This window comes from Polyodon spathula, chromosome 11 (genome assembly GCF_017654505.1).
Source record: "Polyodon spathula isolate WHYD16114869_AA chromosome 11, ASM1765450v1, whole genome shotgun sequence".
NCBI lineage: Eukaryota > Metazoa > Chordata > Actinopteri > Acipenseriformes > Polyodontidae > Polyodon > Polyodon spathula.
Window position 1 is genome coordinate 36280204 of NC_054544.1, and position 144179 is coordinate 36424382.

At 36.6% G+C, this 144179-nt stretch overlaps 4 protein-coding genes across 10 annotated transcripts in view; 2 read left to right on the forward strand and 2 right to left on the reverse strand.

The window, feature by feature from the left end:
- Positions 1–8810: 8810 nt before the first annotated feature.
- On the reverse strand, positions 8811–94828 carry LOC121323372 (multiple epidermal growth factor-like domains protein 6). Its single transcript, XM_041264403.1, has 38 exons — positions 94474–94828; positions 91586–91720; positions 91230–91339; positions 88941–89045; positions 43145–43267; positions 38146–38268; positions 35404–35529; positions 34678–34800; positions 34372–34494; positions 33873–34010; positions 31698–31820; positions 31298–31420; positions 30452–30634; positions 30054–30185; positions 25871–25999; positions 24856–24984; positions 24618–24752; positions 24351–24485; positions 23315–23440; positions 22798–22929; positions 22189–22317; positions 21859–21990; positions 21179–21307; positions 19547–19675; positions 19057–19185; positions 18464–18592; positions 18000–18128; positions 17703–17831; positions 16606–16734; positions 16230–16361; positions 15049–15177; positions 14521–14649; positions 13891–14019; positions 13097–13225; positions 12306–12434; positions 11838–11966; positions 11606–11734; positions 8811–11130 (listed from the first exon to the last, which is right to left on the reverse strand). Exons 1-38 carry the CDS (start codon positions 94554–94556, stop codon positions 11051–11053), a joined length of 4815 nt encoding a protein of 1604 aa, XP_041120337.1. The 5' UTR covers positions 94557–94828; the 3' UTR covers positions 8811–11050.
- Positions 94829–95685: 857 nt separating this feature from the next.
- ttc14 (tetratricopeptide repeat domain 14) lies at positions 95686–105610 on the forward strand. Of its 4 annotated transcripts, none has more exons than XR_005951127.1 (13): positions 95686–95889; positions 96592–96769; positions 97094–97209; positions 97363–97562; positions 99439–99523; positions 99610–99739; positions 100373–100528; positions 100659–100730; positions 100948–101067; positions 101271–101393; positions 101668–101785; positions 103217–103307; positions 103794–103875. XR_005951127.1 is itself a non-coding variant. In XM_041264204.1 (13 exons), the coding sequence occupies exons 2-13, from the start codon at positions 96636–96638 to the stop codon at positions 104698–104700; spliced, it is 2271 nt and encodes a 756-aa protein (XP_041120138.1). In that variant the 5' UTR covers positions 95694–95889; positions 96592–96635; the 3' UTR covers positions 104701–105610. The 4 variants fall into 4 exon arrangements, 3 of the variants coding, with proteins under 3 accessions (XP_041120140.1, XP_041120138.1, XP_041120139.1); XM_041264204.1 differs by having other exon boundaries at positions 95694–95889; positions 103198–103307; positions 103794–105610; XM_041264205.1 differs by having other exon boundaries at positions 95695–95783; positions 103198–103307; positions 103794–105610.
- A 66-nt stretch (positions 105611–105676) lies between these two features.
- ccdc39 (coiled-coil domain containing 39) lies at positions 105677–114139 on the reverse strand. 2 transcript variants are annotated; one of them, XM_041264202.1, is made up of 20 exons: positions 113959–114139; positions 113231–113350; positions 112784–112930; positions 112472–112630; positions 112233–112325; positions 111965–112093; positions 111357–111548; positions 110895–110998; positions 110681–110813; positions 110158–110352; positions 109784–109948; positions 109325–109462; positions 108605–108813; positions 108206–108329; positions 107935–108094; positions 107663–107769; positions 107197–107337; positions 106585–106764; positions 106081–106172; positions 105677–105866 (listed from the first exon to the last, which is right to left on the reverse strand). In XM_041264202.1, exons 1-20 carry the CDS (start codon positions 114046–114048, stop codon positions 105677–105679), a joined length of 2868 nt encoding a protein of 955 aa, XP_041120136.1. In that variant the 5' UTR covers positions 114049–114139. The 2 variants fall into 2 exon arrangements, with proteins under 2 accessions (XP_041120136.1, XP_041120137.1); XM_041264203.1 differs by lacking the exon at positions 106585–106764.
- A 19784-nt stretch (positions 114140–133923) lies between these two features.
- fxr1 (fragile X mental retardation, autosomal homolog 1) overlaps positions 133924–144179 on the forward strand; it is a 17103-nt gene continuing 6847 nt past the window's right edge. For all 3 annotated transcript variants that reach the window (XM_041264050.1, XM_041264051.1, XM_041264052.1), the window contains exons 1-13: positions 133924–133980; positions 137260–137312; positions 137837–137930; positions 138051–138122; positions 138303–138451; positions 139594–139687; positions 140138–140254; positions 140434–140604; positions 140753–140831; positions 140941–141050; positions 141546–141632; positions 141875–142085; positions 144171–144179. The exon at positions 144171–144179 is cut by the window's right edge and continues 201 nt beyond it. In XM_041264050.1, the coding sequence (XP_041119984.1) occupies positions 133930–133980; positions 137260–137312; positions 137837–137930; positions 138051–138122; positions 138303–138451; positions 139594–139687; positions 140138–140254; positions 140434–140604; positions 140753–140831; positions 140941–141050; positions 141546–141632; positions 141875–142085; positions 144171–144179 (1297 nt within the window). In that variant the 5' untranslated portion in view covers positions 133924–133929. The remainder of the gene's footprint in view (positions 133981–137259; positions 137313–137836; positions 137931–138050; positions 138123–138302; positions 138452–139593; positions 139688–140137; positions 140255–140433; positions 140605–140752; positions 140832–140940; positions 141051–141545; positions 141633–141874; positions 142086–144170) is intronic.

Here is a 144179-nt window from a genome sequence, read left to right on the forward strand (position 1 = left end):
GATCCCATTTTCTGAAAGGCTCCTTAAGTGCATCTTTAGCAATTTGTACATCTTATCTCAACACAACACAATTTTACTATACCGTGACTACTAGCAAAATCCTGCTTTTGACTACTGTACACGCCACAAATGTATTAAGTACCCACAAATGTAATAATCTCTCCCAAAAAATGTTATACCCATCTACCAACTTTCAGATATTATTTATTACAAAAAACAATAACATTTGTCATAATTAACTTGAAGAGTATATATTTTAATCATTGGGCAGTCATTATAGGGGGTATGCGAATGGATTTTCTAAAATCTTTATATCCAAAACTGGTACTAATTCATGTTATTAATTATAAGTTAAACTGATTTAAATATGTAAATAAATATGTACTAAGTAATTCATTATCATGGATGCAACATTTGTGGGAGACAGTATATATATATATATATGGGAACAGTTGGTTATAGCATGTGTGGAGATAATCCATTTGCGGGGAGGTGGTTATTACATTTGTGGGAGTTACTTTGTTTGTGGGCAGTTATTACATGTGTGGTTTGTACAAGATGATGCATGTGTTTGCATTTCTTTCACAAATTAACAAGAAATACTGTGCTATTTATTGCCTGCATATTTCAATACAATGTGATACACCCTCTGATCCAGATACAGTATACAACTTGAAACAAGCCAAGTTTTTATGAATGTAGTCACCTTTGAGTGGCTTGTACCCAGTAGTTTCAGAGTCACATTTACTTTAGTTCAGGAACTCTCATCTCTGAGATCTGAATGAGACCCAGCAACACACCTTCATGTCATAATAGCTAACGTTAAAGCAATGTTGGGAAACTCGAGCTTACAGTTTACAAGATAACTGATACCTTTAGCAAATACATTAGCACAGCACTGGGCACACCTCAACAGGTTTTAGTGCGCACATCCTTTTAGTATCTTCAAAAGAATGTCAATATGCCCTGTCATAAAAAGGTGACAGTTGCCTGTAAAATACTCATGAATCATATACTTTCCACTGTAATATTCAATAATTTAGAAGTACTGTACCTACCTGGAATTTCTTATAAAAGAAGGTAATTAAAATAGATCTCTTGAAGTACAAAGGTCGTGAAAATCAGTTATTTTCTTTTTTCTATTTGTAATTAATATAGAACAATTTGTAGATTTTATTTTTCACTTTGACATTATGGACTTTTTTTGTGTTGATCAGTGGCAAAAACTCCTAATTAAATCAATTTTGATTCCATGTTGTAACACAATAAAATGTGGAAAAGTCCAAGGGGGGTGAATACTTTTGAGAGCCACAGTAAGCCCTGGTAATCACATACAAAATGTCTTCAGTTTTAGACCTTGTATTAAGGTAAGATAAGATCTATATTAAGTGGTGTGCATGCATGTGGCTCGGCTTTAAGTCAGTAACAAAACAAATGAACCTAAAAGTCCACCTACTTTGATTTAGGCACCTTAAAATCAAAAGGAGACATCATTGCAAAATATACAGTGCAGCAGTGAAACAGATGGTTGAATTCTGTAGAGCGCAAAGAATAAAGGGGAGAAAGATCAGGTTTAAATACAGTCAAAAGCAAATTGCAAGGATAATATCTAATAATGATTTTGCAATAAATTTTGGATCAAAATTAATTTGTGAGAAGCCAAGCGGTTTTCCAGTGAACTACCTCTATGATAACAAAAGGCTACAACTTCAGATGTAGTTTGGAGTTTTAAATAATCGATTTTCTAAAATGAAAGTGTTTACAATACTGTACTTAACTGGGATTTACTAGGCTCACCGGAGTCTGTTTTCTACTAAGATTTAGCTTTGTTTTTTACCATGATATACTGCAGTGAAGCTGTATAAGGGATAACCCTTAATGATGTGTTGCTGATCCACAGCCCGTAAACATGAAATGTGTGTTTGTTAGCAACAGCAGTGAAGCTGTAATCTAAACTCTGAGTTTTCAGAGTTGAGCTATGCTGGAGTCTTCCCTTGCTATAGACATTATCAATCCTACTTCCTTACTTACAAAATACATATTGAGTCCCCCTGTCCATTAACTCTCAAAGAGGTACTGTGAAGGAACAATTGATGGGTACTGGGGACCTTCCTTTTTTTTGCCAGTCAGAAACATTGTACAAGTTAAACAGTTTAGACTAAAAAGTGTGTTTAGGTTAATTGGTATTTGCGTTCCAATCTTTTAAGTTAGAGGACAATTTTGTTATGGAACTGGCCGATGGCAACTCATTCAAAGCATTGATAACAAAGCACTGAAAAAAAAAAAAAACAAAGAAGAATATATTGTTATATCTGAAAAAAAAAAATCATACTGCATAAAAACATTAGGATCTCCTTGGCTGACCCCATGTGCTCGCATGGCAGATTAGTCATAGTAAAACCAACTGGATACTTTGTCCAGTGCCAGTGCCTGTTTTAATGGTGGGATAAGTGTTGCAGAGATAAAACAGATGACAGCTGCTCATATGTTGTTTAACAGAATGCATTGGAAGTCAGCAACACAATATATCAATTAAACTCAAGCACGCATGTGATCTATTAGATTAAGATGTCACTATAGAAAGAGCTGCAATAGTATCTTAGGAGACCTTGATAAATGTGTGTTGATTGTGAATTATTTGAATAGTAAGAATAGAGTATAGTTTTAGTTTCCAGCTTGTTACCAAAAAAAAAAAAAAAAATAGTAGTTTATTAAAAACAAGAGGAAATGCTTTGAAAATAGGTCCCTTTATTTTTGTGGATTTTCCTAAGCGATTACTATAGGATTCATACCTTTACTGCACAAGCCTGTTATTGTTGCTGAAGGCTACGTCAGAATAGCTTCTGTTTCATTGATACAAAATAAAAATAAGTTTAAAAAATGGAATAGAATTAATCTCCTAGGCAAACGGCAACCAGTGAAGATGATTAGCTAATCTGGTAAAGTATAAGTTTTATAGGTGTGAAAATATAGGTAAACAAAGTGGATGCTGGCTCAAGTGGTAATGAATTAGCTTCATTAAGCCAAACACTCATCAATGGTTCAGTTTGTGTGTACGTGTAGGGGGAGGGGGGGAATGTCCCCACAAAGATAGTAACTCCTGGAAAAACAACATTGTGTGGAAATCCCGCTTTGTCTGTGTGTGGTGGGCTGTTTTAAAAGACCAACACATGGCACACTGAGTTTGAAAATGCAACGTCTAATTACAGTGCCAAGACCTGGCAAACAAACCTGCAAGAGAATCCACTAGAGGTCAGCGGTTATGGTTTCCAGACTCCCCGGAGAGTGTGCACTTTGGTGATAGCTGTGCTGCACTGGTATATGGGCAGAATACATTAGGCATCATTAGGGTGCTGATACTCAAGACAAGCAGTTGCCTGCCACATGCAGTGTACCACACATTGCCCCATATACAATATCCTGAAATGTGTTTCATTCCACTGTAATGCTGAACAGATATAACTGCTTCCGATATTTACTGTCTCTGCCACATGTTTAAGGATTGCAGCTGTGAAAGTTTGATACTGGCACAAATTAAGAAATACAAATCATGTTCAGACCACATCAAGTAACATTGGATAATATTTTCATGTCGTACTTTGTTGTTGCTGCTTTTATTTACTTGAAAGATATACAGTCAGCATTCGGATATACAACACTCAGAAAAACGTCAGTCACGTTTTACCGCCCTTGTATAAAGAATAAAATCAATCCCCATTATATATATATATATATATATATATATATATATATATATATATATATATGCATATATACCCGTCACACAACAAATGAATGCACTTACCCGTCACACACAATCTCCGACTCCGTTACCAGTTTTCTGATACAAAGCCCATCTCTTCAGTGTTACAATTTATTGGATTATCCGTCACAGCCAGCTTTTTTTCTGTTTTTGTTTTTTTTCTCTTGCATGTGCAAATCAGTTTATTGTGCAGTACTGTATTGTACCAACTAAACCAACTACAGTACATCTAATTGAAAGCCTACTTATTTTAAAAAACAGTCCTTTCAGATATATATTTTTGACATTGTATTTTTTTGTGTTCTCTGAAAAATGGACAAGGATTGGAACAGGCCAAAATGAAATAACCAGATATGTGTCACACTAGTTTTAACCATAACTGAAGTCAATATTTTATAAGGGTCGGATATGTGAGTGCTAACTGTATAGTGATAAACCACGTGTGGCAAGTGTGTATTAGAACCTGTAAAGAAATCAAAATAAACAAACAGATTGGATCTGTAAACTGCCACAAGAAGGCTGTCTAGTTTGAAGATACTGACTGATTACACCGTGTAACAATTTTTTTTTTTTTTTTTTGGTTTGGTTCCTGGGTAGTAAGTGTTATTTCCTAATTGCTTATGCCTCAGAAATATAGAAAATGGCTATTATTCCCCACAAACTTTGCTTTTGTGACCAGGACAGTGCTATTTTGAAATTTACCTATTTTTCAGAACATTCCAGATAGATTCAGTGCTGAGTAAACTTGGAGTAACTTCTAGAACGTTCTAGAACTTTCCAGTAATATAAATAGTAGTATAAATACAGGGGCCATAAGCCCACCAGTTCAGTTTAGTTCCAACTGGCTAAGTGGATACATATCTGCATTTTTCTGAGATGGCATCAAGAGGCTGCAAGCATCCGGCAGACACATTTTGCTATGTCTGAGGCCAATTTATCAAGACAAGAGTGAAAAAGTACTCAGTGGAAGCATCTTCTAAGATGTGTGAGGCCTACAAGGCATATTTCGGCATGCCTGTCGGGGATCAAGACAAACCCTGGGCACCTCATTTCACCTGCGAGCACTGCAAAAAAACTCTGGAAGGTAAGATGGACAATTGTTGCTCGGAATTTTATGTTATAAAATTTGTTAAAATTTTTAAAATTGTAAAAGTTTTTAATTTTAAAATGTTTTACAATTTTCAGTGTTATTGAAAAAATATATCATATATGAAAAATGTTGCGAGAATCTCTTACAAAAATGTATTTTTGTAGGATGGTACAGAGGGGAAAAGAGAGCCATGAAGTTCGCTATCCCAAGAATTTGGCGGGAACCCACTGACCACTCAAGCAACTGTTACTTCTGCATGGTGGACCCTTCCAAACGTCGGACTGGCAAGAATGCACCTGCTATCACGTATCCGGACCTTCCTTCATCCATCGCCCTGGTGCCACACTGCCATGAGCTCCCTATACCCACTCCTCCGGAGAGAGAGCAGCAAGTCAGAGAGCGAGGAAGACATTGTAGATCCAGATGACAATTTCAGAGGTGGAGCTGAGGAGAGAAACCCATACTACCCCAACCAAAAAGACCTCAACGACTTGACTAGAGATCTTGGTCTCACCAAGTCCAATGCCGAGCTTTTGACATGCTAGTCTCAAGCAATGGAACATGTTGGATGAAAGTGTGCAAGTTGCAGATCAGAGGAAGCTTCACCAACCTTTTTCCAGATTCTTCACCCGTCAAGATGGGCTCTGCTTCTGCCACAATGTGACCAGTCTGTTCGAGGCAATCAGAATCATCTGTAACCAGAATGAGTGGCGTCTCTTCATTGACAGCTCATCCAGGAACCTTAAAGCCATGCTGCTCCATAATGGTAACAAGTACCCGTCTCTTCCCCTGGCTCACTCGGTGCACCTCAAAGAGGATTACAACAGCATCAAGACCTTGCTGGACTCCTTGAAGTATGATGAGTTCGGCTGGGAGGTCATAGGAGACTTCAAAATGGTGGCATTCCTGATGGGTCTCCAAGGCGGTTTTACCAAGTTTCCCTGCTATCTTTGCCTTTGGGACAGCAGGGACACCAAGGCGCACTACCACAGGCGGGACTGGCCACAGCGGACCGAGTTCTCTGTGGGGAGGAGCAACGTCAAGTGGGAGCCACTGGTGGACCCCCGGAAGGTGCTGATGCCACCACTGCACATCAAATTGGGCCTTATGAAACAATTTGTCAGAGCTCTAGATAAGGAGTCGGCAGCCTTCAAGTACCTTCAAGACTTCTTCCCTAAACTGTCTGAGGCAAAGGTCAAAGCCGGTGTGTTCGTCAGACCACAGATAAAGAAGATCCTGGAGTACAATGAATCCCCCAAGAAGCTCACTAGTAAGGAGAAAGCGGCTTGGAACAGCTTTGTCGCAGTGGTTCGGGGCTTCCTGGGCAATCACAAGGCCGAAAACTATGTGGAGCTGGTTGAGACTCTGGTGAAGAACTACGGCACAATGGGCTGTAGGATGTCCCTCAAAGTCCATATCCTTGATGCTCATCTTGATAAATTCAAGGAGAACATGGGAGCGTACTCAGAGGAGCAAGGCGAGCGCTTCCACCAAGATATACTGGACTTTGAACGCCGCTACCAAGGACAGTATAACGAGAACATGATGGGAGACTACATTTGGGGGCTGATTCGTGAAAGTGATTTACAGTATAATCGTAAATCTCGAAAAACTACACACTTCTAAATCTTTTGTAGTCATTTTTGTATTACTTTAGTATAAATACATGTTAATTTGGATTCATATGTTTTTTTTCTGACTTTATGTGAACGAAAAGACACAAATTCGCCCATTTTCTCATTGGAAATAGGTAAATTTCAAAATATCACTGTCCTGGTCACAAAAGCAAAGTTTGTGGAGAATAATAGTCATTTTCTATACTTTTGAGGCATAAGCAATTAGGAAATAACACTTACTACCCAGGAACACAAATAGTGTTACATAGTGTTAGCTGTTTGCTTTAATAGAAATAAATATATTCACAGTAATTCACAAGATTGTATGGAGATTTATAAATATCCCCTTTACGTCCAGCCGTGCCTATGTCTCTCATTGATTTTCACTCATGTTTTTTTTACTGCATACTACATCCTGCCAAGCTGACACATTCTGTGTGAGGTGAAGTGTTGCATTGTACAAGTGCCAAAAAAGATCTAACAGTACTTGTCCTGTAAGTCATAAATTGGATGAACAAACAGGTGTATTTAAGTTTCATCTTTCCAAAGAACATCTTGCAATGTTTAATGTTCTTCCTAATCATTTGAATAGTGATGTGTTCCTTTATGTGACCATAAAACACCTTTATTTGATTTACGAACATTTGGACTGGATTGACCTCCAGGTCTAGATTACAGGCATGCCTGTGATTGAGAAACAAATAGGTGATCAGAGCAACCTGTTCTGTTCTTGTGAAGATTTGTGATACTACAATGTGTTAACCATAGGATCTTGTGCTATATACAGAACCAGGATTATATCCATTATATCATGTTTATATCAAGTTTCTGCAAGTTGAATCCCTTATAAAACTTAACCATGGAGGCAGATCCTAACAGGACTCCTTTTTGTTTTAATACCAATGCACATGGAATTGCTTCACTACTGCCGGGCTAGTGGACACATGCAGGCTGCTGTTTCACATTGTTTAAAGACATTGTTTAAAGACATTGGACTCTAACACTATGTTTTATTATCTGTAAATGAACTGGTGAAATACATTGAATGTCTAAGCCGTTTCTGTAAATAGATATTTTGGATATTCAGCACTATTGTTCTGATCAAGACTAGTTGTTACAATCCAGCTGGAGAGTTGCAGATGCTTGCAGAGAAATACATGCTGCAGCTTTTTAACAACAAGTTGTATCCTTATTTTTAACCCAGGGCTGTATTTTATGGGTATCTAGATTAAAAAAGAATGCTATTAATAATGTCCAGTTGCTAAGTGATTTGGTGTGCTGCTGCTACATACGAAATACCAAGTATCAAGAACTGCAAGTCCTTCAGCGGTTTATGGTGCCATCTGGTGGACAGAACTGACATTACATTTTTAAAATGTTTTTTTCTTCTTTTTTTGTTAAGTTTCATAGTAGGTGTCTCTGCATTTAGGAAGAAAAAGAAATTGGTCAACATTCTTAAGTACAATATATATTTCTTCATAAACTATACAAAAGCACCTTTCCAGCGTTGGTATTGGAGTTAATACCATTAAAATGTGCAGTGTAGTTTATTTCGTCCCATAATCTGTGAACAGTGATTTCATGCCTTTTCTCCTTGCAGCACTTATAAAGCAAACGACTCCAGCAGGGTCCCAGTACAGCCTGTATCATTAGGAAGAACTTTGTTGTTGATGCTTATGGTTATGTACCCTGTGTTGTTAAGGCGATTGTGTCTTTAGCAACAATATGATTGGATGGGTTCCCCTGGAAGTTCCTTGTATTGTGATTGGATACTCACATGATATGTATCCAATCAAAGGGATGAACAATGTACAGTATGTGAGGTTCATGTGGAGCCTCTGATCTGTAGATGAATCATTCCCAAAATGAGCATGTGCAATTCATCTAGTCGCTTGCTAGTCTTACAGCAATAATATGTATGGTTTATGTCATGCCCAACTAACTTTCCAAAATATGTTTATTTCCATTGATTGTGGGAGAATTACTAGATAAGCATCTCACAGCAGTATTGACAGGCCAAATTATTTGTCTTGACCTTAATGGTCCAGAACATTCATAGCTGCTAACATTGATGCTCAGCTTCATTTAAACATGCCAATGCAAATTAATGTTAAAAGTTAGGCAAGTTCAACCACAGTGAATAATGTATTGAGATCAAAGCCAACCCATATTCTAGAAGTTAGAAAATAACTGGATGTAAATGCACCATTGAAAAGTTTGTTACATATAACTCCAGCTGCATAATTGGTGCTACTTAAAAAATTCTGTTAAAGGCCTCGGGTGTTTCAGTCTGTCTTAGTTATCAAAACAGCAGAGCAGCTAAATACAGTCACACTTTGACTTGATTTTAATTCTGGTGGTGTTTTCCTCCACGCATGATTTATTGACCCAGTTATTAAATGCAATACAAATACAGTGGAATGCAGTTTCTTCATACAAATGCTAATCTTTCTAATTCTAACTAGAATTGTGCAGATCCAGAAAACAAGTTACAGTTTGTGATAATTATTATAATAATAATCCAACTAATAATGATTTGAATGCCACCACAATGACCTCCACCACCAATAATAATAATTACCAGCTTTATCTTCGTCATCTGGATTAGCCCAGCGTTCTTCTTATATCTTGATTACATTTACAGTAAATAAGCTATAGATTGGAGATGTTTATTGAAAGAATATATACTATTAAGTACATTAACACAATTAATAAGTAATTGTTCAATTAATAAATGTGTTACTTTATTATCAAAAATTGTTTTCTTTTTAAAGTAGCACTAGGTTCAACATGTCTGTTATGGGAGAAAGTTTTATAGAGAAAAGTTCAGTACAGGTTTATGCCACCCTCCTGACATATGATCTTCCTGAGATTGTCCCAAACATATTTAATATTTACATATTAATAAAGTACTATCCACTTGCAAGTGCTAATGCTACAAAGGCTGGAGGTCATATTTTTAACAGAAAAGCTAGATAAAATGAAAATGTGTTGACGCAAGTGTAAAATGTTTCTATGGAGCCACAGCTGGATTTATTTTGCATTCTTGTTTGTTGCATCCATGTTTTTATCAACCATCTATCCGTGGTTACCCGTCAGACCAAAAGTAAATGGTTGATGTAATCCAGATGGATTTCTTGGTGCTGTAATATGCTCTATGTTTTATCCCAGTCGGGTAAAGACTGATCAAAATCGACCACTTAGTCTAACCTAAGTCCTTTCTATTAAATGAAATTTAAAGACAGTAAAATGTATTCTCCTGTTGGGTCATCTGCCATTAGTGTAGGACAATGACACGGAGGACAGGCAGGTCCCTCATAGGTCTACATTTGTGGCAAATTGTTTTACGAATGTGGGCTAATGTCCACTTGGGGGCAAGACTGAGACTACCTAATTAATTTCACTTGTCACTTGAGCTTGCCCAACGCTCATGAAAGGTGGTATGAATGAAATGCCACCTGTACCATACACACTGTTACTGGAAGTGTGCGCTACTCAAACATCTTTTTTCCCTTCAACTGTATTAAAACCTAAATAGAATCGCTTTGAAATAAACCCAGTATTGTTACATTGACTAATGTAACTGTTTTGGTTGTTTGTTTGTTGTGTTCCTTCAGATTATTGGTTATTTGACAGTAATGATTGTCTAATAGGATGGACTGGTCTGTTTGTCCATGAGTAAAACAATCCTTTTTTTAACATAATAAGACACAATTAATAATAAACCTATACAGGCACATGTTTTCACATGTTTACACGATACAGAAATGTTATCAATCACACACCGTTCATCATCAGAAAATATCTGTCAACTCAACACACTTAAATATTGTTCACGGATATAACATGTTTCAAGTTAAATCAATAAGGGCTACATTCCTAACAAAACATGGCAACAAAGTATTGCTGCAGTTAACATTATGCTAAATTGTACTTTCTCAAATTGGAAATGTACAAACTAATATGCAGTTAAAACATTGTATCTAGCATTCTATTTCAAAACAAGTACTTTTACATACGTTAGAAATTTCTAAAATATAAATCAGTTTAAAAAAGAAACACAAAAGCAATGGATTACAGTACAATGATTAATATAAGCACCTTCAATGAAGTTTGGTGTTAGATAAGCACCATGTGGGAAAGTAAACAACATTATCATCCTATTGGTTGAACTATGAATTGCCTTCTTCATAAGCAAAATCCATTCATTGTATCAGATCATCTTAACACATTCTGAAAAGCTCAGGTACTGTAATTGCTTTTCACAGCTCAGATGTACTTATAGGTCCGTAAAGAATTCTAGTTAAATTACTTAACTGATCAGCACCTTTTAAATGAGGATACAACCATTTTCAAATCCTACATGAAGCGCAGTCTTATATAATATAATGTACACATGTGCAACACCTTAAACAAGGACCCCACTCTTTCATTCACGGCTGCTGTAGTATCTGCATCGTACTATACACTGTATGTGTTTAGTGGAATCAATACCATCCTTACTGCGCACTACTAATTGATTCCTGGTTTGAGGTTTTCAAATGTGCTCAAATAATGCAGTCTAACATCATCTTCATAAAATTAAGATTGTGAAAAATGCCTTGAGGTTCTATGTGCTTGTGAAGTGTAGTCCTGGTTTGAAGTGGGTTTTGGGGGTCCTCCTGTAAGAAAGATCAATACAATTACATTTAATATGAGAATATCATACAGGGTGTTGTACGATACAAGCTGACATCACCATATGTTTTTGGGGTTGTATTTAAGAGGTGATGTTCTGGAGAGTAAATTTCCAGAATTGACTATTCACTCGCAAGACTCATGTGTTTCATTTATAGCGTGAATTTGAACCGGACTCAGTTGACTAGTACAATTTGTCGGGTGGTCTCAACTCAGCCCCCAGCAGACGTCTGTCTAAATCACAAAACCCCACACGAACTGGAACAAATAGAAGACTTGACAGTATCTCAAGGTTGACAGGCAAGTAGGAATTTCAGCTAAGGGTAGAGGTGTACTGCAGTACCTGACTAAAAATGTGTTGGTCAAACTCAACTGTCACATTACATGTAATTAGATTGCTATTTTAAGTTGTACACTTTATCTATATTTGAGAAATCAATGAAAACCTATTTGTATTACCTTCAGCACACGTGGGCCCCATCCACTGAAAAGGACAGACACAGTTTCCATTTTGAGTGTTACAGAATGCTTGACTTGCACACTGGCAAGACAGAGAGCACCCAGGTCCATATTGATTACTTCTACATTCTGTATGAAGAAATAAACAGGCTGTTACTACAGGAGGCACTTGAAAAGCCTACCTAATATTAGATGCCTGATTATTCCAATTATATAAACAGCAGTATTTTACCATTCTCACACCGGTCTCCACTTCTGCCAGGAGGGCAAAAGCATTTTCCAGTCACTGGGTGACAGGGCCCTGCTCCTTCACAATCACATTGCTGCTGGCATGTCTCTCCATACCTCCCTCGCTCGCACCCTAACAAATAGGACACAGTGTTTATAAATCAAAGATAAGTATGATATATAAATAAATAAAATAAAGAAAGAAATAAACATGCTTGGGAACATAAGAAATTCTTAAATTAGATTTAGTTTAGGCTTAGGCTATGGCACATATTATAGATGTATTAAACTACATTATAGAACTATAGTATGATACATTAATCAAACTGTATTATCATTAAACCATCACCACCATTATCATCTTTCTGCAAAATACTATATTTTGTATCAATAAAATAAATGTGTTATTTTACAATTTACATAATCATAACTTTTTTTAAGTGAATATTTACTTCTTGAATGTTTCAATTACCTTTCTCACACTGGAATCCATGATAACCTGCTGGGCAAATACACTGTCCAGTCACAGGGTCACATGTAGCATCATTTTTACAATCGCATGTGCGTGTACAGAACAGACCATAAAATCCAGGAGGGCAGCCTACAAACAAAAAAATACAACTTCATACAGATACACCTCTACCTTTCTTTACATTCCAGTACTCTGTAGTTTCTGATCACTTTGCTTTAATGCCTTTAATGTAATTATCCAGGAAATAAGAAGACAGAGCCCCGATATTTGTGAAGCTCACTTTGTCCAGTACCACATCATTCTTTAGAAATAAAAATAAAAAACTCACCTATGATAATAACAAATAACTTTCAATGGAAATACAGTGGCACTACAGTGACAATCAAATAGAAGAACAGAAGACACACTGATGTTCTAGCAGCCATTTATAGAACAGGTACCACTGTGGTACCCTTTTCCTATGATAGCCCAGTGGTGTCACAATGGTATAAACCAATACACACCATATCAATACCAATGTGCCACAGTATAGGGAACCACTGTGCAACATTTATCCCCCCCAAAAAAATAAAAATGTATATACACTGGTACTGTAAAGGTATTTCCAATGGTATTTTTCAAACATTTTTGTAAGGGTAGAGCTGTCCGCAAGTTAACGTTATAATTGTGTGGTTCATGTTACACATTTTATATACTTCATACATTGTTAGTTAGGCCCAATGTAGCTGTAACTACAAGAGCTAGCCTGTTACACAATGCACTGCCAACAATAATAATAAAAAAAAACATACTGTGTTCACAGGCTTGTCCATAGTAACCATCAATGCATTGGCAGCAGCCTGAAAACCGATCACAAGTCCCATTGTTCTGACACAGGCAATTCAGCTGGCAGTTTGCCCCGTATTTACCAGCAGGGCATTCTGCAACACAACAATATACATCAGCACTACACAAAATATACTGCATCGTTATTTTATTATATTGGTATTTACAGTACCCAGCATTTAGCTGTTAATATTTGGCTGTACATAACCCCAGCAACAGCTATGAATAAATATATACAGTTGTAGTCAAAAGTTTACATACACCCCCAGTGGAAAGAATCATTTCTAGAAATTTTTCGAAAACAAATAATTCTAGGAAAAATCTTTTGTAGCAATTTTGCTTTTGTAGATGAGGAAAAAAAGTGAAAAGAAATGTCTACAATCTACAATTATTTTGCAAAACAGCAAAAATGCAAAAATTCTTTGTTTTCAAGACTTTTCTAGACATTATAAATTTCTGTTGGGTGTATGTAAACTTTTGAATGCAACTTGTATGTGTGTGTGTGTGTGTATGTATATATATATATATATATACACACACACACACACACACACACACACACACACACACACACACACATATATATATATAAAAAAAACTAAATACTGCAATTTTGGTAATATAATGCATACCAAATTATGTTTTGTATTAAGGTGTTCAGGTAATGAAATTACAGTATGTGTAACATGTGGCTGGATACTGTATATGCATCCCCCATGAAGTACAGTAAGATGCAGAATATTGTACTGGATAACAATACCTTTTTCGCAATGAGACCCAGTCCATCCCAGTCCACAAGTACACATCCCATCGACTTGGTTACAGATGCCATCATTTTGACAAGTGCAAGTGTGCTGGCAATTTTGCCCATACCTTCCTCTGGGGCAAGCTGCAGCATGGAGAAAATCAAAAGCTTACTGTATATACATGCAAACAAAACATCCTCAGCCGCAGAACAGCTCAGATTTCATAAACTCAGCTACAGTAAAAATATATCAATCCATTCAGATCTGCATTGTTATGTATACAAAAACATTATTATCTTTTGTAAGATACAACTACCGCTATTTATTTAAACAACAGATGATTGTATTGATTAATGGAACGCCAAATAGATTTTTAATTTGTCAAAATACAAAACAGTAAAACATTCTGCAATTATTAATTCCCACAGTTTGCACAGTGCATGAAATTGGTTTTATATACAGTATATGGCCCACAATGTATCTTGCCACAACTGAAATACAGATTATGCCTTATATATAGTACACATGTTGGTCCCCGCTATATACCTGATTTCTAATAATTAAATACTTCTGATTCAAGGTGCTGTGTCCCAGACAGCTTTTTAAGCCAATGTTGTTATCAATGTAATAATAATAGAGTGTACCTTGCTGACAGCGTTGTCCAATTCGGCCAGGAGGACACGTGCATCTGCCTGTCACTGAGTCACACCGGCCTTCTTTACCACAAGAACACACCTGGGCACAGTCCTTCCCAAAGCGATCTTTTGGGCAGCCTGAACAATCCATTAGAATTAACATACTCAATTGTGAAACAAGGCAACAACAGAAAAGTCACATAAACTACATTTACATTCAGAATTACTGGTCTGTTTAGCTTGCAGCTGAACATTCCCTTTCTATATATTTGTTCACTTTGAAAAGCACTAACAACACCTCCATTCGATTTTCCAATGGATTTTCGTTCGACAGCAAGTGTCCCTTCTAGTTTAAAAACCACAATGTGTTATCATATTTCCCTTGCCTTAATTTTTTCCCCAGTAATGAAGCATATCACTTTTTTTTTCACCATATCAGCTATTTTATTTTAGCTTAAACAGTTTAAAAGGAATTACGGATAGCTTGCAGGTTTTTCCTAATCACTTTCCCTTAAGTAACAAATAGTTGAGACTTACTCTTACTACAGTCAGCTCCGACGAACCCCGGAGGGCATTCACAGGTCCCTGTCACTGAGTCACAGTATCCTCCATTCTGACATTTACAGCTTTCACTGCAATATGGGCCGTAGGTACCAGCTGGGCACTCTGAGTGAAAAGAGTTAGCTGTGTTCAGAATGAATAGAACTCTGCATTCTAATGTTTCCAGCTCTGAGAAGCAAAGGCAGGCTAGGCCTGGTCAGCACTACGAAGAGAGATCTACAAAAAAAACTGTAGTAGTGGTGTTAGTGACACAGTATTGACTGAACTAATCACCCAGTGTTTAATAGTGTTCAAATGAGACTACATTCCACATCTGGCTAAATACCTGCATCCCTAACTGCCATAAACAAATACTTCAATTATTTTGAAATGAAATACATATTTAACATTCTCTAGCTCCAAAACTATCCACAAAGCTCAACTGATAATGGATATGTGTAGTTTTCTGTAATTATCATGTTTTATGACTACCTTACTATGACTACTGCAACAGGTAACAGCTCTAGTCCTAACATATGGACATGTGACATATCACCTCAACTGTATAATATTTAAAGAGTAAATAGCAGGGTTTCGAAAAATATAGTTACACATCTGACATGTTGTTACAACTGTTTAAATAACGTACCTGTAATTTTTCTGTACATTGTTAGCATCCTGACAATTTTTTACACTTACAAATGTAAAGTCTGTTTCAAAAGCTCTTTTCAGAATGGTCGCTCTAGTGCACCGAGGTTTGAGATTAGTCCTCTAAATCACTGCAGGAAGAGTGATTAAAATATATAAATAAATAAAACATTACAACAAGTGCTCTGGCTTTTCTGTTCCATACCTTATCATGGATCGCTATTGCTGTGTTGTTAGCTGTTTGACAACAAGGACAAAAATCCATACACTATCAGGGCACTAGAGTGGCCAATTTGAAAAAAGCTTTGAAACAGACTTTAAACTTATAAGTGTAAAAAGTTGTCAGGATATTAACAATGAACATAAAAATGACAGGTAGGTTATTTAAACAGTTGTAGCAATACATGCAGATAACGCTCTTTAAGTTTTAAAATTGTACTGTATTATCTGTCTTCTAAAACTATGTCATGCTCAGTTCATTGCATTGAACCTGCCAAAATACTTAAATCTCCCTAGCTAGTCACACTTACTGAGGTCACAATGGTTCCCGTAGTAACCAGGTAGGCAGGTACATTTCCCAGTGGCAGTGTGACATTGTTCATTCTGAGCCGAGCATTGACACAGCTGGTTACAGTTTTGTCCATATGTGCCTGAAGGGCAAGCTGAAAGAAAACCGAAGATAAGGACAAAAAACCTACACAAACAAACATACAAACAAAAAACCACACACAAAAAAACAACAGCTTTGAGCTGAACAAGCAATTCATTACTTTACAATTCCGTACCGGTTGTCTACATTCTAGAAATTTAAGCAATGGACGTGTTAAAAATGAAAATGTCAAAAATAAATTTACTTGCCAATATAAACCATAGTAATAAAACCACAGAGCCAAATAAATGTCATACTTTCTTCACAGCCATTTCCAGTAAATCCTATTGGGCAGCCACATTCTCCAGTCACATGGTTACATGACACACCAGGCAGGCATTCACAGCGCAGGGCACAGTTATCACCGTAGTAACCGGGCAGACAAGCTGTAGAAGACAAACCACAAAAAACAAAAAAACAAAAAAACACAACCTTATCTTAACATTAAAATGTCTTTCAGTAATACTAAATACAATGTAAGAAACAGAAATATTCATAAACAACAAAAAAAGTATACCCTTGCAAAAAACTTTATTTCATGATACCATCTGATTTTAATAGGAAACAACAATGACATAACATACAGTATTTTCCATAGAGCTGCTGTGTTTCAACAACATTGATATTTCAATATAGAAGCAGCAAGCCCCTTATTACTACTCATTATTTACTAAACTGAAAGCTCATAATATGTTACATTAATGGATTATGATTTTGTTATGGACTGGAGGGGATTTCCAACAAACAATGAGAACAGAATTCACTACAATATGCATATTTAGGCTCTGATACCTAAGCTGTTTCTTACTGGCTTATCCTGTTTATAATTTGGGACTTTTGTTACCACTTCCAGTGTTGCTTCTTTAAAATGCTGTAGTTAGGGTGCATAGTTAAGAGACTTCACTACATGTTTCACACTATAATGGGAGTGAAAAGGCATACTAGGAAAAAAAAATAGGAGCCACATACCCACTACCTTAAAAATAAACAACTCCGCTTTATAAATTACAAAGAGGAAAGAACTATATTCTCTACTCAGTGTTTTGTTGAAAGCTTGATGATTAATTTATGATTTTTTTCTCCACTTTGTGACAGCTGAATGGGCTCGCAAACACATCTTTCAACTTTGTTAAACCATTAATGGAATAGTCCGTCTCAACTCACAACCCAAATGTTTGTGTTTGCAGATACCATGAATCCTGGTTGGCTCGTCAAGAAAGCAGCTCATTATTTATGTCTGGTTTTGGTGGAGTAAGGAATAGCCGAGCAATATATTCTTACTTTTTATATGGCCAGCAAAAACAAAAACATCTGCTCTTCATTAAATTCTGAAACAACCTTTCAAAGAACTCACGTTTATCACACCTCCTCCCTCTCCAACCTTGGTCACAATGACACAATCCTGTCACATGGTGACAAGTAGAGCCATGATCACACATACACTTCTCCTCACAGTGCTTGCCATGGTAACCATCAGCGCAAGCTGAAACACAATAAACACACCAGGATTTACTTAGGCTGTGGGAACAATGTTCAATCATAAATGTTTATGTGAAGACATTTGCTTAAACATATTTTAACATGCAATTAAATATGATACGGCTGACAACAGGATAGTTCTGCTCTAGTAGCCATTCCTTGATGAGCACACCTATTTCACATTGATTGCCAGTCCAACCAGGGCTACAGGTACATTCCCCAGTGAGTCTGTTACAGGTTCCACTGTTCTTGCAGCTACAAGTCTGCTTGCATCCTGCTCCAAATAAGCCATCTTCACATTCTAAACAATGAAAGTGAAAATAAATTAAATCCCTGCAACCTCAAAAAAGATTACAGCTTGTGTGCGTGTATATGTATGCCAGTGCAGGTTCGGGTGAAGCACTATGATAGTAATATAATTCTGCAATGAGTACAGTATAGAAATAAATGGTTAACCAACAAAAAACCACTGGTAGTGAAGTTGGCCAAACTTGCTCAAATTATATGGACAGATTTTATTACAGTGATTTAACATCATGAATTTGCAATTCAATCACTCACTTTTTCCACTTTCATATTGACTAATATGGGCTGGTAAATAGTTTATATTAACTGAACAAGCGGGGAAAGACTCACCGAGTTCACAGGCGACTCCAGTCCAGCCTTTAGGACAAGTGCACTGGCCAGTCATCGGATCACATGTGCCTCCGTTTCTGCAAATGCAGTGTTGACGGCAGTCAACACCATAGAGTCCAGCAGGGCAAGCTAAACATACACAGAGGAAATACTACTGAAATCTTATCTCAGTGCAATATATTTAAGGCAATATTTTTTTATATGTGTATATGAGAAAACTGACGGTAATCTAGTGACCCTCCACAAAAGCATTTGTTTATTGAGAAGATGCCGATTTTTTCACGTACTTGGAAACTTTGCAATAGTTTAAAGGAATATGAATATTGCACATACTCATTTTACATATCTGAAATCCTGATTCATTGTTTTATTGAAGCTAATATCCCAGGGGATTAACTAATTAATTGACAAATCTGCCAAACTATTTTGTAATGTTTAAAAAATAAAATGTTCAAATGATGTGCCGTGGCTGCCTGCAATCATGTTGAGAGGGGCTTCACTTTGTTGTGTCAGAGCTCCAAATAAATTAGCACTTACATACACCATGAACCTTGTTCATATATACATAATAAGTATTCAATTAACTGACTTACCCTGCTGACAGGAAGCTTCTGTCCATCCCGCAGCACAGTGACACTGGCCAGTCACATGATCACATGTTGCCCCATTGTGACAATTACAGATCTGGCTGCAGTCCTCGCCGTACCTATCCTTTTGGCATGCTGAGGTGAAAGATGGAAGAGAACCACACAATTAATTTTCACTACATACAGTAGTAACTACAATGCATTCACAATGTGGTATACATCTAATTTCAAAGCCCACTACTACCTAAAACATAACAATAATAATAATAATAATAATAATAATAATAATAATAATAATAATGTGTTTGTCATCACTCATCACCAGTAAATACATTATTTTATTATCAACATATTTCTTCCAATGTTTCCCATAAAACGTTTAATAACGTAGCTCATTGGACATTTTTGTAACACATTTCCAGCATATTTCCCAGGCCTCCATAAAAGGAAGAGCTATTCTAAATCATGCCAGATTTTAACAATGTGAAATCCTTACCCTGGTTACACTTGGTTCCCACCCAGCCAGGAGGGCAGTGGCATGCCCCTGTGATGTGGTTACAGCGGGCACCATTTCTGCAGTTACACATCTGGTGACAGTCAAGACCATAAAATCCATCCGGGCACGCTAACAGAAACAGGAAACACATCCCTCAGATCATGGGTAGGACAGTGTGTGTTAAGAAACAGCCAGTCAGCATGTTTAGCAACTACAGAAAGCTGAGGGTCTGCTACTCGATTAATTTAAGAAACAGTACTAATTGAGTTATCTCATAGACCACATCTGTACAGAGGCAGATTAAAGTCAGAAGACCACATGCTTTACCATCTAGGGCTTTAACTCATTGAATAGGGCTCTACAATTAGAACACCTGCAGAGATGTTTTCATGATGTCTGGGTTTAAAGGCATTGAATCAAGAGGCAACTTCCTGGCAACTGCTTTAGAAGCTAATTGTTGGCAATACTTCCACCAATTTGCTTAAAACAAGAGTGTTTAGATTTTGCTGCATGAGCATTGCACATGGGAAACACCTTAATATTAGTACAAATATAATTTGATGCTACTTTAATAAACCTTGCCAGCCCCTCTGCCGTATTTTATTGTCAATATCCAACCATCTCGTTCCTTTAAACTCTTTTCTGACATCTACTCAGACAGCTTGTTCTCTTTGCTCTTGTGTCAGGACTTTTTGCTCTGGGGGTGCAGTTTTTAACATCTATTGGATCACTGGTCTTGGCTCCGCTGTGGCTTTGCAGTAAAATGTCCAGCTGGACACACCTTTTTCTTTGAGCAGTATTAGACAGCTGTGCTGCTGTAATTTATCCAGCTGTGGAGTGGTGATGCCCAAAGGCTTCCGGGCACATATGTGCCAAAACGGTAATCCTATTTTGTCTTCTGTACCTCCTTCGATCCCTTATGTGCCAAAGGGTATCAAACAGACGTTAGTTACTGTTGCTACAGACAGAACACCAAAACAAAACTCAATAATGTATTCATTTTAACAACCAATATCAAATACGTGGTGCAGCCAGATGATGTGTCCATTGACTCTTCTCATGCTGACTTAATAGAGAAAAGTTAAACACAGGTAATCCAACACAGTATTTTATTTTAAACAAATTCTCTAGAAATGTTGATGGTTTACCAATTAAATAAAATATTTGTTTCCATTTTTTATTGTTCATTTGTATTTATATACAAAACTATCCATTTTTTTCCATCTGCATGGTAAAAACGATTTAAGTATGTTTGGTTTTATTCCAAATTCTGTTGTTTTTAAATAGATCAATCAGCTGTCTAGGCTTAGACCCCATTACGTTTTATTGCTGAAGAACCAGTTTGTGTGGAACTGCACTGGCTGAGTTTGTCCAGAAGGGGGCACTCTATGTTCACTTCTCACCATTGCTGTTATCATTAGCTTTGAAGTCAAACCGTCTCTCTGAGCACAGATACTGTATATGTGATAAATGTAAAAGTCTGGCTGAAGTGGTTCAATATATATAGGTTGTTTAACAATACTATAGGTCAGACAACATATATAACATTAAGCTATTTAAATATGTTCACTGATGTAGCACTGTAGTAGGGCACCACTGTATTATCATACTGTATATAAGCCAGTAACTTACGCCTTTCACAGAAAGTCCCAGTCCACCCAGCTGAACAGTTACAGGCTCCACTGACATGATCACAGGTGGCTTCATTCTCACACTGACAGCTGAACTTGCAGGCAAGACCATAAGTGTTCTCAGAACACTCTGCAAAGCAAGCCAATCCCACAATATTAGCACACTGTGATCACATTCACATAATCATGTTTCCTGAATTTCAGAAATAGTGCTAAATTGAATACAATGCTTAGGGTTTGTAGGTTCCACAGTGCAGTAGGGCCTTGATTATGAAGTTTATGCTGCATTGTTGTACTGGCCCAGAGAAGAGACTTACCTTCACTGAACCAGTAATTACTTACTCTTTTATAACTGCACCTGGTGTTCCAGTAAGCTGCTATTACTCAAATGTTTCCTTCCAGGCTTAAGAATATGCAAGTGCAAAGGCAAAAGGCACTCTGTGCTTCAAAACAAGCCCAATAGCGTTTCACAAACTTTATAAAAAAAAAAAAAGAAAAGAAAAAAAAGATTATACTGTACTACTTACACTGAACAGCCATCCCTTTATCTTTTTAGTACCAGAATAAACCTGGGCAAGAACTACAATCTCTCCTTGTAAATATGAAGACATTCTCCTTCAATTAGTTAACCGATTAAATTTGGTAATACAAACATAAAACGCTAAAGGCAATGATACTAACTTTGCTCACAGCGTTTTCCAGTGTAGCCTGCTTCACACAGACAAAGTCCAGTCACAGGGTCACAGCTTCCATCACTGTTATCACACTCACACTTATTAGCACACAGTCTGCCCCAGCGACCGGCATCACAGACTGAAACCAAAAAATACAATGCACTTAGACTTAAATCAACAGGTTAGCTACCTTACAAGATACGTGCACTGTATGTACAAGTGTCAAAACGTGAAATATGCTGTAACATCATTTGTTGTTATTCTTAAACTGAGACCTGTATAATCTACATAATTTTCCTGTGAAGTAAACAGAAATGGTTGGTGGAGTTAAACTCACCCCTCGTACAGTGATGGCCAGTCCATCCCGGTGGGCACACACACTCACCAGTCACATGGTCACACTGGGCCTTGCTGTTACAGTTACAGAGAAGCAGGCAGCCTTGCCCATAATACCCGCTGGGGCAAGCTGAAGAGAAGGAAAGCATCAAATAAAGCTAGCTATGTGGGTACTTTTTAAATCCAACTTTTGTGAAACTGAGAAAAAAAAAATAACACAGACTGTTGTTGTAATACTGAAATAGTGAATAATTTCTTGTTCTCAGTAGTTACACCAGATGCTGTTCAGAAGGTTTTAAAATGGTATATGAAAAGTCATATGATATTTGCAGTTATTTTGAGGGGTTCTAACTAAAATATGTTTGGAGACAATATATTTGTTGAAAAAAAAAATATCCGTGATGGAAGACACATACCCAGAGTGGGATTGATCTTTTTCTATTTAGATTTAAGAGGTTATACTTAAGATGACTGTGATATTTTGATCTGATCTACCCTCTTAAAAAGGTGTAACTCTGACTGACTGACTAGTGTTTGTGGCATATTTGTCATCTAATGAGCAGGCCACAGATGCGAACGTGATAAATATGCTTTGAAATGCATGCCTTACCTTTTTCACAGGATTTTCCAACAAACCCCGGAGGACAGTCACAGTTGCCAGTTTCTTTGTTACAAATGGCTTGATTTGCACACATCCCACATGTGAACTGACAGTTTATACCCCACAGACCTTCCGGGCAGGCTAAGGACAGAATTAATCATAACCATGTTTATCCTGGGCAGTGGCTCAATGTTCTTAGCAATTTTTCATGTACAAGGATTCAACACGAACACCAACGGCTGGTTCTAGTCAAACCCTTTCAGATGAGCTCACCACTACCATACTACTGTATACTAGGGTAACTTAAAAAAGAAAAACACATCTGGACATTTTTTTTTTTGAGTGTGAAGTTTGTCCTCCCACTCCCACTGCCTTGTCCACCCCATGCAGGAGGTAAATCTGCCGCAAATGGTGTCACAATGGCTTGTTTCAGTTGATCTATTTTGGTTATGGAAGGCTTTCGAACTCCTGTTTACTATGGTGCATTAGCTTGTCTAAGTTGAGCTTGAAGGAGATTTGCATTCACCTTTCTCACAGGCTGGGCCAGTTCTACCAGTAGGACAGATGCACTGACCAGTCCGGGAGTCACAGGGTGCCCCTCCACAGTCACAAGTCTGGAGGCAGTTAACACCAAACTTCCCAGGGCTGCAAGCTGAGTAAAGAAATAATAACATTAAAACATGAAAGGTATAAAGCGGTATGTGGCAGGGTATTATTATTATTATTATTATTATTATTATTATTATTATTATTATTATTACTATTCTTTTTCCAGTAAAAAAAAAACAACTTTAAAGTCCACAATTGACTATTGACAAGCATACTATATATTAGAAATCTGTCAGTATATTGATAAAGAAATTCTATGGAAGTATATTTCAAGTAACCGTGAACGTAGTTGAATCATTTTTTGTACAAAAACAGATTTAACATTGTGTTTTAATGGACGAAACTTTGAAAGCAAAGTACCAGTCAAATATAATATATATATATCATAATATATATATATATATATATATAGATATATATATATATATATATATATATATATATATCATTCTGGTCAAAGCATTAAGATGAAATAATTGAAAATATTATCTTTGATCTACCATGAAGAAATTGTATTATAGCAAAAACAGAACTATAAAACTTTATTAAATATCTCAAGCTCATCCAAGTCTGAAGTCTCTAATGTCTATGTTCCACTTGCTAAACCAGCAGTGAAGAAGATGATTAAAATAGTGCATTGAGGCATATACAGTAGGATAGTAAACTGTATAGGAATTCTATTTTGTATTGCAGAGATCTATTTTAAGCATTGTTATGTATTGTCACCATATAAAGCACTGCATATTGGTTATTTATCAAAACAGCCAGTATACTTCAATAAATATACCTAATGGATCATGATTCTTGTACCCATGTACTTCATGGTGTTTCAATTTGTTGCAGAACTTCTTTATTACTTCTTGTTTAAAGATGTAGAATGGATATGTCTTTTTGGTGCCAGTTACCATGGTCTTCCCTATTCATTTGAACTCTAATATGCCCAGTATACTTACAAAGCTGGCATCTCTCTCCATGGAACCCTGGAGAACACTGTCGCTTGCACTCTCCAGTCTGATGGTCACAGGGCACACCGAAGGGACAGTTACATTTCATCTTACAGCCAGCTCCATGGAACCCTGGTCCACACTCTACAGTATCGAAATGTTACCAATATTAGAGACAAAATGGGATAGCTTGCCAAATAAAGGTATATCTCACATCATGAAAAAAAAACATGTGATCTGCACTGAAAACCAAGTGACATGCATTGAAAAACATACTTTTTTGACACCCGTCGCCATGGTAACCAGACTTGCAAATGCAGGTGCCATTTTTAGCATCGCATTCCAGAGAGTTTGCTGCTTCGCACTGGCATTCTTCAGAGCATCCAGCTCCAAAGACCCATTTTGGACAGGCTGTAGCACAATGACAATAGAAATGAAGGAATATAAAATATATATTACCTTCACTTGAGTCCAATACAGATTTAACAGGCAAAACACAACTTTCACTACTTACTTAAATGACAGAAGAGCCCATAAAGGCCTGGGTCGCACTGACACGCTCCATACAGTCTGTGACAATAGCCATTGTTCGGGCAGTTACATTTTCTGTCGCAGCTCTTCCCAAAGAATCCCTTAGGGCAACCTATGATAATTCAAACATAATAATAATTTAACAAACCATATTAAAATAACTGCTGAATGGAAACATTTTGTGAACAATACAGCAAAATTATTGAATTATACAGTAATTGATTTCTGAAGGCAACTGAAATAATGTAAAAATATATATATTTTTTCCCCCACAGTTAAGAAATTAGAGTACTGTACATATATTTCTCAATGACGTTATTATTGCATGATAACAATGATTCTACACAAACAGGTTCCGAGAGGAAAATACCTGATGGTGTCTGTAATAAATAAATGAAATACAGTGCTCTGATACTGTGCCATGAATACGTTGTTGGAACGCTGTAGAACATCACCCTTAAGCCATAGACTTTTAAAGAGTAAGGGAAACTTATGGGGGCTCCTAAGTGGCGCATCAGGTAAAGGTACTCTGCCCAGAGTGAAGGATGCGCCCTATAGCTTGGAGATCACCAGTTCAAATCCAAGCTATGCCAATGCCAACTGCAGACAACAGTTCCAAGCAGGTGGTGCACAAATGGCCAAGCGCTGCCTGGGCAGGATAGGAGTTAAGTCAGAGAGGGTCCTTGGCTCATCACACACCAGTGACCCCTGTGACTGGCTGGGTGCTTACAGGCCAACCTGTACACAGTTCAGAACTGTCTGATCTTCCAACTTTGTAAGTTCTGGATATGGCTCCACAGCTAAAAAAAAAAAAAAAAAAAAAAGCCAACGGCACTTGTTTTGGAGGATGCGAGCGCTTGTTTTAGTTTCTCCCGAGTTAGTTCAGGGGTTGCAGCAGTGAGCCAGGTTGAACAATAATTGGGCATTCCAAATTGGGAAAAAATGAATTTTAAAAATAATTGTTCAAAATAAAAAAAACTAATAAGAGAAACTCATACCGTGTTCACAGAACTGTCCATTAATTCCAGATGGACAGCGGCATCTCCCTGTCACCGGGTCACAGGTGCCTCCATTCTGACACTCACAGATACTGTTGCATTCCTTCCCAAAAGTTCCCTGAGGACATGCTAGAGAAAACAAGATTAAAAGAAAACAAGAATATTATACAGAACTATCCTTACATATCTCTATTGATACCGTGGCTTGAAATAACACTATGTAACACAATTTTTGTTCCTGGGTAGTAAGTGTTATTTCCTAATTGCTTATGCCTCAAAAGTATAGAAAATGGCTATTATTCCCCACAAACTTTGCTTCTGTGACAAGGACAGTGATATTTTGAAATTTACATATTTCAAATGAGAAAACGGGTGAATTAATGTCTTTTCGTTCACATAAAGTCAGAAAAAAACAACATATGAATCCAAATTAACATGTATTTATACTAAGTAATACAAAAATGACTACAAAAGATTTAGAAGTGAGTAGTTTTTCGAGATTTAAGATTATATTGTAAATCACTTTCACGAATCAGCCCCCAAATGTAGTCTCCCATCATGTTCTCGTTATACTGTCCTTGGTAGCGGCGTTCAAAGTCCAGTATATCCTGGTGGAAGCGCTCGCCTTGCTCCTCCGAGTACGCTCCCATGTTCTCCTTGAATTTATCAAGATGAGCATCAAGGATATGGACTTTGAGGGACATCCTACAGCCCATTGTGCCGTAGTTCTTCACCAGAGTCTCAACCAGCTCCACATAGTTTTCGGCCTTGTGATTGCCCAGGAAGCCCCGAACCACTGCGACAAAGCTGTTCCAAGCCGCTTTCTCCTTACTAGTGAGCTTCTTGGGGGATTCATTGTACTCCAGGATCTTCTTTATCTGTGGTCTGACGAACACACCGGCTTTGACCTTTGCCTCAGACAGCTTAGAGAAGAAGTCTTGAAGGTACTTGAAGGCTGCCGACTCCTTATCTAGAGCTCTGACAAATTGTTTCATAAGGCCCAATTTGATGTGCAGTGGTGGCATCAGCACCTTCCGGGGGTCCACCAGTGGCTCCCACTTGACGTTGTTCCTCCCCACAGAGAACTCGGTCTGCTGTGGCCAGTCCCGCCTGTGGTAGTGCGCCTTGGTGTCCCTGCTGTCCCAAAGGCAAAGATAGCAGGGAAACTTGGTAAAACCGCCTTGGAGACCTATCAGGAATGCCACCATTTTGAAGTCTCCTATGACCTCCCAGCCGAACTCATCATACTTCAAGGAGTCCAGCAAGGTCTTGATGCTGTTGTAATCCTCTTTGAGGTGCACCGAGTGAGCCAGGGGAAGAGACGGGTACTTGTTACCATTATGGAGCAGCACAGCTTTGAGGCTCCTGGATGAGCTGTCAATGAAGAGGCGCCACTCATTCTGGTTACAGGCGATTCTGATTGCCTCGAACAGACTGGTCACATTGTGGCAGAAGCAGAGCCCATCTTGACGGGTGAAGAAGCTGGAAAAAGGTTGGTGACGCTTCCTCTGATCTGCAACTTGCACACTTTCATCCAACAAGTTCCATTGCTTGAGCCTAGCATGTCAAAAGCTCGGCATTGGACTTGGTGAGACCAAGATCTCTAATCAAGTCGTTGAGGTCTTTTTGGTTGGGGTAGTATGGGTTTCTCTCCTCAGCTCCACCTCTGAAATTGTCATCTGGATCTACAACGTCTTCCTCGCTCTCTGACTTGCTGCTCTCTCTCCGGAGGAGTGGGTATGGGGAGCTCATGGCAGTGTGGCACCAGGGTGATGGATGAAGGAAGGTCCGGATACGTGATAGCAGGTGCATTCTTGCCAGTCCGACGTTTGGAAGGGTCCACCATGCAGAAGTAGCAGTTGCTTGAGTGGTAAGTGGGTTCCCGCCAAATTCTTGGGATAGCGAACTTCATGGCTCTCTTTTCCCCTCTGTTCCATCCTACAAAAATACATTTTTGTAAGAGATTCTCACTACATTTTTCATATATGATATATTTTTTCAATAACACTGAAAATTGTAAAACATTTTAAAATTAAAAACTTTTACAATTTTAAAAATTTTAACAAATTTTATAACATAAAATTCCGAGCAACAATTGTCCATCTTACCTTCCAGAGTTTTTTTGCAGTGCTTGCAGGTGAAATGAAGTGCCAGGGTTTGTCTTGATCCCCGACAGGCATGCCAAAATATGCCTTGTAGGCCTCACACATCTTAGAAGATGCTTCCACGGAGTACTTTTTCGCTCTTGACTTGATAAATTGGCCGCAGACATAGCAAAATGTGTCTGCCGGATGCTTGCAGCCTCTTGATGCCATCTCAGAAAAATGCAGATATGTATCCACTTAGGCAGTTGGAACTAAACTGAACTGGTGGGCTTATGGCCCCTGTATTTATACTACTATTTATATTACTGGAAAGTTCTAGAACGTTCTAGAAGTTACTCCAAGTTTACTCAGCACTGAATCTATCTGGAATGTTCTGGAAAATAGGTAAATTTCAAAATAGCACTGTCCTGGTCACAAAAGCAAAGTTTGTGGGGAATAATAGCCATTTTCTATACTTTTGAGGCATAAGCAATTAGGAAATAACACTTACTACCCAGGAACCAAAAAAAAAATAAAAAATTTGTTACACGGTGTAATCAGCACAATAACCAAGTAACACTATCCAGAACTACCAAATACATTTCCCTGGGGTGCAATAAACAAAAAAAAAAAAAAAAATCAAAAAAACAGAAATCTGCCTCTTTCTTATGAAAATGTACCATGTTTTACATGCAGGTTGTGCAACGTACATTTCTGTCTGAAAATTAGAAAAATTAGCTATTTTTACACATTTTTATTTATTTTTGTTATTAAATCCCACTGAACAAAAAATGTACAGCACTTTACTTTTGTCCTCATCTGATATTTTTCTATTTTGTAAAAAAAGCAGAGCAGAAGCAAAGTCTATGACGTTGAACTCTATATTTATTTAGGCTCCTTGACAACCACCCATTTTGAGTGTTAATTTATTTTCTAAATTTACACTGATCTTTTTTTTTTTTGACCTCGATTTTGACCTTGATTATTTGACCGCAGTTATTCAGACATGAAACCCAAACCGAAGCAGCATGTAACCAGTATTGATTAAGGTCATGTGGGTATTTTCAAAATTGACACTAGTTTATATTACTCAGAACTCAGTCATTTGTCTTTTTTTAACAAAAAAAACTCTGGTTTTTAAGCACAAGAATGTTTGTCAACTGTTCCTACCTTTTTTCTTCTTTTTTCACATCTGACTTTGCTCTCCCCCTATGATGAACCCTAAATGTGTGATGGTTTTAATGTGAAATCATTTGTTCCTCTTTTCTTCAGATAAAGATCTTTTTTTTTTATGCACAGATATTTCAAAGACAACACTATAGACGAAAAGTTGCTGCTCCTGGTACTAAATGAATGTACAAGTTGTGGTTCAAACTCAAAGACAAGTGAAGCTCTAAAGGATTCTCAGCACTATAAAAAGAGGGCCAGTAATATTAATATACAGTAACTAGTAAGAGGCAAGACAATAAGATTTGAAAGCATTGGTTAGAACTCATTTAGCTCTTCAGCTAGAGACTAAGATACTTAGATCTTATTCTTAATATTATCCCACTTCCCTTTTTATCTATTTGTGCCAAAGATCTCTGGTTTTCTTTTATAATAAAGACTAAGATAAGCAGTGTTGTTCCAGATTATTTTATTATTTATTATCTATTATTATTATTATTTTTTATTTCCTTAAGAGGTTCTTTGTGAGTTCAAAGATACAGAACATCCATTGCTGTCAAAGTTAAAAGTTATTTTATATATATATATATATATATATACATACATACATACGTACATACATACATACATACATACATACATACACACACACACACACACACGGAAAATGACAGTCTTTATACAACCAATAAACGGTGTTCAAATAGTCATGACAAATTGTGCATTTTCACATGATAAACTTGTTTGGTTATAAATGATATTGTTCTAAAGCAAATATTTCTTTCCCGCTTGCTCATAATGGTTAACTCAAATTGTTGTCAAAGTACTATCTCTTGAAGGAAACCAAACACTCAAGGTCACTGTGGGCAGCACTTAAATCATAATAACTGTGCAGAGAACTATATCAGCAGCACTCTTAATGAAGAACTCACTTTCATTGCAGACAATTCCAGACCATCCTGCTGGGCAGTCACATCCATCCCTCTCAGGATTACACACGCCACCATTCTTACAGTCCTCACAGCTCAAACTGCAGTCGTTCCCAAAGGTGTTATCCAGACAGACTGAAACACAAAGAGCACTTTTAGTAAACTCTTTTTTTTCCTTCAGATTACAGTTACACACTAGGAAACACAGATCCTTTTTTTATTATTGTCTGTTAAGTTAACTGAGTTCCCATTACCACAAAAAAAAGTGCAGTATATAAAGTATACCTTTTCAGCTACCTTTTTACACAACACTGATAAAGGCTTTAGTAAGCAATGTTTATTTCTCATTTAGCATACAACATGCAATATGGATTAGCTGACAAAAAGCACAAGGCACTTACTAATTTTGTGCAGGAGAGTGTGTTCTCCTCTGATATCTTCCTCGTACTCTTCCTCATCGTAGGCAGACTGTAAAGCGGTGGGGTAGTGAAGGAGCTGTGGGGGTCTTCGGAACAGGAGGTCAGGAAGCCGGACCACCTCCAATTCATCTTCCTCTTCATACAGGCCATCATCGTCATACAGGGCTGGAGACAGACGCCAATCAGAATAGCAAACCAGCCACCATCGTCATATGCAAAAATGATCAAAGACCATCAATTTAATGCTACATATCCATTGTATTGCTTTTTGTATCTCACCCCACCCTTACCATTTTACAATGTTTGTGAAAGGTTCTGATTTTTCGTTGCTCTAATGTCGAGGTTTCTGTTTAATCATTTTTCTCTAATTGGCTTCCATCTGGTGTGCCAGCACATGTTTTGCCACGTGTCTTTTTTTTTTTTTTTTTTTTTTTTTTGAGAAATCATGTGACACTGTGACCTTTCAACTGTGTTGACTCCACCGGCTTCTATACTTTATCATGAACAGGTGGAGTCAACAGAGTTGAAAGGTCACAATGTGAAGGGAAGGATTCAATTCACATGGCTCTTTATGGTCATAGTATTTGGTGACCCCATTTCTTGAGTTCTAAAGTAAGCAACAATTTGGTGAATGTCTAACAAGCTCATTTAGACTCCCAATACCATATTGCAGATCACATACACCTTTACACATTTGCACTGACTCAAAGGAGTATAGTTCCTCCTTGTCTGTCGATGAACTTGGCACAGTAGCTACTGTATTTTCTTCACATGTTGTATGATCCATCCCCTAAAAAAACACGCATGCACACAGTGAGAAGTACTTACGAATGCATGTCTTTCTGTCAAAATCCAGCCTAAACCCTTTTTGACAGGAGCATTCGAATGATCCCAGCATGTTGACACATTCATGATCACAGTCAGCATTGTTAGTCAAACATTCATCTACATCTGTAAGCAAAATAAGAGGTTTAGACACCATATCAGAAGGCCCAAGGAGATCAGCAATTTAGGAGCTCACATTCACCCTTCAGGATAACACATTCTCTTTAAGAAAAAAAAAACAACATGAACATGGATAGGTGGTTCATGCAATCCTGGTTGATACATCAGTGCTGTAAAATGCTCTTAAATTCAGCTGTGGCTTACCCCAGTGTGGCAAATGCTGAAACTCTGATTATGCTGAATAATATCCAAGCATGCATCTGTCACCAGAACTCCCCCCTACCGTCACAGCCACAGCCTTCAATGTTGAGTCTGAAGCCAGCCTTACAGCTGCACTCATAGCCTCCTGGGTAATTATTACAGAACTGACTGCAGCAGGCCTCTCCCAAATCACACTCATCAGTGTCTGGGGAACAAAGATAAACAGCAGCTGATGACAAGGGCTTGAATATCACCCTTTACTAGACCAGTGCATGTTATTAACTGAACAGCTCCTCTAATTAAAAAAACGTTTGTGTAAGCACTGCAGTATATCAACTGTAATAAATCAAAATCTGAAGTATATATATATATATATACAGTGCCTTGCAAAAGTATTCAGACCCCTGACCAAGTCTCTCATATTAATGAATTACAAATGGTACATTGAAATTTTGTTCTGTTCGATATTTTATTTTTAAACACTGAAACTCAAAATCAATTATTGTAAGGTGACATTGGTTTTATGTTGGGAAATATTTTTAAGAAAAATAAAAAACTGAAATATCTTGCTTGCATAAGTATTCAACCCCCACACATTCATATTTGGTAGAGCCACCTTTCGCTGCAATAACAGCTTTAAGTCTTTTGGGGTAAGTATGTACCAGCTTTGCACACAGTGTCGGAGTGATTTTGGCCCATTCTTCTTGGCAGATTTGCTCCAGGTTGTTCAGGTTGGTTGGACGACACTTGTGGACCGCAATTCAAATAGTGCCACAGATTCTCAATGGGATTGAGATCAGGACTTTGACTGGGTCACTGTAGGACATTCACCTTTTTGTTCTTGAGCCATTCCAATGTTGCTTTGGCCTTGTGCTTGGGATCACTGTCCTGCTGAAAGGTGAATTTCCTCCCAAGCTTCAGTTTTTTAGTGGACTGAAGCAGATTCTCTTGCAGTATTTTCCTGTATTTTGCTCCATCCATTCATCCTTCAATTGTAACAAGATGCCCAGTCCCTGCTGATGAGAAGCATCCCCACAGCATGATGCTGCCACCACCATACTTCACTGTAGGGATGGTATGTCTTGAGGCATGGGCAGTGTTAGGTTTGCGCCACACATAGCGCTTTGAGTTTTGGCCAAAAAGCTCTATCTTGGTCTCATCTGACCACAAAACATTTTCCCCCCACATCGCAGCTGGGTCATTCTCATGCTTTTTGGCAAACTCCAGATGTGCTTTCAGATGGTACTTTTTGAGTAACGGCTTTTTTCATGCCACCCTCCCATACAGGCCAGTGTTATGCAGAGCTCTTGATATGGTTGACTGGTGCACCATTACTCCACTCCCAGCCAATGAACTCTGTAGCTCCTTCCAAGTGATTGTCGGCCTCTCTGTGGCTTCTCTCACAAGTCTCCTTCTTGTTTGATTGCTGAGTTTTGAGGGACGGCCTTCTCTTGGCAGTGCCTGGGTGATGTGATGCAGCTTCCACTTCCTGATTATTGATCCAACTGTGCTCACTGGGATATCCAAACACTTGGATATTATTTTGTACCCTTTCCCTAATATATACTTTTGTATTACTTTATCTCTAACTTCTGTAGAATGCTCTTTGGTCTTTTCTTTCTTTGGTTTCTTTCATCGGTGCAAACTGGGAGCTTCCACAGCACAGGGGTTGAATACTTATGCAAGCAAGATACTTCAGTTTTTTATTTTTCTTAAAAATATTTCCCAACATAAAACCAATGTCACCTTACAATAATTGATTCTGAGTTTCAGTGTTTAAAAATAAAATATCAAATAGAACATAATTTCAATGTACCATTTGTAATTCAGTAATATGAGAGAATTGGTCAGGGGTCTGAATAATTTTGTAAGGCACTGTATTATAAATAATTTTAACTATAAAGGGAATTATAAATAATTTTATGTCACAATTTACAAAAGAGGGTGATTGGACTCCTCACATTACCCAAGTAATAATTAAATAATACACAATCATGACGTGAATTGATGTTACCAAATTGAAAAGGCTATTTCAAAGTCAGTGTTTACGTTTTACATAAACTGAAACCTGCAAGGGAACATCAAATAAAAACAGACAAATAAACATTTGGTTTCTTTACATTTTTTTTTTTGTTCACTGCACAATATTCAAAGCAAAACAAACATCCTCAAGATCCATCCAATGACAAAATGATGCAATGCATATGTTAAAGTGTTATACGTTGAACAGTGATGTTACTATACATTATACTGTTACCTATGCAACTCTTCCTCTCCACATCTATGTGGTAACCTTGGTTACATGAACAGAGAGGCCCACTGGTGGTATGTTCACAATGATGAGAACATCCTCCATTGTTGTTTTCACAGCTGTTTACAATCTCCATTTCAATCCCTGCAGGGGAAAAAACTGTTAGCAGTTGTTTAATGCAAAATCTATTTCCTCATCTCAAACATTCAGTGTAACACATACCTTATGGGAACTGACAGCGACACAGTGGCGTCTTTAGAGGGCAATGTATGTACATCCTGATTAGCTACTCACTTTTACACTCTTTACAATAGAGGTTCCCATTTAGCCTGTTCAGCTGCTATGACAACTTTAGAAACAGAAGAATTAGTATAATCATAACATCTTTGAAATCTACACTTTGGGGCAGCAATCATTTAGTTAAAAACTATCAAAAGATAACATACTTACTGCAGCTGTTTTATATCTTTATATTGATTTATTTTACGTATGATTTGAGACTTACGGTAACACTGTTTCCCATCAGCACCCAGCTCAAATCCTGGGTTACAGACACAGGTAAAGGATCCCAGCATGTTGACACAGCGATGAGCGCACATGTCAGTCCCTGAACTGCACTCATCAGTGTCTGAAATGACAAAAATTGCAAATAGAAAATGGGGAAACAGCACTTACGACAATTCAAATATTCAAAATGTTCTATTCAGCAACAATCTCTGTGCAGCTCTCCTGGTTCAAGATATGTTTAACAAGCTATGTGAACCTGAAGTACTGTAATCGTGGCTAGGGGTTTCCTTATTCAACCTCTTACCTTCACAACCTTTACCATCAGCAGACAGGTGGTACCCAGGCCTGCATTCACATTCCGCTAACCCATCTTCACTTGTACAGATGTGAGCACATCCTCCGTTCCTGTCAGTGCACGGGTCTCTCACTATAGATTGTAAAACCAAAATACACATCAGTAAACCTAATCCCAGAAACACATGATTGAACTGACTTCTGTACATCAACAAGAGACAGTGAGATTGCAGTTGATTGTCAAAAAGGACTTACAGTAAAAATGTAGGCACATCATTTCCACGGCAAATGATCATATGAAAGAAAAACACACATGAAATCTAACTGCACAACACCTGTATGGTGCCACACAGATTCTTAAATGTCTCTAGTTACACTATAAATACATTTTAAGTGCTTACATGGTTAGACAGTAATTGAATTCTAAATACAGAACATGTGTGAAACTACAATGCAATTACAATCAACACAAATGTGCTAACTGCTAATATTTGTCATTTGCTGCCAAGCTATGAAGCATGCTGTTGCATTGTAACTACACAACCTTGTGTGTAATTGACGCGTTATTACAATGTAAGATTCTTAATAACCATAAATACAGTATCCCCCGAGGTTGCAAGTTTGCAGTTCATAGTTGAATGTTTTTTGGTCCAACACAGTCACGTGTAATAAGGTGCCTATTGTATTTCTTCATGTCTTGTCTTGTAATATATGTTGTGAAAAATAAAATACTTACATTCACAGTGTTTGCCATCTCTTTTTAACTGGTAGTTTGGATGACACTGGCACTTGTAATGATCTTCAGCAATATCTACACACTCATGCTCACAACCACCATTGTTCAAAGAGCAGGAGTTCACAGCTAGTTGAAGGGGGAGGAAGAAAATAAACAGTAAGAACATATTGCCGTGTAGAAGAATTGAGTGCCTTCCTATAATTTTCACATCTGGGTTTGTCCAATTCATAAGGTACGACACTGGAAACGTCCCGAAATCACTTTATATGCCGTTATGAATATAACTTTTACTATGTGCAGTGTTTACGGACAAGGTGAATATAGTTCCTCTTGCAATGTTATTTGTACCTTTAAACCTGTAAATGTATGCAGCTAGTGAAAAATGACAAATCCCCACAGGCACAGGTTCGGTTCTTCAGGGTATCACACAAAGAAGAGCCAGAACAATCCGGTTTCTTTGAGCTTTGCGTCTGAGTCCTGCTCACCTCATTCATCTTGCAGCCAAGTCTAGGCATTAGCCACTGCAGCTGGAACTCTATGGGACTTCTTTGTTTTGATGCCAATACCAGCTCCATTACACTCAAAACACTTTGAAGATTATTGTGATAGCAGAGACCCATATATCAGGGATGCAGACAGATAAGTGGTTTAATTTACCAAAATCATTCATCCTTAATGCTGAAACATACACTTCAAAGCATAACCACTGCTGGGAATCCCAAAGGCAAATATTTAAATGTTCAAAATCCAGCTTTGCAAATTACAGGACTGATTTGTACAGCAATTTATATTGTATTTGTATGCCTTGGTTTATTTCACTGTATTACACAATCAAAAATGGTCATAAAACATCAGTAGAAAAAAAAAGATTTTAAAAGCATTTTTGTTTCAGTTTTTCTGTTTTTATTCCTGAACTTGTTTTCTGAGTCACTGTGTGACCTTTGCCTTCTCAGTGCTACCAACGAAATGAGATGGAAAATGTGGATTTAAAAGTTGACATACTGTAACTTTCCCTCTTTAGGTCTGTTTTGGGTTCTAGTTTGTCAGTATTCAGGTTCTGTTGGCATGTCATGCCTGACAGTAAATAATAACACGTCAATCACTCCCTCTGGCAGACATTAAGAGAAAAATATCAATTAAAAAAACACACACAATTGCGAGTGTTGGTGGAACAAAATGCTAATACAAGGGAGGCAAATCCAAATTCCATTGCAAAGTAAACCTCATCTATAAAACACAATTATCTAGCAAGTGTAGTGATATGATATAAGCCTGTGAAATGAAATAAACAACATGTTCTCTAAAGCAACAGCTGTTAGTTAAAATGGCTGAACATGCTGAAGCTAATGAATACACACTATAAATTAACCACCTCATATGAAGGATCGGCCTGTGCTACCAGGCTGTCAAAAGTTTTTGGTTTTTTTCATATATATGTCAATCCACAGATCTAGTCTCAAAATCATCTGCAATAAAACATTTTATTACATTATCAACTCAATGTATAGCACAGTTATAAAGAGGCACACAACAATATGAACATTATATAAAATGTTTAAATTCTTCAAAAGGACGTCACTATGTCCTGAGCTAATGTCCTTTCCATGCTTGTTATCCAAGCTGATTTATTCAAGTGCTGATACAGAGAGTCAGAACCAGGACTACAGGGTCCCCTAAAGAAAGAACCAATGATAGTCAAGCCATTAAGAAGGGGAAGGGGTTGTATAAATTGATGAGCTCAACAGATGGTTGGAGTTAGTAACCTGGATTTACTGTTTCTTTTTCCATTTTATTGCGTCTGTCAATTGAAGTGAAAGGGTTCAAAAAACAAAATTCTGATTTTAACATTTAGAAAAGCTTCCTTCATACTTCAAGCAGACTCGTCAGCTTTTGACATTTATCGCTGACATGTAGTTGGCTATGGTTTAATATTTAAATGCAGCGTGCAAAAAACAAACAAAAAAAAAAACGGAATACAAATTTGAATTCCAATCTTTAAAAAAATTGTTGCTGTATGAAACAGCTATGAAAAGCAGCTCTAGACATGTGTTACTCTGTTTACAGACTTTGGTGGTGAATTGCCCTAATTTAATAGTTACTATAGGTGTGAAAAACACTTTCTACATTAGTTGCCCATATTTTCCTTATTTCTACATTAGCATGGTTTGTAAGTCAAAAAGCATGATTAAAGCTAAGGTTATAGAAAAAGACTTGTGATACAAAGTGGGTAATTCAAGCAGCATTTGGCAATGTTAATACTTCCATGTTCATTAGGAAAACTTTGTGATGAAGGCTCAAACAGGCTGCAAAGTTGACATTTCACACAAACATAACTACTTAAATTATAGAACATCCTTTGCTATTTGTTAACAATTCCTTATTTAAGACAGCGTTGTCACTTGTTATTTTGGATAAGACTGAATAAGAACAGTCTCTAATTTGTCTGAAGTAGGGGTGGAGGGTATTACTGACAAACATAGATGTCAAGTAACTTTATAACAGATTTTAAGTAGCCTACATATTTTAGTTAAAAACTATTTTTTTATTATTATTATTCAATAATGATTAGTAAAGTTTTTTTTCTTTCTTTTTGCATTGACAGATTCACTAATATTTGGTTTGTTGTCAGCCATCTGCCTTAGTGGAGTAGTTTCAAGGGAACTTGTCAATCTATTCCAGCAGTAATTTGGCACATGCTTTGACAAGGTTTCAAAATAGCAAATCAGACCAACATTGACTTACTGATACAAGTGAGACCATCAGTGTGCAGCCTGTATCCTGTATCACATTCACAGGAGAAGGATCCTTGAGTGTTCACGCAGGTCTGCTGGCAGCCTCCATTCACAACAGCACACTCATCGTCATCTGGAAGGGAAATGAAGCTTGTTTACTGTGATTGTCAATGTGCTGTGACAGCCGGTACTTCTGTACTTAACTGGAAAATGCAAAATTCATAATCGTTTATCATTTTTTTTCATAAACTTCCAAGAAAAATACATGAGGGAACAAAGTTTAGAATTTGTTTTTGGTTGTTGATTACCATGCCAGGATTTAATTTGGAAAACACTGTTAAGGTGTTACATTATAAAATGATGGCAGCAAACTGAAATGAATTCTAATTTAATTGTTGTTTTCCGTTACCGAACAACAGAAGCACATGTGATTGTGATAGTGGTGGTTTCAGACAAACATTTAGTTCGGATAAACCACTAATTTTCAAAAAAAAGGCCACACTTTTCTGTCTTAAATGGGTCCCCTTAGGCTAGCAATGTGAAGGCACCAGGAAAGAATATATTTAAAATCAATTTTAAAAGTGTAAAAGCCCTACAGCTCTATTAACATATTTTAAATGCTCTCTGATGGTCACTCATAAAAGACCCAACAGTCTGAAAGTTTTCTTTGTGTAACTAAGAAAAGGAAGGCAGAAACCACAGTGTACTCTCCTGTATATCAGTACTTTTCCTAGATTAGACACTAGAGAGCAGAAGCACTTTTGGAGATGGAATATTTAAATGCAAGGATAATGAAATTGCACATGTGCTAAACACATCTACCATGTCTGGTTTCCCAATGCATCCTTCATCTCCTGATATGTTGCTAACTAAGCACCAATTGATCTTATAAGATGTAATCATAACCTCCAACTTACAGGCTCTTGAGAATATACCAAGCAATTAGCAAAATACTGTACAGTACTGCATAGAGGTAAAAAGACATCACTTCAAAGTTTGAAGAAATTAGAGAAAAATAATTAACCATGTATTTGAAATGTTTTCAAAGCATGTCTTCAGTTTCATGTCACTACTCCCAGACAGCATGGATGTAGAATATTTTTGCCTGACAGCTGCCAAAAAGTGATTTTTATATGCTGAGCAGGAGAATAGGTGATAAGCCTGCAGAGTGGAATCTTGACAAGCTAAACAGAATTCTACACAATGTATATTATGGTGGAGAAAAATTATTTATTTATTTTTTTTAAATTCACCCTCGAATTAACGCCTCACTTAGATATTAGCGTTTAAATGGACAACACCCTCAAATAAACGCCGCTCTCAATAAAGAAACGTATTTTTTTTTTTCTACCCCTGCTCAAAAAATAAAGAAACGCGCAACTCTGGCTATGTACATGCGACACCCCCGAAGAAACTGCAGCCTCAATCCACCGTGTAATACAAACTAATGACACACACCTTAGTAAGCATATTTTATTTTATGGTACAGTCCCGAAAGACAACCCAAGATGAACTACTTACAGCACAGCAGTCTTTCACGTCCTTTTTTTCCAGCAGAGTTCAGTGCCAACACAGCAGGGGATAAAACAAGGGCTGTCTGTTTACCTCGTTCTCAGCTTGGATGGCGAAAACAAAAACTCAGAGGAACTTAGAGCTTTGCCGGTCACTCTAGTCGCTATCCAAAAGCTGGTCGAAGATATCTTCTTGTAGGGGGGTTAGTTGTTTTGCTTTTTATTCAATTGGAATTTTACACAGTCCTGTACAATTTATATATATATATATATATATATATATATATATATATATATATATATATATATATATATATATATATATATATATATATATATATATATATATATATATATATATATATATGAACAGAGAAGTAAAAATACTTACTATCTAGAGAAGATTTAGTTTTGGTTTCTCTTACAGAGAAATTACAAACAAGCAGGTAAATTAGTGAGAAAAAAAGATATATTTTATATATCAATTATAAATATATTTTACTTTTAACAGAAAGTAAACAGATATTCAGAGGTAATATGTTTCGTTAAGAAAAACAACTGCATGACACTCAACTACCATTCTCTCTCCCCTTCTTGTCCTGCCCTATAGCAACCAATACACTCCCCTGACTTCCCAACTTCCACCTAATAATCTGTCATTAAGTGTCAGTAAATGTACTGTAATAAAGCCCCCAAAACAACACGAGTATAGTGCTGCAGATCAGAGACTCTCACGACGTCGCTTCTAAAATGCTTTAAATCATGTAAGAAAATATTGCAGCGCTTGTAAAGCATAGTATTATTAATTAAGACCGTCCTCGTATAATCGCCGCCCTCGTTTAATGGCCGCAGTCATTTTGTTTAATTTAAAATAAATGCCGCAGTGCCAAATTGAAGTAATACGGGATATATAAAAAATATATATGTGTGTATTTTTTTTCCTAATGTCATGCTAACAGATAACATAACAAGAGTACAGTTCTCGCTATCTGGATTGAGACATACTTTACTTTTCCTGGGAATTTTATCCCCATTCCTAGACACATTTCCCTTTACTCTCATGAAAATGACAGCTGAAGAGTTAAACCAGTATGGCATTTTGGCCACTGAGATCATTGATTCCAGTCTTCTAAATCCTGACAATTTTTAGTGAAGAGTGGGCTGGGAGATTAAATTGCTATGGAAAATAAGCGTGCTGCCTATACTTGGATGAACCTGTAAAGTGTGGTACACCTTGTAGGTCTCATGGATGACTACAGAAGGGAAGAAATAATTCAATCCAGCATTCCAAAATTAATCAAGAGATGTAGGGTTCTATTTAATTAATATGGGTGATAAATCAAGATACAGAGATTGTTTAAACTGGGAACCCTCCCTGGAGTTTAAACAGTTTTACAGGCATACATAGAATGCTAGATTCTGTAAACAGAGGGTCATATTTGTATTATTTAACTACAGTGATTTTGGGGCATTTATCCTAGACTCCCTAGCCTCTCATAGGCCTTTCGGATTGGAATTTGCTGAGTCTAGTTTAACTTTAAGATTAATTAAGCCACTCCATGTGTGTGTGCATGTGTTAGATTCTGTATGAAGCGATATTAAAAGCTGTCCACTGTTGGTTGCATCCATCTGTTTGTTTCTATCTTGATTAAAACATGTATCTTGGAACACTCAAATATGATTTTATTCAGAAGAAAAAAAAACATTCTGTACAGAAATTAGGTTTTCCAGTATTTCAAAACCGTACTTATTATGTTCAAAATCTGTCTGTTGGTTTAATATTTTTCCAAATAGGAGTAATTATTTCTTTTGAGAAGGGAAAGGTTTTTACATTACATAGAATGGGCATATCCCATTATCTGTCTCCTAACCTAAATTCCATTAAAGCACCTTTATTAAGATGCACAAAAGAAGATTTTCCACTTTCCTTTATTAATTTGTGTTGAAAATGTCCTTTCAAATACACCAGTTAAGAGACATGCAATATGGCAACTTATTAAGAGTAAAAGTGATATGTTTACAGATTGTGATTATAGTAATTCCTTGTCATTGCAGAATGATGTCCCCATGAACAGAGTAAAAGAAATCAGGCCTAGACAAACAACTTTTAGATCTTAACTTCATATAAAACACAACTTTTCTGTATCTTCTTTAACATATTCCACAGAATTGCAGAATTGTGGTTGATTGAATACCTATATAAGATTAAGATGATTTATGGTTAGTCCAAGTCAGGTGAATGTATGTGTAAAAATGCTGAATAATGGGGGGGAGATAATAATAATAATAATAATAATAATAATAATAATAATAATAATAATAATAATGAGTCGTTTAGCAGACGCTTTTATCCAAAGTGACTTACAGACTAGGAGTTGATCTATGCATAATACAATACATAGGATCTCGGTTTTACATCTCATCCAAAAGGATGTGTCCTGGAACATTCATTCATTTACAAGTGGATACCTTTCTTCCGCACACAGTTCATAAAAAATGAGCTCATGCACGTGGTTATTACATTATCCTGCGACACAACAGATGTAAGAGGTCATAGCCAGCGGGGTCAGGGAACATGGCACAGCTCTGAAGTCTATCAGATTCCTAAGGGTCAGCTGGCTCGAGTTTCTAAGGTAATAAGTATTGCTGCGTTTGTTAAAAACAAAAATGCTTTTTTGTGGACATTAATTGCTTAATATGCCCAGAGTAGGTAGGTTTCATAGCTGAAATCATGTCAGAAAAAGACAAAAAGCTTAAGACTGACAGATCGATAGTATGGGTCTTCAGCTTTGGAGAAAATGACCTCCTGGTTAGAATATACTGTTTTGTACGATACACTGTCGCTCTCAGGCACCTTGGGGAGATTTGAATATTATTTGTACATTTCTAAGGTTTTAATGCTGAACTTTGAGCTACTTTCACAAGGCACTACAAGATATATTTGAAGGCTGTGTGGTCCAGTGGTTAAAGAAACAGGCTTGTTCAAATCCCAGTTCAGCCACTGACTCATTGTGTGACCCTGAGCCAGTCACTTAACAACCTTGTGCTCCGTCTTTCAGGTGAGGTGTTGTTGAAAGTGACTCTGCAGCTGATGCATAGTTTACAAACCCTAGTCTCATATCCTATAAAGCGCTTTGTGATGGCGGTCCACTATGAAAGGCGCTATATAAAAACAAAGATTATTATATTACTTGAATTATACCGTTTTGGCAAAGCATACGTTCACTTTCTTATTCATATGAAAAGTTTGTATTTATCTACTTGAGTACAGTGATTTAAACAATGTCTATATTTAGATCTACTATTGTTTATATAAATTAAATAGCGTTTAATAAAAAATGTATTATTTTAGGAATGCTGGATTGAAGAAAACACATTTAAACTCTCTTTGTAAATTATATTAAAATGCATTTTTAACTGATTTAGTGTTAGTGTTTTGAAGATATTTTGGCCAACCACTGCAAACCTGCAAAACAATGACTTCTGAAAAGTTCCTACCCTCACATGACTGCCCATCCTCCCTGAGTTTCTGGCCTGAAGGGCACTTGCAATAGTAGCTCCCAATGGTGTTGCAGCACTGGTCCTGACAACCTCCATTCTCAGTGGTACATTCATTAACGTCTGCAATGGGAAAAATTAGGGTACAATTAATCAACTCTAAATATCTATCAAAATAAAGGAGAGTATTGTATTTAATACCTGCAGGAATGTTTTACATATGTATTCTGTCACATTCTTTAGTCGTGGCTGTGGTTCATACACCTAAGCTTTTGTTCTGGATTTAGCTGAGCTAGAAAGTTAATAGTGTTGAATTGGCATTGAACAAAAACATAATAGATTTATAAACCAATGCTTAACATTTCCTGTAACATACTTCCTGAAAGTATGTTACTAAATACAATAAGGTGACAGAACATGTATTAATTTACTAGTTGCACAGTATATTTACAGTATTAATACAATACACAGTTATTTTTATATAGCGCCCTTCATGCCATGGCATCCCAGACCAATGTACAAAGTTAAAAACAAAACAAGATAACTATAATAAAATATTGATATACACTCCAGTTACTATACAACCCATTATATAAAAGCACATTTAAAAAGTATGCTTTCAATTTAGACTCCAATGTTTCAACCTGCCTAATGGTAACTGGAATACAGTTCCACAACCGAGCCTCATATGTACTTGAAGTTAAGAATTCAGATATTTCATGAATGTGGATGAATTAAACTAACTGATAAGAATGTATGCTGTATGCTTCATGATGGAATGTTCTTATTGGCAAAGACCTCCCAGTGTTTCTGTGTCAAAAGGCACCACTAATTACTGCAGGCCTGCTTTGTGCAATGAACCATAATTAGATGGCTCTAATTTATGTCACTGTTAATGGGGCTTAAGAGAGAACCACTGAACTGGAAGATAAACTGTAAAATAACCCACTTGGTTATATTGCACAGGGCAGCACCAGGCACAACAAGGGTCAATGTTAACCTGTATGAAAGCAACTCTTAACTTGTGCTAATGAGGGGTGTAGCTGTGACCCTTTCGAATGAATCGATTTGATATCATACTCCTGGCCCCTTTTCCATTTCACAGTTGTTTTTTACCTCATGGCTCAAAACTGGCAAGACTGTGAGAATTTTACATCAAAGCTTGACTGTCATCTTTTTTTTATTATTATTATTCTAAATGGTTTACTAAAACTGGATTCAGGGGGCTGGGTAGAGCAGTGGTGAAATTGGTTTGGTTGGCTCAACCTAGCCCCTGTGGATATTAATCCACATTACAAAACCACCACAGAATTTGGCACGATTTTCACTCTCAGCTTGAGTAAGGTCCAGGACTGCATGGAAGAGGGGGGACAGAGGTCACTCTGGATTGAAGTGCACTCACAGGAGCTGTGAATGGAAGTTCTAACGGTATTCCAGCATGATTGCAGGACCTTTAGAAACTTTACTTTCCACCCTCAAATAAGAGATGTTAAAAACATCATACTACATTTAGAGAATGAAAATTGAATTAAGGTGCAGGTAGGTTGCATGAGATTTCAATCCTATTTTGGAGCAGGAGACCCCAAAAGATAAACCAGTCAGAAAGCCAAGTCTTGCAAGTGGACGTGTACATAACTGCAAATAAAATAACAGCATGATCTCAGTAGTCAAATATCTAGCTGAGTTCAAGAGAGGCCTATCTATAGCTGGGGCAAGCATGAGCAGGACCTACAATCTAGCAGATGTATGGAAAACAACATGCACAGTCTGCAGAGTAGTATAGAACTTGGAATCTGCCAATGATGACAGTACCCGGACAGCATTAAAACCAGAAGGACCACAATAAGAATGATTACCCTTCATGTCAGCAAAACACTGCAACATTGAGTATGAAGAGATAATGTACACAAACAGGGCTATTCTATAGTCTGCAGAAATTCAAATACATTGTAAAGACATATATTTACACATACTGGAAGAATGATCTTTTTCTATCTGTTTTTCTACTCTTCCCTTCATGGACAATGAGAATGTGATTTTTAGTTTAAACAGTGAACAGCCTTCTGCCTCTATACAGCTATTATTGAATACAGAAGGCCTGGGACCTCTAATTGCTGTCCAGAGGAAGTTTCTGTGACTGCACTTTCTCAAATTATCACCTCTTGTTGGTTTCTACCTCTGTGAACTGGTAACACAAACCGTCAGCAGCAGTTACCTCTTCCAATATGAACACAATTGTCTACATACTTCCATCTGTACTTGGTTCTATACCAGCTATATTCTTAACATAAAATAGTGTACTGGGACTACTAAAGTGGGAACACAAACTTCCTCTAGATTGTTACCGGTATATGTCCACAGTATTGTTATCCTCCACATTTATTAAGAATCTTGTTGGAATGTTTGTCATAACATAAAATATTGGACATTATTACACATTCTGATAGATAATTCAGTTAAAAAGCAAAAACAATAATCATCACTGTCCCTTATTGCCCAGATGTGAGTGATTAGAATGTGTTTTTATTTTATAATTACCAATGGAAAATCATTTGTATAATGAGATTCTGCATAGGGACTGACCAAGCATCATGGCTGTGATACAAATTGCAATTACCGAGGATATACACGAATCTCATCCAAAAATGTAAAAAGTTTCTCTTACCCACTGCTTCACAAAATGAACTATGCATGTGAAGTTAAGGTAAATGCAAAGCTTTAGTGGAGTCATTACAGGATGCTAAAGATATTCCAACTCCATTGCCAGGTGATGCCAGATACTACAACAGGATCTATAAAAGTAGCTAATGGCATAAAAATGAATGTTTAGTTAATGCTGTGGTCTATAATCTATTTGAATGGCATTCCAAACAAAGCAGTTAACTGGTCTAGCTATTCTAATGGCAGTAATTTAGAAGGAAGTTAATAATTTGCTTCACATGTACAGTGTTATAATTCTTTCATTTATTCTGTGTGAATGTTGCATCCATGGCAATTTGTTTTAAATGAGCATTTTTTTAACCCTTTATCAATATGGCAATCATATGGTAATTGCTAATTTACTAAAAGGGGTTATCAAAAGATCCTCCTGTTAACAGCTATGTACAACTACAGTACTGTACTGGTTGTAATTAAGCAGCATTGATTATTGACACAATCATCAATAAAAAATATAAGCTTCCCACTTCCCTGACTGAATATATTGAAAACAGCATTAGTTAATGATTTCGGCCCAGTCAACAAGTTGTACTTGCTTTGCCCTCCTTTATCTCACCCTTTACTCTAAGATAGTAACTAGAAAAATGCATGTTAGAAAAAAGTAATGAGATCAAATTTACATTTTCCTTGTTTTTTCAATCCCAATTATTATTATTATTATTATTATTATTATTATTATTATTTATTATTATGAAACAAGAAAAAAATCTTGGCTTTAATTTTTTTATATTTAATGGAAAAATCTCAAACAGGAGAAAACGATATTGCTGGTTCTCTTCCCATAGAATCTTAGTACCTTCAGGAATAGTTCATGCACGTCGGGAGCAACTTGTGGCTTGCTGTCTTTCCATTTCCTGTAAAACTGACAGATGGAAGAGAGAGGCCAGCCAAGAGAATAACAATAGGCACACAGACAACACATTCCATTACCACAGAAGAGAAGCCAGTTTCTCTGGCATTCACAATATTCACAAGTCTCTCTGGCATTCACAATATTATTTACAGAAGCTGTTAAAACTATTTGAAATCTAATGGTTTAACAGGATTTAAGAAAAACACCAAGCTATGTCAAAACCAAAACATTTTAGTTGTATCGTTCTACAGTGATTGATCAGAAGGGAAAGCAAAGAATTAAATATGTTTGGAAGTGATTCAATATTCAAATTGAGTTGAATAGAACATTGTAATTTGCATAATTTTGCATGATAGATAAATTTACATGAATATTCATTCTAGAAATTTGCAGAAACTTAATTAAAAATAAAAACTGAAATCTTGATTGGATAAGAGTCCACCCCGTTGTAATAGAAATCCTAAATTAGCTCAGGTGTAACCAATTGCCTTCAAAATCACACACCAGGTTAAGTGCCCTCCACCTGCATTAAATTGTAGTGATCAACATGATTTCAGGATAAATTCAGCAGTTCCTGTAGATTCCCTCTGCTGTGTAGTGCATTTCAAAGTAAAGACTCAACCACGAGCACCAAGGTGCTTTCAAAAGATTCACCTTCCAGCAGGACAATGACCCCAAACATACAGCCAAAGCCACACTGGAGTGGCTTAAAACAAAAAGGTCAATGTCCTGGAGTGGTCAAGTCAAAGTCCGGACCTCAATCCAATTGAGAATATGTGGAAAATTGCTGTTCACCAAAGGTCCCCATCCAACTTGACGGAGCTTGAGCAATTTTGCAAAGAAGAATGGGCAAAAATTGCAGTGTCCAGAAGTGCAATGCTGGTAGAGACTTCTCCAAATAGACTCATGGCTGTAATTACTGCCAAAGGTGCCTCTACCAAATATTGACTCAAGGTGGTGAATACTTATGCAATCAATTTAGAACCATTTGTAGATTTTATTTTTCACTTTGACATTATGGACCTTTTTTGTGTTGATCAGTAGCAAAAACTCCTAATTAAATCCAATATATTATATATATTGGTACTAATACTGATGGTAAAGTTTTTTAGGTTTTATTTTCATATCACAATCTTATTTTTCTCAAGTGAAAATAAAAAAGCATTTGTTCAGACTAGCCTTCCTGATACCACTAATTAGACATTTGTGTCTATGAAGTCATTAACTAGCAGTATAAACCGTGAGACCAGATTAACCTTCCCTTCACATGGGTAATTAAATCTTTTCTCAAGTCACGAATTCGTACAGCCGATGGGAAGACAGGTGGAAAACATCAGAAGGTGGTTTGGGTGCAGAAGTGGTGTCCCTGTCCGTGACTGGAAATAGCCATTAAAAATGAGAGAAGCTGAAACAGCACTTGGGACAGAATGCAAATGAAGCCAAGGCATGCTGCTCTGTAAACAGATCTTCAACGAAGCACAAAAGATTCCATAGAAACAGGCAATCACAATTCTCATCAATAGTGCTAGCTGAAAGCAGAAGGGGAAATGTATGGCTTACAGACATCTAGTCTCCCAATCAGACTTTAAAGCTGTCTCCACATTTAATATCCCAAAAAAGTCTTCCTCTTATGGAGCTACCATAAGCATTGGGCGCTCGTAAACTCCTTCAAGGATGTCATTCCTGGGCCATCTGTGTATCTGCATACACAAGACATATTATTGAAATACACTAACTGAGGACTGGCACTGACTTTCAAATGCAAAGATTAAGAATCACTTGATTAAGAATGGTGTTATCAGCCACCATCATAAACCAAAGGAAGGTTGTGTTACAAACATCATTGCAGCTTATTATACATGCCAGGCCAATGAAGTGTGGTGTTCTTTTCCACTGTCTTTAGTGCAAGAAATGGGAATTGAGGGATTTTCTTTTTGTTGATCCAAACAGATGCTAGCCACATTAAATAGCGTTTTGTGATGTTTAAAATAAATACCTTAGGGGAAATAAAACAAATGCAAGACACAGAACATTGGGTAGGAAACAAATAGTAAAAGCAGCCTTAGGTTATCCAAGGTTGCTATCGAAGTAATGTGTTACTGTACTTTTCGGCAAGTATCACCCTGCATATATAACACACATTTAATATGCAATTTTTCCAATCCATGTAAATGAATTGTCCAGACATAAATGCTCGGCAAAATAAATGCCTTCTGTAAAATAAAAAAAAGAGATACACTATTACTGGAACAAATACTTTATGGCTCATAACATGTAAAAAGGTGCATGCTGTTTGTGGTAAATGGTGGCATATAAAGACACAAAGGGTATGCACTACGTTGCGCTCGAGGACCCCCTGCCATTCAGTCCTGGACCTCCTCTCAGGAAGAGACTGCCAATAGTGAGTTGTGTAGGGGTTTTGTGATGTGTATGTGGGGTCTAAAAGCACCTGAATTTTTCAGTTGTGACCTAGATTGAGATGGATTCAAACCAGAAAGCTATGAAATGCCATGAATTAGCATTTCATTAGAAACTTGACGGGTAATCCAGATTGTGATTGACGAATAATACACTGTGCTTATGAACGGACTCGCCACATTTCATCAAAGATGGATACACAGAGCTACAGATAAATGTAAAAAAATAAATAAATAAATAGGAAAAAATACACAAATTCAAATAGTTGTTTAGCCATAAAAGGATAATAAGCAGAACAGAGACTCACACTCACTGGGTGCTAGAATTAAACATGATACATTTATATTTATGTCACCTTCTAAAAGCCACATTGTCATTAGAAGTCCTCCCTGCCACATGTATAACACGAAGATCCCACTTTGATATTATTTTCTTAATATAAGTAAGTTTTATTTCTCTTGCAAAATGTACTGGATATCTTAAATCTGAAATACTGCTGTATAGCACTTTAAAGTTACCACAGCAAAGAGCTTCAGAAGGGTTATGTTTTGTTAATTGATATATGAAAGCAACAACAACCAGACTGATATAGATTATAACCTGCTAGTTTTTGCAACCCTCCCTTTGTAAGCAAGCAAGATAAAGCAAATTAAATAAGGTTCAGTAATGTATGCAAGAGAAACACACAGTATAGTGGAAAGCCATGGAAAATAATATGATGCTGTATAAGATACTGGAACTTTCCTTACCTTACTTGATATTAATATTAACAACAAATGTTCCTTCATAATACTATAGTTAGCCTAAACACTATCAATCACCGATTGCTTACACTTGCCAATATATAATATTTCTCTGTTCACAGACAATGTCATTAAACTGATTTGACTAAATGTATAAGACGTATAACACCCTGTTATATTTAATTACATTAATTGTATTTAAGTAAAGACAGTTGTATTAATGATAAGGACAAATACATATCCCTCTCCCACAGTTATCACCGAGACAGCAGTCATATGTGTTGTATGAATTTTAATGTTAACAGAAATTAACAATATCTATAGACTTTAAAATCAACCTGTATACTAATGGCTGAGAAACGCCAGCACTCTTGAACTGTACAATTGGGACAGCATGAAAACTAGACACGTGAAATGGGGCACTGCTCATGCAAGGACATGCTGAGCCCTGTGAGGGCTAACAAAGACTGGGTCTGTTTGTAATTTTAATTCTCCACTGATTTCTCCTAATCTCAATTTAATAATCTAAATGCATTCAGCTGAGATGACCACCACCAGCTAATGCATTCAAAAGCAACTTGGGAAGTCCGGTGGTACACTCTGAAAACTAGCACTCATACTGTACATAAAAAGTCTGGCGAGGGTAATACTGTGTTTTAATAATAATAATAATAATAATAATAATAATAATAATAATAATAATAATAAATTACTTGGTTATTCCCAGTGATATACTGTAATTATTTTAAATGCCGTGAATGTCACTCTTAACTTATCAAGTGGCAATAAAATGTATATCCTTTGTAACAGCAGATCAGAGGTTTCATCACCACTACAGTATACCCTGTTGGATAAAACTGTATGAAGGCCACTGGCTGGAAATTCATGTTAAAACTGAATACTAACTAAAAAAGAAAAACAAGCTACAGACAGTTTCTTAGGAAGCAACCTATCTGGAGCAAACTGTAAATGTGAAAGCTTTTTATTCTACCGCTTTTGGTTCAATTGGTCTCCAGTCAGCTGTGTAAATGTCTGATCATTTACTTCTTGTTAACCTAGCAACCGTTTTACTGGCTGTCAATATTGCTGATGACAGAGAGTTAAAAAAATAAAGGCCCCACCATCATGGACAATGCATCACTGCCAAGGAATGCAGTAAATCCTAATTAACTAATGTGTGCATCGGTTTAAATGGCCACTTATATCATTAAACTATGTTATGTGACTAGAAACAATAGTAATTAAGCTTTGCATCTTTTCATTTTAAATATCTTGGTGAATTTTGCAGTCAAGCAACTGGGAAACATTAAGCAGACCCACCTTGTATACGACAGTTAGACATTTCAGTGAACGTATTTCAGTAAATGATTGCTTTACCCAGGTCACTGCATGTTGTTAAAGCCACTTGTCTGAGTTTTGGGTCTGAGAAAAATAAAAAGTTTACATTTCTGAACATGTGCTGCACAGTGAGTTTGTTTCATTACATCATTTGCTGACTCACTATTGTCAATGGATTTGAGTCAGCAATGAGCTACTATTTGAAAATAATAATTTTTAAAACATTCTGGCTTTTGATTTAGATGAATCTTAATCTTAAAGATTAAAGGACAACAGGCTTTTATATTTGGGTGAACAGATGTGTTTTTCTGTGCATTATTCCACACTTATTATTCATTCTCTGTGTCTCAATGGTTCAAGACATTTTTCAACTCTTTTCTACTTGATATGTTGGTTGGTGCCAAGGAACACTACAATAAATACCGGAAATGTCATTCTCTGACAGGACTTTCTAAGCATCTGCCAATTTGTCTACTTTATGTGAGGTATTAAATGTGTTGCAAGGTGGGTTTACACAAGCCAAGTATTTTGAAATAGGTTGTTTTTATCTCATCTCACGAATTCTTGGTTGCAAAAAGAAACAAGCACTATTTTTGGTGAAGACTAACAAAACAGTATTTGTGTTCTATCAACATCTATTTGTTACTTCCGGCTAGATGCACTGTACATGGAAGTAATATTGTAAAGTGTGTGTACTGTGCATTAAAACAGTTCTACATTTTTTTAAAAGGATATGATTAATTGTCTATAGAACAGTAGTTGTATATTACACACTGGTAATCAGGCACAGATGTGACCTGGGAGTTTAACGGCATAATTCAATGTCATCAAATATGCGCAAGTTCACACAGTTTGTAAGAAAAATAGATTTAATTCAGTCTCCTCCACAGTTATTTTGGAGAAGGTTAAAAAATGGCTTGCCACACAAAAGTACTGACCCATGGAAGTTGTAATAACATGGAGCAATGGCATATCTACAGAAGGTGCTAGTTTATAGCACTACCAATGCAAAAGCAATGTGTGTCCCCAGATGTAAAATCTATTATGAAAGGTAAAACTGTCATTAAGGTTAAGATTATGCATTTGTCTTTTATAAAACATGCAGAAAACTGAACCTTTACTGTTCTTTGTAATCTAAAACCAAACCCAACAACAGTTACTTGAGTGTAGGAAGCTAATGAAAATGTGTCTTACTAAAACACCATACATAACAAGATCTCAATCCCCCGTTTACAACAATAAAGAGAAAATAAACCTGTGATAAAGTACAGCACTGTACTACTGTCAAGATTGTACTGGTAAGAACAATGCATTACTAATAGAGTTTCCTTAGAACAGTATAGTATTGCCATGTGTAGAAAAGGTTTTCATAGGGAATCAAATAAATATAGGGAAAGGTGTTAAACCATAAAGATATTCTGGATGACAGATCCTTTTTTTTACAAACCTGAAAACAGCTCAAGACGTCTTTTTATAAAGGTTTACGGATTATTTCTAACATTCAATGAAATTACATGTTTCTAACTATAAAACTTTTTTTGGTATATTTTTACTCTCATCACACTGTTGTTTCAATTATAATGGTACAGAGTGTAATTAGCAAACTATTAGACATATACTCTAGTTAGAGACTAAATGTTAATTATACTAATTGAGTTAAAAAAATAATAATAATTTAAACCTTACTTACCCCAAAATTGTTATTAACGTCAGCAAGACCACTGTGATAGGTTTCTGTTAGTTACACATGTGGAATTACTTTAAGGACGTGAGATGGAGATGATATCGTATGAGGCTGCACAGACTATTCTGTCTACGATAAATCGAAACTGCAACAATTGGTTACAGTTTATTTAATAATGAAACTCTGAATACAAAATAGTTAGCAGTCAAGTCAGCATTTTAGTTTAGGCGAGTTTTCGTAGTCATACTTTAACTCAGACCTTTGGGGTTGAAGTTAAGAACTCAACTAGTAGACTTGCTGTACTCCACTAATTGTACTTTTATTATCCCGTTTATAAATATATTATTTACACTTTAAAGATGCTAAATATAGAATGTGCATTATTGAACCATTATTGAGCAAGTGTTATTATTATTATTATTATTATTATTATTATTATTATATTATTATTATTATTATTATTAATAAATAACTACTATGTGTGTGGTATCATATGTATTATGGGGTTCAACATTTAGTTTGGATGTCATAGAGTCTGGGTGGCTGTTTCCTTACAGAGAACACAACATGAGATTTATTTTACACACAGATAGTAAAAGTCTGTATCTCTTTAAACATTATTGCTTGTGCACTGCCTGCAACTTTTCTGACCTTTAAGAAGAAAAACACAAGAACTCCCAAATCAGAAGACAGAGCTAGGCAACTTGCCAAAGACCGTGACTATTCAATTCAAATTTAAAGCCATGTAATAGATTCTCAGCCGACCAGACCCCTTTGCCATGGACAAGTTCAATAAAAATGAGACACAAAAAAACTAAATGGCAAAACTGCAGCAAATAAACAAGCAAAGAAAATGCAATCTTTGCAAGCATTATTATTATTATTATTATTATTATTATTATTATTATTATTATTATTATTATTATTATTATTATTATTATTTATTATTACATAAACAGGTAATCACAACTGTAATGCATTCGTTAACACTGTATCCTCGTATGTCTTCATAAACCAAGAAGATATCCTCTTTGCTCTCTGGAGTGGGACATGAGTGCATTATATGATTCGGTCATGCAGTGGGTGTTAATAATATTCATGTGTTACTAAATTAGTTGTAAGTAGGAATGCTCTACCATGTCAATGACATGGTTAATCTGCACAGAACTATGCAGTACATCTGTTAAAGTCAGGAAATCACTGGTTGTAACACAGGGGGATTCATATCACTTATAACATCAAACTTTTTTTTTTTTTTCCTTATTGAAAAACCTAGCCAGTTTGACCACAATGTACTTTCTCATAGGTTAAAGGTAAAAGGAAAATGAAAAGAACAATTTAAGTAATGTGACCCTTAAGAAGGTATTTTTAAGAGATGGTCACATATGGAAATGTTTTAAAACGTAAAATATACGTTTTTTTTATAAGTATAAATATAGACTCCTCACAATATGCTTTTGGCATTAAAAATCATCTGGAGTAAATGGAAATACTCATACCTCCTTGTATTGATTTAATCAGTTACAAAAATTACAAAGCCAGCTCTATGTGTTATATATCGTTCAGATTGAATGTGAAAAGTGAACTGTTACGTAATGGGGGAATTTACAATGTTGTTAATCAATCAATGCATTCCAATTCCTGCTGTTAAATCGCAATTAGGAAATATTTTTAGAAAACTTTTTTTTCTTCTGCTTAATTGTTACAAGCGATTCATTTTTATTTGCTCTTGGGACCAAAACAGCATAGACTCCAGAATGTATATAAATGCTTGCATGTCAATTTATTGAGCTTAGAGGTTGACGAGGAGGCAGGCATGTGCATCAATGAGCACAGGACACTTCCAAACCCAGCACTATTGCCGCTGCACAAAAGACACTGCAGACAGTGCCAGTGGCTGGCGTATTACCTAATTGCATTACCTCTTCTAATAGGTTTCAATACCCTCCATCCCATCCCCACGACACAAAGCAATATTACTTCTTATATACAAATCTCTAAAGATTAGAGATGTCATCATCAGCTCCAATTTGTAAAATGTTTTTAAATAGTTTTAATTACGGTGCCATTAATATGCATGTTTATTAACTGTGTATGTGTTTCCATAATTGCAGATGCTATCCTTATTAAATTAGTTGTTGTATTTGTCTATAGTGCATATGGCTTATTAAGAAAACATGCACATATGTGCTTAATTTATAAAAGTAAACAACACATTAACTACATTTTTCTTATTACTTAGCATAACATAACATGCACAGTTTATAATTAACACATTTCCAAAACGGCTGTTGAATTCCGCAGAGCCTCGGAAATCAAGTATGGGTCGCCTTGATGAATGAATCCCAGGCCTCACCCATGCTTGATTTCTAAGGCCTTACAGCACAGGGCAACCTCCTACGACTCCTGGCCCAAGTCACCTGAAATCAAAAGGGCATTTTTATCTTGGGGAAATGCTTTGTTTTTTTTTTCCGGACTAACTCTGTTATAGATTTGTATTTATTTTAAGTTCGCCAGCACAAAGGAACTAGCCCTGCCTTGAAAAAATCATTGAGAACATGCGTAATGTCAGCACTGCGGGTTACAAAAACTGATAAAAGATTTCAGCACATAATTCCCCTGACAAAAAATACTCAAGTCCCCCTTCCCTTTGTGTCTTTGTTTTACATAAACTTTTTAATTTAGCTGTCAAATGTCCTCTGGGCTTCATATCGCTACTTCATTCTTGTGTGATTAGCTCACTTACCCTTCTTAGATGCTCAACTAAAGCCAGATGAGTTCTGCGAAAAAAACGTCCTAAATAGGCTTTTCAATGGGAGGGAAAGCACAGAGATCGTTGTTACAACATCTCTTTTTTAAATAGTCTACCTAACTTGTTAAAGCAGGATCATCTGGATCAGTATCAGGAAATCATATATTGTATTAGGAAGGAACTTAATGTAATTGCAAATAAACAGTCCAAGTGGACCTCTGATATCCATTACATTTTTGAAGTGTAAGATAATGTTGCTAAAGTTACTAAGAACTGAGTGGCAGAGCAGAATTCAGAGGACAACTATGAATTCAAACATCGCGTGATACCAATATGCAGACAATATTCTACTGTGATTTATCCCTATAGTAGGAAATATGAATAATATCTATTTTTCTAATATTTAACATCTAAGTCATATAGTATAAGCCTGAATACATTTAAAACAATACATCTGAAAGTTATCAACACTTGCCCAACACTGATTACAAGTGGGCAAGCATGAATCCATGAGAAGACAGTAACCACTTTCTATGCTTTAACTAATTCTAAAGCCAGCATTACTGAAGATGGATTTGTATCTCATAAAAAAATAAATAAATAAATAAAAAACAGTTTGACTGCTGTTAAATATCCTTTGATAACTGTGTCAGTCAAAAGTTGTACATTTTTTTGTGGGGGAAAAAAAATGTTCTGGTTCATTTGAAAAATTCTGTTTGTTGTAAACATGTTTACTGAAACATTTTAATAGAAGCAATCTAACATACTGTACTGTAGTAGATATGAGGCCAATTTCCCATTGTGTTTTATGATTTTCAACACTAACAGTAACACCAATCACTTGTGGTAGAATAATTATCCTAAAATATCATTAAAGAGTCAAAGAAACTTTAGGAGATGCTTAATAACTGAAAAATGATTGATATTTTTAAACTTAAAACAGAAGATTTTCCTTTTTTCTTTACATGGCTTCATATACATAACATTTTCACTATGTACTGTATGTAAGATAATTTCATTTTTATATGGATAAAGAGATATTTGTAAAAGAGTTAATTGTAATTGCAATAAGTTAATTGTATTTCTTCATTTTATATTTAAAAAGTAGCAACATATCAAATGTTCATTAAATGCAGTTAATAATCAGGAATTATCTTCACAAAACGTAAGGTTGCGGCTGCAACCCCGGTTCTCTGAAAGAGAAAATAGCCATCAACTAATTGGTATCGCTGTCAGGTGATAGGATTATGCTGAGCTTAATATAAAAGCTGCCTTTAGGCCTCTGTAGCTCTGACATCAGAGCGCCTCGGGTGCTGAATGACTATGCAGAGTGTAGGAAGCCCAGCCTCTTTTGCTTCAGGCCGCAAGGGCTACTGAAGCGACCTCATTGCTTGATGGCTATTTTCTCTTTCAGAGAACCGGGGTTGCATCTGCAACCTTACGTTCTCTTTCGATTCGAAAATAGCCATCAACTAATGGGTACTGTGTACCAAAGCAGTCTCGAGGGAGACCATGCGGCAGTAGGACAAGATCGGTCCATATGTAAAAAATACATGGAACAGCGCCTCAGCGCCTGGTTCGTAAGACATATGTCCTAACACTGTTCTATGAACAGAGGGTCTTTAACAGTATGATATCGTACCGGGATACTCTTACCACATGGGTAACGCTGGAGAGCGTACTCAAAGAGTACAGCAGTCTAATCCAGACTAACACTAAGTGGTCTCTTCCACTGCTGTAACAGAATCCAAGACCGATGCTTCAAAAAGCAGAGCAGAGGAACCCAGCACATTCAGTCTGTAGAACCTCATGAAAGTGTGCGGTGTAGCCCAGCTAGCCGCAGCACATATTTCCGACACTGGGACACCTCGAAAGAGGGCCCAGGACATCGCCATACCCGTGGTAGAATGCGCCTTCAATTGTTCCGGGGGGGGGGGGGCCAGCAGATTCATAAGCCAGGGCAATGCCTTCCACTATACAATGTGACAGACGTTGTTTAGACAATGCCTGACCCGGCGTCCTAGAACCATAGCACACAAACAACTGTTCAGTGTGTCTAACACCCCTTGTACGGTCAATATAGCATGTGCAATTGTTGCCATCAACTCCATAGACTGGTATTTTGTATTTCTTGGTAATTGTATTTCTTGATTTTATATTTTAAAAAATAAAATAGAGGATATCGTAACATACCGAATGTTCATTAAATGCAGTTAATAACATGTTAAGATCAGGAATTATATTCACAAACATGTTGTTTTTGTTCTGCATACCAGACAAAGCGTACAATTAGTACCATTTCAAAGGACAGATTGGAAGTATTGTATAATACATTTTCTACAGCCAGGCAACATATCCTTCTGTTTTCATTATATATAAAAAAAAAATCTTTGCTGGCTTTTCCAGTTTTACAGTTTGCAATACAATTGTTTAATATTTATAAAAGTCCCATTTGGTATTTAACTCCCAAATTACTTGCATTCACAACAGAGTAAGCATTCAAAGTATATTCTTTTTTCAACATGGAGAATATTAATAAAGCATTAGAATGCCTAACAAAAGCACACCACTTTATTATCAATTTGGCTCTTATGATCTTGAAAGTGAACAGATGGGAGGTGAACATTTGTCTCATCCTTTCATTAATTTCAATAGCAAAATAGACTGCACGTGTTGAAATAAAAAAATAAAAACAATAAATGTCTTTGGATTTATGGTAATCTTCAATTCTTATTATGATTCACAAAGTAATTTAATAACCTTAAATTCCAGAAAGCAGGGAGTTGGTTTACTGCTATAGTTAGAATGACATAATCCAAGTTTAGTACATAGAGATGTTAAAAGAATGGTTTTGGCCAACATGAATCCAGTGCCTGCTAACTTTTTGCTAGGAACCATTTATTTCTGCTTTATTACAAGACTTGTTGTGAACCATACTTGGGGCTCAATCACAACAGGCTGTGTATCACAGAAATAAACCATGACATGTTCCTGCTCTCTTTGTTTCAGATCAGCATGGCTTCCGTTTGAAGTTCATTCAAAGATTGAACAAGATTACAGTTTAAACTATACAGGATTAACTGTGTAAATTACAGCTCCTGTTGAACAGAAAAGCAGTGGTATTAATGTCGTGTCAGTTTTCAAATATGACATGAACTTGAGAATTCTACTGTGTTTCTGCTAAGTGAGGAACAAAGGCATGCATGTAGATCATACCCATGCTTCTTGTACTGAAAACTTCAGGTTTATTTATGCAGCAACACTACAAGCTGCAAAGGCTGTACCTGATGTATATGTCACACATTCTATCAGTTTCTTAAGTAACTAAACAAAATTAAGCTTTAACAAGGCCAGTGGGATAAAGAAGAAGCACACGGGACACCGACCCTACCATCAAAAGATACAAATTTGGCTTATCTCCCTATTGCTGGAGTCTTTCCTAAGTTACTTATTAAAAAAAGCAAATACAGTCACTGATAACCCTATTCATGTTACCAAATACTGTATCAATAGGTATACAATATCAACTGTTGGGCTTAGAGTAGATGACCCACAATTCCTTTACTCCGTAAACTAATAAATTGTTACAATAAACAACTCCTCAAGCCTACTGTCTAAAGCAACGTGTGCAAGTTCAAGATAAAGATAATCATTGTGGAGACATGTGAGCAGCAACAAAAGAACAACTGGAGCATAAATGATGAGCCAGAAATGGAAGGAGATAGATGGGGGGGCAAAGGAACAGATAGAGATATCATTAGTTTGCCACAGTACACCAGTATAAATACATTCTCCTATGGAATTCCCAGCATGAAAAGCATGTAACCTAGTCACTGGGGCACATTCCCTTGCTTTAGCTTTGCATGCTGTTCCCATGTGTCACCAACTTAATAGGTTGCATTTCCTGCTAGCACATCTGTGTTCCTCCACAAAGTGTCTGAATGTCAGTTTTGCTTTAAAGTTTCTATAAACAAGGTAGTGTACTTCCTCAGATCTGGATATAAGACAAACGGTAAAATTATTTGCACAGCAACTTGCCAGACAGAAAAACAATATCAACAGTTGCTGCTAGTCAGGTGTTAAGGAATCTGCCATAACATTCAATAACAACACCATAAACACGCTGCTCTGCTCAATGAAAGGGAAAGTCTTTAAAAAGCAGCTGTAACATCATGGCAGTTGGTCTCCATGCCTGCTAGCATTGCCCATTCAACATCAACACATTTGTTTTGCCCTTTTGCAGCACTAATTAACTACTGGGCTTTGCAGAAAATGTTGAACGGGTTCAATTATAAACCAAAAAGATCCTTTAACAACATTTAAAAACATGTAATTAAAGAAAAACAAAAATATTACACACTCAATATGAGTAAAACCGTTAATAAATATGGTTTTCAAGAAAAGCACACCACAAATAGGTTTCAAAAGTGCTAATCACACACTGCTTAGCAATAAACTTGTTCTTTGTTGAAGCTAGCTTGTGGCAGAGCAAAGCTCTGCCCTTTTTAAATTGGCAGGGATGGGGTTAATTTCCCCTACCTGCCTGGGTTTATTATGTTCAGGTGGCTGGGGTTAATTAGTTGATTAGGTTAACTAACGATCAATCAGCGCCCAGCCACCTGACATAAAAGGAGGCCTCTGCTTCTCATTTAGGAGGAGGGAGTTGAGGAAGCAGGTGGGTGTTTGTGGGTGTTTGTGGGTGTTTGTGGGTGTTTGTGGGTGTTTGTGGGTGTTTGTGGGTGTTTGTGGGTGTTTGTGGGTGTTTGTGGGTGTTTGTGGGTGTTTGTATCCAGTGAAGGCATTGCCCAGCCTGGAAACCTTATTTTTTTTGTAATTTTTGTTTTTGCTTTATTTGTGTCTAAAGATCTTTGTTTTGCCCTTATGCACTTTATTTTTGTGGGGGGGGGTTTATAATAAAATTAGGATTTTTTTTGAACTGCAGTCTGTCTCTGGGCCTCTTTCCACTTGCCAGCCTGCCACATTTGGTTTTAGAAATGGGATAGCGCCACCTAGAGGCTCAGAGCAGGTTTTTTTTTTTTGGGGGGGGGGGGGGGGGGGGGGGGATTTTTGGGAGAATTTTTTTTTTTTTTTGGATAATGGGAAAGAAGAGCAGACAGCGGCAAAGGCAGGAAAAGCAGCAGCTGAAGAAATGTAAGTTGCTGCAGCCACCGCTGGAGGACCCGGTCAGCCTCTTCCCCTGGTGTTCCTGGTGCGGGAAGAAGGACCATCGTTGGCGGTCCTGCCCAGACGTGCCACCGGCAAACTGGTGTGGCCGGTGTGAGGAGGACGGCCACAACTGGGCAGGATGCCCCTACAACAAGCCCAGGAAGAGGTGCCGTGTTCACCCCGGGCATCAGGGGCCACCCCACTACCTCCAGCACCACCACCTTCAGAGAGGGGTGTGGAGCTGCTGTCGTCCCCAGAGCCAGAGAGGAGTGAGGAACTCCCGTCGTCCCCAGAGCCCGAGAGGGAGGAGCCGCCGCTCCTAGAACCCGATTGTGGCCGGTGTACGTTGTACATGGGGGGAGGTGTTTAAATTGGCAGGGATGGGGTTAATTTCCCCTACCTGCCTGGGTTTATTATGTTCAGGTGGCTGGGGTTGATTAGGTTAATAACGATCAATCAGCACCCAGCCACCTGACATAAAAGGAGGCCTCTGCTTCTCATTTAGGAGGAGGGAGTTGAGGAAGCAGGTTGGTGTTTGAGGTTGTTTGTTAGTTTGAAAGTTTTGAATCCAGTGAAGGCATTACCCAGCCTGGAAGCGTTATTTTTTTTGTAAGTTTTGCTTTATTTGTGTCTAAAGATGTGTAAAAGAAACGGGAGTTTTTTGCCCTTATGCGCTTTGTTTTTGTGTTGTTTTTTTTTTTTTTTTTTTTTTTTTTTTTTTCCTAATAAAATTAGGATTATTTTTGAACTGCAGTCTGTCTCTGGGCCTCTTTCCACTCGCCAGCCTGCCACATAGCTACACAATAATACACTGCTTGGACTGTGATTGTACTGCACAGTTTACTACACATTGCTATTTTCATGTAGCCTGGAATTTAAGTTATCATGCAACTAGGAATCAGAGTTCTGTCATGTTAACCTTAAGATCTTTGATGTACAGCTGAATCATTGTGTACCACTGTAGAATGACCCAAACCCAAGAAAGCAGCTTGTACTGCAGCTGTAGGAGTGTCTATGTGCAACTGTAGTATGACACATACTGTGTATGCCAGCCTTAATGGTCACCCAGTTTGTAGTTTTATGGTTTCTGTCAAGTTCCAGACAAGTACTGGCATGTTTTCTTTTTGCCTAATGACTCTGCAGCTTTTGAGAGAGACTGAATCCTACTATCTGATATACAGTATTGTTTTTATTGTGTGATGTGTCAATTTGACTGTAGCCTTCAACTTTCTCTCAAGTTCAGGAACAGCTAAATGATGGTCTCAGCCAATTCAACATGGGATCTTCTCTGAAGAAAGCATGGAAATTGCAGTTGCGGTGGAGTCTGCAAATAAAACTAATTTAAAATGAGCGTGAAAAGTGATACATACACAGTAAGAAGCCACTTGAAGGACACTTGTAGCTGTGTGTTGTGCTGTGATTAAATGTTGCTTTGAAGTCAAACAAATTTCTAATGATAATGTGTATTTACAATCTGTTTAAAGAATATTTTAAAATGTACTATATTGTACTGTCCTGGTCCTAAAGCCCCACTCCTTTGGCATACTCCTTTAACAGGTTTAGTTTATAATAAATGACCTTTGAAAACTAGGAATATGCTAATGCTTAATGCATTTCCTCCTGCTAACCTCATTAAATGGTGAATGAAATTGACTGTTCAGATGTGCAACATGTTTGTAAACTCTAGGGTATGGATAGTCTTTGCTTCATCTATCAAGTGATGTGGCCACGCCATATGAAGCAGACTCCCTCAAGGTCTTGTTGCAAGCATCATTAAAAACAGGCAGCTCCCTCTTTATCTCTGCACCCAATGGTGGCATTCAGACATGTTCCTACTGGGGTACTAAGAGACTGAAACCTCGGCAGGAAGAGCAGAGCAGACCTAAATTAAAATCAACATCCTGTGGCCTGCCTCATATGTCAAACAATTTGACAGGGTTTTGGAAGAAGGATTAATGGCAACAGAAGTGTGGACCAGCTGTGGAGAGATCTTCAAAAAAAAAACAGATGTGTTTGGTATACAAATAAAGCCTAACTCATAAATACACATTGCCATTGATCTTTGTTTTTATTAAAATCTACAATTTATATATATATATATATATACTATATATATATAGTAATACAGCAGGGAGGGGGTTAATATCCTCCCTGCAGAAAACATGTGCGTATGCACATTTTGTTAATTGTTTTATTATTAATTATCCTCTGCACCTGGTTGCTATTGTTAAATTAAACCCAGGTGCAGGGTATTTATAGACTGCAGCCAGTTTGTTCAGGGCTGCTGCTGTGAGTGATAAAGATAAAGTGTCGTGGTGCCAAAAGGGTACGTGAGGGCGTGTGTGTATACGTCTTTTTGTGAACCAGTAAACAGGTTAGCTGTCCGGTCCTGTGTTAGTTAGGTTCTGGTGTGTTAGTTAGTGCTCTGAATAGGAGCTAGGTGTTTTGTTTTGTTTATTTCGTTTGTATTTTGTTTATGTTTGTGTGTATTAAAAATAGAGAGTAAGTGCTTTAAACTCTTTTTTTTTTTTTTTATTAATTTATCAGTTTTCCTGAAAGAACAATACCCTCTTCTTCAACATGCCAAAACACATAAAAAGAGTAAAGCTGTTTAACGCCAGACGTTTTTGTTCTAAAACCCCAGAATCAGCGTTAAAACACAAGAGAAATCGTCACCTGTTAAAGATTCACGGACCCCTTTACCCGCTTATTAGAGTGGTGAGGTTTAAATTAATTAAATTCATCTTCTGTTACTCAGGAATACAAAAATGTACCATGTTGCTAATGTTTCGTAGACAGTGAATGAAAATGGCTACTTAGTGAAGTCATTCTGGCTGTAGATAAATCATCCTGAATGGTATAAGTACTTAAATAAATACGAATGACAAGTGTCAGACGCTAGCAATTGAAAAATATAGCACAATGCTTGTAAAAATGTAACAACTTGTCTAGTGTTATAATTATAGCAGAGAGCTCATTGATTATTTGTATGGTATAATTCCCTTCCTTCCTTATGAATTTTATATTTCTGTCAGCTTCTTTCAATAAAAGACTGTTGTGAATCTTGCAGATAATTAAAGCACCACTTTCAATTGATATCTGCATTACAAAGAGACCCCATTTGTTACTTTAGCTGTACCATACTGAGTTTCCTCTGTGTTTTATTCTCAATATTGGTATAGTACATCAACACTCACTTTCAGCCTTGGACCGTTCACTTTTTCTAGTGCTAATATTCTCACATACATAGATATATGAATAACTGTAAAATTGTTACCTGCAGAGTCATACTGGCACACTTTGTACCTTGGTTGGCTCAGTCTGGTGTGGCCCTAATATACAGTATACATGGATTTAAATTTACACCAACAAGCCTGTACATGGTAAGTACCATGTATGGAATGTGTACTAATACAAACATTACAATAACAATTACAAAGAAAAAAAGCACTTCCATTAATGCAAAACTGTAGTAATATTATCACACTCCACATGTTTCTGCAAGTCCTAAAATTGCAGTGATCACATCCATTCTGCTTTGTAAGCTTCTCACAAAAGACAGACCCAAAGGGGGCAAAAGTGAAAGGTGAGTGCTGACCCTAAAAAGGTCAGGAGCCGCAGAAGTCACTAGACTGGGCGTTAAAAATAGTTGCCAGAAAGCATCCACTGTAGCTGAATGCAAAAAGACTGCGTAACTTTGACTTAATTACAAGAAGTCCAACAAGATAAATGGTTCATTTCGTCAGACAGAAACGGAACAGAAAAAAGAAAGACAGCACTGTGTCAGTACCAACCATTTTACAAATGTTTTATGTACATAGATAAAATATACTGTAACTATTAATTCCAAAAGCAGCACTGAACTTGTATACATTGTATCAGTGTGATAATTGCTTAAATTAATTAGAAACAGAATCCTGATACGTAGACCGTGCTAATATAGAATATGCATTTCAACATGCATTTTATTTTAATTTGACTACAGTTATCCATAAATCCAAAACACTATCAAAAATAAAAGGAAAACCAGATAAGAAACTAAGTAGAGGTATATTTGTCTTGTGTGTGTGGGCTGTTTTTTTTTTTTTTTTTTTTTTTTTTTTTTTTTTTTTTTTTTTTCAAAATCAGGCAACTTAATTGTATTCAAATGTAAAACATATTAGAGTCAAGCAGTACACTAGGCAAAATGTTTATCATATGTAAGATACATCTTACATTACAGTTACTGGATTACTTCATTGTAGCACTAAATTTCATATTCTTTAACAAAGAAAACCTTGATGCGTCACAGAAAAAATATCACAGGGCCTGTAAAGATATATTCTTATTAGCCTTGAACCAGCCACATCTGTCCAACAATCAATGGTACAGATGTGCGCTTCCTTGCAGAACTATTACATGGAATCATTTAGTGCAGCACACAGATGTTTCGGATTTGTACTGCCACAACTGTATATTTATCTTCTTTTGTATTATATATTTGGGCTGTTTGTATTCAGAAAAGATTGTGTGGCTTGTACATTTATAAAAGTCTTATTTTGAAAGACAAGATGATTGTTTTCTATGTTACTATTGTCACTATATAGCCATTTGTTTTCACTTTTTAAAGGACAGTTGAAAGAAGTGTATTAAAACAAATGGGCGTTATTCTTAAACTGTGACTAAAATTGAGGCAAGCTCACTTTGTGCTATTTGTAATCTTGATTTTTTTTAAATAATTATGAAAAAGGTTAATCAGTTATGAAAAGGTTAAGCAATATTAGTTTGTATAAAATTATCATAAAAAGATTATTTTTCAAGCATACCAATAAACTCTAAGTGTATACCTTGCAGCAATACAGCTCTTTGAAGTATTATAACATATTGAAATGGGTGTCTTGTTTAAGGATATTTTGGCAAAACAAAAGGAACGCTTTAAAATTGTAATGATGCAAACTCTGACAAATACAGTATTTAAAAAAAAAATTGGTCCTTCGGTCCCTTGTATTTTATATACTTTTACAGACAAAAAAAAGATCTAAATAACCGCCACGGTCAATGGTGGCCAACAACACAGAAACAAGCCATATCTGAGCCATGTCATTTCACTGCAATTGTGCCTACAGTGGCAATCTGGTGGATGGCCTTCACTGTTATTATAGGTCTATCATAGGCAGATGACAAAAGAGGCATACTAGTGCTAATAGTGGTCAGTGAGATTAGAGCAATTAACTGACATCTAACAATCTTCGAAGAGCCCAAATGGTGGGTGCTATTAAGTCCAAGACCTTTGCATTAACAGGATACTTTGGTCACTCCTTTAAGACTTTATTGATAAACAGTTGACCCTTCCAAAATCAGGATTACGAGGAAGTTTAGTGTTCGCACGCATGCTGTATGGGTAAGATCAAGTGTACATTAAGGAGCTCTGAAAAACAGTTTAACGTGGAGAGAATTGACAACATAAGTAGCTCAGGTTCATATCCAAAGCCCCACAGCATATGTAATGACGTTTAGCCTTAATTAGTGAAGGCCTTGTTTCAGACTACCTCAATCCATTACAGATACGTCATTGATTCTCAACAATAGATGGAGAGGGAGGTCATAGCCAGGTTAAAGTTAAAGAGCTAAAAAATAAAATGGTGCAAATAAAGCAATGTAAACAATGTCTTAAATAATAATTGTAAGTATTCTTATAACAATTTCCATTGGCACGATTAGAGTACACTTAAAAAGAACTGGAAGAACAAGGTCTGTAAACATGAGTAAACATATTTGACAAATGTTTTTCAAGTCTCATGGTGAAATGAGGTTTTGTTTTATATATTTCCCAGATCTTCCAAAGTTTTCGTTTCTTCTCCTATGTTCTATGTTCCAAGCTTGCTCTCCTCTGTTGTGGGGATACAGTGAGCACAGTGTCCTGGCACTGCACCACTCGGCAGCAGCACCATCGGTGCACCAGTAAAAAGCTGGAGGGCCCAACTGAGACTTGTGATTAATGGGGGTTTTTTTGTCCAGGAGATGAAGGCTTGCCAGTTTCACCTCAAATTCACAGTAGACTCTTGGTAGCTGCAGATGGTAAAGCCGTTAAAGTGGAGTGAAAGAAAACAGATGGAAGAATACAACTAAGCTCTTTCCTGCTAGTACAGAAACTGTCACTTTTCTCATCAGGAAAAGCCTAATAATTTCCGTCACTGTTCCTAAGAGATTTATTTTGGGATCACTTTTGCCAAAAATTATGTTTAACATGCTTGGAGAACATAACTTTATGAGCAACAACAGGAAAAATTTGCTTGATTCTGACATTGCCTTTCTGGGGACAATATCAACACTAGAATACACTGCAGGACAGAAAAAGCTTGCATTGAATCTGATAGTCCCATTAGTTAATACAGTACATTATCTGTACAAAACAAAAGCGGTCCAATAACCACATTGGGTTTTTAAAGTACATCTACGTTGGCGGTCTGCTTTTTTTATAGCGGACAAAACTTTTCCCTAAAGAAGCTATAGACTGATATTCCCTACACTGCCAATTAGTCTGGAAATGCTATAGTGCCCTGCAAATGCAGAGAGCTTTACGAGGTGTAAGGAACAAACTGGTGTAATATAAGTGATAAGAGGAAGCCTCCTTTCCCACTTAGTAATGCACATCAAAAGTGAACGAGTGAGCATGTTGTCAACACTGCACTGCTGTAATAGATTAATAATGCTGACATTATCTACAAACTTTAAAAAAGTGAAACATTGTTGACACAGTTAAATATCAGGAGAATAACCAGTTATCTTCCATATATATCTCTCTTTGATAATAAATAGTTATTTAATTTGCACCAATGTCCCCCATCCAACCTGGCTAAAACACAGATAATACAGATCACTACATGGTTTCCATTAGGAAGGAGGATAGCTATTGCCTTTTTATTAGAACTTGAATCTTTATTCAGTTTACATATGGAAGGCACTGGGGGACTACATTTTCCAAATACATCCTCAGTATTTTCCCTGTAACTATTGTGTAGCACTCCATGGATTGTTTTATATCAATTATTAGTTCATTAAATATGTAGGTGACAATATTACAAATAATGTTTGTTACAAAAACCACACTACAAGTCTTCAATACCAAACTTTTTTCTTTTTTTTTTTACCACTGGGATTACACCACCACTTCTAAAATTATAGGCATATGCAATCATATGATTGTGCTAGTGGGCTGGGTCTTCTCCAGAGGATGTTTTTTTTTTTGTACAATTCTTATGATTTTTGTGACGAGAAACCGACCGTCTCTGACACAAGCAATGTTTATGCATCTTGAATTCTGTTTCCGTTACCAACGGCGAACCGGAGTTTAATCTCTTGAGTCTTGTAAGAGGTCAAAGTGTACATTGTATGTTAAACAATCAATTCAATTCAATACTCAACATTTTTAGGCGCAAATTTCTAAAGTTGTTGAGATCTAGGTCAAACAAAGGACGAGGGCAGGGGTGGGGGTTAGGTTCATTTTAAAAGAAACAAAGTGAATGGATGTATTATTAAATGACTTGCCTTCTAGACAGTTTTGAGTGAAACTTTAGGGACAGCCAAAAGGCTTTCATCTGTCAGACTTAGGCAGTGATCACACATGGAAGGAGGCACCCTCTGACCTAAAAAGTTAGATTCTTGAGTAGCCAATACAAGATAAACCATTGTGAAATACTGGCTAGATTTGGCACACACCAGACCTAACTGCAAGACTTAAAAATATTGTTCCAGAAATCCATGCCAACAAAGTTACATTAATATATCCTGAAAAATACAGCACCATAAGTCAGCATATTGGCAATCCATGCCTACATCTTCCCCCTCTTTATAGTCAATATTAGATTGTTTTTTGTTTTTGAATCGCCATTTCCTTTCTGAGACAAAAAACAAAAAGCTCTTTCAGAGCTAATTTTCTAAGTGGAATTAGTGGGAATTCTCAATGTTGGTTGATCAGAGTTTTACCTTGGGGGGGGGGGGATATGAAAGCAACTAGTCAGGACTATTACACAGCTTACTGCCTTTGGCTTAATGGACACTACACTCAAACTTTGGTAAAATTACGTATCAGAAGGTGGGGGTTGGAAGAATCTCTTTTCTTCTCCTGGCTATCATTGATACCTCATAAAAGCGAGGACATTTATTTGTTATTAGTATTTCCACAGATTCATTTATTGGCTCTAAGAGACATATGAAAGGATTGTGAAGCATGTGTAGGTCAGGAATGCTCTACTTTACAATGGAGTGAAACGTTTTTCAATTTCGGACATGCAGCGGGACTCTCTTGTATTATTCATGTAATTATTTAACTTTTCTGGTGGTATATGAAGCACTGGGCCACACTTATGTTGGCAAATGCTGATGGCTGTAATGCACCTACAATAACATTTCCTAATGTCTAAGCAAATGGTCCCATATTTAATATTTCTGCAATATGACTTACTAAACATATCCAGTAACTTGCTGTAACAGCTGTTGAAATGGCACTTGTTTTTTTGCTGTCTTTGACTAAAATTGAGAGACATTAGTCATAATTGTATAAAATCATTTATAAAACAAACATGAGTCTTGAATGAACTTGAATTCTGGTGGAAATGTAAGCTGATTTTGGGTCTGTTAGCTAATAACTAAAAAGACTATTTGCAGTCTGGTTACACTACATCCCCACTAAGTCAGACCTTGTCCGGTTCGATTTATAAACTGCTCACCTAGTTTCTGTCAAAGAAAGCATCTCAAATGAAACTGCATAGGAAATTGACTCACCAGGGTCAAAAGTAGGCAGGATACTGAACTAACAAGGTCTAATTCAGTCTGTCTGCACCACACACTGTGACCTTAGCAGCCAGTCAAACTGACCGCTACCTCAGGTACTAATTATTGTGTGTGTTGAATTTATTTGATACTTTAAAAGCATAACCTATGATTAACTTGCCAAAAAACTAGGCATAACAAAGAGCAACCATATGCTATTAAACAACTTAAAAAAACCACAAAGGACTCCTAATGATCCTGCTGAAGCACAGACTAATTATATCTAGTGGTGTTTGGTATGACCATTTGTTTCAATAAAACAATGTTTCCCCACTTGCTAATGGCTTACTTCAGGGCCTATTTCATTTGTTTTATTTTTTTCACATGACAGAATGCACTAAAGATTAAGGAACTCACAAAACAGTGACACAAATATCTCAGTTACCACAAGGACACAACTAAGTTACATATGAAAAGTAGTAGCAGGCTCATTGGATTTTGCCTGTCATCATCTCCTACTTATCTCTTTTATGACCTTGAAGAATCAGTTTACCCTAAAATGACTTTCTGTCAGCATTTGGTATTTGACCCAACACCCCAAGATAGACTATCAGCATATTTAAGACCATTAATCAACTGTGGTTGAAGTAACTGCAAATGTGTACAGTACAGCAATAGACACAGCATGATGCAAATGTGTGACATTCAATGTTTGCAACAGCATTTATCAAAATCAAAATGTAATTGTTTTACTTTTTTACTTGAGCTTAAAAGAAAGAATGTTTTGAAGAAAACATTGGAAGTGGCCTGGATACTAAAAAAATTAATATGCTTCCTTCCCAGTGCTGCTGCGGTGATCATGGATCACCTAATTCAGGATCTTATTATGTCTTGTACTCATTTTGAAAGGGTTGGGAAAAACTTGTTTAGACAATAATATTCAGGGTATGGAGAATGAAGGGATCCACATACAGGTTTGCAAGCAATCCACTATACTTTTAGTATTACAGGCATGCTAGGGAGCAAACATAATCCTTAGCCCATCAGATTAGTTATCAACACACATAAATAAATAAATAATAAATACATGTATTTGCCCTGCCCAGTCACAGTCTCTTTCTGCAACTTCAACTTTCACTTTCTATGCTATGCCAGGGGAGAGGCTGGGAACATGCTGGCCCTTCACAATTAAACATGCAGGTAAAATAACAACTGAAAGGTGTGAATAATATGGGGTTCATTGCAGGGTCTTGGATAAAAATAAAAAGAAACAGTACAGTACATGTAAATACATATGTTACACAAAGTATTTCAAAATGGAAAAATAAGGTATTACATCCTTCTGTTTATACATTCTGGTGACTTTCCAGGTGGAGTGAGTCCAAACATCACTTCAGGAAAACTATACGGCAGATTTCGCATTGCTTTCTTTCATGCTTGATTAACCTATTGAGAGCATTTTCATGCTGAAATAAAAAACGAGACTGGAAATTTTATTTTACTAATTAAATCCTTGTCGATTAGAAGATATTTTAAAAGGAATTGTATTCTAACTGTTTCCTCATAGAATACAGTAGGCTGTGTTAACTAAATGCAAAGATTATGCTAGCCAGTGGCCATGTTAACAGTACCTGTCATAAACTGAAAAGGCATAGATAAACTGTTGCACTGTTAAAATAATTTAATGTAGAATTTAAAGATTTTTTTAAAGTTCATTTCAGTAAAATCTGGCAATAATTAGGTATTAATCACCCTTTTCCAACAGCTATTGCATGACATTTGTATATTAATGAGGATGAATCTAATTTTTTTTTTGTAATTTGAGCTTGCCAGTAATGGTACAGCAACATTTCACCTTAGCTCACTGTACTTCTGTACAAAAGGTACCATATTTCACCATAGCACAGCCATTTCAGAATATGTAAAAAAAAAAAAAAAAAAAAAAAAAAAGAAAAGGTAATTGAAAAATTGACAAAACCAATAGTATAGTTTCCTACACAATAACATTCTCAGCTTTGATCCCCACTACAAGTTATCTTCATCAAACAATGTCATCAGGAATATGAGGAACTTCGTTCTTCCAGAAGAACAGAAATCTTTACAGACTAATAACCATGGAGCTTTGAAAGACTGGGCCTAGAGACACTTCTCCAATGTAGTTTGCAGCAGCAGTTGCATATTTTAGGCATATTACTCCTTAGTTATGGTGGCATGAATGGATGACAAGTGAGATTTAAAAAATCTGCTAGGTTGAGATAAATGAATACAAGATGTTTCCATGAGTGTAGCTTGTCTGACACACTACTTTTCTGCAATATAACCAAACCAGCTAGGCAAATTTAGTAAAGCTTGTGGATATCCATTGTTCATAAAGACCTAGCCAACTGCTTTCTGCAGGTTATGTTTTTTTGCTGTGAAGTATTTTAATACCTCAGAATCCATTTACTAAATACAGTAGTTAAAAACTTCAGCAAGAATAAAAACTGAAGAAAAATAGAAGAAACATAATTGATAGCTTTCCATTTCTTTTGATCACACCATAATTCATCTTAAATAAGAATATGGTTTCCCTCATAAGATCTAATTATAGTGGTTAGATTTTGGTGGTGAGAGACAGGACATGGCTCCATGATTCAGTTTTCTCCTGATACAGCACAGTCCCAGGCAGACAATGTTTTGCTGACAAAAACAGACGTTCATTATAAACATGAAAAACAAAAGAAATCCAAATTACATTTCTAACTTTGTTGGCTCTTTCCTGATTCATTCATTCTTTGCAGCTTCAACAAAATATGCTTCCCTGGAATCCAATTCCATTACAAATAAGTAGTCAAATAACCTTCCCCGATACTAACTCAATTTCCTAAGTGTCCTGAGAGGCCTGCCAGAAAGTTAAAAAGTCCTGCTCCTCTGTATAATAACCTTAATTGTGCTTTCAAAACTTTTTCTGCAAATAGAATTAGTTGACGCCTAAGGGCATGCCGTCTGCAACACCCTAGAGCCCAGAGAGGGCCTTGCTCGGTTTGCAACATCAAGGCAGTAAAAACGTACAAATGTCTGACTACCTGTCCATGTAACAGCATTGCTAAGCTAATCCAAGGAGGCACCATGAAAGAGAGCCTACAAAGTCACTTGGCCCCTGGTAGAATGGGCTGTAATGTCTGTCTGTCTGTTCATAAGCCAAGCATATGGTATCTGTCACCCAGTGAGCTAGATGTTGCTTCGATAGGGCCTGACCTCTAGAGTGGGACCCATAACAGAAAAAAACAGCTGGTTGGACTGTCTCCAGGACGCTGTCCTATCCAGGCAACAGCGCAGAGACCGGACCGGGCAAAGCATGTGCTGTCTACGGTCTTCCTCCGACTCATGCAGGGGAGGTCTGAAAGCTTCCAAAACCAGTGGTTGGTTAATATGGAATAATGAGACAACCTTTGTCAAAAAGGCTGGGTTTGTTCTTAATGTTACCCATGAGTCATTTCCAAAGAAAGCCACACATGTGTCATCAGTGGACAGCGCATGAAGCTCACTTACTCGTCTGGCAGAAGTAATGGCTAATAAAAATGCCACTTTGAGAGAAACAGGACTCAGCTCTGATGAGGCCATGGGCTCAAAAGGGCGACCCGTAAGGACCCCCAGCACCAGCTCCAGATCCCACTTAGGGACCATGCTTTTCATCGGAGGACGAAGCCTCTAAGCCCCTTTAAGAAATTGCACTGCCAGGAAGTGTGCCCCAGGGAACACAGCATCAATTTTATCATGGCACACCGATATTGCTGCCAGGTAGACCTTCAGTGGATGCAGATTTTCCCACATCAAACAGGTGTATTAAGAAGGTTAGGATTGTCTCAATAGGGCAGGTTAGAGGATCGTGACCCTCAGCAATGCACCAGTCTTGGAAAACTTTCCATTTATATGAATACTGGGCTTTAGTGCCTGGTGCCCTAGCAGACTGTAGTGTCTCTACCACTGCATCTGGCAAACAGACCCAGAGTTGGAGCTTGGCTGGGTTTGGGTGCCATAATAACCCTTCCGCTTGGATCAGGAGGTCCTTGCAGAGTGGGAGCTGCCACGGTTGGCCGAGCAACATATTGAAGAGGACAGCAAACCAGGAGCGCCTCGGCCATCTGGGTGCAACCAGAAAAACCTGGGCTCTCTCCACCCTGATCCTCTCTAGTGTCAGGGGTAATAGCGGTAGCTGAGGGAATGCATACAAGAGCCCCTGTGGCCAGGGATGAGCTAGTGCGTCTACTCCCAGGTGGCCCCCTTCTCTCCCCATAGAGAACCATAGCAGACAATGAGTAGACTCGGCTGTGGCGAAGAGGTCGACTTGTGTCATACAAACCTCTCCCAAATCTGATTTAAAAACCGAGCTGTCTGGAGCTCCTCTGGACAGGAGGTCTGCTGCTCTGTTGTCCACACTGTGGAGGTGAACCGCCCTGATGGAACGCAAGTTTCTGACCGTCGAAGACATGGGTCTTTGCGCTGCGTGGGGGTGAAGGCCCAGCGAGTGCAGACTGCCTTGGTGATTTATGTAGGCTACCACTGTCGTGTTGTCCGTCCAGACCAGCACGTGTTTGTGCGCTAACTGGTGGTGAATATGAGATAAAGCCAGGGCTACTGCTTGCAGTTCTTGGGCATTTATATGTGCTTGCTGCCAATGTCCCTTCCACTGACCTCTTATTCCCCTCCCATTCCAGACCGCTTCCCAGCCCAGGCTGGAGGCGTCCATAGTGACAACTTCCCTTCTGTGAGGGGAGCCGAGGAACAGATTGCCAGCACGGAGCCACCACTTCAATGTTTTCTGGCATTGTCTGGACACTCGCACCAGCCGCTATCGATCTTGGACCAGGTGCAACTTGAACATATTTACCCAGGCTTAAAGCGGGTGCATTCTCAGCAACCCTAGGGGAAGGATTCTCGAGGCAACCCCAACAACCTTTGAAATATTCTCACCTGTAGAACAGCATCCTCTCTGAATGGGCTGGGCTCTCACCGTCTGAGCAAGCTCATCAGCTTAGCTTTGGTGTCTCCAGCGACTCAGAGAGGGAGCACCTGCGCCTACTGAGGTGGATGCACCAATCGGCGTCGGTGCCGAAAAGAGCGTGGACGGTACCGGTCTGTTGCAGTTGGCGCCGAGGTTGGCACTGAGGGAGAGCACGCTCGGTGCAAAACAGTCAGCGTCCAGTCAGTGCCGAGGAAGAGCGCGGTCGGTGCCAAGCTGTTCAAGCCGATACCGAGTTTAACGGCATCTGAGTCAGCGCCGCGGAAGATGTTCAAGCCAGTGTTGAGTTTGATCAGCGTCGCTGTCGGCTCCGAGGAAGAGCGCGATCGATACCAGACTGTTACAGCCGAGTCAATCGGCGTCGAGAATGAGTGCGGTAGAGCTAGGAGAGCCCGAGGCTTGAAAAGGGTGCATAGGGCCTTGCTGGATGGTAGCTGAGGCCGAGTCAATCGATGAAGAGGACGGCACCGCGAACACGCGGGGTCACTCTACAGCACCACAATAGCTCTAGGAACAGTATATAAACTACACGAGGCAGAAGTAGAGAAAATAAAGCTGATCGCCAATCTCAAATAGAGGGGTCGAAACCAACTCTAATCAGTAGAAACTACCGACATGAGATGAAGGCAATTAGCAATCTCAGAAACACTTGTATCAAATGTAGCTTACCGTAGCAATCTAATTTGTAGGTCAAAACCATACAAATGAGCCCATTTTCAGTACAAAGAAAGCACAAGGCAGTCTGTGTCTTGTCTCAGTGAGGTGAGGTGAGGGAGAAAATGGCGATCTATTACTGTGAGGACGACCCTCTTCAGCAGGAGGTGGGAGGGACTTCCTCCTCATAGCAGGGCCCTGATAGGGCAGCTTTTTTATATATGCTCAGTGATTGACGGGTCAGAGAGGCTCTTCCCATTTGGTAATGGTTGTCATTCCACTTGAAAGGGAACTAATCAACTGTATCTTACAGTAGCTACAAAGATATGAATGTGTTTGTAGCAGGGAAGTAGGAAAGCCCTGCAGTGTAATCGTATTGTTTGTTTATTTTTAGAAAGGGGTCTCCCCCTCCGCCCCTGTGTTATTTTGTATTTGTTTATTTTATATTTGTGTATAGATGACAGTGAAACGCTGTGCGTTTTGTTATTATTTTGCAGCGTGGATGGGAAGCCCCATCCACATTATAAAACTTGTGCAGAAGGTGGCCATCTCCTGAATTAGTTAAGTGATTAATTTGTTACTAATTGGGAGATGGTCACCTGCATAAATACCTGCAGCTCTCTGTACTCTGGGTGGGTGTTCAGAGGAGGAACGAGAGTGAGCGAGGAGTGAGAGAGGAGAATTTATTTAAACAGCAGATAAAGGATACGTGAAGGCTAGCTACTGTCCAGCCGGACCTTAATTCATCATTGGTGTTCGTGATTATTTTTGTTTAATCATATTTTCTGTGCTCTGTGAGCAAGTGAGACACTCAGTGTTAGGATAGCCAACTGAGGGCTACAAACATCATCTGATGCAACCGTTTAAATCTACTGTACAGCTCTGTGTTTTTACAAAAGCCACACATTAAATTAATTTTCATTCTCTTGGCATGTGGTGTGTTTTTATTTGCAGTGCAAAGACACACAAAGCATGGGGTTGAGTGCATGTCTTTGAGACATACTGTATATATATTGCATGTGTTTACTTATCAGTATAAGTGGTTTAGAAACTCTATCAGTAATGTGCCCCAGTGGCAAGACTATTAATGTCCTTCTGGAAAACTGCCAGCATTCATAATAAAAACATACTTAATTACAACTGCATGTCAGCAAGAAGCAGTATTAGATTATAAATTCATAAGCTAATTTACTTTGGGCACATGAAGATTTATGTGATCTTAATTATTTTTCATGGAAATTATATCACTGAATAAGTTTTTTGAAGCCAAACAAAATCACTATGCAAAAGTGTCAAAACTCTGGTGGTTTCGGTATTTGAGACCACAGGGTCTATTCAATCACTCTAAACAGTGACGGCTCCAAGTACTGCTTTTGTGTAAATCATTAAAAGAATGGAGCTTTATGAGAAAGACAAAACCAACATCTCTGTATGTGTGTGTGTTTCTTAAGTGTCTGTACGTAAAATTACAATTTTGTCCTAAATTAATATTTAGAACCCTGGATGATCTGGCTTGGATTAAGTTTACATACGTGTAGATAGATACCCAATGTTTTTTTAAGGTCATAAAGAACTGAATATAAGTAGACAGTGTACGAGTAGGTGCTCCACCTCTTTCTGTGATAGCCCTTTGGCACCCAATATAAACTAATTCATTCTTTTCATCCAGAATATGTGGGAAAAAATGTAGGTCTGGGCTTAAAAGGGAATCCATTCATTTCCTTTCATTTTTAATATTTAAGCCTTTTTGGCAAAATTGCCTACTGATAGCACAAAAGAATTATTGATTGTTTGATGTAAGTTAAAGCCATTCTTTGTCATAGTCACAGAAGGCAGACAATGAGAAGGTTGGAGCCATGTTTGGGGTTTTTAACATCTGGTCAAATCAGTCACAGCAAACTGACTATTTTGCTCTAAGCTGTATCCCTGGGGCTAATCGTTAATCTCCAAGCCAAGGCCTTTTTCTGAATTTGGTAACACTTCCAACCCTATTATGAAAAACACACCACATCAGGGAGTTCTCCTGTCTAGGCATATAACACTGTGTCGTTTCATCTTTCTAATCTCAGAAAATGTGTTGAACAAGAAGTTACTGTCCTGCAAAGTAGCCCCATGCAGACTGTCAAGCCAATAAAGTATTCAGGGTAGCCCAATATTTTCCACATCACAAGAAGTGTTGTTTTTCACATGAAAAGCAAGCAACCTGGCACAATTAGCTGTTAAAAAAGGGAGAGGGTATGGGTGCTTTTGCATCAGAAGGGGTGTCCAGGTTTTCGGTTTTCTGGTACCCTGTGCTACCTCAGTTAAAACTTTTAGACAAAGTGCTGTAAAATCATTTAAGATAAAATAGTGATAGAAAATCCACTCATAAAACTCTGAACAAGTTTTACAGTAGCATTCCTGCTGCAAACCACTCTTAAATTAATAGCAGCCCTTTTTGTCTCTGGAGCATAGAACATCATGCACTTCAGCTGCATTCAGTGGCCCCCATTTAGATCACTTCTTGTGGTATGGCAAGTGACAGCAACTGCTAAGACTGAATGATCCTGAATATATGATCAGAGAGATATTTCTACCACTTAATGTGAACACCAGGATCCATAAAGATAAAGTTATTCGTCTTTCAAATGACCACATTTTTATTAGCATCAAAGACACTGGCTACATAAATATGGAATATATTAAAAACATATTGCGTCAATATTTCAAACCATGAAAGTGTATTCCAGTATAATCCCAAAATATATCTCATATGGCTGTACAGGGGTGGCTTTCAAACCTATTTCATAAAAAGTTTGTGCTACACATAAGTGTTATTCAAAAACTCAATACAAATGATTATATTACAGCATATTTTGTCCTGCAATAGAAAGCCTTTCTCCTGTTAAGCCTGACAACTTTTTCTATGTATTATCTATGACATTCATTTCACAAAAAAAACATTGTAAAGCCAGGCTACACCTCAAAACTGCCACTCTTCTTAAAATAAAATAATTTAAAAGGTGTCTGGTTGAATACAATTCTCTACCCTTGGTTTTTACTTCCATGAATTTTCTCCCTTGGTGAGATTAAGCATCTTATTCTGTTTCCAAAGAAAATCTCCTACTTGCGCCAGGCTCACACATTTTTGAACCATTATGCCTTATGTTTCCTTTGTTTCTTTTATTAGTCAATAAATGTAATTTAGGTCTGATGTCACCTATAATAAAATGTTATTACTTTTACTATTAAAATTTGGATGTCACCTTCAATTTAGAATTAAACCATTTCCCCCAGACAATGCCAGCTATGTCTCATGGTGAAACGTGTGTTGGTCCTCTAACCTTCATTTTAGAGTTTTTCATCCAGCTAATAGAAAGGTCAAAAGACTGGGAAAGCTCCTTGGCCGTGGCCAATATTAAAAGCTAAATACAAATTTACTAAATTTAATGGAACATTAAAATGTCAAGATTGTATTTATTGTACCTACTCATGCATTATCACTTTCGTTTGATGTTTAAATGCCCTTTTAACCAGATTTTGCCAGAAATGTACAATAGCTGATCTGATTTGGTCTAGTTTGTTATCTGCAACTGGCCTTAGTCAGACAAGTTTGACCTTTACTAATTGTGTTTTTGTCTCCAAGGCATCAAGTAAACTACCTACCAGCCACCTGCTTTATCTAATAATCTCCTAGCATTTCCTACTATATTTATTGTACTTTCTCTTAATGGAAACATGTGGTTCTATATAATACAACACTAGTATTGTCTTCCCTATGTACCTGAGGTATCTGCTATTAAGCCCAGAATTATGTGCCTTTAACTGCAAAATATTAGCAGGCTGTAAGGAGAACAATCACACGACAGATTCTGTTTACACTAGTGATCTACCACACCTGAATCAAGTTTACTTTGGTTTCGCTGGAAATACACTGCTGTACACTAGAGCGAGTGCTTACCAATATGAAGACACATTGGCTGATCCAGCTTACATTACACATGTCTATGACAGGTCACTAGAACCGAACAGCAGCTCCTGAATACAAATTCAAAGCACTTTAAGACAGGATTGAGAACACTTGACAATGCAGAAGTTTAGTGAACTCCAAGTAGAATAAACAGCACTGGAAATAACAAACAAACAGTCTGTTGTTTATAGTGTGGTGGCATCTATTGGATATCTATGCTACAACAGACAGAGTTTAGCCAACTTTCTGCAAGTAATATAGCATCCAAATGGTGTTAAATGCGATAGCTACTCGAGAAATAAGCTCTGCTTTGTTTTAAGGTAAACCTTTAATAAATAACATAAGATCCAGATAATTTGTATTAAATCCATGTGTGCAAAACAGATGTGATTCCAGTAAGTCTAACTGTCTTGTTTAAAAACCTTTAATATATTACTCATCTATGCAGGTTAAAAATGTCTATTTCTAATGTGACAATCTGAAAGTATGCTTTAAGTTTGTTTAACATTGGAATACTGATAGTTTTTATACCTGTACTGTATAATACTTTATATGTATGATAACCTTGAAGACATACTGTACAGTAAGGTCATGCCTATTTAAATTTTTTATAAAAAGTGTTCTAAAAGTTTAGAATTGTGTTACTATTACAGCAACTTTCTCACTTTCATCTTTTGCAACAGCAGGAAGATTTTTTAAGAACTTACTTAATTGTATCCTGTTTCTAAGAAAGCTGCAAAGAATATATGCTTGTGACTCCAGCATGCATTTTTTATTGAATATTATACTGTATGGGGGGTCACAATATGTTATAGCAAATACATGTGTTTTATGAGACCCATGCATTTTGTATAAAAAAATATGAGAAACCGTTATGTATATGTAACCATTCCTCAACTTAACAACTGCTTTCAGTATTTATAAACTTGTGGGTTGTACATCATCTGATTTCTTAAATAGGTCGTTTCATTTCCTGCCAGTAACTCCAGTGTATGCTCCATATATTACCTCAAAGTGTATTCAATATGACTTGACAACATGAACTGCAGATTTATTTTTTTCAACATTCCAATCTGGGAAGTACTAATGTACATTAACCTCAAGCCCACTCACTAAATCATTATTTTTAATGTTTATTCTCTACCTTGGGCAGGAAACAGAAGAGTAACTGTCTTTTTTTAATGACCACCAGCATAATTAAGGTACGAAATATATGACTTTACCGAGTTGAGGGATTTATGTTTATAACAGTTTATTAATTTTTTCTTTTCTTTTCTTTTCTTATCGAGAGACAGCCATACAGGTTTGGCTTGGATTATTTCCTTATGTCCCAATAAGAAATCTCATCACCCATTATTAACGTGAAAATGTTGTAAAAGTGTAAGCTGTTTAAAACAGTTGTCCTTCGCTTGTGGGCATCTTACATAATCTGCAATACTGATGTAGCAGTATTAAAAATGTACTGCTCTGTGCTCTTAATATCTGCTTCTGTTCCATTAGATAATTCTTCTTGGAATACAATGTTATTTCAATGACAAGAAAGAAAAGTATACATTTTCTCGACCTTATGCTAAAAACACAAATGTACCTTTCGTCAAAAATCATTAAAATATTCATAAACTGACTGATGCTGAAGCAGTTTGGGACATAAGTCACTGTTTTAAGTTGAGCAAAACATAACTAGCATATAATTTCCAGTATCACCATTTCATGCAAAATGCATCATTTGCATTGTAGAATACAGACAGTAATTGCACAATATGGTCCACTGTGTGCAACAGCTGTAGTTACTAGCAAGGGCTTAAAAATGTGTACATTGCAGATGATTTATGTATCACTCGAGAACTGTAATCTACCTTAAACATATTTCTCACTCTACTTTCTCCATTCTCATTTAGATTTAAGTCTATAGATAATAAATATAAAAAAAGTCCTCTTATAAATCTAAAAATAAAGTACTACCGCGAGACTGCTTTTCAAGCCACTTGTGTGTGTTTGAGAGTAAGGACATTTTTCCTACATGTGTTTCATACAAAAAAGGATTAAAAGTACAGCGCACACATTATAAATCAAGCTCTGTGCAAACCAATACTGACATTGCGTTGCATGTTAGACCCCAGTCCTTTCCTTCTTCAGCACACCAACATTTTTCACTTTCATTTGGTGATGTCACATACTTCAGTTGTAAATAATATACCGTATTATAAGAAACTCTGTGAATGAAGTGCCCAGTGCTGGCCTAATCATACAGTATACTGCATGTGCTAGTATTAACACTTAATTTAACACTTAAGTGAGAGGTGCCTAAAAGTGCTACACTTGCCCAGTTTGAGAGATGTCCAGTGTAGCTAAATACACCAAAAATTAGCTACGCACTACTTTGGTTGCTACAGTACTGTACTTAAACCCTTAAACCCACCCCTCGTTATAGCGCCACTCGCTATACTGCGGATACGGGTATATCGCGGCTCCCAATTTTTACTGTCTAACTGCGTATGGTAGCTGCAATATACATAGGCACTTAGAATTACTGTTTGTTTTATTTCGTACTGCACATCACAAACAACAACATGCAAAACAATTTTAAAAAACGAAAGCATTATATTGTACTGTTATTATTTACACACGTATTGCACAATAACACAAAGCAAATTAAATATATACTTGCTGAAGCGGTTTTTATTTTAGCCAACAAGGTATTCACGTGTTTCAGCAATGCACTAGCAAAAGCCACAAGGCAGTGACATCAGCTCCCTAGCAACTAGCCTCCTATGTTGGGAATGGGTTATTTCAAAGCAGCGGGTTTGTGCATTTGACAAAGGAGAGGAAGACTCATGCAGTTGATGAGACGCAATTACCCTCCACTATACAAATTAAAACGATGTTTTAAAAAAAAAATGAGAAAAAGCAGGTTGCGTAGATGATTTATACTGGACTCTGACACCCCCGATAAAACGAGGGAGTGCTTGTACAGTATTTATTTATTTTAGCCTAGTTGTTTTGCTGTGGTCTCGTGGCCCTCAATACATAGCAGATTTATTATTGGACCTCGACACTAGCGATATATCGAGTGGGTGGTCTATTTTTATTATGCGTTTTTACATTCCCTTAATGTTTTATAGAGGTATGTTTTAAGTATGTAACTATTCCTAACCAGGTCTATTGTGTTCTATTTCACACCTGCTAGCATTCTATAAAAAGGAAGACACAATCATGACTCGTAGAAATCAATACGTGCTCTGAGCTGGGATGTCTATATCTTTAATGTTTCTTTAATTAAGGTCTTCCACATGAACTGCAATTTAACTATTAATATACCATTTTTATGGCTTTGGTGCAGTTACATAACTTATGTATGACACAGATAGAATGTTGGCTAGTGTTTTGATGTATTATTCATTGTCAAATCATTTAACTGATCAAAAGAAATACTCTAGCAAATCTGAAGGCAGCTGCCAAAAAGTCCAATAGAGTTTGTCTAATACTGTAGTTTTTCTTGACTACAGTACCCTGGTCAGGGTCTGGTTTTAAAGAAACTGATACAGTGCGATTTTTTTAACACCGGTACTAAATGTTTTTCATAAGAAATCTCCCTCACTGAACCAGCAGAAAGCACAATAAAACTTTTTAATAAACCAAAACAAGTAACACACTGCCCTGAATATAAAATTCAAGACTCAAACAAGTGCCTAATTTGTTTGTTACAGGGTGTGCAAAATTAAAAGTCTGGTTTAGATTTTTTTTTTTTTTTTTTAATGATGCAAATTGCATTTGGTGTAAGAACCTTGACAAATGTGCTTCTCTTTCTATATGGATTGAATGTCTTCATCAAGCATTTTCAGGCTATTCACTGAGATACAGTACTTGAATACCAGAGACACAATTATTACTGTGAACACTCGGCAAGTTCAAAGTTGGCATTTGAAGTGGAAACATTCATGTCGACAACCACATAGTTTTCACTTTAATTACAGCCGTGGTTTCTGTTTTTCCTATTCAGTTTAATTAAATGGCCGTGGAAATCTGTTTATTTTCACAGAATCTCAAAGGTGCCCTTTAGTTATATTCCTATTTATTTAACATACAATTAAAAAGAGGAAAACGCTTCAAACGTAGATACAGGAGGTTGTTACTTTGACAGATCAGATTTAAAGCAAACATATCAATATGGGTCAATGTAATTATTTAAATAGACTTGCTTCTTGGGAGAGAGGTTCCTTGTAAGCTAAGGATACGACATGCTCTTATCTCTGTTCCACAAACTGACCATGAGAGCTACCAGAAGGCAAACAGTTCTCTAAAGACATGCTCCAGAGATTTGTTGTTTAAACATGTAATTACAACCAGATGTCTGCTAGGTCCTAGCAGGACAAACAAGAAGCTATATTATCTCTAGTGAAAATTAAATCAAACTCAAGTTAGTTAGGGAAGTAATCCTTGGAGAATACAGTCATTTTGTTTCCAGCCACCACTATACAAACTGATTACCTTCTCTCCCTATTACAATAAACCCAAAGATTTATTAAAGAAATGTGTACAAAGAAAACATACAGTGGTTGGAGCCAAGATGGAAACAATGCATGATTAAGATAATAGCACATTTGCAGGCTACATAGTTGGTTAATACACAATTTTGCTCGTACGGTTTCCTTGATCTTCTTGCCAGAATCTATTAGCAAAAAGCCATAAAATCATAGTGAGAAACTCTAAAACAAGGGTTGGACCACATTATTTCACTCACCTTTCATCTCACCTAAAACCAGCCTAGAACCAATGAGGCATTCTGTTTATAGTTCTCTGAAGTGTGCGTTAGTGCACATCACAAAAATATTTTAATCTATACCACAGTGGCTTGACTGGTAGTGTGTGCCCAACAGAGGCTCTAGAGAACTGACAACCCCCTTCAGGTCTAGGCTCACTAATGGGTTTAACAGTCAAGTGGCTGAGGCCCAGTGCCACAGGAACACATTTTATGGAAACAGCTATAAAAAGATTTTATGATGAGCACTTATTAACTTCTAGAATTGTCACAGGAGTAAGAAAGAAAGAAAGAAAGAAAGATTTTTGTATTTCCTAGGGCCAATATCATTTGTAAAGACTGTTGGGGGAATTGTGGAAGAAAAAATGTTTTTCAGGGTTCTCCAAAGCAAGGAACCCCTCTTAAATCAAGCTGAGAAACAACTAAGCCTGATTTTATCAACCACAAAAGCCCATTGATTACTTTGATAAAGTCCTCTTATTTATTTATTTTTTTCTCAGCGCCTTGATTGAACTGAAAAGAACTCTATAGGTGAACTTCGAGAGCACTGCAGTGTATGTAGTAGGCACAGCCTGGAAAGTCATTTGGAAATATATCCAGTAAAACACATTAATAATGTGGGTTTCACACTGAGCTAGTGTAGATAAAACAAATAATAGCTAAGGGAAACAAAATCTGGATAGTATAACTGGTTTTATTATAAAATTCAAATAGATATTACCAGTTACAATATCTGGGTATTGATTACCTATTATATCAGATTTATAGTATTATCAGAACTAGTATTCTACTGTTTTATGACATGTGATCTATTGGTTGTGAATAATCAAGATTTGTTTTTCAGTAATATCCCAATTGGATGAACTTTATACAATGTGATCCACTATAGTAATAAATAAAATAATGAATTCATAAATACATGTTTTACATTTGAGAAATGCAAACCAACAGCTAGGGACTCGTCTTTTCTTTGGCAAAGATTTGCTTCAAAGCCACTTTTTCCTTCCCTGCTACAAGCTCACACAAGGAGTGAAGGTAAGAGCATTTGTCATATAGAATTGACATAGCATGGCAGGAGGTTGCAATGTTAGTTTAACTTTATTCCCCTGAGGTACTGAAATTAGACCTGAAAACTTCATTTTTAGAACTAATATTTCAAAGGTACTGTATTTCAGATCACATGAAAATATGTTTTAAAGATTGAAAGATTAGGAGACTCAGTTTTCTAGCTCCTATTTTATTGTAAAAAAACATTAAATACTTTGCAGTTTGCTTAAAAACTGACCAGAATAGAGGTGCTAGGTTTGGTTTATGCTGACAGACTCTCACTGATAGGGAAATAAGTTTACTTATTAAAACATTTATACAACAACAAAAAAATAAAGTTGCCCCAGACTTTTCCCAGGGTAACACCTTGGTAGCACTTGGAGTCAGGTTTAAGCTCCTGCAGTATTTCAAACACCAACACAGACATAACCGTTAATTAGCAGTTGAGAAGAAACAGTGCTGTTGGATACCTTCCAGGAGAGGCGTTAGATTCATTTTCAATAATCTCTCGTTCCCAATATGGTAGCACAGAGCAGCTTTGGCTTACATTTTGTTCTTGTCACCTGTTCCATGTGATGTTAGAGATAAAAAATGCAAACAACTGACAGGCATGTCAGAGGGTTATTAAAATATTTACGGCAAGGGAAAAATAAGAAGTGTAAAAACAATATTTGGGTATAGCCAGGCCTTCCTGCGGAAATACCTATGGGAAATTCAATAGGTGTTTATTTAGCCAGCCAGCTATTCTGGTCTCTCAATTAGCACTTCCTGAAGAAGGTCTTAACTGAAACAACATTTTCTTTCTTAATTATTTATTTATTCATTTATTTATTTTTTGAGTATAAGGGGTTCGTCATTAACCATGGCCCGGTGGCCCGGGGCCGTAGAGCGCAGTTTGGTCGGTAGTTAAGAAGCACCACAGGTCCGACTGTGACGGAGTATAATATATATATAGTGCATATGGCTTCCGTTTTATGAATCCAGGAAAACGGGTCAGTGTGTCAAAAAGCTGAAAATTAATTTACAAACCATTTAAAAAAAAAAAAAAAAAAAAAAAACATAACAACGAACTAATCCGAACTTTCCTGCAGTGCGTCATATTATTTGTTGTACAGTCTGAATCTGGAAGTGCTGTGTTGGTACTCGTTCCTGCCGCACATCTTTTACAAATCGGTTTTTCTACAACTAAGCAACCAATAAGCCAAAAGGAAAGAGGTGAAATCAATAAATCATAAAGAATGTAATTATGAAAAAAAAAAAATGAAGACGAACATTTAGAGTGGATGCTTCATTATGACAGAGAAACAAAAAGGTAACGTTCTGCCTTGTTTAGCGTCAGTTTCCCAGACTTGCAGATAAAACAGCAGCTTTATTTGTTGTGAATTCAACATTTCGTTTACATCATATCCAGTCTCACAGTAAGATGTCCCGATGGATACCCAGATACGCGATCGAATTGTCTAACTTTTATTTGGGATCCGATGCGTTGAGGTCAAAAATGCCGTTCACAATCTTTGAAAGACCAGCTGGTATCACTCAGCAAGATTGGCGCTGACTCAGGAGAGGCTACACAAGCGACAACGCTCTATATAGGTTTGCTATTATTTATATTATGAATGTTGTTTTAATAGTGTTTATAATTAGGATTAGGGGTGGGAATTTCAAATAATTTCCTATCTGAATACACAGGGTGCAACCTTTTTGGTGTATTCGATTACCCGAACTCTGGTCCCTTACGCTACCAAGAGTAAAAGGCAAATGCGTGTGCACTAACAAGCAGACAGCATTAACAGTGTAAGCCGGTAAAGTTTAGCCGGGTTCACAAAGTGTTCAAACAATGTCTAAGACGATTATTCTTCCCTGTGTAGTCTATTTCCTTAGGCACAAGTTTTTTTATTTTGTTTCCTCAATTAAAATACAGAGCACAGTGAGCAGCAACGTCACAGTAGCATAATATTGCGCAAACCACCAAATAATTTTTGCTGTAGTGTATTCACAATAAAATAACACCTATCATATAGCATCCTAAATATTCTACATCTGTTTAATTCTAACAAATAATATTTATAAAATAATCTTAGTGTAAATATTGTAACCTGGTCTGGCCTTTAATGGTCAGTGCAAATGTTGCCGTTACCCCATCCATTCACAGAAAGTCAACAGTAGATGTTTTACATTGAACTACAGTCCAGAGTTAAAAAAAAAAAAAAAACTCCTTTCCAACTCCAAGTATCTTGCCTTTTCTTATAGTTACTGTGTTGTTGTGATATACATTTAGTATATCTTTATATCCATCATAACACTAAATTACCTTCCTAATTTCAATGTTATCCAAGTTTGGATTACTTCTTATAGCACTTGCTAGATACATGTTAAACAGCTGAAGTAACATATTGAAAGGCTTCGTTTAGCCACTTTCTTTTGAGACATGGGCTCTCTTTGGTTTCCATACACAATTAGAAACATACTGAAAATAAAAACCATCATGAAAAAATGTATAAATATATTGGGCCAGATAAAATTGCATCCGGGCCAGTAAAAACACTAGCTCAGTGGCACAAGGGGCCAGTAGTTAAAAATCTAAACGTAGAGCCCTGGTGTATGTAAATGGGTTACTTTGTTTGGTTTCTAGAAGTGATGTTTTCTTGTAACCTTTGCACACTGTAAGCCCGATTCACTACTGGTAAGCGTTTACTACAGTATAAGTATACAGTGGCTTTAGAGCTGGTTATTACTTTCATTTCTGTAGTTACAGTGTAATCACAGTGTAATAAGGCTAAAGGCTTAGGTGTGGATATGGTGTTAAGAGTTTTAAAATAATATTCTTAAAAGCAATATTTTGAATGGTCCCTCGTGTTTTGTTGTGTATCTTTTATTTATTTTTTTTATATATACATTGGAATGTGCAGACATTTTAAGTCAGCACTAGAGTAATAGTGGAGTAAATTACATAGCTCAGTTTCCTCTCAGAGGTCCAGCTGTGATGCTTGAATAGTAAAAAAAAAAAAAAAGGTCTCCTTCCTTGTGAATACAGCATCATCATTTTAAATTTGTGAAAAAGGAGAATTTTAAAATGATCTGTATCACTTTTAACACAACACAATAAACACTGCAGCAGTTTAGCCATAACAGATATCCATTCATCAGTCTATATCAAAGACATCAAACTGTTTTTGTTTGAGACAGACTAAGGTCAAAGAGATCAGCAAACAATTCACTTTTATAGGCTAGCAGAGTTCCCATGAAGAGTGTTTTTCTGGCAGATACTTAGAGAAACAATACAATATCTGAACTTGTTGACCTTTCTGATATCACTGGTATTGTTATAAACCTGCATGCTGTACAAAATGCTGTAAAGCAAAAAACATCTGAGTGGTATTACTGAAAAAAAGGTGTACTGTATATTTGTATGTTTAACTTATAGTGTCATTAGTCAGATGAGAATTGGCAGTGGTAAAGTATGTGAGGGCTAAGATAACAACATGGGAATAATAACTATGTTCAACTATATAAGAAAAGCCAGAGAAGTCATAGTCAAAGCAGATCTAATTTTTGCCAGCCTGCAATCATAAATGGGAATGGCAGTCTATTTCAATACCATGTTGATCTGTCTCTATCAGTTTCAACTACCCTACCGTGAAAGGGTGTAACATCACAATGAAATGTGAGTGACATCCTGTCGACATCCTTATAATATAAAGCACAGATACACAGCAAGTAAATATTTTTTCCCTCCCCATCAAGGAACTCTTCAATCTGAGAGGTGAAGCATTAAATTGACATATACAGTAATAAACCACCACATGTATCCAGGCAGAAGAACATAACATTCAAGGGAATCATGTATGATAGACTAAAGGACGTATTGAAGTGAGCAGTCCTGTTTAACATGAAAGTGCTGTTGCTTTGTTCTCAGGTTATTCAAAGACAGGTGTGAATGGCTGTCTCTCTCACTCACTCACCATACTGACAGTGGGATCCTTGGAAGCCTTTTGAACACTGACATACCTGGGAGCCTCCATCAGAACATTTCCCTCCATTGAAACAAGTACCAGCAGAGCACACAGCTGCGGAAACAAAGACACGCGGACTTTTGAGTGAAAATACACAATAGAGAAGCTCTGTACAGTATATGTTACGTTAATGTATAAAATCAGTTATCTATCTACAGTATAGCTCTCTCTCTCTCTCTCTCTCTCTCTCTCTCTCTCTCTCTCTCTCTCTCTCTCTCTCTCTCTCTCTCTCTCTCATCTCTCATAAATTTGACTGCAATTCACTAACCGGTTTGCTGCCCCTTTCAAACAGGACCCAGGACACAGAACTTGATTTCTCCAGCACTAATGCGCTATTTTTAATAATACACAAAAACAAAATAAACAAACACCTAGCTCCTTCAGAGTACTGATTACACATTTGTTGCAGGTCGCTGACTAGCTCGCAGGACGGATATGCCATTTACCTGCAACGTTAAACAAATATAAACACACAGGTCTAAACACAACACTTACGTTATTTATGACTGCTCGGGAACAGAGCGCACCTTTTGCTCCCTTCTACTCAGCAGCCACGAATAGACTAGCTGCTGACTCTTTATAGCCTGCACCCAGTCCTAATTTACAATACTCCCCACATGCGGGTGATAATCAAACAAATTAAATAAACAAAACGTGAATTCGCCCATGTTTTTGGCAGGGAGGATATTAACCCCCTGCCTGCAGTGTTACAATATTTACACTGCACAAAAATATAAACGTAATATGCAACAATTTCAAAGATTTTACTGAGTTACAGTTCATATAAGGAAATCAGTCAATTGAAATAAATTCATTAGGCCCTAATCTATGGATTTCACATGACTGGGAATACAGATATGCATCTGTTAGTCACAGATACCTTAAAAAAAAGGTAGGGGCGTGGATCAGAAAACCAGTCAGTATCTGGTGTGAACACCATTTGCCTCATGCAGCGCAACACATCTCCTTCGAATAGAGTTGATCAGGCTGTTGATTGTGGCCTGTGGAATGTTGTCCCACTCCTCTTCAATGGCTGTGCGAAGTTGCTGGATATTGGCGGGAACTGGAACACGTTGTCATACACGTCGATCCAGAGCATCCCAAACATGCTCAGTGGGTGACATGTCTGGTGAATATGCAGGCCATGGAAGAACTGGGACATTTTCAGCTACCAGGAATTGTGTACAGATCCTTGCGACATGGGGCCGTGCATTATCATGCTGAAACATGAGGTGAATGAGGCGGATGAATGGCATGACAATGGGCCTCAGGATCTCGTCACGGTATCTCTGCATTCAAATTGCCATCGATAAAATGCAATTGTGTTCGTTGTCCGTAGCTTATGCCTGCCCATAGCATAACCACCGCCACCATGGGGCACTCTGTTCACAACATTGACATCAGCAAACCGCTCGCCCACACGACGCCATACACGCTGTCTGTCATCTGCCCGGTACAGTTGAAACCGGGATTCGAACCGGAGGACGACGAGCATGCAGGTGAGCTTCCCTGAGACGGTTTCTGACAGTTTGTGCAGAAATTCTTCGGTTGTGCAAACCCATAGGTTCATTAGCTGTCCGAGTAGTTGGTCTCAGACAATCCTGCAGGTGAAGAAGCTGGATGTGGAGGTCCTGGCCTGGCGTGGTTACATGTGGTCTGCGGTTGTGAGGCTGGTTGTACCTACTGCCAAATTCTCTAAAACGATGTTGGAGGCGGCTTATGGTAGAGAAATGAACATTCAATTCTCTGGCAACAGCTCTGGTGGACATTCCTGCAGTTATCATGCCAATTGCACGCTCCCTCAAAACTTGAGACATCTGTGGCATTGTGTTGTGTGGCAAAACTGCACATTTTAGAGTGGGCTTTTATTGTCCCCAGCACAAGGTGCATCTGTGTAATGATCGTGCTGTTTAATCAGCTTCTTGCTATGCCAAAGTTCTTGGCAAAGGAGAAATGCTCACTAACAGGGATGTAAACAAATTTGTGTAAACAATTTGAGAGAAATAGGCTTTTTGTGCATATGGATATATACTGGAAATTTATACTGGAAAAGGCTCTGCTATTCTATTAATCATTCACTAAAACCAGTGGCCAGTAGTGATTCCCCTCATCTCATTAAATGGAGTGCTTATTTTTTCTCATTGACCAGCTGACCTCCTCTATCCTTATGAAACTTGTTGCTAAACGACAGTTCCTGCTGTGTGGCTGCATTTGCAGCTCGCTCTGTTATACACTTACAGTGCAGACAGCCCACTTCATCTTCCTGCTGAGTCCAGCCTGGGCAGCACTTGTAAACTGTTTGGCGCTCCATGCTGTATACCTGTCTGTAAGCTGTGTAATACCCAGTCCTGTGATCAAGTGAAAAATACAACTGAATTACCCATAAATCACACTTTGTAAATATAATTTACTGTACTAGAATGTGTGTTGGTGGTGCAGAAAAAGATTTAAGACTCTTACTCACAATTTCTCAGGTAATTAATTACGTAGACAGACACGTAGGATAATGCCTACTTCAATAAGTAGTACTTGATATTGTTTATACAGCCTGTATTTAGAAAGCTTTACTTAAAGACATTAAAGCAATGTCCTACCTTCTTTCATACCCAACGCACCACCTCTGTCCAGTGCAGCCTTGTTTCCACACTTTGACCATGCGAGTGAAGGCCTGGACACATGGCTGTCTGTGCCCGATCATCGCCAGCTCCTGCGCTCTACACACGTTAGGCCTAGAGACAGCACAAAATACGAGAAAGAATGATGAGTAGCTCAGCCAGACATTTACTGCAGTAGACCATGGTAAAGGCACAGCAAAGCACAGTGCAAACATTAGCATAAAAGTATTCTCAATAGAATCTGTCATTATTGAAATGCAAAACTATTGTTTCTGTTCAAGTATTCTGCAAGCATGATTCCGTTATTCATCAAGGTATCTTGGAATGTAACATATTTACTCATGTTGTCTGCCTGGGTATGGAGATGAGTTTTTAATGAGGTTTTAATTGAATGTTGAGAGAATAATCAACAGCGAGTATTAGTTGCTAATCACAGCAGAAGCAAGTAAGGTTAACCATAAAAGCCCTGTCTCCTCTCAAGTCTGGAAAATGGGTCTTTGTTAATTACCGGAAGCACAGTGCAGTCGATTGTGAAACTTGCTGTGTTCCACCCCTGTGTACCATGACCCTAGGGACAAGCATCTCTCATTGTTTGTCCTTCAAAGTGACCACAATCCAATTCACTTTTGGACTTTTTAGGAAATTGAAAGTAATACTTAAATTAAATACTATATTTAAAGGTTTACTGTCAACAAACTGTGCAGTGAGCTGGAAGGCAAAGACTCTACTAGTTTAGCTAAAGGACAAAGCCCACTAGATAAACTAACATATATGCCATGTACAGCCACTGTTGGGGAAGTAACTTTTTAAAAAGTAATCTGTTACAGTATCAAGGTACTTGAACAAAACTAGTTACAGTAACTTATTACTTTTTAAAAATGTAACTAGTTACAGTTACAAATACACAGTTCTTAGGCACACTCTACATTTTACTTTTTTTTTTTTTTTTTTTCCCGGTTTGGTTAGGCTGCAGCTCAAAATATTCTTTGAAAATCCAGCTATCGAACACAATCTTTCCCTTTTCTGATGCCATTTTCTAGAAAAAGCGTATTAATGTGACATGTAAGGTTTGACTTGCACCGCTGACGCACTTTCTGAATGCCGCGTTACATCATCCATAAAGTAAACACCTTATTTTTTCCCATAAAACATAATGCATTGCCACAGTTCATTACCTGTCTGGAAAAGGAACCATTACAGTTACAAGTTACTGAAAAATGTAATCAGATTACAGTAATGCGTTACATGTCATGCAATACTCCCCAACACTGCATACAAGAAATAGTTAAGCTGAAGCCGTTCTATAAATGCTGATGCCAAGCTACAGAAGGGAATTGGTTTGTCTGTAGTGGAAAAGCAGATTAAGTTTATCCAGACTCTTACCTGCCCCAACCTTAGCTTCTGAGATCTAGAGTAGTGAGCCATGAATCAAAGTTCATACCTGGTTCAACAGACACGAATCTCTGTTAGCATGATATTTGAACTACTACACTTGTTCTGGCTCAGCCTTTGTTTGGTTATGCTGTTGCATGATGAGAAATGAATGCACACTACTGTAAACAAGCATTACTCCATAATTAGGGAGAAGGGATTTCCCTGAGGAAGTTTTGAAATCTGAAATCTTGAACTTCAACGATTTCTCAGATTATCGGTTTAAACTGCCTGCATGTTATAACAACAACAACAAACAAAAAAAGCTGGGTGAGGTCTTCAAAACCAATAGGTAAGGTGCAGTATAATATCCTAAGGACAAGACATGTTCTAAAGTCAGTTTTCTGTGTATTAGGAATTATTTTAAATGTATCTAATTGTTCAACCTTTTACTTAAGAAAGAGGCTGGGGTTAAACATCAAACAGCAGGAAAGACTTTTAATTGCTAAAAAAATATGTAATATTAATACCAAAACACAATTCCTTAATAGAATACAAATTTAAGATAGAAAACAAACATATATAATTATTATTTATCTAACTTAACTACACTTAAATCTAAAACATTTTTTATCAGTCTTATTTTATTTTCCTTTGTTTCCATAGAAACTCTTCACAAATATTATTAATAATAATAATAATAATAATAATAATAATAATAATAATAATAATAATAATAATAATAATAATAAGCTGAATAAAACAAGCCGAGTGAGTGTACACTGTTATTTTAGAATCATCTAAATATTGTTAATTTTGGTGTGTTAGTTTAGGATTATACAGTATTTCAATGTTTTAATTCTAAACAGAGACGCTTGACTGCAGGTAATCTAATGATTTATAAATCCCGTTGTTTTAAATTCCATTGACAATATTCTACTCCGAATCAAGTGTAATTCGTACAATACAACTTTAAATAGACTTATTTGTTTTGTGATTCAGAAAATGCAAGACTTGCATATGGACAATGCATCTCCCGAAATATCAGACCTGCTATGTTACTCCACACTACAGACAGTTACTAGCTACCTAGTATCAATGAACGATGCTCACAAGCCATTGCAGTATCATTATTTATAATGTAGGCTACATTTGATGAAAGACCAGTTTCAGATTAAACAGCAAAACTAAACATCTGAAGAATGCCATGAACTATATTAAATTATTGAAGATTCAGAGCAGTTGTTTAAAGTAACAAGTACAATTAAGTATCCCCAATAGTGTATTTACGTTTTCACTAAACAGATATATATATATATATATATATATATATATATATATATATATATATATATATATATATATATATATATATATATATATATAAAATGTATTATATTATATGTACAGCTTGTTTTTGTTTGTGTGTGTGTGTGTGTGTGTGTGTGTGTGTTGTTTTGGTTTTGTTTTAAAAAAGCAAATAAATGTTCACTTACATGTCAGGTTTAAGTTCCAAGGATGACGCTAGTTCTGTAGCACTCAATGAGATTATACATAGCAATAAAACATCAAGGGTCATTTTTAAAAATGTTCCCCCAGAAATAAAAACAAAATTTCAGATGTGTAGCTTTACTTAAGTACAGCTTTTCCAGTCAGTTCAGAAATCCCCTGCATGCACCAGTTTTTTTTTTTTTTTTCCTGTGAAAGATGTGTTCAGACTGTGTTGTGTCTATCACTGATGAGTTGAGAATGGCTCAATATTTTGGATCTCCCTGCTCTCTGGTTGCCTCTTTCCCTGTCTGTGTCCGCTACAAGAAAAGCTGATCAATCTCGCCAGTGTACACGCCAGTCCTCTTCCCACTCTTGTACAAAGAGGGTCCATGTGATCAACAGGCTCCATGGAAACTCAACACTAAAATAGTAGACTTTTGCATTATTTAAAGGAACAGTGCATTGAGACAGAAAGGAATGTAAGCATCAACGTTGAATAGGGCACTAAAACGCGCAGGATCAGTATGTCACTCAAACTTAATGCAACTTAAATAGGTTCATATCCACGACAGTTTCACTTTGCACGGTCTTCTACGCAGGTTACAAGTAGTACATGCATTTATTGTAAAATAAATAAATATAAATAAAGCCTACAACATTTTTTTTCTAAATAAACTGTTATTAAAGAAAACTAATGTACCAAAGTTCTTGAAATCCCATAATCCCCCCAGAGCAAAAGCAGATATGAAATCCACTACACCACCTTATAGACACGTGTTAGTTTGAATGAACTTTAAATTCCATATTTATTAGGTGCCACTAAGTATGTCATCAATGCAAAACGACACACTAAATCTTAACAATATTAGTAGAATATTGTCTCAAATATTGAAATAAAGGTTGCAGTTTTTTAGATTCTTATAACGGTGATTTTAATGTTTGCAAAATTTAATGTAATAAAAAATTTATACTGGAAAATGTTAGATGAAAATACATGTATAGCATATATATATATATATATATATATATATATATATATATATATATATATATATATATATATATATATATATATATATATATCTGTGTGTGTGTGTGTGTGTCTGTGTTATATCCTGTCTGTACTTTTTCTACATATTATTTCGACATTTCAATCATATATAAACCCCCAGTATACTGTACATACACTACATTGTTTTCAGTATGGCATTCGGACTGTTTGCTTCGGGGCCTTGTTTCTATTTAGAACAGAGATTTTTGTGACACCCGGTCTGCAATAGTATGCGTGGAGAAATTCCAGGCAAACCATAGGAAGGTAAATACGTTTGTTTATTAGCTGTGTCTTATAAGACTAAACTATAAATGCAAAAACGGACCTTGTTGTCAGCAGGGACGTTTAACGAAGCGGTGTAGCAATCAAGGTTTGTATAAAATACTCATTAGCTCGTGCTGTATTATTTATGTGATTGCGCCGTTGCACACTTACATTATTTTTTCTGATTGTTTGTTAAATGAGACTAAAGTGTATTGCTATCGATGTTAAATAGTTATAGTTGAGCAAAACAAACAAAATAAAATACTCGCGTGTATGTGGATCTTGTTTCTGTAGCAAGGACCATTCAATAGAATATTGTGTATTTCCAGGCTACCTGCTACATTTGAGTGGTCTCTTCCTTCGTAAATCCACTTTGGTGAAGGAGGCCTAATTTGAGTTGGCTGTAGTTGCAGTTCACGTTATTGTTCTAAAGAAAAGAGTAATGATTATTTTTGAAGATCAATATGCAACTGTTGTGTTAATCAATGTGTGATTAATTTACTCCACCTGTTGCGTAAGGCGACTATATATGCTCCACAACACAATACGTTATTATAGTATTGCTGGACTTAAATACAGTAAATATCCCACTGGTGTTGGTGTCGCCTTATGGACCTGATCATAGCCTGAAATCTGTTGTTGAGATACTGAGCCATAAGTGGACTCTGGAGTTTGACCTAGTAACTTAATATGTGTGTTGTTAGTCAAGCCGTAATGTCCAAAACGTCATAAGGGTTTTTTTTTTTTTTTTTTTTTTTTAAGTCTAACTAAATGTTTAGTAAAAATACAATTTTATTTTTTTGCAAAGGTTGAAACCATTTTTAGATGTAATGGGATACTTTAAACTTCGATATGGATAGAGATCTTCTACGCCAGTCTGTGAGTTATCATGGGCATCCCCTGTTCTCACTTTTAAAATGTGAGCAGCAGGAAAACCCCGATTTCCAGTGCATCGCTGGAGACTTGTCAAGAACTGTACAATACAGGTATGCGTTAACAGTGTTTAAGTGCTTTCGGATTTCCATGTTATGTATTAGCCGTTCAATGTAACAAAGTAACTGTTGTTTTGTTACTTGTCTGAAAAAGAAACCATTACAATTGTAAGTTACTGAAAAATGTAGTGAAATTATAGTAATGCGTTACTTCGTCACTGATAAACTGCTATGAGGAGGCAATCGGTTGTATCCAGTCTGTAAAAACAGACCATGTGTATTTTAGGAAACGTCTCGGTGTTTAGGGATCGTGGCAGCATATTAAACGATGCACTGCCCACAGCATTCAGAATTTGTAATATGTTTGTCCCTCCACAGAAAAGAGAGAAGAGTTGAAAATGTTGCTGTTCAGCAATTCATTGCAAGGAAGGCAGATCTCCTATTTTCTCCATCATGGCAGTCAAGCACCCCTTCAGTTAAAGAAGAGACTGAAGGTAATGTTAATTAGGTTTCCTAAAACAAGTTTTTTTATTGCCAAAATTCAATGAATATACAAATCCTTCTTTTTAAAAAATAAAACCAAATAACCATTGAATATATGTTTTATTAATGATGAAAATCTATTGTCATAACTGGTTTGTTTCTAGATATGTATGCAGTTATGCCACCTCTGGAACAGTTCATGGAGGTCCCTGGAAGCGACAGGAGGAACCTGTTTTTTCGAGATATTGAACGTGGGGATGTTGTGATCGGACGTATTAACTCCATACGAGAATTTGGATTCTTTGTTACTGTGATCTGTTTAAGCGGAGGTCTGGGGAGAGATATTGAAGATCTGGAAATAACAGTAAGATGTTTTAAAGCATCAAAGGTTATATTTGGAGAAATTGTGGACAGAGAAGAAATATACAGTATTGTTGTATAGAGTAATGTGGTTTATATATATATATATATATACACACACACACACACACATAGCTCTGGAAAAAATTAAGAGACCACTGCAAAATTATCAGTTTCTCTGGTTTTACTATTTATAGGTATGTGTTTGGGTAAAATGAACATTTTTGTTTTATTCTATAAACTACTGACAACATTTCTCCCAAATTCCAAATAAAAATATTGTCATTTAGAGCATTTATTTGCAGAAAATTACAACTGGTTAAAATAACAAAAAAGATGCAGTGCTGTCAGAATCGAATAATGCAGAGAAAATAAGTTCATATTAATTTTTAAACAACACAATACTAATGTTTTAACTTAGGAAGAGTTCACAAATCAATATTTGGTGGAATAACCCTGATTTTCAAGCACAGCTTTCATGCGTCTTGGCATGCTCTCCACCAGTCTTTCACATTGATGTTGGGTGACTTTATGCTACTCCTGGCACAAAAATTCAAGCAGCTCGGCTTTGTTTGATGGCTTGTGACCATCCATCTTCCTCTTGCTCACATTCCAGAGGTTTTCAATGGGGTTCAGGTCTGGAGATTGGGCTGGCCATGACAGGGTCTTGATCTGGTGGTCCTCCATCCACACCTTGATTGACCTGGCTGTGTGGCATGGTGCATTGTCCTGCTGGAAAAACCAATCCTCAGAGTTGGGGAACATTGTCAGAGCAGAAGGAAGCAACTTTTCTTCCAGGACAACCTTGTACCTGGCTTGATTCATGCGCTCTTCACAAAGACAAATCTTTCAGCCTTGCTGAAGCAACCCCAGATGAGTCCAATTTTCAGCTTTGCCCAACACCTGGTCGTCTAATGGTTAGACGGAAACCTGGAGAGGCCTACAAGCCACAGTGTCTCGCACCCACTGTGAAATGTGGTGGAGGATCGGTGATGATCTGGGGGTGCTTCAGCAAGGCTGAAATTGGGCAGCTTCATGAATCAAGCCAAGTACAAGGTTATCCTGGAAGAAAACTTGCTTCCTTCTACTCTGACAATGTTCCCCAACTCTGAGGATTGGTTTTTCCAGCAGGACAATGCGCCATGCCACACAGCCAGGTCAATCAAGGTGTGGATGGAGGACCACCAGATCAAGACCCTGTCATGGCCAGCCCAATCTCCAGACCTGAACCCCATTGAAAACCTCTGGAATGTGATCAAGAGGAAGATGGATGGTCACAAGCCATCAAACAAAGCCGAGCTGCTTGAATTTTTGTGCCAGGAGTAGCATAAAGTCACCCAACATCAATGTGAAAGACTGGTGGAGAGCATGCCAAGACGCATGAAAGCTGTGCTTGAAAATCAGGGTTATTCCACCAAATATTTATTTGTGAACTCTTCCTAAGTTAAAACATTAGTATTGTGTTGTTTAAAAATGAATCTGAACTTATTTTCTTTGCATTATTCAAGGTCTGACAACACTGCATCTTTTTTGTTATTTTAACCAGTTGTCATTTTCTGCAAATAAATGCTCTAAATGACAATATTTTTATTTGGAATTTGGGAGAAATGTTGTCAGTAATTTATAGAATAAAACAAAAATGTTCATTTTACCCAAACACATACCTATAAATAGTAAAACCAGAGAAACTGATAATTTTGCAGTGGTCTCAATTTTTTCCAGAGGGGTGGGTGGGTGTGTGTGTGTGTGTGTGTGTGTGTGTGTATATATATATATATATATATATATATATATATATATATATATATATATATATATTTTCATATTAATATGGTAATAACTTCTGCTTAAAATGTCTGTATGTTTTTGTTTAAATTCAGGCCCTATGCCCATTAAGGGATGTGCCTACCCATGGTAACCATGATGATCCTCTTTCATACTATCAAAATGGAGATCTTATTCAAGGTATGAATATATAACTTAAAGGGTGGACAACAGGTTTTTATATTTGTTTGGTTATGCATTCGTTTTTTTCCCCCCCCTCACTTTAGCTGGAGTAAAAGACGTTGACCGTTACCATGAAAAACTGACTCTTTCGTTGCAACCCTCTTCTCTTCCTCCATCCCTTTCACACCTGAAACTTGGAGTTATAGGTGTTGATGATATGCCTGCCCATTACAGGTGAGACTTTGCAAGACTAGAAGTATATTTGTATTTTCTAAATTGTACATAAATATTTAGCTCATCCTATTTTAATATAATGCCATAAAAACAACTGTTGTAAGTAATGTATGTGGCTCACCACTAAGGCTGAGACAATGCCTTTTTTTTTTTTTTTTTTTTTTTACCATAGATACATCTCTTTCCAATACATAGATGTCCTCCAAAAAAGTCACCAGAACTAACAGAAGTAATTCATTTAGAGTTACTGGTTATATACTGAATAAATATCATACTGAATAGCTACTAGGTTATCGAAAGCTATTACATCAATTAAACGACATAAGATTATGCATAATTTCTCTAAAAAAGTCTTGCCTTATTTTCGTCTTAATCGGTGCCAATTAAAAGCATGAAAATAATCTATTACACAATTATAATCACTGGAAAACAACAACGTAACTGTTGATCAAACAATATAACTTTAATCTCTCTTCATGCTGTGAAAAGCTCTTAAGTTTACATTAGGAGAAAAGGTAGTGCTCAGTACATTTAGCTGATTCATCATTGGACATCCATCAAACCTAGAAGTGTATTTGATGTTTTTTAAATTGATTATGTTAATCTTGTATTCATTTGTTTGCATGACTCTAGTCGGAGTGTTGCAGTGGCCAACAGCACTACAGAAACCTATGAGAAGGTCTTGGAACACACACTGGGTTTTGCGAATCCATCCACAGTAGAGTTTCTCTTGGGGAAACTAGGAATTAGTGAAATCGATCCTGCTTCACTTATGAGGGGATTGCAAACGTAAGAATATGGTGTTCTTTACCATCTGCATGTCCATAGGCAAACTGTAAATACAGTGGCATTTCATGAACTTTTCTACGGGTGTTAGAATTTACAGGTTTGGGTTTTTTTTTTTGTTTTTTTTTAACAGCAAAAACTTCTTAAAAGAAGATTATGCGACATCTATCAGAAAAAAGCAGTCTGCATCTTGGGCACTAAAATGGTATGTGTTATTTGTATGATTTGAAATGCTGCAGTTTATGCCTTTTTTTTTTTTTTTTTTTTAAACTTGTGTTGTATGCGTTAATGCAGTTTAATATTACTGATTACACATCCTTAGCCCTTAATGGTACGATGGTAAGAAGCATAGTATGCTCTTGTGATAGATTGCTGACATATTGTATGTTGCATATTTGAGGTTTACCTTATATTTCCTCTAGTGTAAAGATTGGAGTGGATCATTTTAAATCGGGGCGGCATGTAGAAGCGATGAACGAATACAACAAGGGCTTGGAAATAGACACAAATAATGTGGAAGCACTGGTGGCACGTGGGGCTTTGTAAGTATTTCAAGGTTTTTTTTTTTAACCCTCATCCATACATTTCCTGAAAAAAAAAAATAATAATAATTTCCAAATTGGAACATCCTTTTTAAAACCAACGTCACCCCTAATTAAGCAAATTATAAATCGATGGACTAATCATACATTTTAAACAAGGTCAAGGATAACCTGTTGTGTTTTTGTGTTCTTTTTTTTGTCAGATATGCTACAAAGGGTAGTTTGAATAAAGCTATAGATGACTTTGAACTGGCGTTAGAGAGCTGTCCAACACACAGAAATGCCAGAAAATACTTATGCCAAACATTAGTGGAAAGAGGAGGCCAGTAAGTAGTGTTTGTGTGTGTTTGTCTGTGTGTATATATGTAGGTTGGCATTGGTACTGAGCCTGTATTTTCTTCAGTAATTTATATTATTTATGTTAGAATGTCCTGAGAACTGTTCCTCCTGCCAAGACAATCTATGTGTGTAATAAATTATTTATCTTTACTTATTTGTAGAAACACGAATACGGTCTCAGAATAAGATGTAGGCCTATATCTCAAAATGCAATTGGTGAGGCTCCCCTTCCTAACATTCCTTTGTTACCGGATTTGATAGGGTGGAAGAGGAAGAAAAACTGGTAACTGCTGAAGGGTTATACAGAAAAGCACTGGCTTTAGATGAGACTTTTGAAGAGGCAGAAGAAGCTTTGCAAAAACTACAGAAACACATCCAGGTAAGACAATGCAAAATAGATTATTACATGCCTAAGATTGCCAGGCCTAGTTTGCTTTACTTATTGGCAGTTTTGTACTAGTGTATGGATGCCGGGAAATAGGAACAATAGAGCAACATAACTATGCACATTGCAGCAGTAGACTATGAGGAAGAAGATGTCCCCTTGTATGATGCGTTCACAGTTCCTTCAAGCGATTATGGAAGTAAATGGTGGTCACGTTGAGAACTTTAGTGCATACTAGGACAGCACCCCAATAAGATGCTAGACTGGTGCAACCCCTTCCATATTCTTTGCCATGGTCAACTGCTGCAAGTTTCCAAGGTACAGTTCTAACAGTTAAAGGCAGCTCTGAACAGATGGGTTTTCAGTCGCTGACCAAAAGAAAAACTCAAGTCTGCACGTCAAATTTTGTCAGGGAGGCCAGTCCGGGCTTTTTGGGCATAACAGCAGCCAAATGTTTTGAGATTAGCTCGAGGGATCTGTAGCATTCCTGCACTAGATGATCGCAAAGTGTTCTTTGGAGCATGAGGGACAATTGGGTCGGACAGATAGGTTGGGGTCATATCATGCAGTGATCAATTCTGCAGGTGAATTGATTCTTGAATAATGTTTATGTTTTGACTTAAACAATAAGCACACAATGTGTGCGCATGTGTCTTGTTCAAATACTGTATAATATGTGAAGGAGAAATACGAATGTATATGTTCAGGTAAAATAAATAGATATGATTAGTAAATACAGACATAGTGTGTGTGTGTGTGTGTGTGTATTGGCTGAAAAAAGTGCCTGCATAATATCGATCAGTGATTTTATTAAATCCATATGTGTGAAAGACTTGCCATACATTTCCTGTAATACTGATGAAGTCTTTTCTTATGTACATGTCTCTGTGATCTGGGGCGTTTTGCTTCTTGACTATACTGGATTGCTGTGGTTTGTTGCTCCTACTACATCTGATTCAAAACCGATTGGGACTCTGGATTTAAAACCTGGTTTGAATGACTTGAACTACATCTGGTAATGCAATTCCTTTTGTTTGTTTTGTTCAATTAAAAAATTGTTTGATCTGATTGAAAATATTTACCATCTAAAATATCTGCTACATGAACCTATTTTATTCTTGTTTGTTTTTACATTTTCTCAACGGTGCTATTTGGTTATTGACAAAACTTGTAATGCTTAATTTGTACAATTATTCTTATTTGACAAATTGACACTTTAACTTCCATGTACACCAACGTGGAATATATGCCCTCATACTTCATTTTATTCTATTGTTATATGTTGTGTTTTTAAACTTTCTGAAAAAAAAAAAAAAAACTGGTTTAATGCCACACAATTCAAATGTTTTGATATAAACTTTAATTTTGAAATTGCTGTTTTACTGTGGTAACTGGCTGCATTAAAGAAATCACTGAAATTGAAAGAAGAGGAAGCAGCAAAAGAAGAGAAGGATATGAATAAAAGTGTGGAGACAAGTGCTGAAAAATTGCGTAAGCTGTTAAAAGAAGAAAAAAGGTACATTTTGTATTCTTTATTTTATCAAACGGAGCCAACTTCTACTTTAATTTGCGTGGACATAATGGTAATTCAGATGTGTTTGTTTATTTTGGATAGTTTCTGTAGATAAAGGGTTACTAGAGAAATCTTTATGCTACAGCTTTATCAAGTACCACAGTATAGATTTATGCAATATTTAATTGGCCTCAAACTTAATTTTGCAGACTGTAGAGTACAATCATAAATGTAAACATGTTGTAATATAATTCTACTATTGATATTACAATTGAGTAATTCCCTCAGTACATGTAAGTGTGTGCTCATTGGTGTTGCTTGATTGTATCTTCAGAAATATTAGCCTGATATTTTGACTGCAGTTACTCTTTTGAATGCAAAAATAAACTGGTGCTGCCATCTAGTGAACACTTATGTGAACAACACAGTTTATATGTGCGAGCAGATATTGCTGTATTTTGCAATAAGTGTTACTGTTTACTTTTATAGAAAGAAAAAGAAAAGGAAGAGATCATCATCATCATCATCCTCTTCCGACTCCACATTGTCTTCAATCCGCAAAAAATCCAAGAAAAGGAAGAAACGCTCCATATCTTCACACAGTCACAGGAAGCGTTCACACAGGTCTTCCTCAAATGAAGACAAAACCTTTGATAGCAAGGAGGAATGGTACCCTCCTCCAGCAAACACCTCAGCATCTTTCCTGACTCAAAAGCAGGATATGGCTAAACTGCTAGAGGGGAATGTCAGGTCAATAGAACAGAAATCCCAGGTAAAGGGTAAAAGGCACAACCGCTCCATGTCTTCATCTTCTGTTGAAATCTTGAATGATGATGGTGGAGATAGGTCTGAAGACTCCATAGATTCCTTTCACAGATTCCAAGCTGGTAGCAGTAAAGGAAAAAGTCAGTGCAGTATAGATGGGGATTCTAGACATCATATTTCAAAATCTCGCCACAGGGTATCAAGTGGTAAAGAGGGAGAGGTGAACCACTATTCTAAGAGGCAAGACCAGGAATCTGGCATTCACCAAGGCCTGTATGGAAGTGCAGAAAAGTCAATCCATAGAAAGAACTCCTCATCTTCAGCAGGTTCTGAGTATTCTCGTAAGTGTGATAAGTATGGTTACGAAAGAAGAAATTCTTATTCACAGGACCATAGTTGCAGCAAAAATGTAGACGGTGGGGATAAGAGGGAGGAATACAAGATCGAAGAGGATGTAAGTAAGGTGAAACCTAAGGGAGAAGAAAATGTACAGTCAAGAGGTAGATCGCAGAATGGTAAGGAGTCTGCTGCTGAAGAGACAGCAGACAAGAATCTGCCATCAAACTTGCTTAATATATTCAGCCAGATTGCTCAATTTGAAAAAGAGAAATGCAGTAAGCAGAAAAAATAAAATATGTAATGTTTCATTTTGAATAAAATGCCTTTGGGAATATCCACTGTGTCAAATTGTCCAATGGCAAGTGAACTACACTATTGGGCAATTGAATAGATTCAGATAATGTGTGAAGTCTGAAACTGTTATTTACAAGGTTTTCATTTTTTGTCTTTTTACTTGCATTGGTGGTTCAAAATATGAACAGCTGTGTTTTCTGTGCCAAAATTGTTCTTAGGTCTTGATATTAAATGTCGGTAAATATATCTGAAGAGACATTGCAGTGCTTTTTTTTTTTTCTGGGGGTTCATTACAAATAATATTGCCTTAAATTGCTAATGTAGCAAACCAGATATGTTGTAAGGAGCTAATGCCATGTGGTTGAACCTCTATTGCATTTCTTGTGTTTGGTTACATTTATACTCTACAGTAATATGATCCTAAGAATTGGTAATACATGTCCAAACAAATCAATCATGGAAAAAATGTTTAGATTACTTTCCATTAAATATGAATGCACTCAAAGGTGTGCATTGGTAATGTGACCTACATAATCTCAAAATATTTTAAAGGGTTTGGAGAAAAATGCACTTTCATATTGGATACGTTTTAGGTGTAGCTGTGAGACAGAACAGCAGTTCAGCACCAACATCCCTTTGGCGTTTTCCCCAGGAATGGTAACAAATAATAAAAACCGGTTTGCAAATTGTATACTAATGTGCTGATTTTATTAATATAACATGTTAAATGTTGTGTATTATCCCTAAATGGTGCTAATGGCTATGCTCCACAAATCTGTTTCTTTTTTTTGCATACAGGATGATGTAGATCTCTATAATAAAACATAAACTGTCCAAATATGCTGACATCTAATATGCATTTTGACATTTTTGTTTTGGAAATCAATTAAAGTGTATTAATTTTGTTTGCATCTTCTACAAATCATTTTGGATTGTTTTAATTTAGATATAGCTGCTTCACATTTATTTTGTTACTACTTCAGACTCTTTTGACTGCGGCTGCTACTGTTGCTGGTAGCTGCACTGCCAGGGCGAGATTCCCTGGGTGAAGTTGTTGTTAGAGGAGGTGATGTCACAGACAGTCCCAATCCTAGATCAACGACCTTCATAGGTGGTGACTGCACACCAGCATTTCCAGAACTGCTTCTTGAAGAGATTTGTGTCCTAAAAATACATAGCAGTAGTGTGTTGAGATTTAAGTATTAAATGTTTATACACAGTATGTCTAAGTATAAAGCAGTATAGTATTTGTTAAGAACATGCAAACGTGGTATGGTTAATGTAGTTTTATTTCCAGCATTTGCTATGCATTACCACCCAATTGAAAAATTCCAATCCCCATCTTTGCTCACTTTAGTAGCTACAGTATTATACTAACCTCACAGATGATGCTGAGCTGCGGGCAGAAGCAAGCATTGAGCTGTGCCTACTGCTAGGAGTAGAAACAACTGCAGGTAAAGGCAACTTGGCCTAAACGAATGAATGGAAAAAGAGTATTTGATAAGTCTTGGTAAAAGTAAAATGTGGACTACTGTAATCATGTTTGTTTATTTTTATTTTTTTAAATTAAGAGTAATCACGAAGAGCAATTGTGTATGTAATCCATCTGACTACTTAAACACAATCTGAATAAACACTGACGAAAAATTAAATTCAGAGCTGCACATAAACAACTTCTACACTTGATTTTCATGTTTGTGCACAAATGAATAATCGCTATGTTTTAAGGTTGAAAAAGTCAGAAATATTTCTGTACTTTGGTCCAGTTCCTTTCTATGTCAATAAACAGAAATTGATAACCGTAGGAGTTATATTAACAATTTTAAATTGGTGCATTTTGAAAAATCATAATGTTCCTCAGATCAGTATCAATGTATGTTACCTGTTGAAAGTATATTTGGAGCGCTGTTGCTAGTTCAGGCTGGTCCCCCATAGCTTCGACCAGCATCTTATTAACAGATCTGTTAAAGTCTCGTAATCCACGGAGATCTATATCACGTTCCTCTGTGGTCTCCCCTCTGCCCTTCTTGGCAGTACGAATCTCCCTGGCCACTTTAGAGCACTTTTGTTGAAAGTCAAGGAATTATTACAAAATGTGCTTATGTAAATTGGGCCAAACTGCATCCTTATTAATGAGATTAAAATGTGAAACATCAAACACAACTAATCCTAAATAACAAGATTATACAGATATAGATATTCGGTTGCATCTAGCAAATATTGGGAAATTGCACTATGCACATAAATGTAATTATGTTTTAAAGGCTTGACTTTTCCGTTGAACTACACTTAACTTGAAGCATTCCAGGAGGAAAAGGTAATTTTTAATACAGTCAGATCACAACGATTGAAAATTTGTTTTCTTTTTCATTTTTCCCCCCCCTTCAAAGAAATGCTTTGATTGCTTGTTCTTTTGCTATCTTTGTTGCTTCTTTCAGTAGACAATGAACAATAAAAATGACGCCCTGAGTCATGATACTGGTGTATAACCTACCTGCTTTGTTACTCTCTCTAATTTCTGCTTTTGAGCCTCCAGGTCCTTATTCAAGTTCATAATTTTAGTTTGTGCCTCCTCAGACATTTCATGGTGATCTGCTTCGTCTTTCAACAGATTGTCAAGTGTGCTGTTCATACCCTGAAAAACACATTTAAATATTACTTCCTTTAATTATCCCTTAATGTGAGTGACATTTAAAATAAAGACATGAGGTTTCTAAGTACTTCTTTGTAATGTATGAACTCTTCCAGGGTCAAAGGTTAGGAAATATAAAAAAAAAAAAAAAATGCATCCACAGCAAAATTGTTGCTTTCTAGGTTAATTCTGTCTGTTCACAGTATTCTTTTACTTATAAAGGGTGGGGGTTACGGTATAATAATGGAATTATATTTACTGTACAAAAACTGTCATGTGTTTCATTTCCATCCTACCAAATAGTCTTTTTTTATATTTGTTTAACTACCTGAATATCTTCCTGGAGTTCTCGGATTTGTCTTCGTTTGTACCTGTACTTCTCCTCAACGGCTCTCTTCAGCTCATCGAGCTTTAGCTTCTCTTCATATTCTTCACCTGAAAATTCAGCATATCTTGCCAGGTCATTTTGATATGTTTACTAGTGGTTAAAATGAAACAAAATCACTTTTTTTTTTTTATGAATGTCCGTTAATCATGTAATTTGCTGTATGTATGTCTGAATGTCCAGGCTTTATTGTGCATTTACAGTGAGCTACATACTTGTTTCTGTGACTCTTTGAAAAGATTTCCTGTATGTTGAATTGCGGCTGTTGATCACATGCAGCGTGTTTTCTAAAGCTCTCAATTCTTTCTCTGACTTGCGGATTTTTGCATCCAGTTCATCCCCTTCACGTTGAAGTTCCTCTTTCTCTTGTGCAGCCTGGAAATGAAAAATAATGGCTCTCTAAAGTCTGATATTGTATAGGCTTTGCCAGTACATGCAGTACTTTCTTAAAGCGGTATTTGAATTTGAAAAAGTAATTTTACCTACCTTAATGACATAATAAGCTTGTGACTTATCCTCTTCTCCCTCGGGGGCTGCCGTGGAAATCATTAAAATTTCGTACCTCTTCCTTAGTTTATCAATTTTGGAAAGTCTCTCCTGCACTTCTGCACTGATTTGTAAAAAAAATGTAACTGGGGATTTTATCTTAATTTTCTTATCAACATACAATACAATGATGAAGGACCACATAAAACAAAAACATTTATTAAATCCAAATAATAGAAAATAAAGCATGGGCACATCCAGTGATTGGGAAGCTGACACACACCATGACAAACAACCCCTCCCCCACCAAAAATGATGTACTACAAAATAACCCTTACATTACCCTTTCATTTATAAAGCATATATGTATTGTTTCATTTTTTTTTTTTTGCAATATACCTGAGTTTTTGACGTTCCTGATCCACAATTCTGACCTGTGTTTGTAACATGTCCCTATGAATTTTTATTTCCTCTGCTCTTTCTTTCATAGCTGCTTGCAGCTGAAGTTTCCTCTTCTCTAAGGAGAGAACGTTGTCTGCCTTGTTGTAAAGCAAGTCTCGCAGACGTTTGACCTCCAGTTTCAGTATGTTATCCTCAACCATGAAGTCCTAAAAGGAAAATGTCAGTTTTTTTTCATTTGCATGTAATTCTATAAGCCACTTACATAATATTAATATAATTAACACAAGAAAGTACCAATACAGTAACAGAATCAAAAGAATGGGAAAACAAGAATACACAATTAAAAAAAAAAAAAAAAAATGTACTGTGGTTACACAACTACAACAGTACCTGCTGCATGTTAATAGTTATCTGGCGCCATTGCGAATAACACCCTGCTACTGTTCTTAGAGGAAAAGCTGCTGCACGAGTTGCTTTTAAGATTTGTTTTAATGTTCTAACTCTACAACAATCTGATAGCGATTACATTGTTTGTTTAACGTTACATGGCTTAATTTCATAAAGCCCACATGTTCCAAGATAAACTATTGTCATTACATATTTTCGATTTTAATGGAAGCACTAAATTAAGCTGTTAACCAGTTGAATTTGTTCTGGTTAAAACCTTGGATGTTCACTGTAGACCCACTACTTTTGTTCTGCTTACAGACACGGTACCTGCTTTTTAAGCCTGATCTTCTTCAGCTCCTTTTCTGAGATGTCATTGAAAAGGTTTAGTTCTTCAATTTTACTGGTCAGTTCGTTCTTCTCGGCTCCAGTCCGATCTAACTCCTTTTTCACATAACGGATATCATCCTAAAACCAAAATTACTGTTCAGCACAAAATCTTTCCAAATTAACTTTTAGTGACTTAGGGTCATTATTAAGTCACTGTAAAGCAACATATACTGCACCCATGAAATGACTGACAAGATACTTTTTAAAGCTATCTTAGTTACATCTGAACTTGAACTTAGTTTAGAATGGTGGTAAATTAGATAATGCCTTAATGTAAGTATTTCCTATTTCAATCTAAATCTCTTTTTTAAGGGTTATCAGAAGGAATAACAAAAATCCTGAAGTTTCAAATCCATGTCCCCTAAATGAAAGTTTCAGAACAAAGAAACAATGTACAACCTCAAGCTTTTTTAGCTGTGTTGTCAGCATGTTGCAGGTGTCCTTCTTCTCTGTCAGATTGCTGTTGAGTTCAGCCACCTTGGCTTCAAGAACAAGCTTTTCATCTGTGTTCAACTCTCCCTGAAGCTTGGACATCTTTCTCCCCAGATGCTGAATCTGGAAATCCTGTACATTTTGCAACATGAAACTCACCGTTCACTTATAACATTATTTTAACAAACTCTGTTTGCTATCAGAAGAACTGGAGCTTTCTATTGAGTGGTTAATGCTTATTTATAATATTTTGAATAGTATGTAACATTTTAGTACAGAAAAGTCTTTGATTTAAATTCGGTCTGATAACTATGAAATACAAATCTCAAAAGTATACGTGCCTGGCCATAAATCATTTCCTGTTGTTTAAGTGAGTCACGATCCAGTTTATGTAGCCTACTATTGAGATTTTGAAGGGCAGTCCTGCTCCCAATGATCTCGGCCTCTGTATTCTTCTCTTTCTCTTTCTGGTTGGCTAACTCCTGGTTTCTCTTGAACTGCTGCTCCCTCAGCTGTTGTAACTGAAATTCTATCTCCTATGGATCAAAAATTATACTGTTAGTATAAAGTGAAACAGCAAAAATCCAGAGATGATCTGGTTTTCATATTCATCGGACAAATGTAACAAAAAGAAGTAAAGTGACCGTCGAATAGAATGTAATTAAAACAATTTTCAACTTTGCCCTGTAAATGAAATTGTTAATTTATTTTTTAAGTAAAAATAGAAATATACAGTTACCTGTATTTAAGGTCACCTCAACTAAGAACATATTTTGTTTTTACAAGTACATAACAGAGGAAACTTGAATAAGCAGCCTTCTATATTAAGCAACCAATAACGACTGTAAGTATTATCAAGCAGACCTTAATGGTTTGTTCCTCTTCCTTCAACATCTCTTCCATTCTTTTAGCTCTCTCCTCCACATTTAATGTTGATTCATTCACAGATTTCAGCTTTTGGACAAGGCCTTCATTATACTCTTTAGTAGTTTTCAATCTGGTGAAAATATTCAAATATAAGGAATATCCAACCACAAAAGTATGACTAAGAGTTGACATCTTTCAATGTAATTCTTACTTGTTATTTTTGTCCACAATTTCTTTTTTCACGTTGGCCAGCTGGATTCTCATTGACTCTAGATCAGTAGCGGTCCTATCCACAGTCCCCTTCAAGCTATTCAGCTGTACAAATATTAAGTGAAAACATGACTTAAGTGCTTGCTTCAAACTACAGCAGCCTCAGGCAGATATTACATTTATTCAATAGAATGTATTTAGTCTATTACCTGCCAATTATAAGTGTTCACTGCTTAAAAAGAAAATGTGAGTGCATTGCCAATATTCAGTAAACATTTGGTAAGAACTTTTTCTAAAGGACAAAAGTATAAAATGGTATTTTGGACAGACACATCCTTCCTGTATAGTATCCTTCATTCTATTATGTATAATCTTTCTTTTTATAAATCATAAGGTGTCTTCCAAACAATTCTAGACAAACATATTACAAAGCCTACTGAACACTAATTGTGCAGTTATTCACCTCATGCTTCAAATAAGTACAGTTGGTTTCTTGAGCTTGGTTTTCCAGTCTGAGTTTAGCAGCTTGTCGTTCAGCATTGGAAATATTCTTTTCATATTCCTTATTGTTCTCCACCTCACTTTGCAGAAAGTTAAACTTCTCCTTGATGACCATTTCTCTCTCTCTGATCTCTTGTTTCACCTTGGCAATTAACTTGGAGAAATAAAGAAATATATATATATATATATATATATATATATATATATATACACACACACACACACACACACACACACACACACACACACACACACACACACACACACACACACACACACAAGCAGTGTTCCTATTAAGATTTTGTTGGCCGATACTGACAGCCGATGATTACCCACACATCGTCTGATGCGGATTCCAATACACTATATAATCATATTTATTACCCTGGAAATTAAATGTAATAATCACTAAAACGTATATGAATACAAACAGAATAGCATACAGAACATCTGATTTGATTGTGTGTGTATATATATGGCATATGCAGTAATACTGCTAATATTCCAAAAGCACATCATAGAAATAGGTATAGATATACAAAGTTAATATCAGCATGCTGTGAAGCTCACCAGTGAACACTGATCCATCTCCTCGTCTCGCTTCTGCATCTGTTCTATGGTATTCTCCCACTGATGGATCAGGTCCTGTCTTTCTATGTGGGCTTTACGAAAATCTTCTGCTATCTTGTCTAGCTCAATCTGTTTACAAAAGTCCAGAATTAAAATTATATAAAAAATAAAAATACAAAAGATGTACATACAAATAAACAGTTCAGAATTCATCTGTATGAACAAAAAAAAAATGTGATTATACAATTCTGCTAAAGACTTTAAATACCTGAGATAATATTGTCTCCGTCATTTCATTATCAAGAATTTTCCGTTTCTGGTTAGCTTCAACTGTCATCTTCTCTATACGCAATGTGAGCTCCTAAAAAAAGACAAGTAAAAAGCATGATACTCCATAATGTAATTTTACTAAATAAATCAGCTACCGGTTTCGAACTCATGCAAAACAGATGATTTGATAGCCTTTTACATCACATTGCTAATGAACTTATCAAACACAGTGCTTACTCTTATTTTGCCTTCATCCTGCTTGGCGTACTTAACGATTGCCATGGCATCTTCATCTTTGCGTGCCGATTCTTCCAGCCAGGCCTCCAGGGCCTGATGATCCCAGTTCAGCTGGCATTTCAGATCCTCCAGTCTCTGGGTGGCTTTGAAAATGTTGTTCTGAAGAAAACAGAATTGGAAGAGAAACATAAAAATACATTAAGGATAACTGGACTTTGAATTATCAACAGAAAAATACATCGTTTTTATTTTTTTCTTGTGTAGATTACTACTATTTTGTGTTATAACCGTATGTGTTAATGGAGATATTACCTCTTGAATGTTCCTTTTATCTCTCAATGCTACCAGTTCATTTTCAAGCCTTTGAATCTCCTGCCGAAGACGTCCATCCTCTCTCTCAGCCAAAGACTTCAAATGCACCTCAGATTCAGACTCCTTTTCCTTGGCCCTACAAAGGGCCTACAGAATACAGGAATACAGTACATTACATAAATGACATGGCAGAAACAACAACACATGGAAGATAAATAATGCTGCCACTTCCTGGGGGGAATTTGGTAATTTTGGCACCTTTCACTTGTGTGGTTAGCCATATACAAACCCAGTGGTGCAATGAACCAAAGCTTGTGATTAATCCATCTTAAATTCCATATATCAAGCTACTTTATCATAATAATAATAATAATACATAAAGTACATGCTTCTCATCTATTACAAAAAAAAAAAAAAAAAAAAAAAAACAAAGAAAACTCAATATACCTGTGTATGAGATAACTCCTGTCTGACATTTTTCAGGTGTTCAGCCATAGCATGGATCCGGTCTTCAAATTCACCCAACTTGTTCTCCAGGTTAGCCTTTTCTTTTTGTTTCCTTTTTAGCTGAATAAGAAACGATGGCATTACAAAGTACAGTGAATTGCTAAGAAAGACAAAAGTTCAGCAACAGATTTTGCTGCACATTCTGAGCAACGCGTTTCTCCTGCTATAGTGCTAGCACAAGCATGTCCCTTGGTGGAAAACTCAAATACGTTCTCTTATAATTGTTGCCATTTGTGTTTTTAGAAAAAATAATCATGCTACATTAATACACAAACAGATCAATGGAGAACTGTTGATGTCCAACTTATTTTATGATGTACTTGCACCATATGTTTTTACCTTAGTTTACCATGTCATACCACTCCGGATTTTACAATCCTTATATATTGTGGGAAACTTTAAATTAATTGTCTGAAACCTAGTATTCCAATGAACAAATACTAAGACTAAGTGTGATATCTGGTACAGTCTTTTAAATTCGTGCTGGTCGATGCAATTTATGTTTTAATGTTAAATACAAATTGTAACTCTCCAATACCTATAATATTAACATCAAGTATACATTACGCGACAACAGGTCTACAGTGTCACTACTGTATTTAAAGTTTTAAATTCTGTCACTACTGTATTTATATAAAGCTTTAAGTTGAATTTCTTGTTTCCCTTACCTCATCTTCCAAGACTTTATTTTCTGCATCTGCAACGGGAATGGCGAACCCTTCATCCCAACCCATTTGAGACAGGATTTCACTCGCCATTTTTGTAATAATTTAGCAACTGTTATGGTAAAATATTTCACATCAAAGTAAAAATAAAACCGAAGCCCCCTCTGGAAGTCGTGGCGTTCTACCCGGCTTCTGTGTAATGTTTCTGCACAGCGGCCCTAGCAACACTCCTGGTTACCAAAAAGGTCCGGATGTAAACAAAAACTTGTTCTCCGCTTATTTACCACTAGAGGGCGACCTTACTCTAACCAGCTGCAGTCTGCTCTGCTGTTTGCCAAAATATTCTGCACAATGTAACCATACATTAACCCTACTATTAGGTTTCGGGTCTATTTGACCCGACTCTAGTTTCCAATTAGCTTAAATGCTATTTTTCTTTTAATTTTCTGTATAATATTTAATGACTTTTCCTAAGTTGGGATCATGAACTTATACACAGAAAACAGAACCTTTGAGATGTTTATTTTTTTTTTAGAACAGGCCATGTGTACAAATAAGATGTTTCAGGTCACTGTGACCCTGGCATTTATCTGTGTAGACTTGTGTGCAGGAATAAACACACTTCTTTAATTTATTATTATTATTATTATTATTATTATTATTAGTAGTAGTAGTAGTAGTAGTAGTATTTCTGGAAATGGCTGCACCTGTCTGGATATATATATATATATATATATATATATATATATATATATATATATATATATATATATATATATATACACACACACAGTACTGTGTAAAAGTTTTAGGCAGGTGTGAAAGTAAGAATACTTTCAAAAATAGACATGTTAATAGTTTATATTTATCAATTAACAAAATTCAAAGTGAGCAAACGGAAGAAAAATCTACATCAAATCAATATTTGGTGTGACCACCCTTTGCCTTCAAAACAGCATCAGTTCTTCTAGTACACATGCACGCAGTTTTTGAAGGAACTCGGCAGGTAGGTTGGCCCAAACATCTTGAAGAACTAACCACAGTTCTTCTGTGGATTTAGGCAGCCTCAGCTGCTTTTCTCTCTTCATGTAATCCCAGACAGACTCAATGATGTTGAGATCAGGGCTCTGTGGGGGACATACCATCACTTCCAGGACTCCTTGTTCTTCTTTACACTGAAGATAGTTCTTAATGAGTTTCACTGTATGTTTGGGGTCATTGTCATGCTGCAGAATACATTTGGGGCCAATCAGATGCCTTCCTGATGGTATTGCATGATGGATAAGTATCTGCCTGTACTTCTCAGCATTGAGGAGACCATTAATTCTGACCAAATCCCCAACTCCATTTGTAGAAATGCAGCCCCAAACATGCAAGGAACCTCCACTATGCTTCACTGTTGCCTGCAGACACTCATTCGTGTACCGCTCTCCAGCCCTTCGGCAAACAAATTGCCTTCTGCTGCAGCCAAATATTTCAAATTTTGACTCATCAGTCCAGAGCACCTGCTGCCATTTTTCTGCATCCCAGTTCCACGTCGGAGGTATGGCTTTTTTGCCGCAAGTCTTCCATGAAGGCCACTTCTGACCAGACTTCTCCGGACAGTAGATGGGTGTATCAGGGTGCCACTGTTTTCTGCCAATTCTGAGCTGATGGCATTGCTGGACATCTTCTAATTGCAAAGGGAAGTAAGCATGATGTGTCTTTCATCTGCTGCAGTAAGTTTCCTTGGCCAACTACTGCGTCTATGGTCCTCAACATTGCCCGTTTCTTTGTGCTTCTTCAAAAGAGCTTGGACAGCACATCTGGAAACCCCTGTCTGCCTTGAAATTTCTGCCTGGGAGAGACCTTGCTGATGCAGTATAACTACCTTGTGTTTTGTTACTTTGCTCAGTCTCGCCATGGTGTATGACTTTTGACAGTAAACTGTCTTCAGCAGCCTCACCTTGTTAGCTGAGTTTGGCTGTTCCTCACCCAGTTTTATTTCTCCTACACAGCTGTTTCTGTTTCAGTTAATGATTGTGTTTCAACCTACATATTGAATTGATGATCATTAGCACCTGTCTGGTATAATTGTTTAATCATACACCTGACTATATGCCCACAAAATTCCTGTACCTAGAAGAATTGATGCTGTTTTGAAGGCAAAGGGTGGTCATACCAAATATGGATTTGATGTAGATTTTTCTTCTGCACTCACTTTGCATTTAGTTAATTGATAAATATAATCTATTAACATGTCTATTTTTGAAAGCATTCTTACTTTACAGCATTTTTCACACCTGCCTAAAACTTTTGCACAGTACTGTGTGTGTGTGTGTATATATATATATATATATATATATATATATATATATATATATATATATATATATATATATATATACACACACAAGGCAGAGCCTAATTTTCTCTGTCAGTATTGCAACAGCATCTCACTGGGAAAGACACTCCAAAATGAGGCGCTCCTAGGTTGGCAGTCAAAGAAGTTTTATCACAGCTGCTGGACTAAAAGCATAAAAGAGTAAAAACTTTGCAAATAAAAACATTTAATCAACAGATGTACCTAAAATCTGAACATAATAGGAGGATTAATATGGTTTTGTAGTTAGTCAAGTTCAAAATGTAGAAGTTGACACTTTTCTGCAGTTTACTAATAGATACAGTTAATATAACTTCTGTATATATTTTTTTGTAATTCTCTTCTGAAGAACAAAAATAAATAGAAGCAAAAATGGATGGATCAGGGCCTGCTCTCCTGGAGATCCTTTATTGACAGTCTAAACCTAAGTTCTGCTTCCAATACAAAAAAAACACATTTAAAAACCGTCCAAGAACAACACCTTCCACCATGAGAATGCACACACACAGGTGTTTCATTATCCGATTGATTGATAGTGGCAGTGGGAAATGGCTAAATAATGTCATTCACTTAACCTTTTGTTTGTCTGAAATCATTGTTCTAATATGCTGTGATATATTTAAGCACTCACATCAACCCTGCCCCTCACCTAGATCTGACAGGTAATTTGTCTTTGTATTTTCAGAAATGAAAAAATCCTCATTCAATCCAATAGTGAATAATATTACAAGGCAATAGGTAATGTGTCACTGTGTACTCAGGCACATCTTTATGAGCACCGTTATCTAATCCACTAGGTGGTGCTGCTTTGCCATGCATGCTTTCTCCAAACTGATTCATATTTATTTAATTGCTACCGGTCTTCTTGAAAATATGTGTAATCTTTGAATTAAAATTAAACTGTACTTTAATAAGTTAATACATGGTTATAAACTTTTGCTGGCAACCAAATACTTTTTTTTATTTATTTATTCATTTTTTTAAATTTTATTTAACACAATGTATGTAATATATATTACATTCTGATTACTTTGATTTAATATTTTGTTATTGATATGCGTGAGAGTGGAAATGATTACAGCCTTAAAACTGCTCAAGATTTATTTTCAAAATATGAAAAAGAAAAAACTCCTATGAATAATAACATTGCCTTTGTAAATGTATGAATCTGTAATTCAAAAGCAGCCAACAACATGGAATTTAATCTAACAAAATGCAAGCCTTTTGGAATTGACATCCTTGAATGTACAACGCGACTCACATCTGCTTTACCTTGGCCCACAATAACAGGATTGCATTGAAAGGGAATAACAGCGTTCGTGTGTTGGCAGTGAGCCAGACAGCATTATTTTCACAAATGCAAATGGCATTCCACCTACTGTTTTATGCTGTATCCTTCATGGCAGTGTGGTAAAAGCATGTATCTGCAGAGTGAAGTGCTCAAGTTGATGAAGACTTGAGTGCACGACAATTAACTCAAATCCATTTTCAAACAAATACAGGGGTCCTTTTCAGCAAGAGCTTTTCCCTTTACAATTCAAAACTGACTTTTACTGGGAATACCAGGATGCGGTATATATATATATATATATATATATATATATATATATATCTATATATATATATATATATATATATATACACACACACACACAAATGCCAATTTATTGGAAATTGCATTTGGTTTTTTTTTCTGTTTTTTTTTTTTTTTTAACTCCTGGAAATATAAGGTTTACTATGCTCTCTCTAAACCCAAACCGTGTTCTGTCCATGCATTATGTGGAAGGAGTGATACAGTTTTAAAAGAGATAAGGAGAAGACAATGATTTTATAAGTTTGATGTTGAAATTGGGTGCAGTAATTGACTTCCATATGGATTTTTTCCATCATGAATGCCTTTGTCATGGTATTGATTATAGTGTTTCACATGAGGATGTGAAGGCCTTGTTTGGGTGGATTACACCCTATTATTCAACCTTTTCTAGAAATGTCATTTTACGTTGTAGTTCTGATTTACTACTGATCAGTTTACTTTTAACTATTCCAGCAACCAAATCAACAGACACACAAAAAGAGATTTTCTAGTAGCCACTAAAGGGTGCTAAGCAAGTGGTGTTGAAATAATAGAAGTTTGATTAATAGTAACACAGTTAGGTTTAGGGTGGAGATTTGGTTTAGGGGTATACATTAGGTTTAGGGGTAGGGGGTAGATTTGGAGGTTTAGGAGGCTAGTAGGTACCTACTGGCCCATTCCTATGGGATGATTTTGCTTGATAACATCCCATTAAATTGATTGATTCTAATCAGATTAGCTGTCCAGTCTGTGTATATCCTGTCACACTCCCAAGAAAGTATATAGTGCATCCAATCAGAGCGCTGAACAGAACCTTCACATTCCAATGTACTGAGCGTCAGTAGGGTTCAGGTTGAACCTTGGAATCGATGGCCATTAAACTGTATAATATTAACCATTTTAAAATATATGTACATCTGCCTATCGCATATCCTCACTATGCATATAATCTGCATTCCGCAAAAGCTATCAATTTTTAAAGAGCTAAATCATCTCATTTTTGTTTTTTCATTTTTCAAAGCACCAAGTTTGAAAACTAATTAGCCCATTTGATTATGTCCTAGTTATCTTGACACAGATTATTATCGTGTTCTCTAAAGGTTTTACAAATTACGGTTACGTACAGATTTCCATTCGTACGTGGTCTTTACGTGTGGTTCTTGGTCTGAGTATACCCCAAGAAATCCATAAAAAACATAAGTATTAAAAAAAAAACAAAGGCTGAACAAAAAAAAACAAACAGGCAGGAAAAAAACCCACGAAAGAAAAAACAAAAGGTAGGGAACCGAAAAATTGAAGAATGAGGCATGAAAAAAGATATGTCATTTAGACTGCTTGAGGAGAGAGACATATCTTGCTGTTTAAAATAAAAGTAATATATTGGATTCTTGAAGCGTGACCAAGCAATGGCTAGAAATAGAATACGGGTTTGTACCTTAAAGCTTATGGATCTTGGTTACAGGATTCAATAGAACTGTGTCTATAATGAGCAAGATTAATTCCAAAATGTTTTATGCCAAATGCATGTATTAAGGTAAGCATGCACCAGACTCTAGTGTGTTGTATATTAGTTTTGTATTCATAATTTTTCCAGGTTTTTTTTTTTTTTTTTTTTATAGGTACTTTATTAAATACAATGGCATCCATTTTAAAGGTAACTGGTAGGAGTGTTATAAAAATCAACTCTTATTCTACAGCTGAGAAATAATAAAAAATATATATATATTTCCCAGCATAAGAACCTACGTATGTCATATCAGTAGAAATAGTGATACCTGTCCGAATGGAAACTACATTCATTTTTCATTCCTTTAAGTGTCCAGCGGGTGGAGTCTGTGTATATATGTACGTTTTTAGCTTTTTAATAAAAACAAGAACTAGGTCTGCAGAGTAAAGGTTTAAATGCCATACTCAATGTTCAGCATCACACTTACTCATCTAACTATTTTAAAATATACCTGCCAGAACCTCTCATTACCAGATTTGAATTCAACATAGACATTTTTAAAGTTGTATATTAGCTATAAAACTAGGCAGAATAACCATTTCCCATTCTCACTATTAAAACAAGATTCATTATTATTAATAAAACCTGACTTGTTTTACTAAGTCATTTGTTAGACTATTTACAGTGCAGTTAAACTGAAGACTTTGTGGTATTGACTGCTGTTTATACCAGTGTTCAGAACCTGACACTCCTTAGCATTTCAAATGAATGGGCACTGTGTGCACTTGCAATATTAAACAAAGCCTGAAACTCGCAAGAACATGTTGGTTCTCAAGTTCCTACTGCAATACCAAGGCAGGCTCAAGTAGAGAAGCTTAGAGGTCAGCAGGTCAGAGCCTTTTGCTCTTGGCATGCAGCAGTTGACTTATTTATCCAGGGCTAATCTGAGCTCACTACTTTTACTTCCTTGGAGACTAATGATTACAAAGAGGCTGCATTAATACATTGACCTTTTTACCTTCCAGTCCTGGCTGTTTACAACCCTGTCCCAGCCAAGCACCTGACAAGCGTTATATTTTAATGATTCAGCATGCAAAATTAGTTCAGGAAGTCTTTAGTGGTCAAGAGCACACAGTTACCAAAATGCCTTGAATCGGCATTAACCCTTGCCATCTTGGGAAAGAAATGTCCCCTGGACAGAAAATTGAAAAGCCTTACATGTCACAATGGCTCTGAAAGTGCAGTGTCAAGCAATCCATTGCAGAAAAGGTGACAGTCTGCTTGCAAGAAAAGTGCTTGCAAGCAGTCATTCCCATTATCAACCTGTCAAGACAAAACACACATTGTTGTATTAATTATATGCTAAATATAATACGATCAAATGTCATTTTATGTTTAATTCATAAAAACAAGTATATTGTACATATCGTAACTATCCATCGGGGTATGTCAATTTAATATGTATACAGAGCATTTATTGTATGCAATTAAATACCCTTGTGTAACATAGTGTACGTGCAATAGCTATTTATTTTATTGCATCTTATTTTATTGTCCTTTTTATGCACCTTACGTACACTCTTCATATAAACCATATGTTGTCTGTTTCAGTTCTTCCATAAAAGTTTGGACTTTGAATATACTTTATACAAATACACTTTCAAGTATGTAACAAAGGGTCACATGTTTTCCATAATATTTCTTATTTCTTTAGTCTACAAGGCAAAATGCTTTTAAAGGTATGGCACTGCATTTGATTGAAATCATTTTAATACAGAACTTTTAAGGTTTCCTTTTTCCCAAATCAGAGCTACAACAAATGCACAAGGATAAGGTGGACAAATATGAGAAATTAACAAATTAACCAAGAAATGCATTTATATATATATATATATATATATATATATATATATATATATATATATATATATATATATATATATATATATATATATATATAACAGGCATCACCGCATTTACAACAGAGGTATAGAAATATATAGCGATGCAAAAAAAAAAAAAAAATTCAAGAGAGCAGAATTTTTAAAAATGCTGACTCTCACTGCCAGAGTCCTGGCTTGGCTAAATCCAGTTGAGAGATATGAAGACTTTCTCATTTGCTTTCCCCCTATTTTCATAATAGCTGTGCATAAGTAATTTATGAAAGGCCAACCAGGCAGTGGGCAACAGAAAATTAAACTCATTTTATCTGAAAGCAGGTGGATTTCTATATATCATTAGCATGCATAGAATTTACACAATGTTATTTCTCGTACTGATGGAATGTAACCAAATAATATATGAGTTTTTTGCTCATGCACGAGTGGAATTTTTAGATAAAAGTACCAGCACTATTGCAATTTTCTGCAAATGGAAACTGATTCTGGGAAGCTTCTTATTACTGGAAAGACTCATTTGGTTTGCATGAAAGACTGACATCATTGACATTTGGATTTCTCAAAAAGATTTGACGAGAGGCATTGTGTTCTGTAATATCATTAGCGAATCCCTCGAAAAAAAAGTTAGCTGCAAGGAAAGATTTCCTGTCCCTTATTAAAGCCTTTTCAAAAGTAAATGAATTTCTCTTTTGTTTTAGTTTGCATGTTTTTGCTACCACGTTTTTATTTGCGTTTATCTGTCTGGTTTATTGCAAAAACTGAACAATAAGCTATGCACAAGACCACAGCCTTTACTTTATATACAGCAAGTACCAACAATAAGTTTGTCGTAATTGAATCGGGTTAAATGTGGTATTTTCTTTAGATTTTTTTCTCTTGACACTCCAAGAGTTATAATTTAAATCATATTTTATTTATCCATATAAATGAGGGGACTTAAAAATACCAGTGTGTAGTGTACCTCTTATGTCTAATAAGAACTTTTCTGCACAATAAATGTCATTGGTTGACTAAGCATGAGTCTTACACACAAGGATAGCTTATTATTGTATTTGTGAATAGATCATTACAAAAAAATACCTTTTTTTCTCTTGGAGATTAAAAATGACTTAATAGCCTCAGGGATTGGGGGGGGGGAATACTAGCATTGAAATGCATAGGCTGACTGTTTTTGTTTTGGATTGAATTAGTCTTGTTAACACAAAAATACATATGGTGGCAATGAAATCCTGTCAAGCTGTTATACAGCACATAAGCAGGATTTATAATAAATCATTTATCATTTTGAAACACCCATTAGCAACATAATCTGCTGTGACAAAATGTCAGGAGAAGATGCCATTTTATATGCAGCATTGAAAGCCATGTTTTCCTTTTATCTACAAACAGCACTGCATTTGTATTTATTTATGTAACATGCGTATTAGTGAAAACATCCTAGTTAAGGGCGCTTGTATCAATTTGCAAGCCTGCCATTTCTACAACTGCTAATATTTGATAAACTTTTGATATTTCAGCTTGCAAATTCATTTTCAGTGTTATTGAAGCTCCTTGGGCAAAATATAACAGTACCCTTCACTGTGGCCTCTGACATAAGATTGGGGCCATGTGATATTCAGTTCTCAGAATTATACAGACCTAAAGCTTTGATATATTGACTTAATATTCAGTACACCTGTACTATTTTAAGTTTGATTATAGGGATCGTACTTGAAAAATAAAGCAGTGTTAGAACACCTCATGTCTCAAAAAAACAACAGAGGTAGTGACTTTCTATTTGAGGGGTTATAAAACTACCCATGCTAAACGTGTTGATGACATTGACTTCTAACAAAAGATGAGTGCCCTCATGTTTATACATGTTGTTCTATTACCTGTGTTGTTCATATTAATGATACAGAACACGCTTTGTCATATTGTCTATATACCTGTAACTGGTGCACAGCTGTAATCAATGACTCAGTAAAGTTCCAATTACAAGTGGTGGCCTCTAAACATTAACCCCTTCAGTGCCACATTGTTTTTGAATAAATTGATGTGAATTGTGGCTGAACATCAAGAACATCCAAGTAACTGCTTTACATTTTTTAGACATACTGTAATTACAAGAACATCTGTGGCCTTTAGTAAATGGTTAGGTTAAAAACCCCTAATAGGTGGATCGTTACAGTCACTTCTGTCTCCTTTGTAGGCCATGTAGATTGGGGGCACAGGCAGGTATGACTTTTCTCTGAGGCTAATTATTTCTTATCTAATATTCTAATATATCTAATATATCTAATTTAAATTACTAATCGAAAGAGAGATTACACGATAATGACACATTATGATAACTATACTATAATTTACCTAAATTAGCACTCAATTATCAGCACCCTGTATTTAAAAAACATTACTGAGACTTATACTATATATATATATATATATAAATATATATATATATATATATATATATATATATATATATATAGAGAGAGAGAGAGAGAGAGAGAGAGAGAGAGAGAGAGAGAGAGAGAGAGAGAGAGAAATAAATAAACTATTATTTTGGTCAAAAATCAGAGTTCCTAAAACATGTTCTCATTATAGTTGTTAAACATACAAGTTTTGCAGGGTCATGACTGTGTAACACTTTCTTTAATGGGGGAAAATATTAATATAAAATTAATTTGAACCTCAGCCCTAAGTAGATTATAAACATTTATTATAGAGTGTTATCATAATATTCAGCGCAGCATATTGCAAACTTCTGTCACCCAGTTTTGGCCGTGCTGTTGAAGATCATAGTTAATTCTGCTGATTTATGGTAATGCTGCAACGATATCACCGGCAGCATCAGAAATACTAACAAGCTTAGTATAAGCTTGGGCTGAAATTTTATGAGGTTTGAATTTGTGGAACGACTATAAACTGCAATGCAAAATCTAGGTTCAGCAAAAATAAAATGGTTCCTGTGCTTAAAAATTAGTACTACTGCATATATTTTTGCAAGGAAAGGTCTGATGGTTATTGAAAATGAATTGCATATACAATTCTGGGGAATCCACAATTTCCATGTACGAGTAATCAGTCAATATTTATAAAGTCCTCCAAACATCATTGTGTATTAAAAGGGTTATAAAATCACAGCTAAACCAGAATGCATTGGTTGCTCTTTTTAATCTGCAGTATGTGTCGGCAAATATGCCAAATTTAAATTAAAATGAAATGTGGTCATAAAATGCTAAACTAGCTTTGATCGGAAGATACTTAAGCTGTGGTTGATTTTTACTTAATTTTTTAAATACAAATCTGCATTTTTATATTCTCCATAAAACTTGACACAGGCAATTATCAGCTTTGTGTAGTTAAGTCAAACAGGTAGGTACCACACCTATCTTGATATAAGTAACATTTGTGTGTGTGTGTACATATATATATATATATATATATTATATATATATATATATATATATATATATATATATATATATATATATATATATATTTTTTTTTTTTTTTCTTAATAGGAAAATTACTGCAGTTTGAAAGCATATGTACTGTTTCAATATCTTGCAATGGTTTTGATTCTATCCAGTTATTATTTATTTTAAGACCAGCCCCGTTCTGAACTGGGCATTGTGATAGATGTTTCCTTTAACATGCTAATAACATATTTTAACTATGTTTGTTCAACATGAAAGAATATATTTAAAACGTGTCTGTGCTCTCTTAATGCTCTCTTAATGCCATGCTGTTGATTACTGAATTTCATTTCGACAACGATACACAAAAGAAGTGTACACTTATAAAGAAGTCCTCAAGAAATATCAAATGAAGACTTTTACAATGATCTCACTGCCTCCAGCCGGTTGTTTCCAGTTCAGTTAGACAGCACTGCATTAATGCTGAGCAGTACAGGCATCAACACTAAAATACACAGCATCTTCATCAATTGACTAAACAGTGTGTTATAACTCATACTATTTAATATAATCATGAAAGTTGTTTACTTATAAGCCCATGCTTAAAATAGTCAAATCCAGCAGAGGTGGAAACAAGATTGCCACAATAGAACAACATCCGGAATTTTGGTTTCAAACTGCAGTTACGTGTTTGACTGTAGGTGGGTGTGTGCACGTGATAGATGTTGTGTAACATTTGCACCAACAGTAATAAATTGTATTACGATTGGATGCACTCATGAGTGCCCTATGGGAACTCTCAAATCTTAGGATTCAATTCAAATTTTGGTGTTGCTGTTCTTATTGAAGCTTTTAAAACTTACCAAATAACAAAATATACAACTGAGTGCAACTACTGACACTGCATAACAAACAACAAACCGTATTACAGTTGTTTAGTTTGTTAGTTAGTACTTTTAAAAATGTCATAACTATAAGAACTAGAAGAAGAATCATATTTAACCCTGGGTTGGGTTTCAGTAAAGGTTCATGTTGAACCACAGGTCCGTTGAGTGAGGCTGCAGTTCTTGCCCTGATGATGTGAATAAGTAACTACAGGTAATGTTCTACAAAGGTGCTGAACCATGTGTCATGTCACTGTATATAAATGTGGCGGAGTGTCCCGCCCCTTTATGTTTATCAGTGTTTTATGTTGTATGTAGTGTGTTAATGTTGGTGTTTATACACGGGATATAAATATGGGTTAGAGCACAAGTTATTAAAATGTATATTTGTATTTAGGCACAAGGATTGCACAGCACTTCACGTGCAAGTAAAATAATATGTGAGCACGGGGAATAGCACTTTTTATTAATTCACATGCAGTTGTACCGAGACTCCAATTGAATGATTGATTAGCAATCAAGTCTCGGTACAGCTGCATAAAAGCTGCATGTTTTCACTCACTCGGGGTTATGTGTTCATGAGTGCAGAATGGGAGAGAGAAGGAGATATATTAACAATTGTTATTTCGTGCTGGAAGCTCCAGTGCCGTACTTGTTGGGTTCGTCCATATTTGCTTTGTCTGTCTGTTTGTTTGGCCAACGCACCCTTTGTTTTGTTTAAATCTGTTTGTTTGTTAGTATTATTTACAATAAAACTCTGGACACCGTAGAGTCACAGATTCACAGCCATACCTTTGTTGTTCTTCGTCCTTCTTCTGGTCTCACGTCACCCCTGCAAAGCCATCCTGCCTATGGGCATGAGGACGAGGACTGCCCAGAGCAGGAGCCAGAGGAGGAGGAGCCCGAACGTCCCACGTCTGAGGGGGAGGAGCCCAAACTTCCTACATCTGAGGGGGAGGAGCACGAACGTCCTATGTCTGAGGGGGAGGAGCCCGAATGTCCTATGTCTGAGGGGAAGGAGTCCAAACGTCCTACGTCTGAGGGGGAGGAGCCCGAATATTGGTGCTTCCACAGCCCAAAAGGGGAAGGCAGAGCGTCCACAGCCCAAGTCTCCACCAGCAGAGGAAAAATACCTGCTGTTCCCACCTCCACCAGCAGAGGGAGGATGTCTGTTGGTTTCACCTCCACCACCGTGGGAAGACTACCTGCCATTGCCTCTCCAGGATCCCTCCTGCCATCGGCTCCCAAGAATCCAGCGGCGGTGGGAGAAACCCTGCCAGAGGGAGAGCTGCACCAGTCCCCTGCAAGTGAGGGAGAGCCGCACCAGTCCTCTGCAACAGGGGGAGACTACACGCCTCTCCCACCTCCGTGGCTGGGAGACTACACGTAGCTCCCACCTCCGTTGCTGGGAGACTACACACCGCTCCCACCTCCGTCACCAGGAGACCACACACTGCCTCTGCCTCCACCACCTCCACCGCAAGGAGCAGAGCAGCAGGAGCTGCCTCTCCTTCCGCCACCACCATGGGAGGACTGCTTGCAGCTCCCACCTCCACCAGCAGAGGGTGAATTCATTGCTGGTTCTTTCCAAGGATGCCTGCCTAGCACCCCCCAAGGATGCCTGCCTTGCACCATCCAAGGATGCATGCCTCACACCGCCCAAGGATGCCACGTCTGCATCGCCTGGGGTTGCCCACTGCTCCACATCGCCTGAGGTTGCCCTCTGCTTCGCATCGCCTGGGGAGTTACCGGTTACAGAGTACGAGGGAGCAGTGGAGCTCCCACTGCTGCCTCTATGGCCAGTGGCTCCCCTCCCGTGCGCCTCCCGAGTGTCCTCTACTGCTGCCTTTGCCTCCCGAAGGTCTGCTGCTGCTGCCATCTCCTCCTGAGGGTCTGCTGCTGCTACCGTCGCCTGGGGTCGCCGGAACTGCTTTGCCGGGGGTTAGTGTCAGCCCTGAGTTTCTGCAGGAAATACCGTGGCCGGAGCCTAACAAGGGGGAGCTGCTGGCTACGAAGAAGGGGGGATGGGTCAGGAGACCACCTCCCTCCGCAGCACAGACACCACAGACAGCCGGGCGGCAGCCAGGATTGCCTTGGCCGGAGGAGCCAGCCTGCGTACAGTCGACCTGGCAGCTACAGGACCTCCCACCGTGGTCATCACCTTTGGCCTGTTGCTGCCCCTGTTCCTGGGCTGAGGGGGGAGGTGGCCATTGGGGCCAGGTGTGCTGCGCACAGGGAGGGGGGGGCATATGTGATGGAGTGTCCCGTCCCTTTATGTTTAGCAATGTTTTATGTTGTATGTAGTGTGTTGATGTTGGTGTTTATACATGGGATATATTATCCTGGGTGGGGTTTTTTTCCAATTACTCAAACATTTCATGAGAATGCTTCAGACTGCATGTAGAAAGAAAATAAAACGTGTTCACTACTACTACTTAATACAGAATTACTAGAAAAGATATTGTATAATCAAAATGGCAAAATGATGTTGTGGGATTGCAGATAACACCCAAACAGTAGCTTCATATTTCATTTGAATTGTTTTTTTGGTTCTGGGTTTTTTTGCTCCAGTGTTGACTTCTTACCTTTTCTCTCTTAATAGTTATCATTAAGCACAAAAAATGAGACACATTATAAATCAATATTACTGGACCGTACTTTCTAGTAAAAACAACTTTTCCCAATCCAACAACCACTGCCACTTGTATTTCCCCTAAATCATAATATACCTTGAGACAGAATAATCACTTGTGGCAGGTAGCTCAAAAATTTCATTAAAATAAACTCTCAGTATTATCAAAATTATATATTTGGAGCTGTTAGCACCCCCCCCCCACCCCCACCCCCCCAAAAAAGAAGAGGACAGGCTCATTGAAGAAGAAGAAATAGTGGAATTAGCTTGAATCTAATTACAAGCCACACTATCTAAAGTAAAAACATGCCTGTTTTTTTCACCCTCATTCATTTTGACTAGTAATTAGTTTGGGCTTCTAAAATGCCACCCTTTAATCATCCAAACACAGATGTGATTTGCTGTGCAATTTAATCTTGCTTTAATGAAGAACTAATGGACGCATCGCAAATTACTTTCTCTGTTGGAAAAAAAAATCTATTTCCTGCTTTTCAAAAGGATCAAGAGTATCTTTGATAATAGCCTGAGCGCCCCTGGCAGCTTCACTGCACCGAGCAAACAAGCTCTTTTACTCGACTCACAATTCAATAGAAAGGAGGCTGCAATTAGCAACAAAGCAGTGAAAATGCACCACTACAGCACAATTGCTTTCCATGGCTCAACCTCCAGCAACCATCGCCTTGTTAAAGCCAGGGCTAAAGTGTCAGGGATGAACAATGCAATGTGATAAATTACTCTCTCAAAACAGCTGTACTGCTAATTTTCAATTATACCTATAAATGGGACAGATTGGAAGACATGGGACATACATAAAGACCAAACAGTCATAGATTCGTAGCTGTTTCTCTATTTTCTTTGCAAGATCATTTTTATTATTATTATTATTTTGTTTTTTTTGTTGTTGTTTTTTTTTTTTTTTTTTTTTAAGTGACAGCTTTAAATAAGTTAATCTTCAACACCAACATAAGAAATCTCATTTCAAATTGGATTGGCTGGTCGTGAAAATCAATACAGCTACATTAGAGGCATATTTCCAAAGCTTCTTACATGAACTCCAATTTTTTTTTTTTTTTTTTTTATTTCAAAACTGGAGCAAATGCTTTGAAAATATATTACAATATATCCCGAAAATGTCCATGGGGTGTGACATTAGAAATGGCAAAACCAAACCTTTCCACAAGGGACATACATGTTCATCAGTTTGATAATAACAAGCTATTGTGTTATGTACAATACAATGCCAGCCAGAATAACTGATCAGTCTGTAACAATGACAAATGATTATGAGTGACATGTGGCAGCTTAGTCCCTATTACCCATCATTAGCTGTGCCCCTTCTTCAGTGCAGTGGAATTTCATTTCAAAGCTTCGAGATTGCCTAGAGACACTGTCACGTGTACAAATCCTACTGTGGGAAAAGTAGATCTTTCCCAAGTTTGATACAGTAATTCAAAACTAAAAAGTAAGACACCCCAATTAAGCTGACATCATCGTAAAAAGAGATCAAATTTAGTTATTACCCATTTATTATTCTAATAATTACAATTCAGAGGTTAGACTCAAAAATGAGAAACCTCTGCTATAACATTGTCAGTAAGGACAGCGCTGACTGAATGTGATGCATTTACAAGGAGTTTTAATTGCTCTCCATACCTCAATGATTATCACCTCTAGTTCATTTAAGAAAAACAGGGATGAATATCTGCAGGGAATTTATTTTCTGGATTTTCCAATAGACTCAGGTAAAATATCTGCACATCCTTGGCTGGGGATGCACCTGCCAACCAAACGTTTATATTCAGCACTGTTACAGTCTTACAAAACTGTTGTCTTGCCTATTGTGACTAAACAGATTTATAGTAGGGAAATGTATTTTAATATATTACAAAATTCATCTATAACTTTAATCACTCAATCATGCAATATACTGTATATTACCAATGGTACTAAACTTAGAGAGAAAATGACTATAATATTTGTGCAAAATTAGACAAATAGTCTTTCTCATTGTGTTCACATCAAAACAGTCTAATATTATCGATAAGTTGTCTTTTGCATAACAAGTTAATCATTAACGTGAGGGATGCCAGTTTATACAAAAGGGTTTGCTACGTATTGCAGATGTTATGATTTTAAAAGTTTGTAATAAAATAAAATAATTTAAAAAAAAAGTCTCTACAAAAGTGAATTTAAAATAAAGGTTTATTTAGCGTTCAATTTGATCAACCTGCCAAGACAAACCACAGCTGGATTTGAATGCAGCAATTTTACAGCACAACCACTCTGTACTGCATTAACAAACTATCAGAGGTTATCCCAGGATTATCACAAAGAATTGGTAGTTAATACAATACATAATGATTTGGCAGTGCTAGAAACCTTTCCAATCACATCCAGCTGCTATTTATCCTGGTTGATCATACAGACCCAAAGTCTTTTACATCAAACAAAAATCAGCCTTAATAAGTTCACAATGTACTCAAGAGAGATGTTTGATGATTTTATAGTTAATTTCTTATATGAGTGTATTTTAAGGAAAGCTGTGATAGTGCTGGAAGTCAGTATTAGCGCAACAAACAATCTGTGTCTGTGCTTGCTGTAGAAACTACGATAGCTATAAAAAGAAATGGTTTGTGCAATTTGAAAAATGTGAGAGAAGATGCAATTCAAATGGCAGTGGCTTAGCTCAAGAAACAGCTCTGTTGTATATTTGATTACCAGGCCAGTTTTAAATAAGAAGAGAAAAAATATTGGTGGGATGAATGAAATGTCCCTGTCATATTGCAACGATGGCACTCTGGAAGATTACTGTATTTTTATAATCATTCATCATCACTACCTCTGGTGCTCAGGCTTAGCATAATGGAATCTGTAAACTGGTTTAAATCTCAAAGTGAGGATGGGCTATCAGCTGTGCCATAAATGTCTATAAGGTAATGGGTTTTGAAACTAGTAAAACATTTTCACTGTCATGCAGTTAAAATGTGTTTTAATAATATTTTTTACTCTCACATATACACTATGTTCCTGTAAAAAAAATTGCATCCTGAACCATTTGAAGAAAAAAAAGGCATAACAGCATAGTAGTTTATTGTCTTTTTTTTTTTACAGATACAAATATCCATGTATTGTAACATATATATATATATATATATATATATATATATATATATATATATATATATATATATATATATATATATATAGACACACACGCACACAGTATTGACATAGTGTGTAGTATACCGTATGTGGGTCAATGAATCACCCCAAGGGGAAAACATTAGCAGGGTTGTTATAGATTTATAAAAGGCATTATTTGAGTTCACCACTATTTAGATCATGAATTGCCACCCTGCCTTTAAACTGGTCAGAACTGAAGAAGCAGGTTTTCTTCAGGCCTCATGGTTATTAGGTTCCAGCCTACATTTAACAGTTCTGTTCAGTCTGAAAACAATATAGTCAGTTGACAACATCACAATTTATTATTGAGGATTCAATAGCCTGTAAAGTATACAGGTCCATTAACTCCTTGATATCTGCTTACAACTATCTGGACACTCCTGTGCACTACTGTATTGGAATACAGACCAGGCTGACAGTGAAATTTGTTTTTTAATTAACATAAAACCAGCAACTAAGTGTCCAGCTAGTATTTGAATAGTGGCCACTAGATGTAGCTATATGTCTAATTATTTATCAAGGATAAGTACAGTTTTACTTTAAGCAAACACAAGAATCGCAACATCACTATTAAAAAAAGATAGATCTTTCTTATATGGACTACAGAAAAACAAGTTTACTGTATGATATACCAAGACAAAATCACAAAATCAAATGACTCTTAATGTACATTGCTACAAACAAATATCATCATACTGTCATAAAGGTTTAGCCCAGGTATAAACACGTTTCATAGATTAGATCATACTACTTTCAGACTCAATTCTTTAGGAGGAGATACACTAATTCACAAAGCATCTAACTTGGAAGAAGACTCACCCTGCTGCTTGTGCACTTTAGCCCTATTGCCAAGCACACTGTACACCTAGATTACCTGTAATTCTTCATCTGGACTGCAGATGGTAGCAGCTACATTATGTTCATATCTTAACCCTCTACTGCCTGACTCTATAGTCAAAGAACAAAAAAAGATTTGAAGTGTTTGAAGATCAATTATTTTAATTGATCTTCAGTCGTACATGTAAACACATTTAATAATTACTTTTATCAATGTCAACTCATTTCTCAAGTTTTACCAGGAAGGACTGGTCCTTAATTCCTCCATTTTAAATGTGACATGAAAAAATATAGCACTGATTCACTGCACCAACCATACAGTAGTTGGAAGAATGAAGACCGCTGTTGTGGTAGAGGAAACTATTCGAAGAACCCACAGTATCTTAGCTAAATGTCTGAATAAACTGAATGAATTGAATGAGTCCTCTGGTAAGGTAATGCTAGGAAGATACACTAGTCCTATACACAATATAAATGTACTGATAGAGGCTCGAACCCTGATCCAGGTTAAACCCATTAAACCCCATGTTTTCCCTTGTACATTACATGAAATCCAAATAAAAATCAATTTTAATTCCAGGTTGTAAGGTAACAAAATAGGAAAAATGCCAAGGGGGTCAATACTTTCGCAAGCCACTGTATATCGATATTCAAACTATTTAAAAATTTAAATTTTAGTTCATTATAAACTGCAATGCTGGATTCTGGTTTCCTTGACAACTGGCACTGCACTGTGAATTTACATGCCATAAAATGGTAAGTAAAAAGGTTGCATTTGCAATGATATGGTAGATTTGTCTTCACTGAATTGTAAGGTTATACTTTTAATATACTAACTGCAGCACAGTTCGAATATTGACTTGTGTGTCCTTACTTGGTTTATATTTTTTAAGTTTCAGGCACAGGTCAGCTACTTCTTGACACCAACATTCATATCATACAGTGTGTGGCAAAATATTCCACACTTTATACAGTGAAACCTAATAAACTGGACACAAAAGGCACAGAAAAGACTTAGCTGTTTGGCCAAGGTGTCTTTACCTTTACGTTTCAGGGTTATATTAGTTGGTATATGGTTGAAGTGACCGTAAAGGATGCCTACTACTGTATGTGTAGTGTGTATATGTATTTGAGCTTGCTCATAGGGCAGTGCTGTAATAGCTGAATCAACTGCAGGTTGTACACTTGGAAAATTGAGGTGATGTGAATTAACTGTGAATAAAATTGTATTCAGGGGCTGGCTTGTCCTCTTTCCCTTTTTAAGATGTGCTTAAGTTAAAAAGTCCAGTTATGACATGCAATATAAATGCATCTTATTTAGGAGTAAAAGGAACATGATGAAGCAGCTGGAAGAATCTTTCTTGTAAACCTGCGGTGTTGTTTACCATTTTTGCTTCCTGGTCTCAAGAAATCAGCTCAGACCCTGCTTTTATACTTCACCATGAAACATCTGCAGAGTCAACAGGCTTGAAAGGTCACAATATCATATGATTTCTCCATATTATCAAGTAAGAGAGCAGCTAGTATCCAACCCAATACCAATATTGGAGCAAATGCATATTTATAACAACAGTACTTAATATTGTTAGCAGAGATATAATATAAAAATATTGCATTTAGTTGGTCGAGTGAAAGTTGCTGTGTACAGATAGTGTTTCTGTGTAGAAGAGACGACTGTTTATAATGTGTAACCAGGTTGAGGTTGGCATCTCAGTAACTTTCTAGAATAATTTCCCAGCGTTCACTGCGTCTCCAATATGGAGGAACTGATGGTGGAGATTCGCGGCTCAAACGGAGCTTATTACAAGGTAAACAAACAAACAAACAAAAAAAACGTTTATGGTTTTAAGTCGTTTGACATTAAGAAAGGTGTAATATACATTCAACGAGACGTATCTTTTTTGTTGGTTGTAGGGCTAAGTATTGGTAAGAAAACGACTGACGAGACGCTGTTCACAAAAAATGTCTGATCTTGTCTTGTGTATAGATAACAATGGTGATATATTATGTAGTCATGTTAATATCTGTTTTAATTTGTTGTTGTTTTTTAAATTTATTTTACAATTGTTTTGTTATACCAGGGAAAGGACATACACTTGCAGATGTGCGTGTTGTACCTTCTTTACATTAGAGTTCATGTGGTAATATTGCAGGCCTATAAATTACCGGTGTTTTGTGATATGATTCTTATTTCTGTGATGTCCCGTCTGTATAGGTAGTTTACAAGGTAATCACTTTTTTGGGGTGTTTGTTGTTTACATTCACATTGTTTGTTTCCTTTGAACATGGTTATTAACTTTACTGTGTTGAAGTTTAACTAAGTTTGTAAATAATATTCTGAAAACATGAAACTTTGAATCACAAAGGAATCATCGACTATACAGAAAGTCATACACAGTTTTATGTATGGGTATGTTCTTAACCTGGTCGTGGTGTGTTGCCAGCGGTGTGCATAGTATAAGTAACTAAGTAAGTCTGCAGTGTTTAGCCCAGGGCTTCTCATAATTGAACTAATAGTTTGCTTAATTAGACATTTGACATTTTTACTCCTTTTCAGCTTAAACAGTTACAGTTCAAGTTACTTATCAGATGTTGTAGCTAACATTGAAATATGCAACTGTTCAAGAGCTGAAAACGAGTAAAAAACGTCTAATTGAGCAAATTATCAGTTCAATTAAGGGTCTAGTTAAGTAATTGAGAGCTCGGTTGGAATGAAAAGCAGAAGCCACGGCGTCCCCAGGACTGAGTTTGAGAAGCCCTGGTCGAGCCTATATAGTGCCATAATCGAATATTTTAGCGTTTCATTGATTTAAAACACTTTCTTATGACTTGTATTATGCATGAGAAATAGTTGTTTTTCAGGACTACTACAGTAAATGGCTTAATATTCAGAATTTTTATGTTTTGATTAGATATATTCTGATATGACAAACACATTTAAAATAAATAAATAAATAAATAAATTACCGAACTTTGAAGGTGTTAAATTTAACCCTGAAGGGACAGTTCACATTAAGTTGTGCTTGTATAAGCTTATTATTCTGAATCTTGTACTTAAGTGGTTTTTTATATTGTTTATATGGCAGTATGTTAGGTCATTTTACCTGGTACTGCCCTTAGATACACTATCAGTTGTAGGAAAGTCCATCTGTTACTGTTATTACAGTAGTTATTGTATCATCAGAAAGTTATTTTAGAATGTCAATTAATCCCACCAGGAGTACAGAATATGATGACTGTTCCCTGTCAGTCTCAGACTGTTGTCAGGTACAGAGGATAGTATGGACTTTACAGTTGTTTTTAAACTGCTGGTGGGCACACAACCAGTAGGCTGATATCTAAGAGGCACAGTCTTCCTTTTTGCTCTATCTTCAGGGCTCTAAATTGGCAACAAAAAGGGCAAGGTCAAAATGGTCACTAAGTTTGAGACAAGACTGAAGTGTAGGATGTTGTGTAATTTTGCTTAGGATTTGTATGTAAAGTTAATTTGCCACTGAAAGAAACAACAGTTTAACTTAATAATAACACAAAACTATGGAGGTTTTATTTTTTATTATTATTTTGTCAGTTCGCAGCCTAGATTAGAGCCTGGGAGGACATAGCTCCCATCACTGAAGCCAGACATTGGCTTTTATCGTAATCCATGGGACTATTTTTGTTCAATTTTGAAAACATACTCTACTCGGTTTAACATAAACTGAACACGGAAATCTCATTCCCGCGTTTAGCATACAGAGTGCTGAGATGCTGTGTTGCACTTCTGCATGAACTGAAAAAACAAAAACTGATATATCACAAGATGGAAAATAATGAAGATAAACATTTCAGTTCAATGTAGAATAGTAATTTCTACCACTTTGGTTTAGTTGTAGTAAAAATAAAGAAATTGAAGTAAGGGATAACGGCAATTGAAACATTGAAGTTACAGAAAGTTTTTTAAACCAGAAAGAAAACCACTTTATACTTTTTTGTTATGGACTCTGTTCTGAGATGACATTATTACACATGGTAGAATTCCAAGTGCTTGAAAGGGTAGTGTTCTTTGTTTATTGTTGTTGTTTTTCCTGCAGATGTAACTTAACCACACATATCACTGAATCATGTTATTGTTTGGATCCTCCAAACATTTCCTTATACATGCACCTCCAGTTGCTGTAGCTGAAAGAGCATTGCGGCCACAATGCCCATGAATAGACATACATGTTGAGGGGCATTGTGGCAATTAAGGGCACCCACGGCAATTGCCACTTGGCTGTCATTAATTTCGAGCCCTGTGTCTTACCAGAGGCTTTTGATATTGGATGTGTGGACAGGTGAGATTTTAGGAAAATACTGATGGTTCTGTTTGTTTCTACAGCTGGTAATCATAATTTATAATTATCTGATGTACTTTACAAATTGAGTAGTGATGCACATTTTCAGTTTTTCAAATCAGTTTCGTATTAGGAAGTCAATTAGTGGACTTTTTAATAGATTGTCCACCTGACAATAAGACAACGTATAAAGTAGCAAGCTTAAAATTGTTGTTGCGTTACAGTGGAAGGGTGTAGTTTAGACTAAACACCTGTTGTACCTATTCTGTCAAAATTTGATTATTTTTTCTGTCTGACCACAATAAGATCTGGAGGTGCGAACGTCGAAACATTGTTAGTAGTAACTTGTGCCTTGTACCTTGTATAATGTAGTTAGAATAACAATGCCATTTTAATGTATCCATATTTTATGTAATGTATTTATTTAATGACAATATTTTTACTGTATGGGTTTGCATATTGAAGTGGGAAGGAGTGGTAGCCTATGATGCAAGCTGAGGGTTCAGCACCAAAGATGTTACAGCATGCATCATAGTGCAGAACTCAATTGATATGTTATTTTGAAATGATTAATCATTTAAAATCAATAAGTGTGTGTGTGTGTGTATATATATATATATATATATATATATATGTGTGTGTATATATAATATATATATATATATATATATAATATATATATGTATATGTATATTACACTATGTATATGTTTGTTTTTTCAGGTCAGAAAGGTTACTTGTGGAGCACTTTTTATCAATGCATTTTTTTCCCCAGGCATTTGTCAAAGATGTTCATGAAGATTCACTCACCGTTGCCTTTGAAAACAAGTGAGTGTTAAGTTTCTTTTTTTAGCCAAATGTTTCTCTAACAGTGCCCCCCTTTATTAAATACAAAATACAGTAAATGTTATTGCCATTTGTAATGTATCTGTTTAGTCTTTTCTTATGTCCACTCGTAGGAGAAAGTAAAACAGACTTTAAAATTAGATTTTAAAATATATACTGGGCAGCAAAGTTGTTTTTAATGGTCTTTGTGCCATTTAAATCCTTATACTGGATTGAGAAATGTCCTAGTAACATTTGTTTTTCTGAATAATTCCACAGCCACTTTTTTTTAAAAGCTTAAATCTTATAAACCTTTTGAAATACAGACTCTAGTCTTTATTTTCTGTGAGACCTGCGATCTGATGTGGCTGCCATATTGCTTTGCATTCCAGTTTTATAAAGACCAATGGGCTTGTCATTCAGTAGTATTACACAGCTGCTTCTGTGATTTGTTAAAACCCTTGTACACTTTGAAATATTGCATTGAAATTCAGTTCACATGGTTCTCTCTCTTATTTTTTGTAAAGCTGGCAACCAGAGCGTAAGGTTCCTTTCAGCAATGTGCGCATGCCGCCTCCTCCAGATGTTAAAAAGGAAATCGGTGAAGGTGAGGACGTTGAGGTAAGTTTGATTTATTGTGTTTAGTTTCATTAGACCATGTTGTGCTGGTTTTGTGAGCAGGCATACCATTTTCTGAATTCTTTTCATTTTTGTGATTTTTTTTTTTCTGCATGTCCCCAGATTTATTCAAGAGCAAATGAGCAGGAGCCTTGTGGTTGGTGGCTTGCAAAAGTGAGAATGATGAAGGGTGATGTAAGTACTCAAATTACAGCCTTTTCAAATACATTTACTATGGGAACATTCCACTTGCATACACCTACCAGGAATACTTCCCCCTACATTTTCTATTTCAGATTCTAATGGTAAATAATGGTTATTTGTAGCATCTAATCTTTTATGTTTATCAACATCTTATGCTTATATTGTCCACAGTTTTATGTAATTGAATATGCTGCATGTGATGCCACATATAATGAGATAGTCACCTTTGAGCGTCTTCGTCCAGTGAACCTTAACAAGGCTGTGGCAAAAAATACCTTCTTCAAGTGTACAATTCCAGTACCAGATGATTTAAAAGCTGCGTAAGTAGCAGATTCCTTTTCATTATTACTGTTTTAATTGTACAAATAACATTATCGAATGGTTTCAGAGACCTCAGTTAGCACTAGTCTTACCTAAAATAACATTGGTTAGTCCACGATTAGTGCTAAATCTAGTCTGTGAAACCGGCCATATGTCACCATTATTATCAGGTTAAAAATGTTACTGAATAAATAGGCTGTAGCGTTTAAAACACAAAACATTACTTTCTCTGGCTTTCTGCTTGTTCGTATTTCAACGATATCTTTTTCAACATGGATTGCTTTGATATTTTTAATAACATATACTTGGTCACAAATCAGTTTTTATTCGCTTTTCAACGGTCATGTAAAATGTCTTCTGAATTCACAACACCGGCGGCTTTAGCAGAACCTGTTCAATGAGAAACATTTAATTGGTTCCCGACTCCTCACAAAGTTCAGCGTTTTGATTGGTCCTACCGGCTTGCTCTGACACAGATTCAGAGGGACGGGGACAGGCGTTTATGCACAATAAGCCTATTGCAATAATTGCATCATTTTGGTAGATTGGAGTGGAATAAGAACCAGTAATAAAACCTTAAGTGAGAGCTCTACATGCTAAGCAGCACAACAGTACTTGGACGGACAGCAGATTACACGTCTAGGTTATAAAGTGTTCTGTGTGACCATGTCTTATGCAGATTTTGATTACAAATATAAATATTTGTATGGTTGGAAGTACACCCCCTGTACGTATTACATCTTCACTCTAACCTGTGCTAGAGCGAGCAGGTAGGAGAGATGAGCCAATCAAACTGCTAAACTTTGTGAGGAGACAGGAATTAAATGTTTCCTATTGAACAGGTTTGATTGAAGCCACTTTCAAAAGACTTTTTAACAGGAAGACCTGAAGCATAACCGATGTGAAACAAAAATAACTGGTCAAAACTGATTTATGACCAATGATATGTTAATAGAAATATAAAAAAAAAAATTGATTGGAATGTGTATAATAAAGTGGGGAAAGTAATGCGTTGTGTTAAACTGAAAAGCCAGTTCAGTAACACTAGTATTAGAGTCTGTAATATTAAAATGTGATAGCACAATTTACATACTATATATTACTAATATATTTTAAATTATTCTTTACTGCTGTATTATAGGTGTGAAAATGAACTTGCACATAAAGAGTTCAAAAAAGCAATAGGGGCATGTCGCATCTTCTACCATGCAGACACAAGCCAATTAGTAGTACTGGTAAGGCTTATTTTGTCTATTGTAAGTCAAACTTACATTTTACATATAATGGGTGCCGGTCATGGCGGTGGTGATGTTGTTGTGTGTGTTTTTTTTGTTTTTTTTTGATGCTGATAGCTCAATTATTATTATTTTAAACCCGTAGCTGTTATATATTACTACATATGTTACCAAATAGCAAAAACTATAACTACTGTATTTGCAATTATTAAATTCAAAGACTGCATGAAATATCAAAAATCACCAGGTTAGCATCAGGTTAAAGCTTAAAAACATTTTCAAGTAGTAGTAAATAATAATAATAATAATAATAATAATAATAATAAATAATAATAATAATGAATAAAAATGAAACCAGTATCAGAATTATCTGCCAGATGGAATATCGGTACATGAAATCAATCTAAAAATTTCTTTGTCAAATTGCAATTTTATTATTCTTCCTTTTAGTCAATGAATGAAGCCACAGTCAAGAGAGTTACAATACTAAGTGACATGCATTTGCGCAGTATTCGCACAAAGTTAATGCTTATGTCAAGAAATGAAGAAGCAACAAAGCACCTAGAGGTAAGAAATTTATATTTTTGTCATGCTTTGTTTAAAAATAAGCGGTTTTGGCTAATATGTGAAGTGTACTTGTGCAATGTGGCTGGCCTAGGCCAGATAAGTTCAGATGTATTGTTCTAACTATTAATTAATAAAATCCACATGTTGAAAAAATTTAACTGTTTCCAAATACTTTATAGAGCACAAAGCAGTTGGCTTCTGCATTCCATGAGGTATTTACTGTTAGAGAGGATCTGATGGGTTTGGCAATTGGAACTCATGGTAGTAATATTCAGCAAGCAAGGAAAGTACCTGGAGTTACAGCAATTGAACTGGATGAAGATACCGGCACATTCAGAATTTATGGAGAGGTAAGTGTAATGTTTGATTTATGGATTTTTAAATGCTTAGGCTTTCTCACTTTTCATATTAGATTCTTTGTTAATGAGTCAAATATAACCATGTTTTTAGATGGTTCACATTGCAACACTAATAAACCAAATTTGTTTTCCTTTTCAGAGTGCTGAAGCAGGACAGAAAGCAAGGAGTTACCTTGAGTTTATTGAAGACTCTGTTCAGATTCCCAGAAATTTGGTTGGTAAGTCAGTCAGTCTCTTAACGTTTTGTATACTGAAAAGGTGTGTTGTGTAAAAATTGTCCAATTCTACTGCTTTTGTTATTGTTATACACTTCTTAATACACTTTAGGTAAGGTCATTGGTAAAAATGGAAAAGTCATTCAAGAGATTGTGGACAAATCTGGAGTTGTGCGAGTAAGGATTGAAGGTGATAAGGACAATAAACTTCCTCGAGAAGAGGTAGGACCATTGCTTGTTTTTTTAAAGGGTAAAAGTAACATTTCTAAAACCCCTGGAATTTGTATTATTAATGCTAACGCAGATGTGTAAGAAATCTTAATGAACAGAGAAATTCTATAGGACATTCTAGAGGAAAATACTTTTGTACTAAATGTTTTGGCTGCTTTCAAAACTAGACACATTTCGACGTTTTTTTTATGTACGGCAGATGTTTGATACACTCATTTAATACAACACATTGTATTAGTACAGTACTGGCTAACCCCAGTAGGGTAGTCGATTTTAGTTTACAGATTCAACGTTTGCCAACTTGTAGAATGTTGCTGTGATGTTTAACCATGTCTCTGCTGAAAGGCTTCTTATAATTGTAATTGGAAAGATTTCAAATATGTTTCATTTTGTATTCATCCTTAAGTGTTTTCAAATTCAGTGGAACAGCCCTTTAGACAAACTTGTTTTGAAAAGTACAACTCTTTTTAATTATATTTGATGCAGGGAATGGTTCCTTTTACATTTGTTGGCACAAAGGAGAACATCGGAAATGTTCAAGTTCTTCTGGAATACCACATTGCTTACCTAAATGTAAGTTTATACTGCTTGTACAGTTTTGAGCTGTGGTTGTTTTCTCCCACTCTTTAATTAAACCATGCATCATCCCACATAGATTCTGGAATTACAGGTACCGTAAAAGAACATTGTGCAAAGACTAATCCACAGTTTACTGACTCTAGATTCATGCAATTAGTGTTTTTTGCATTTAAGGTTTTCCTTTCTGCGTACATATTCAGTGAGATTGCTGATATTATAATTTTTTTTATTTGTAGGAAGTGGAACAGCTAAGACTGGAGAGGCTTCAGATTGATGACCAGCTGAGGGAAATAGGAGTGGGGTTTAGGCCTTCCTCCAACCGCAATGCTGATAAAGATAAAGGCTACACAACAGATGAGAGCACGTCTGCTCCCTCCCTGCATGGCAGCAGGTCTTACAGTGGCAGAGGTCGTGGTCGCAGAGGCCCTATTTACACCTCTGGTTATGGTAACTCTACATAACTCATGTGAAGAAGTAACCATATACAAGCATCACTATACTAGCATGATGTTTTATAATATACATTCTATTGTTGCACAACACATAACAAATTTGGCTCAAATGTTTATATTATATACACACACACGCACAGTACCAGTCAAAAGTTTGAGTACACTTGCTTGAAACCAGTTTTTTTCATGATTATCTATGCTTTTAACTGTATAAACTTGTCTGTAAACACATAATATTTCATTATATGGTACGTGTACTTATGTAAACTGGTAATCATAAGTGAATTGCATTCAAAAATTTAATTTTTAAATGAAAATGTAAATCTTGTCAATTTCAATGAAATGGCACCCAAAGCAAGGGGATTTCAGTCTGAAGCCCAAGTCAGTTAAAAGTCTGAAATGTGTAAAACATGGTTTTAGAACACTGGCCTAAGTATAGAAGTGTCTTTGTTAGATGTTCTATGAGTTAACGAGCATGTTACCTAATTAACCTTTTGTCACCAATTATTGTTAACAGGTGAGGGTCCATGATTACTATAAATATAGGCAGTATAGGCACAAGTTTGTCATTCCTGAATGTAAGGGAGCAGAAAATGGCAAAACACACTCAGTTAAGCAAAGAAAAGACTGTCTGAAGTGTCTGTAATTACTTTAAGAAATGAAGGTCAACCTTTAAGACAAATCGCAAGAACTTTGCAAGTGTCTGTAACTGCTGTGGCCATCAAACGATTTGAAGAAACTGGCACTCATGAGGACTGAACGAGGTCAGGCAGGCAAAGGGTGACCTTAGAATCAGAGAACAAGTTCATTCGAGTCACAAGTCTGCGAAACCAGCGATTAACTGCCCCTGAAATACAAGCTCAGCTAAATGCTACTGGAAGTACAGATGTTTCAACATCAGCTGTTCAGTGGAGATTTTGTGAAGCTGGCCTAACTGGAACAATTGCTGCAAAGAAACCATTGTTAAGAGTGCAGAATAAGAGGAAGAGACTTGCCTGGGCCAAAAAACACAGAAACTGGACGTTTGAGGAGTGGAAGTCGGTCTTATGGACCGATGAGTCAAAATTTGAAATATTTGGGTCCAACCGCAGAGTATTTGTAAGACACAGAGAGGGTGAGCGCATGAGTTCTGCATGTGTGGTTCCCACTGTCAAGCATGGAGGAGGCAGTGTCATGGTCTGGGGTTGCTTTGCTGGTGACAGAGTTGGTGATTTTTACCAAGTCCATGCAAGCTCAACCAGTATGGCTATCGTAGCATACTTCAGAGGCATGCCGTTCCATCAGGATTACGGCTAGTTGGGCAGTTCTTCATTCTTCACCAAGATAATAACCTGAAACACACCTCAAAGTTGTGCAAGAACTACCTGCGAAGAAGGAAAGTGAAGGACAACTCAATCTAATGACCTGGCCAGCACAGTCTCCAGACCTCAATCCCATAGAACTTGTATGGGACAAACTGGACAGAGGAGTCAAAGCAAAGCTACCCACAAGTGCCCTACATCTCTGGGAATTGCTGCAGAAGAGCTGGGAAGACATGTCGGGTGATTTCCTGCTGAAACTTATTAACGGAATACCTCGTGTTTGTGAGGCTGTTATTAAGGCAAAGGGTGGCTATTTTGAGGAATCCAAGATTTAGAGACAATTTTCAATTTTGTTGAACATTACTTTGATACTCCTTACGTTTTGTTTTGTATATTGTAACATGAGTTTTAATTTTCAAGTATTTACAGAAACGTATACAACGTATAACATTGCCAGTTATGAAAAAAACCTAGTTTCCAGCAAACGTACTCAAATTTTTGACTGGTAGTGTGTGTGTGTGCATATATATATATATATATATATATATATATATATATATATATATATATATATATATATATATATATATAGAATAAAAAAAAATTAAGTATTTGTTCAGATTTTCGACTTTCACTGAACTGAATTTATGCTTATGCTATGAAAACAAACTTGTGTTTACCTCTTTAACAAAAAGAAATTGGAACACATTTGTCCTGTATCCTTTTCATGCATTTTCAAGCTATAGATTTGATTGCATTAAAAGTTTGTTTCTATCCAGGTACGAACT

Excerpts from the sequence above, each read along its gene's own strand:
- ccdc39 (XM_041264202.1), bottom strand. The coding sequence starts at position 114,048 with ATGGCGAGTGAAATCCTGTCTCAAATGGGTTGGGATGAAGGGTTCGCC. Across the intron at positions 108,814-109,324 it reads AGATCAGGCTTAAAAAGCAG|GACTTCATGGTTGAGGATAA; the intron begins GTACCGTGTCTG and ends TTTTCCTTTTAG. Across the intron at positions 105,867-106,080 it reads AGCTCAGCATCATCTGTGAG|GACACAAATCTCTTCAAGAA; the intron begins GTTAGTATAATA and ends ATGTATTTTTAG.
- ttc14 (XM_041264204.1), top strand. The coding sequence starts at position 96,636 with ATGGATAGAGATCTTCTACGCCAGTCTGTGAGTTATCATGGGCATCCC. Across the intron at positions 101,068-101,270 it reads CTGGTGGCACGTGGGGCTTT|ATATGCTACAAAGGGTAGTT; the intron begins GTAAGTATTTCA and ends TTTTTTTGTCAG. Across the intron at positions 101,394-101,667 it reads TTAGTGGAAAGAGGAGGCCA|GGTGGAAGAGGAAGAAAAAC; the intron begins GTAAGTAGTGTT and ends CGGATTTGATAG.
- LOC121323372 (XM_041264403.1), bottom strand. The coding sequence starts at position 94,556 with ATGACCCTTGATGTTTTATTGCTATGTATAATCTCATTGAGTGCTACA. Across the intron at positions 91,721-94,473 it reads TTGGAACTTAAACCTGACAT|GCCTAACGTGTGTAGAGCGC; the intron begins GTAAGTGAACAT and ends TGCTGTCTCTAG. Across the intron at positions 35,530-38,145 it reads TGATGGTCTCACTTGTATCA|CTGTGAACTCCTGCTCTTTG; the intron begins GTAAGTCAATGT and ends CCCTTCAACTAG.